The 116,753-nt window shown below is 39.2% G+C and overlaps 3 protein-coding genes across 16 annotated transcripts; 2 read left to right on the forward strand and 1 right to left on the reverse strand.

The window, feature by feature from the left end:
* Positions 1 to 13,144: 13,144 nt before the first annotated feature.
* On the forward strand, positions 13,145 to 16,567 carry fibinb (fin bud initiation factor b). The gene has a single exon (XM_047362263.1). The coding sequence runs from the start codon at positions 13,513 to 13,515 to the stop codon at positions 14,134 to 14,136; it is 624 nt and encodes a 207-aa protein (XP_047218219.1). The 5' UTR covers positions 13,145 to 13,512; the 3' UTR covers positions 14,137 to 16,567.
* A 4,646-nt stretch (positions 16,568 to 21,213) lies between these two features.
* bbox1 (butyrobetaine (gamma), 2-oxoglutarate dioxygenase (gamma-butyrobetaine hydroxylase) 1) lies at positions 21,214 to 52,697 on the forward strand. 2 transcript variants are annotated; one of them, XM_047362654.1, is made up of 8 exons: positions 21,214 to 21,302; positions 23,607 to 24,048; positions 29,814 to 29,928; positions 47,192 to 47,390; positions 49,372 to 49,477; positions 49,622 to 49,818; positions 50,494 to 50,660; positions 52,197 to 52,697. In XM_047362654.1, exons 2-8 carry the CDS (start codon positions 23,644 to 23,646, stop codon positions 52,355 to 52,357), a joined length of 1,350 nt encoding a protein of 449 aa, XP_047218610.1. In that variant the 5' UTR covers positions 21,214 to 21,302; positions 23,607 to 23,643; the 3' UTR covers positions 52,358 to 52,697. The 2 variants fall into 2 exon arrangements, with proteins under 2 accessions (XP_047218610.1, XP_047218609.1); XM_047362653.1 differs by lacking the exon at positions 21,214 to 21,302 and adding an exon at positions 21,356 to 21,487.
* A 2,607-nt stretch (positions 52,698 to 55,304) lies between these two features.
* On the reverse strand, positions 55,305 to 116,041 carry madd (MAP-kinase activating death domain). 13 transcript variants are annotated; one of them, XM_047363045.1, is made up of 36 exons: positions 115,730 to 116,040; positions 107,560 to 107,759; positions 104,107 to 104,745; positions 100,875 to 101,178; positions 98,050 to 98,181; positions 97,787 to 97,900; positions 97,447 to 97,527; positions 94,072 to 94,128; positions 91,901 to 92,073; positions 91,078 to 91,313; positions 90,823 to 90,979; positions 90,610 to 90,713; positions 90,325 to 90,530; positions 89,990 to 90,240; positions 89,722 to 89,861; positions 88,824 to 88,925; positions 81,912 to 82,020; positions 81,588 to 81,774; positions 79,652 to 79,802; positions 79,132 to 79,335; positions 77,789 to 77,839; positions 75,152 to 75,249; positions 74,751 to 74,834; positions 73,353 to 73,511; positions 72,914 to 73,034; positions 69,228 to 69,348; positions 69,032 to 69,137; positions 68,825 to 68,935; positions 68,626 to 68,733; positions 68,379 to 68,543; positions 68,221 to 68,293; positions 67,856 to 67,962; positions 63,953 to 63,961; positions 63,355 to 63,424; positions 59,824 to 59,870; positions 55,305 to 57,964 (listed from the first exon to the last, which is right to left on the reverse strand). In XM_047363045.1, exons 2-36 carry the CDS (start codon positions 107,616 to 107,618, stop codon positions 57,851 to 57,853), a joined length of 4,950 nt encoding a protein of 1,649 aa, XP_047219001.1. In that variant the 5' UTR covers positions 107,619 to 107,759; positions 115,730 to 116,040; the 3' UTR covers positions 55,305 to 57,850. The 13 variants fall into 13 exon arrangements, with proteins under 13 accessions (XP_047219001.1, XP_047219013.1, XP_047219000.1 ...); XM_047363057.1 differs by lacking the exon at positions 94,072 to 94,128 and adding an exon at positions 72,526 to 72,588 and having other exon boundaries at positions 115,722 to 116,040; XM_047363044.1 differs by having other exon boundaries at positions 115,722 to 116,040.
* Between the last annotated feature and the right edge of the window lie 712 nt (positions 116,042 to 116,753).

A 116,753-nucleotide genomic window follows, 5' to 3' on the forward strand; every position in this document is an offset into this window, starting at 1 on the left:
GGTTTTTAATTGTCATGTTTTCCCTGCCACAAATGTTTTTATTTTCCAAATTGTTTTGCTGTATGTCTCCATTTTGTGTATGGTTTTGAGATAGTGTGTAATCTTGCCCTGGCTTCCCACTGATCCTCCTTCACATTTGAGATTCATCCTTTAATCACCCTCTTCAGGATAAAATGTGTCATATTTTGGCTGGATAGTCAGCCGGGCTGTCATGATTATGAAATTGTACATCACAATGTCGTACCATAGAAACAATTGATTATAATTTGAGTAATCTATAATTGTGATTATTTTGACAAACATTTCAGTAGGAAACAGAAAAAAAACTGAAAAATATGGGTTCTCTTTTTTAGTATTTTCCTATTAAATCATGAAGAGACAAATAAAAGAAATGGCAGAAGACACAAATCAGTCTACAAACTCTCAAAAGACAGAAAATCATATGAAATTGTGTTCTTTGTTTCTCCCACATACGGAATGCTGGAGTATTAAAACACTGAGTTACTCTATTTACTAACTCAAACACATTATATAGATTAATTACGCACAGACGATGTTTCTTTAAGCCTTCATTTCTGTTAATTGGGATGATTTTCTGCTCACAGATATTAAAACACAAAATTTAAGATTAGAATATTGCATCAGACCAATAAAAAAATATATTTGAAATACATGAATCTGAGAAGTATGTTTAATAACATGCTTAAAGCTTATTTAAAAAATAACCACCATCTATTTTTCATTGGCAATTTCTCCTTTACAGTCAGGATAATACAAACTATAACAGTTGAGTACAAACATAAACATGAAAAAAGTCGGCATATGGGAGTTACATTCTAGGCAATAAATACATTTTCCTGTTTTTTTTTAACTAATTCAATGTTGCCCTGTGTTCTTTGATGCTGTTCTGTTTTGTATACTATTTTGTCTATTTTGTCAAATTTTCTTTGTGCTGTGCCTCCTGTAGCCTTAGGCGTTGTGTCATCTCTTCCATAATGTGAATTTCCTCTAAAATATGTATCAATTGGTCCAGGGTAGGGGGGTCTTGTTTTCCCCATCTCCTTGTGATAACCTTTTTACCCCTACTAGTAGTATTTTATATAGATATCTGTCCTTTGCTTGTATATTTTCTTCAGATAAGTTACTGAAATACCACACCGTACAGATCATAGGAATTTTATAACCAAGTATTTTCAGTAATGCATCATCGTCTTCCAATATTGTGTTATTTTATCACATTTCCAAAAGATACAACACTGTATCGGCCGTGGACCACTTCAGGTTCTTAGGAACCACCATCTCTGAGGACCTGAGATGGTCTTCGCACATAGACACTGTTCGAAAGAAGGTCCAGCAGAGACTGTACTGCCTGAGGCAACTCAAGAAGTTCAACCTTCCACAGGAGCTGTTGGTCATCTTCTACACTGCCATCATTCAGTCTGTCCTGTCTTCCTCCATCTCAGTGTGGTTTGGCTCATCCACAAAACAGGACAGGTCCAGACTGCAACAAATAATCAGGACTGCAGAGAGAATAATCAGAGCTGACCTTCCCTCCATCCAGGATTTATAGAGGTCTAGGGTCAAGAAAAGAGCTGCTAAAATCTCTGCAGACCCCACACACCCTGCACATAAACTGTTCAGAGCTTTACCTTCAGGCCACCGCTACAGAGCACTGTTTACTAAAACCAGCTGCCACAAAGACAGTTTCTTCCCCCAGGCTGTTTCTCTGTTGAACATTCAATAGAGTATAAAACAACAGCATACAGATGTTGCAAATGCACCTTTTCTATTAGATATGTGTATATTGTACATTGTAAATTGTAAATTTGTATATTATGTAATGCAAAAACAGTACAAAAGAGCAAAGTGTACCGGAGTCAAATTCCTCGTTTGTATGTACGAACTTGGCAATAAAGCTGATTCTGATTCTGATTCTGATTCTGATATGCAGGTGATCTGCCTCTAATACTCCACCGTCTCGCCAACAGGGCACACTTTTGTTTGTTTACTCTTGACCCTGGGTGAGATGAAAAAGTGTACCAGATTTTTATAGGAGAACACCTTCCAGGTCAATTAATTAGCGGATCATCAGTAATTTTTACGCTAAATTATAATTTCCATTTTTCTTTTATGTATTTGGTTGAGTGTCTATTTGTTATACGTTTTTCTTATAGCCTGGATATAATTCTGGCTTTGGTTTCTTTTTATGCTTTGATTATGATTTGGATCACACCATGCTCTATCCTGGAGGGTCTGTTCTGATCTCTTTTAGGAATCTATAGAAATCTCTTTAGTCCAAGTAATAAATTATTCTCATATTTTGTAAACTCTCTAGCTGTCCACTAAAACACACCACACTGGGATTCCTTGTTTGTCCACTGTTTGAATCCTACATTGCACGTAGCTGGTATGAAATTACTGTCGTGTTCTACACCCTTGGATAGATTTTGCGTCTTACTGGATCTTATACGGTATTTTTTAATTATATGAATCTATTGCTTAGGTGTAAATCTTGTGATGGGTTCAATTGGTTTTACAGCATTTTTATACGCTTTCTGATCTATAATATTCTGTATTCTGTAATCTTTAGCATTTTTCAAATTCTTTTTCTATTTCTTTCCACTTTGCAAATAAACTGTATTACCCTAATTTACTATATTCCTTAGTCAGGTTGTGTAAAAGTATTTTCTGAGGTTTGGAAATCCCATTCCTCCTTTGTCTTTGGTAGCTGGAGAGCATTAAATCTTATTCTGGACTTTTTTTCTCTCCACATAAACCTTGTTATTGCTGGGACTGGGACTGGGGAACCTCTACTGGTATAGATTAGAACTGGTACAAAAGTCTTGGTAAAACAATTATTTTGATTATTTCAATTTGTGATCTGAAGTCTGGTGTGAATATGGACCACCAATCAATGTCATTTTGTATCACTTTTGTAACTTGCTTTGTACAGCTTACATAGTCCTTTCATAACTATGACCCCTAGATATTGAATTTCCTTATGTTCCCAATTAAAACCACTTTTGCCAGTAGTTTTGTGGCCCTATGCAATCACTGTTTTACATAAAAATTATTTGTTCAGTTTCATCCAGTAATAGGGCAGTTGGGTTCTCACCGGAGTACCCTGTAAGAACCCACGCATGCATGGGGAGAACATGCAAGCTCTGTGCAGAAAGACCCCTGGCCAGGATTTGAACACAGGACATCTTGCTGCAAGGCAACAGTGCTACCAACTGTGCCACCGTGCAGCCCTATTTATTTATTTCATCATTTGTCCTAAAGTCAATAATTAAAGAAAGAGAGAAAATTGTACTTCTTTCAGCAATACGTTTTCCTCCAATGACAGCCTTCATGGCATCCTGAAAGATTCCATTGTACCCTTGTTATTTTCCTCTACATTTTTCATTGTGCATATTTGCACCTTCTCCTTTGATTGTTGTTCCACATTCCCAGATTGTGTCTTCACACTGTTGGTCTTTTCAAATTTATTGTTAAATTCAGTAGATTATGATCCAACACGTCCGCAACCCAAAGTCTACCTTCACTTACACTAACTTTGTCCTCTGAAGTCATAAAAAAGGAGTTTATCCTTGAATAAACTTTATTTAGTGCTGAAAAATGTGTGAAGTCTTTTTCCATGGAGTGGAAACTTCTCATGTCCCATGTGGCCCTACCGGTGCTTTCATATGTTTTCACACTGTTGCTCCAGTGTATTTGTGTTTTTATCAGATAAAGTCACATTCATTTACAGAGTATTTGGTAGGTTTATTATGCCCAATTCTGCACAGGAGTTAAATAGGCATCTACTCTTTCCGTATCTTGCATTCCTCAAAATGCATTATCAAATTCTTGTTCTGACTTGGATAGCTGTTCACGTGCAGGCACCATGTTACATCAGAGATCTTTTGTATCCATATGTCCCCAGCAGGTCCACGGATTCCTGTGATCAGGGCCTGCTGATAGTGCCCCATGCTAAACTGAAAACAAACGAAACAGAGCCTTTTCTTAAAAGCCAACCGGGCCCTGCAATCAACGGATTCTATGGCTTCTTTTAATGGCCAGTTTTACCTACTTCTTGTCTAATTTCAGTCTTTGTCGATTGTGAAGCATCAGTGATTGTGATCTTTTTATGTTGAAATGTGCTTAATAAATAAAGCTTTACATAACCCTAAAATGAAAAATACATTTAGGAGGGAAAAAATATAAAAAAGTGCATTGACCTGATTGGAAAACTTTGCTCACTCTTAAAGCGATAATTTGTGTAATAATCTTTATTTCAACATTGAGTCCCTCAACATGCCACATATTGGTGTGACGACATCTACCCACCTTACCTTGCCGGTGTTGTTAAAATCAGTTAAATCCACTGTTCAGACAGATGTAGTTCAGAACTCTTGCTAGGTTGTTTCACAGCTTTAATTTTCACTGATGAAGCCATACTTTTGTTGATTTTGATGTATGCTTGGACTTGCTGTCTTGCTGACAATTTTACTCCTTTTTATTTATAAATTTCACAGGTAATTTAATGTTTTAGATAAAACAGACTAGTTTTTGGAATGTTGACAATTGTAGCCACCTTGACCAAAAAAAAAAAAACAACTAGTTTCATCATTACTACTATGTTTCTCTGTGGGCCTGTATTTTTTGATGATGCACAGTGTTGTCAACATAACTTTTGGAATTGTGTCCCAATAGTTGTAGATGGGGTTTCATCGCACCATTGTTCCATGAGGTTTGCAGAAATTTCAGGCAAGTCTGGATGTTTTCTTTGGAAGGAAAACAACCAGGCCTTGCAATCTTTATTTACTACTCCAAACAAAGAAAGAATAGAAGGGATTTCTGTCACATCTGCGTCACAAACAGTACTTCGCAGAAAATTCAGCAGCTGCTTCACTGTTGCTATCAGATCCCTGACCACTTGCTGTCTTATCATTCATTTTAGAGAACCTTCCAGTTTTTGTTTTATTCGCTGTGATGTTTTATTCTTTTATAACCTCTGCAAACTGTGTCTTTAGCTAAAGGATGAAAATAAGCCAATGTTAGGTAAATCCTAACAGGGCAGTCAGACTTCATATCAGCGTAACCCTTACACCCTGAACTTCTTTCCAACACTAAAAAATATTTGGGTTTTTGCTGTCAACCAGGTGCTAGATTAAGTTGAGATTAATTTGAATAAAGCGCATACAGTAGATATAAAGCAAGGTATGATGCCAGTTAAAGATCTCAGGCATAATTTGGAATCATATTACCATAATCAAACACCTTTTCTAGTTTTGCCACAACCTACATGCATGCGGTGGATCAGTTTAAAATGTATCCATAAGTCAGATCAGTATCCAGTATCAGTGTCCAGCTTCCTGTTTAGACATGTTTTAGTCAACCCACCAGGCCAGGTTTATCTTGTACTGGTTCAATTCCAGTCCACAAAGCCCAGAACTTCTAATTTACTCAAGTGCTTTTTTTGTTTCTTGAGTAATAGTCATGAAAAGGTTGTATAATGTTGTTAGAACTAGCCTATCTCTGCATGAGGTAAACTCATTCTGAGTTCACAAACATGATGAAAGACATTGCATACTTTTATTTGCCTGGATACGTAGGTTTTGTGCCCCAACAACTGTAAGTAAAATTCAAAGGATCTGTTAACTTTGCAAACACAAACATTTTTCGAAAAGGATTTTAAGTGAACTTATGTGATAGACCAGTAGTGTATAATAGTGAAGTTGAAAAGAAAGGAGAGATGCCTTTCAATTTTTTTTTATTTTTACAAATTAACACCCCAAAAGTTACTTGCATATCTAGTCAGCCGCCCTCACTCTATACAGTGTATAACTATCTTTCATTGCAATTACAGCTGTAAGACTTTTGAAGTACATCATTACCGGCTGTGCACATCTGGAGGCTTACCTTTTTGGCCCATATTGTGCAGTCATTTCATCTGTCCATCCATTTTCTATACCCTGGTGGTGCCTATCTCCAGCGGTCTATGGGCGGGAGGCTGGGTACACCCTGGGCAGGTCGCCAGTCCATCACAGGGGCAAAGTCATGTCTTGTAGGTTGCAGTTGCACCATAGTGTTTCCACTTTCAGAAGATGGCCTGAACAACCCTCTGTGAGATGTTCAAAGCTAGGGATATTACTTTTTAACCTGACAGGACTTCAAACTTCTCAAAATTCACAAATATGTCTGTGTTACAAGAGCCATTCTGCTCACTTTAAAACTTTTTCAATTCAGTTTTATTTATATAGCGCCAATTCACAACACATGTTGTCTCAAGGCACTTGACAACAGTCAGGTACATACATTCCAATTAGTCCTAACCATTGAACAGTGCAGTCACTTTTGACTTTAGTCATTTCATTTACGGAAAAACATGTTTTCCTCTGCAAGCCCAGCCTACGAATTATCTTCGTTTTTTTAAGGCTGGTCTTTATTTGTTGTTCTGTGCTTTTGTTTGTATTCTGTATTCTGTAATGTTACATTTTCAGAGTCTTTTCATTTATTTAGTTCTGCTGTCTCCTCTTGCATCAAACCTGGTTCTAGTTCTATTTGGCATATCTGCCTTGCTCAGAATGGATCATTTCTCAGATCCCTCTCTTTACGTTTATTATGTGTAATAGGTTTTATTAGAAATGAAACCTTTTCTTTTCATCTTATATTTATGATGCACTTTGGGACTGAAGTTATCTGAACTACCAGTCACACCAACGCAGAGTGTTTACCTTATTTACCTTCTTCCTGAGTCCCAGTCTGCATTTGGGGACTAATACACACCTTATTTCAATTTATAGGGTCTCCACTGACATAATGCAATTCATTGCTGGCCTAGTGACAGCTGGTGCCAAAGTCTGAAAAATAACCCACTGCCAACAATCAACAGAAACACTCTTAGCCAGGCTGCTGAATCACTCTGAGTCAAGTTCAGTTGGAAAAAGATTTTCCATACAAGGATTAAATCTAAGTATGGTCAATTAAACTGGAAGTTAAATGCACTTTATTCCCAAATTAGGAAATTAAAAGCTGTCATGCATACTGCAAAACACACATTTCATTAGATATTCTGACATCAGTAGAGCACTTGGAAAATAAAGTTCTTGCCTTTTGGGCACAAGAGAAGGCTATCCCACGACTCCTTTGTAAGGATTTTTTGTGCCACTGTCCTTTGTGATTAGGAGTGTTTCCTCTCATGAAAATGATTTATATGTAAATATATATAATTTTAGGTGCACAGCCAAATACTTCCAATCAAAATAACATTCCACCCTAAAGCCATGATGTGTCTTCATTTCCCCCATTCCTTTTTTTTAGTCTGACACCATATTAAATTTCTTCTTCAGCATTCAGTCAGAGATGGCAGATTTTTAATAATGTGGAGAATTAATGACCAAGCCATTATTTCTCTTATTTGCACTGGGCTATTTTGTATGTAAAAAATGATGCGATATGAAAATGCTGTTAATGCAATTTCAGGAAAACAAGTTGAACCCAGGAGTGATGGTTCAAGTTACTTTAAATTGCTAAAGTACAGCACACTGAGGCTGCTTCTGCCTGAAGGCAACCTGAAAAGGCAATGCACATATCAGGAGGAGCACTTCCAGAAGCTGTCAGAACGTTCTAACACATCTCAGTACTTCAGATTAAAGCCATAATTAGAAATCTACAGAAACCTCTGAGCTGCAGTGATATCGAGACAAAACCCAAGTGACTGAATCATGTCAGACTTTGTTGTTTTAGTTTTTCATGTTATTGAGGTTGGATACTGACAGAAAGAGGAATGAGAAATATGGAATTTCTGCACATCGTCGATCACACTGTTACACGCTGCAGACAGTGGTTTATGTGAGGCTTATGTAACTTAATCATTGTTGTTCCATTTGCCACTTTTAACCCTGCATTCGTAATATGAGAGGCAATTTAAAAGTAAAGAAAATGTTAGTTATAATTTGTTTTAAATGCTCCATTACTGGAAATAGTACAAAAAGAGTATAATAGAAGTGGAGAACATTAGATATTGAATTTCAGAGAAATCATAGATTATATTACATTTCTCTCAGAATAGCTAAAAGGGGTGTGCTTGTGATTTCATTGTCTCCTCTTTTAACAAATCGAGCAGACTAGCTGCAGTAAAAGGATCATGTTTTATCATTTTCTGTTGATCAATCTCACTCTTGTAAAACTGCAGTTTGTTAAATAAATGGACCATTCCTAGAAAAGGCCATTTTAATTAAACCTGCTACATGAATACTAAACAACGAATAATTGTCTTTTTGTCTGTTGGAAAAGGGTTGCAAAAGCATATATAATGATGTGGGTAAATTTTACAACAACTGTCCAATTCTCTCAATGTTTTTGAAAATGTATACGTTTTTGGCCTGTTAACAGTGCAAAACGATTCGTACATATTTTATATGATAGCCTACTATTTTTTATATAAACCTGTTAAGATCAGAGTGCTCTCTTAAATGTGCAGACTCTGATCTGACAAATAAAAAACAATTCTTAGATGATTCTTAGGAAGTTTTAATGGTTTCAGAGAAACATGTACTTATACCCCCAATTATACTTATTGCAGTTCTGCCTTATGTTTTAATGGATTATAAAGATATGTAGCTTCAAACAAGCTGGCCAAGCTAAATCTAAAAATTTCTGAAACTTGTATAGTTAACCCTGTAGAAAAACAAAATGGCACAGGAATGTTTAACATTTATTTCATTTTAAATAGCAATAAACTGGATGAAATTCACTCTCACAACAAACCAAATGCCGCTTTCTATTCATATGATTCAGAGATGACATAGCAGGTTTAAGTACAAAATGGAGCATAGGTAAGTTAGACACACACACACAAAGTACAGCTATTTGGGTTTCATAAGCAATTTTAATTCACATTTGTTGATTTTACGTGCATTTTGTGTGGCGGCAGAAAACCCATGAACCACATTTTGAGAAGCCCACTAGTTTGTTTGATAATTAAGCAGCAAGAACAAAATGCCTAGAGGCTCATGAAGACACCCATGGCAGACTGTAATCTACAGATTTTATTTTTAGGTACCAACTATATATCCTGTAAACAGCTGCAAACAACCACATCATCTGTTATGACTGCTAAGAACTAATGATGGGTCTGGTCCAAGCAGCAAGCTCCAACATGACTGCAGATGGAACATGGGTCAAGGCATGTTATTATTAACAACATGAAGTGCGAGGTGCGGTTTAACGAAAGCAGCACCCAGTTCAGATCTGCATAAGTTGCAAAATAAAGTCCCCTTCTCTGTTTATGCACTTTGAAGTGTTTTATGTTCATAGCAGTCGATTTGTATTGCATTTGTGATGTTGTTTTACTCAACAGAAGTGAGAGCAGCATGATTCCATGTTTACAAGTGGCAAACAAGTTCAGAAATCAATCACATAAAAATTTTATATAAAAAGATTCATACCGGTTTAGGTTCACCCTTATCATCACTGCTAATTTCAGCCTCTCAGTGGCATTTATTATGGCTCATGGATCATCATGATCATATTCTGACTTAACCATATAAGGCATATAATGGTTGCACCATGCAGTAGGTTGGCTTCCTTTGTCAAAGCTGCATTGTTCCTCAAACAAACATTCATCTGACTGGATGAAATGCTCCGAATCCATAAAGGAATATGTTAAACGTCTATTATCCAGCATAGTGTTTCCTAAAGCCAATGAATCACCCTGACACTGGGGTCTGTTTGTCAGCCATTCTTATTTATAACTGTTTTTTGGTGAATTCCTGTTACAAAATCATAATTTTGGCATCATCGTGTTCTTGTTTTTTTTATAACCCTACAGTTTCTGAAAAGGAAATTCGCCTATAGCCTTATGTAAACTTAAATAAAACTACAGCATTTCCTACATCAGATATTGTATTATTTGTGTTTAGATCTTCATCTAAACCAATCTGCCATGGATTTTCTAGAAAATATTAAATTGCATGAGCATTTTTATTTTACTGTGGTTACTGAACTTTTTTGCTTGTCAACCTAACTGGCTATGAGGTTTCCATGCTTTTTTTTTTCAAAAAGTGATACAAGAATTGATGAAATTGTGATTTAAATCATTTTGAAATCTTGCTTCTCAAGGGGCTGCACGGTGGTGCAGTTGGTAGCACTGTTGCCTTGCAGCAAGAAGGTCCTGGGTTCGATTCCCGACCGGGGGTCTTTCTGCATGGAGTTTGCATGTTCTCCCCATGCATGCGTGGGTTCTCTCTGGCTTCCTCCCACAGTCCAAAGACATGCCTGTTAGGTTAATTGGTCTCTCTAAATTGCCCTTAGGTGTATGAATGAGTGTGTGCGTGGTTGTTTGTGTGTTGCCCTGCGATGGACTGGCGACCTGTCCAGGGTGTACCCTGCCTCTTGCCCATAGACTGCTGGAGATAGGCACCAGCTCCCCCGCGACCCACTATGGAATAAGTGGTAGAAAATGACTGACTGGCTTCTCAAACAGAAATACCATTTATAAGAAAGGGATGGAATTAGGTGTTTCCAAACATTATAACCATATTGTTATTATGTGGAAGTCTTTCTTCTCAAGCCTAATCCCTGCATGTCAAAACTGAATAATCACCCCTGCTGTGGAAAGAATGAGAGCAGGACACCTCAGCAGGCGTAGGTGATATAATGACATCCACTGTTTCCTCAGGAATGATATGCACACACCCCGTGACACTGTGGGCCTAACACATTAGATCACTGTTAGCATGTTGGCTCATGAACTATGTGATCATGTTAAAAACTTAAATAGTTCTTTCCTTTTGGCATCCTTCTGTGACTACAGTAGCTAACTGGAGAAGAACAGCCCTGTCATTAGATTGGTTTATGTTTAAGCCTTGAACTTATGAATTTATGTTGCACCCAAATAAGTAGCTTTTGGCTTAGAGGAGTAAATATTTAAATATATTACAGGTCTAGTCTGTATACATTTGTAGCTCACATTACATAGTCAGATGTGTAATTTTACTTATTTTGAACTAAACTTGACTTGACTGTTTACATTGCCAGCAAACTACACAGACATCATAAAGAACCCTTTACAGTAGTATTTCATAAAATATTACTAAATGAAAAAATAAAAACCTAGTTTCAACACCTGTTCTCAAGATAAAATCACCAAATTGTGCAATCAAGAACTGGGAATTAAATCTTGAAATATCTGGGCAGTACTTCTGAGCCACAGCTGTCACACATCTCCAGAGACAAATGTTTTTCTCTGGGCATACCACATATGTGAGAGAGCTTTTGTTACTAGTGGATTATCTTTGGATGTCCAATTTTAATACCATTCCAGTTATCCATGTTTCCCATTTGAATTCCCGTTTGAATGTTTGTGATAAACAGGAGCATTAACTGTTCCCTTTTAGGACAGGGGAAACTGTTTTGCGTTCAGCTAAATAAATCTTGTGGTAATCTTCTTGGATTTACTAGAAACTGCATCATCACCAAGAAGAAAACAGGTCTGTTCTTTAAGGCTGATGAAACCTTTATTATTTAAAATATGTAATCCGTACAAGGCCTCGGCTGTACATATATGATCTGATGCAACATGATACATTTCTGTACTTTAAAAGACCCAACATATGTTATAATGTTGGTAAAACAGGGTCAGATTTGAACATTTACACCAGTATCTTCCAAATACTGAAGGTAAACAATAATTTAGTATTTTTTCATAATACTTTCATAATGTTGCACTTCTTGTCACACTGACTCATAAATGTAATAAGTATTGTAAGTATTATTTCATGTTTTACTATAAACCTAAATAAAAAATAAAGCTCTCAATCACCAGTTATACCAGCCATTACCAGTCTGTGTATGTTCCAACCCTCTATGATCATGGGATATGAGTTATGACAGAAAGAACAAGATCCCAGATATAAGCATCTGAAAGGAGCTTCCATTTTAAGATGGCTGGACTAAGCCTTAGAGGTAGGGAGAGGAGTTCTGTCATTTGCAGCCTCTAACAGATTTTCTTCCAGGATTGCCTTGAGTTTAGACCCATCCATCTTAGCACCAACTCTAAACATTGAAGCTTCCAGCTTCTGTGTCCCTGCTGGAGGAAACCAAGTCCAATCAAATAGGAGTTCTTGCTACAAAAGCTTACCTTTTAGTAGTTTTCCATAAAGGACAGACTTGACAGGTTTTCTCACCTGAGCCGTTGAATTCTGCAGCTCCTCTAGAAGTTACTATTATCCTCTTGGCCGATTAATCTCCTTCTACTGCTTATTGGTCTGGCTCCATTTTTAAAAGATGGACTGAAGATTTTTCAAACATTGTTAAATTGTTTTATGACCTAACCTTGATTTAAATTGTACACAGCATTATCAATGACCTCTCTGGTGTGTTCCTTGGTCTTCATGATGCTGTCTGTTACTATTGTTTCCCATAGAACTGCTGTGTTTATTAGAAGATTCATTATACACAGGTACACCTCAGCAATTAGGTTATTTTTGAAGGCAACAGGTTGGCAGTGGATTTTATGTAAGGGTAGCAAAAGTGGGATGAATACATTTGCATGCCAAACATTTTAGATTTTTATTTGTACAGTATTTTAAAGTCATGTGTTCTTTTATTTCCAAGTTACAGGTGCACAGTACTTTGTGTTGGTCAGTCATGTAAATTCCCAGTAAAGTGCATTGAAATTTGTGGTCGCACAAAACGTGCAAAAGATCAAAAGTTATGAATATTTTTATTTTATTCATTGTGCTAAAATGTCTTCATAATGTTATCCAACATGCTGTTATATAAATGGATGCTATAATTTATACTGACAATACTGCGGCCTTTTAGATTTATCTATTCTGTTTTAATGTAATTTAAACTTTACCGCATACAGCAAATAAATATTTCAGTCAAACGTCGTTTGCTATTAAATAGTATAACATTATTAAAAATGTGCCCCTGGATTGTAATAACAGGTCTGGCTTACAAAAGGGCATTTCAGGTTTATATGTGGTCGCATGTATAATTCTCAGCAGTGTAATAAAATTGACCCATATATGCCAACTTGCCAGGTGTGTGCGAATCAACACAAACGTGGTCTTGGTTCTGGTTTTAGGGAGGCTTTTAACAGCCCGGCCCTGGTGGCAGCGGGACCAGACTGAATGCAGCCTTTAGAAAATGACGGAGGGGCTGTAATTTGAGAGTAGCACAGAGGTATTATTAGTCAAAACTGAAGCGCGGCGCTTAAGAGGTCCAGATGTTGTGTTTGAGGCACCAGGCAGAGTCGGGAGTGCAGCCACGTCGAGGCAAACTTTTTTATTCACCGCTCTCCGGCTCGCCAACGGTGATGCAAGCCGTCAGGCTGGGTTAAAGGACGAGAAACAATTTCACGCCACTTTTTCTGTTTGTTTGGAGAGGCGGACATTTAAACTACAGGCTTCAATTAACTGCGTAGTTTGGAACCTATTTGCAATGAAATAACCCTAAAAAGTGCGTCTTTTGCAATTATTTAAACCCAGTTTTTACACCCTGGAGCCGGCTTGTATCATGGCTTTTGTTCACTTGCTCTTAAGCGCCTGGATGTTGTCACAACCAGCATGTGGAGCTTTTTACCGGGGACCATTACACCCAGAGATGTCTAATGGCACTTTTCATCACTATTTCGTGCCGGACGGAGAATACGAGGACAATGACGACCCGGAGAAGTGCCAGATGCTTTTTAAGATGACCGACGAGCGTAAGTGCAGCCTGGACGAGGACCAGTACCCCGTCATAAGGGACGACTTCACCCTCATCAAGCGGCAGATCGAGGACTCGGCCCGGGTGCTGGAGGGGATCGGGAAGAGCATCTCCTACGACCTGGACGGAGAGGACAGCTACGGGAAGTATCTGCGTAGGGAGACGGCCCAGATCGGCGAGGCGTTTACAAACTCGGAGAAATCCCTGCTGGAGCTGGAGGTGAAGTTCAAGCAGAGCCAGGAGAGCGAGCTGAAGGAGGAGCACCGGCTCAGTGACGACTTCCTCACCATGATCGTGCACACACGGGACGCCCTGAAGGAGACCCTGGACATTTCCCTGGGCCTGAAGGACAAACACGAGCTGCTGTCTCTGATCATCCGCAGCCACGGAACGAGACTGAGCAGAATGAAGAACGAGTACCTCAAATTCTGATAGGAAAATAGTCCCCATACATTTCCCATTACATCACTTTTAAATATTATTGTTTTTCATGGTCGGCTAGATCGACGTTTGGTGCTATATCCACACATATTTATTTTGTGCATGCAAGTTACAATAGATTGATCATCAAGGTTTTTAAACCTCATTCAAGTAAAAATGTGTTTTTTTTCGAAACAATCCCTGCATTTCTGACACATTTCTCAAGAGCATGGCATCATTTATAGAAATGTTGTCATACTATACAGTCAAACATCAAAATGTTAAAATAGAGTTGAGCCAAGGCATAAACGAACCAAACTGCTGCTTAGGGCCCAAAGACCAGCAGGGGGAGCCCAGGAGCAATACGTTTCTTGCTCCAGTGGTTTACGCATACCAAGTTTCAAATATTAAAAAAAAATTCTTTAAAAATGAAATATATTTGCAATAGCAAGGAACTGACACATTTTGCTGCTTCTAAATACACAGAGGAAAATATTCAGAGTTTGATTGACAGTTATAGTTAATAATTAATTAATTATTGATCATTTTTGTTGCATTTTAGGCACACTAACTGCAAATACATTAGTAAATTACTTTTTTTTCTTTTGCTTGTAAGAGTACCCAGTTAGGTTGACCCTCCTTTCTAACTCTACTTGAGTCTGTTTTAAAGAGCTGCTCCCTGGACTCAATAATCAGAACAAATGAGAAAATGAGAAAAGTAACACAATTTATTTACTTCTTTTCATTTCATAAATAACATAACATTAACAATTTTGGGAGTCAAATAAACACATTTGTGTTCATTTGGTTTAATTGTTTCAGTACAAAAAACTCAGAAATTTAAGCAATCTAGCTTGAGCAGTTAAGGTTTTCTTGTTGCTGTGGTGGCCAGTGGGTGAAACGCGGTGATGTAACATAACTGCAAAACCTCTGTTCATTAATAAAAAAACAATAAATGTTTTGCGGCCCTGGACTATTGCCCTATTAAGCACTTACTAAAGTCCGACCCACGGTGTTACCAATACACAGAAACCCGGGTCAGTTTTCACTTACCTTAACGTTTTACCTCTTTTTTTTTTTATTGCAAATAACAGTTGTATTTAAAGTCCCCAAATAAAAAGAAACATATTTTTAAATTTAAGTAAAATTTGTTTAAAATCAACATAAAATGGGTGCAGTTTAGTCACCTGGATCTCAGGGTTGTGTATTGTAGAGCAGCCACATGTCAGAATTTGTTTTATGGTTGATGAATTAAATTGTATGTTAAAGAAAATTACAAAAAAAAAAAAAAAATTGCACCTACAGTGACTTTTCTTACAATAGTATGCAACTTGTAAACTATCCCAAATTTTAGTTAAAGTTAAAGACAAATCACCTTTTTTAACTGTACACTGGACTGTTTCCATCATCAATCAATCAATCAATAGTCAAATTAATATCATGTTTTTTTGTTTTTCATGGAATATGTAACTGATGTGTTGGTAATACCATTTCTTGGGAAGAAAAACAGCCAAATGGAAAAATATTACCGAATCAAAACCCCAAAATGCTGGCCAGACAGCCTAAAAGCCTACCAAGATTACTAATCTGACAAAGCAAACAAAATAGGTCTACATTTATCATTTTGAATTGTTCATTTTTAATTAGAACAAATTAAACTGGCTGAAGATTTGCACAAGAAAATCAAACACAAAATGTAACATGGGTAGCTGTATTTCCCATCTATATGTAGTATGAATATATGAATAAATGTGTGTATGAATGGATGGATTGATGTTTTACAGATGTATTTGAGAATAGAATTTAAATCTAATAACATTGCCTAGTTTATATGTTATATGTTTATACTCTCTCCTGAATGCCTTATGCTTGTCTTGGTTTTGCATTTAAAGGCTCTATATTTAGCAGTGAAACAGCTAATTATATTCGGGGGAAAAGTCCTACAATAAGGAACAATAGTTGCATCTCTTTGACCATCGTGAATAAAGTTTTTCTGAGAAAATCAAAAAATGTTTACATGTACACCAAACCATAGGTTGTAATTTTCTCTGATTTTGTTTTTATTGGCTTACAAATGTTACACAAGTTTTACTGCTTCAGTGCTAAAGGTTGTGACTATTGCTTAAAATGTAAGCCCCTTGCTGTGCTTTTTTGTTCAAGGAATACAATCTTTTAAAATATACAGGTTATTATTAAAAGCAAATACTGTGAGTACCTTTATAACAGAATACCTTAATCTATATTTGTGTTCATGTACATTTTTTCAACTCAAGGAACACAGATATCTGTGTTTATGTTTTAGGTGTTACCAAGATGTGATACTTTGACAGACAAGACTGCAGGCAGCACTCATGTAATTTTGAGTTTAATGAATAATCTGTTTGACAACATACTTAACCGACTGTATTGTGACTTTTGAAATAAACTAATTAGGTACAAAGGGCGCAGTTGTTATGAAGGACTGTTGGGTTGCAACATGAATCAAAGCATTTGTCCCATCATTCTGGTTTTTATCCAGTAGTTTGTAATGTCACTATGATACGTAAGATTTTCATGAAGCCGCATCAGTCAGGTCCTGTGGTGCATGGAGGACCCCGCGATGCCACAGTTGTACACAAATAATTAATAGTATATAAAATATTGCCACATGGTTAAAAATGACAAAGTTACCGGCATGTTTGCTTAACAAGATTTTGAGGTCTGCTAAGAATTATATTCTCTGGCACTGGCCTCCTAATTACACGTGCTTTGAAGGAAGAAGCTACTTATTAGTGTTTATGGGGAAGATGTAAAGGGGTTTTAGGTGCTGCGGTCGGCCTTGCAAACAGCCCATTTGTTCCCACCCAGTGAACTGCAATCTACTGTTTGTTTTTTTAACCGTGGTTGAGTCTTTGAAGGTCACATATAATGTTGCATAAACACTCTGACACTTTGAGTCAAAGGCATTACAATCTCATAACTACATAATGTAAAATGCCTGGGGCTGTAAATTATATAACAGCGCAGTTTTGCTCACAAAGACTTTGTGCCAACCGATTACACAGATTACACATGTAACATACCGCAGAGGAACCTTTAACCTACTTTTATGTGTCTCTGCAGGAGGGGGAAGACATTAGTTATCTTATTTAAGTTTAGGTAGTGAGTGGGTACCATGTAGTGGAAAAGCCATATATCCGATAGGCATCTTTAAAAGTATATGTAGCACCATGATACAATTAGGTTTTTTCTAAAGTGTACATATGTTGCCTAAATGTGCTTTCAGTATTGATTCTAATGTTACATAATTTTACCATTTATCATGAGAAGTTAGTATTTGTTTTACTTAGATATTTTTGCAGTGTAGATTTCATGCTAATTCAAAGAAATTTTACAGGATGTCACTGAACATCCTTTATGTAAGTGCATTCTCACATGTGGAGGTTTCCTGTTTCCAGTTCATTTCCTAGCTGGACTGCCACCTTTATAACTGCCCAACTACATCTTCAGCCAATACAAATATTTTGCAGCTATCTGAAAGTTAAAGCTTCATTAATTACCTAATTTCTGTAGAAGTTCATGGCAGTGTGTGTTATATGTCAGAGCCTTTAGTGGAAATAACACTCGAAACTAGTGACTGTATACTTTTTATATAACAAACTTACCGGCTGCAAGTCTTGAGTCTTATCTCTGCTGTGTTATGAGTCTGGCAGCTGTGATCTCGGGGTAATTATTGCAAAACAATGCTTTTAAAAATGGAAGCACTAATGAGCTTTGCTTGTCAGAGCAGATCTTCCTTTCTGCACCTCCAGAAGACAAGAAAAGAATGAATGTGAACAGAGGAGGACTGGACACCTAAAAGCCTACATTTAATCTCCATGCATATGATTTGTAAAATTTTTCATTGCATCATTGTGGGAATTTCCTGTATAATCCAAAAATCAAGATGACTATAAAATTGTAATGAACCTTGAAAAGAATTTCCACCAAACTTTGTTTAAACTTTATTGAATCCACTAAACCTAAACAAAAAATGTTGCAACCTCAAGATGAACAACTTACTGACACCACCAACATACAAATGTAAGTTAATTTAAAAGTGGGTTAATTACAAAATGCCTTTTGGTGTGACTGATTTGGCATACATCATATTGGAGCAGCAAAACAGATGTTAGAGTGATGCAGAAATAATTCTTAAGGAAAATAGATCTATAACTAAGCATTACAATGTAGCTCTGGCTGCATGTTAAGCAGCCATAGCTACTGCCTATGCTGGTTTTGTTTCTTCCTGTCTATCTCAAATAAAAGCCAGACTTGTGGAGTGCACAACTAATAGTTGTGTTCTCAACAGATTCTCAACAGATTTAACACCTGAGTTGTGGCAAAAAGGCCCCTTTCTGTTGTTCTTAAAATGAAAACATTGATGCGATTTTCATACATAAAAATATGTTTTTGCAAAAACAGATAACTTAATTTTAAATATATTTTTGCATCTAAAATAATCTTTAAAATATATTTACAACGATATGAAAATGAACTGAAAAACTATCAGCACTGGATTAAACCACATTGTTACATTTAACAGACATTTTGCTCTTTCATTTTAGTAAGAACTTTGTGTTTGTGCTTCACTGAGAATTATTGTCTTCCTTGGTGGCACTGAGACAGCTGCTTTAGTCAAGCTCTTATCCAGGTTCAGTCTGTTTCTTTGCTTTGCTTTGACCACAGCCATTGGAGAGAAGGAGGCCTAACATAAATATCTGAATGCAAATGGAAGAAACGTTTTCACAACTTTCTCTCCCAGGTCAAGGTTTTTTTTTCCACATACAAAAAAACCCACTGTCCTGCAGCAAAAACCAGGATAGGTCAAACCATCTTGGTAGGACAAAAAGGTGTCCCATGGATTGCCTTTAAGAACTAATGGTACCCCCCATTTGAGAGCCAACCAACTAGGCGACTCTGGAAGGGAATTAGTTGCACTTCATTTTTAAAGAGGTCTCAGAGTAAAAGGAGCTAAATAGGAATGCATGCCAACATTTTAAACTTAAATTTTCTTCTGGAGAAAGTTGAAATTTTACAAGACACAGCAACATTTGTTGGTCCAGATTTTACTTTTTTTTTTCAGCTTTTACCTTCATTATGTTGGTTTAATGTTTTATAGTTAATATGCTGTTTCCACAAGTAATATAGTTTGTTACATCTCTTTGTAGCTTTATGCTAAATTGCTTGTTATATTTTTAAGTCTCATCTTTTGTATCTTTTCATATCCTATATGCTTGTTTCTTCTCTAATAATCAAGTTCTAGGCTCCCTCTTATGACTTGTCTAGACATGGCCAGAACACAACATGAAAGTGATTCACCTTCGGCAGACCTACAGCAGCCACATGAAAAAGTTAAACAGTTTAGAAAGATTAATTTGCAAGCCGTTATTTTGTTTAAGGTTTTTACATAAGTAGAAGGAGCTGGGTTTAATTTCAGGATGAGCTTCATGCATTCTCGTCTTTTCATGCATCATCTCCATCCAGGTTTGTCAGTCTTCTGGATCCACCAATCACAGATAGGCACCTGCACATTGAAATTTGCATATTTTGCAAGAAAAAGCACCTTACCACCCCAGCCCAGCTGTAACACTTCCTGAATTAATTGATGTGTAACCTGATTATGCTATTGGTGGAAAGCAAAGCAAGTTCAACACTAAAAGTCAAGTCACTCCATCAAGTTGACAATATATAAAAATGTATATATATATATATATATATATATATACCCTGAAATAAACCCGAGATTCGCCCCAGCAGTTCAATAATCAACGCAATACACCTCAGTTGACACAGCAATCTTCAGCATCACACTTCATTTAATATACGAAGCCACACAACCATTATAAAATGTGATCTCTCACCACACACACACTAGTAGTAAGTCATTACAGAGCTCTGACAGAGACTCCTCTGCTTCTTGTGTAATGGTGGCTGGAAAACAACATTTTGGAGCATTACTGCCACGCAACTGGAATGGAGTGTGGATTGGGATACTAACCTGCTACATATAAACTGCTAAGAAAATATTTAAACAATATTGTCTCTATTAATTTAGCCTTTTTCAAGGTACCTCAGCAAAAAAGAAAAACATTCTTAACTAGACTTTGTCTGAAAGGTCTTGTATGTCATGTTGCAATTTGTAAATTATGTACCAGTTCTCTTTTCTCGTCAGCATACAGTATTTGGTGCAGAACAATAAAACATGTTCAACTGTATCTTAGAAACACAAGTCACATTCCCTTCAGCAATTTAAATAATGTATTGTTTAACCCAGTGTCCCCTCAACATTATCTGGATATGTTCATTTTATCCTTTCTATTTTGTTATGTTTTCCTCATTTTGTCAAATTTTCTCTGAATGTTAGAAAGCCTCCAGCTAATTATTTCTTCTCCCCGCTGTATCTTCCATCTTCCCTTGCCCTTTTATTTAATTACAGTTTTATTTTTTCCTTTACTGAATGGTTTCATTATTTCAATTTGACTGCGTTTTGTAGCGTGTTTTGCATATTAGTTTGCCAGCTTGTTTCCTTTTTATTCCTTCATGTGAAGGTATCCATATAAAAGTAACAATTAACCCCATCGCTTTGATTGTGTACAGTAATTTTTGAATTTCGAATAAAAGGTCTGACCTGCGGTCTGGATGATTTTGTTTCAGTGAATATAATGCTGAACAAGAATCAGGGCAAATTAAACTTCTTAACAGATAGACGATTCCCAATATTTCTCCTTTCTGTACTGAGACTCCCTCACTAATTGTTTGACCTGTTTTAAAGCTGAATTATGGAAAACACTGCACCAGAAATTTAATTGCGCTTTTATTAATTAAGCCCAGTTGATTAAGTATAGAGAAGATGGCAACCATTAGCTCATTAGGATGCTGTATTTGACTCAAATAAATTAGAGTTTAAACCTTTCTTTGGTTCGTTCAAGCCAGTTTGTGTGGTGAAACTGTTATTGTTTATTAAATTATTGCATAGTATCAGCGTGAAGGCAGATCCACGCTGGATGTTATGTAAGAACAGAAAGTAGAGCAAAGTTTACACACATGATTGTATTGTCCCTGGCCAGACCGAGCAACCTTTCACCTACTTTCCCTCCCAAGCTGACAGCTGCTGCGCTGCTGAAGACAAACAACCCGCCTGCGTTTACAAACCACAGGTAACTTACTGGCATTCGCGAAAGGTTTAGTGTCTTTACTGGTTTTTTCAGTGCCACTTTAATTCATAACCCTAAGCGGAAGTCGGTAACAAAGCCAGCTGTGAGAAGAGGTGTACAGTTTGTTCCGCTTGTAGCTTTGAAACTGGATTCCGGATGTAGCTTTAAAAACCGGCGGCAGCTTCATGGTAACAGCTCATTCTTTAAAGCCAGCAGCTAGAGGCTATTCATGGGATTTCCAGGGAAGCTGCTTTCAGCCTAAATCTAGAAAAAACGCCACGATATGAGCTGAGAAAGCTGAGTGTGTGTGTGCTGTTAAACTGCCAGTTACCTGCTGCTGTTTCCTGAAACCTACATAATAGTTACAGATTACAGGTAGTGTTTAGGGGGCTACGATTAAACATTATCTTAATGGGCATTTAAAAATATATATAACCTGACAATCAGAGCAGCAAAATAGGCTACTCTTGACAGCTATATGTTTTTAAACTTTATTTGTGTTATTTACTTATTTGGCTATTCTTCAAATTGATAAATCATGTTTTGAAACGGTTTTTTAATCAAACTGCTTAGAAGCTAGTAAAACTTAATGTAGTATAAATTCTGACCAGGGATTGTTTGTGTTGATTTTTAGTTTTAGTTGTTGAACTAAATTCCCTCTCTGGCTCGGCGAGCCTGATGTGTCATGCTGAGGAGTTAGTTCAGTTTTTTGGGACATGTCTAAAACCAGCAGGACAATAGGCGTGGAGGACTAGATTTGGACACTCTTGTTGAAGATTATCTCAAATCAACTGGTATAGAGCAGAGTTTCTCAACCCTGGTCTAGCACAACTGATTCAAATGATAGTATTATCTCCGCAGCATGCTATCAATAAGCCTGTTTTTCGCCCATTCATTTAAGTGAGGTGTGTGGCTGTAGGAGAAGACCTCAAACATGCAGGAAAGTGGGTCCTGAGGACCACGGTTGAGAAACCTTGATGTAGAGCAGGCGTGTCCAACTCCAGTCCCCAAGGACCGATTCAAACAGCTGAATTACCTCCTCATCATGTCATCTGCAGGAGCCTGGTAATGAACAATTATTTGTTTCAGGTTTTGTAAACCAGGAAAAGACCAAAAAAATGCAGGACACCAGCCATTGAGGACTAATTTTGGAAACCATGATAATTGTTTTGGTACAAATGTTTTAGAATGTCTTTTTTGTTACAACCACAAACGTTAATGTATTTTATTGCGATTTTGTGTGATAGACAAACAACAATTTGCACGAAATTATCATTAACTATACATGGCATTAAAATATTTAATCTGAAAAATCTGAAAAGTGTGGCATGTCTTTGTAATCATACGTCATGACATCATAAGTCAATACTTTTTTAGAATCACCCTTTGCTGTAATTGCTGCAGCAAGTCTTTTAAGGGTAGCTATGTCTAACTGCTTTAAACACAAAGACTGAAATTTCTGTCCATTCTTCTGTTCAAATGGCTAAAGCTCAATCACGTTGGAGGCAGAGTGTCTGTGAAAATCAATTTAAATCTTGCTATAGATTCTTGGTAGGATTTTTAGTGTGTGACTAGGACATTGTAACAAAGGAATATGCTTTATCTAAACTATTCCACTCTTGCTCTGTCTGTATATCTGAGTGAGCCGCCACATCAATGAGGTTTTCTTCGATGATTGCCCTGTATTTAGCTCAAAACATCCCCACAGGATGATGCTGCCACCACCATGTTGTGTTCAGGGTGATGCAGGGTGCAGCGTCCGTTTTACCAGGACATGTAGCATGTCGTATATATGCAAAAAAAAGTTTTGTTTTTTATCTCACCAGAATATGCTATTCCACATATTTCCTTGTTCCCAACATTTTAAATTGGACTTTAAGGGTAAGGGTTTGTTATTGTCACATAAAGGCCAGATTTGTGGAGTCCATGGCTATAGTTATTCAGTCAACAGATTCTGCTACCTGAGTTGTGGATCTCAGCAGCTCCCCTAAGCTACCCTGAGCCTCTTGTCTGCTTCTCTGACTAATACTGTCATTGCCGATCTTGTCAGTTTAGGTAGACCGCCATATCCTGTTAAGTTTGAAGTTGTGGCCTTCTCTTTCCAATTTCAAATAATGGATTAACCAGCGGTGCGCTGGTTAAAATGAGATGTTCAAAGCTTGGGACCGTCCTTGGTCTACATAATGCACTGTACCTATTTTATTACAAGCCCTAAACGCAGAACAATTTCTATCAATTAAGTTTTTTTCCCCTGAGTTTTTTAACATAAAAGTAGATAATTTCCTTCTCTTTCTGCACTGTTTTTAGTGCTGGGCATAAAGCTACGTGGAGAGAACACTCAGAAATGTGGATGAGTACATTTGCACGTTTTGCCCATCCTGTCCTGCAAAGGAGCACCTCTGCGATGGTCTGCAAAGCACTAAGGGCTTGTCATAGGATGGAGCTGCCTGCTGCAGCACCAAGTTTCTGCATGACTCCGGCACATATTCGTGGACATCAAACCCTTGGTTCTGCTCCCCTCCCTGTGGCCGGTCACTCAGTGAGGCATGTCCGTGCCCTGGATAAGGAGAGGCTGATGGCGGTGGAATGGGAAGATGGAGGCCAGAGCTTGTACCCATTCACCTGGTTGAGAGACAACTGCCAGTGTCCACACTGCACCCTGCAGTCAGCAGAGGCCCGCTTGCTGCTGCTGACTGATCTTGATATCCACACAGGAGTGGATATTGTGGAGGTTACCAAAGACTGCAAGGTAGGCTGTTAGCATTGTATGGCATTGTCCCAGAATGAGTATTATATACAGAGTCAATGGGATCTTATGTTGCTTTGCTCTTGGTTTTACTGCTTATTGGTATTTGTTACTACCATAAAACACAGTTTTTTCCAGTTTTTAGCCAGCAAAGTCACAAGCATACCAATGAACAATTAAAAAGATTTAATTCCTGCAGCTATGGACATTAGAAACAGTGTTGATTGGTTGTGTAAATGTTATTTGTTTTATTACCATGACATTACCATATGTTTAATACTTTATACATCTCATCTATGTGTAAATGCTCAATTTTTATTCAGTTTTACATGTGCCTTCAATGGGTTTATTTAAGTCATTTATAGGCTCCTGTCATGCTTTTAGTTTTATATTATGGCAGCTGTCTTTATGAAATGTACCTAAATATCCAAATGAGGTCTGGGAAAGCTGACCACTGGGTTCAGCTGCCTTATGAGCAGGAAGGGAGATGATCTAATTTTGGCATGCTGGCCCAGAACCTTAAGCCCTCCAACAGGATCACCTCCGAGCCTGAGGTGCTTCTCCCTGAGGATTTAGCTCCTAAAGTGGGGCACAGCTATTAACAGATTTGTTTTTGACTGTCCCAGCCATCCAAGAGAGTCCTTCTCAGATGTTGTTGCCTTTTTTATGTAAATTGACTAAAATAAAACATGTGTCACTTTCTGTTTCCTGTACCAAGATTTGCTGGATAGCCTTGTACCGTACACACTCTCTTTGAATTCTATGAGAAGGTTATTCTTGCTTCTAGTTATTTTTTTTATTTTATTATTATTTTTTTTAACAGTGTCCTGTCCAGCAGAATACCGCTCAGAATTGTTGTCTGAGTGCCAAGAAAAAGCCCAACAGATTTACTTGCACAAGTGGAGCAATACAGCTAATGCTTTAAAGCTCTGCTTGATATTTATAAAATAAATTTTATTAGAAACTGCTTTGGGATTATTTTAGTTGTCACGGAGACAGAAATGAAAAGTGAAAAAAAAAGAAGCCCGAAAGAGAGAAAGGGGGGGTAAAAAGTAAAAGGGGAGAGAAGGAGAATAGAATGGAGGAAAGAAAGAAGGATGGAGAGAATACACCTGCAGAAACATTCATATTACCATCTTTTTTACCGAAAAGTGCGCAGTACTTATGAATGCAAGATGTATTTAGTGGTAAATGCTGCTTAATATTGAACATTTGTGTATCTGTTAACACCTGAATCTAAACACCTGTGGGTCTGAGTGTGAGAGCGCTTGTGTATACAAGGTTTCTCCATATAAAATATGCAATAGTGAGTGCGAGGAGCCACAGACCTGCCCCCCTGGACCCGGGACACCAGGAGAACCACCGCCGGGACTAGCCCCCTCCCCCCCCAGAGAAGAGCAGGGGAGAGTCCCAGGGGAACCACCCAGCAGCCACAGTGCAGAAGCCCCAAGAAGCTGCAGCGACGAGCCCACAGGCCCCATTGGCATCCGCCTACGCCCGAGCAGATCCAGCCGTGGACCCAGACCCAAGACCCCGGGACATATCACACCCCAAGCAGAGGCCCGACAGAGCCCAGGGGTCCAGACCCCGGCAAGCAGCCACCAGGAGTGAGCCAGCACACAACAAATCACCCAGCCCCGGATACAGAGAACCACAAGTACACCGGCGGGCAGAGACACCAACCAGTTTGGCGGGGAGGTAATAGGCTCCACATTTGAACGAGGGCACACGACCAACATGCCCAATCACCCCCGAACCGATGGGGCAGAGCCAACAGAGCGCCCAGTCTCCGATGCCTGGCACTGGACTGCAGCCACAACCAGGCAAGCGGGTCAACAAAACACATCCCACACCAACACAGAGGCCGCCAAGAAGAAACGCCCGACCCAAAATAGCAGGCCCACCCAAATGCAAGCTCCGGGCCAGCATAGGCACATGCACAGCCCACAGACAAAAGAACCGAGACCCGATGCACCACTCCGCCCAACACCGTGCCGAAGGGAAAGACGCCAGGTTCAAGAACATGCGCGACCCCCATAGCCCTGCCAGAAGCAGCCCCGCGAGAAAATCCACACGGAAGCCCATAAAAGGCAGAGAGCCCACAGAGCTAAAACCAAAACCCACCAAGAAGCCGAGACCAGTCCACCCCGAGATCAACCCTGGAAGGCCCACCCTCCCAAACCATGCTGACCCCTCCGACCCCCCTCCCCCAGACAGAACCAGGACTAGAGTCAGGAATCGGAACCCTGACAAGGAACCAGAATCCAAACCGGAACCACCCAGGACCAAACGATGCCCATCCCCACCCAAGGCCAACCACCCACCTCCACCCCAAAGAAAACCTACACCCACCCCAACATTCGAAAAACTCCCAGAATATATAAGACATTAGACACCCAGGTTGACTACGCCCCACCCCCTCCCACAGATCCTCCGCCCCGCCAGCAGAGTGCACTCCTTTAAGGAGTGCTTTTTCTCTTGCTCTCGGTGGAAGACGCACGCATTTTCTCTCCCTCCCTCCCCGCTGATCCCTGCTTCTGCTTTTGTCTGTATTTTTCTCAGAGCCTCGCTTTGCATATCCTCCAAACTTGTAAATTATGGATTTGGTCAGCTGGACTCTCAACGTAATTGGTCAAATTTATTTTTTTTTCCCACGGGAAGACAGGGTAAAGGAGACCCTCTTGTCCAGGCGGGACGTTCTTCTCTGGAAACACAATGGATTCCTGGCAGCAATGGAAGATTGTGTGCCTGACTACGATGTCGGTCGCGGACATAGAAAATGTGTACATATTTGGACTTTTGATAACAGGATTTCTGCTTTTTGGAGTTGGTGGTTACCTGGCTTATCGAGTGATTCGCAAAACGTGGATGGCTGTTCAAAGCATTCCAAAGCTTCCTGCGATGTTAGATGGAGTCTGTAGAGCGATAAACACTCAGACTGAAATGTTAAGAGAGCAGAATCGCAAGCTGGACACGATTCTTGAACAGAATCGCAGCCTGGCAGCGGTTGGATTCAGAGGTTAAAGGATAGAATCTTGGAGAAGTTGTACGCTCAAGATCTGCGGAAAATACCAGAAATTTGGCTATTTGGATTCGCAATTGAGACACACCAGTAAAACTCTTAAGGTGCTTGGAAATTCACAACTGCCTGAACCACAACATTTATTGTTTTTCTAAATCCGGCGCCCCAATGTGGCGTTGGCAACTTCTGCTAACTGGGTATCCACAAAATATCTCCTGGATGTTATATAAACACGACGCTCTTCCCCAGTACTCCCCTACCAGCTGTGTGCTGATAGGACTATGCAGCCGATGGATAAAACTTCCACCTCTCTTCTCAAGGACAATGGCGCTTCTATCAGTGTTGACAGTCTAATTCTTGCAAACACACTCAGACTTACATTCGCACCTCAAGATTTCACCGTACCCTTGCTAAATCTTTACTTATGTGTGTGTTGCTTACCCCTGCTGAGGTTTCTTTGTACTGTTTCAGACTCTTTTCTGCTAAGAATAGAGTCTGAAATATGTTTTTTTTCCCTACTATCTTACTTTACCTAAATGTGTTATTTCATTAATTTTCATAGATTTTACCAGCGAAAACCAAACATTATTAGTAACTTGGACTTTAACTGCTCTTACACCAATGACCCAGCTTTCTTAATTAGATTACTTAGTTCAACTTCAGCACCAGTAAAAGCAATATATCATTAGCACCTGAAAATGTGGATTAAAGCTGTTTTGTACCAGTGACTCAGCTTCACTAGTTAGAATTCAGTGGAATGATGAGACTTCTTAGCACAAGATGCTTTCCCCTACATAAAGGACTTAATGATATAATTACCTCTTTAGAAAGATTGGTTTAGAATCAGCTCTTACCAGTAAAACCCAAAGGATTATTAATGTTATCTGTATCATTGTAATATTGACCAGAGATTTTTAGATTTCTCAGAAGGATTCATAGATTTTTAGAATTCTTAGCATTTGATTTGTTTTTCTGTGTTCTTTGTGATTGTATTGTAATTGTATGCACAGCGCCTTGAGTGTCTCGTTACTGAAAAGCGCTATATAAATAAACGTACCTACCTACCTTACCTAAGGAGAGAGTACCTGCATGAGATAGTACCTACTCGCCAGTTTAGGAGGCCCCTACACCCACCGATGCACTGAAGGCCCCCGGGCTGCCAGAGCATGCGCGGCCCAAAACTCTGGTGACATACCCACCCGGACCCAAGCCCCACCGGCCCAGCCAGGGCCCCAGCCCACCCAGAGCCATCAAGCACATCCCAGACCCGTCCAGGAGCAGCCCGACCACCAGGCCAGTAACCTATGTCCGCCGACTCAGCCTCCCCAAAAGCATCGCATGCAGCCACCAGATACCACCCCCGAGAGCCACCAAAGCCCCACCCCGGTTGGGGCCACAGCCACAGCCCCCGACGCCAGACCGCCCAGCGACCCCAGCCCAGGGACACCCCAAATGCCCCAAACTCAGACACCCCTCCGCAACCGCCACAATGCCCCACAGGACAAAGCCAAAGGTGCCCCACTAGGTGATGGAGCCGATTAAAGGAGCCCAGAGTGATTGATCTGATGTGGAGGCAGAGGCTGTCTCAAGACTTATATAATCCAACAGAAGGTTTCCATACTGGTTAATATTAAGAAGATTTTTATTTTTCCTGAGGATAGTTTTCTTAGCGATACATAAGGCAGTGAAAACCATATGAACTGAATTTCTCTATGGTGACATCATCTAAGTTGCCCAACGAGCAAACTGAGGGGGAAGGTAAAATATTACATCTCAGACACTTTGATAAGTCTTCACATATCAGGCGCCAGAACCTCTGAGCAGGTGTACATAACCATAGTGCGTGGATGTAATTGTCAGGTGTATTGCTTGTGCAGTGTAAGCAAGTATTAGACGGTGCAAAACCCATCCTGAACATCCGTATAGTATACTCTGAAGGATTTTATGTTGTATTAATTGTACATATGAGATCAAAATGTTTGGTCAAAGTTAACTGATAAGTCCACCACCCATTTCGTAATAGGAAGGGAAATTGATTCATCTATATTAGACAGTATCCTGTATATCTTAGACATTAATTTGGAGGGGTTGAGCTTTAGAAATTCTAGTACACTTGATGGCATTTGTAACCCGTTTGTAAGCCTAAATTTATTTTTTATTGTATATTTAATTTGTTGATATTCTAAAAATGTATTCTTATCCATCCCATATTGTATAATTAATCTGTTAAATGGGATGAACTGAATTCATTCAAATATATGTTCCAGGTATTCAATTCCTTTACTCCTCCAATCTGGAAAGTTTATCATATTATTTTTTTGTAGGATGTCAGAGTAGTTCCAGATGGGTGTACGTCTGCATGGGATTAGTGGAGACCCTGTCATTTTTAGATATTCCCACTTCCCACAGCTTCTAGTTATTTAAAAATAATACAACTTTGGCTTCATCGGGTGCCTTTAAATGCATTTTAATTGAAAACGGTCAAAGTAAATCCTCATATTGAAAGTCTTATTACTTAACATTTATTTCTGCATTTGTGGTCTAAACATATTTTGTGAATTTGAAGCAGTAGATTAATATTTTGTTTAAATATTTTAAAAAAGGAAACTCTCATCACATTCAATGTAAACTGTTCATTTAATCACAAAACAGCACCTTCTTTGTTAATGTGTTGCCGCAACAAATTGTCAAGAGTTGAAGACGTGGGATAGCTTTGAGGAGAATCTGTTTGCTGTTTTTTCCTCAGGTTTCAATTGTGTGGCCCGACCAGCACATGAGCGTGTTTGATGCAGAGTGGCTGAAGAAACGCAGTTTTTCTGCTGCTGCCAGGCAAGCAATGCAAGAGGAACTGTTCCTCAATGGTAAGTTAACTTCACCTTTTCTATTCAAAAAACACATTTTCCCATATTTTAGAACTTTTCCCCTCTCTATAATCATGTACCTGAGTGTGTCCTGCTGCAGATATTTGGCTGCTGTGGTTTGAAACTGGTGATCACTTTGCAATTATTGTTTATCTAATGGCCAAAGAAATTATTTTTTTAAGAAGGCCATAAATCACAACACAGCTGTCTCGTAATTGAAATAAAGAACAAACACTTTGCTGAATTACTTAGTTTCAGAGCTGTAACTAAGGGCAATTTATCAGCTTGCCAAGCAGCAGGTGTTTTCTGGTTGTTCATAAATAACAAGCCAGCATGTGAAATACAGCTTAGCACTCATAACAATTCATCTTGTGTGACAATATGAGTGTCACTGGATATGCCTTTGCAATATACTGCACAATGATAACCCACAAGATTAACTAAAGCAAACACTTTTTATATTCTCAAGGACATTACAAATTTCCACTTTATTTTATTTTAACGCAATATAGTTCAGCTAATGGGTAAATGAGGCTGAAAGTCACTCAGGTGAATTTATTCTCTTCCAGAGACTGTTGTTAAATGAAAAACATTTTAGTTTGGTCTCATTCTGTACATCTTTTTGCGGTTTTGTTTTTGTAAGTATTACAGATTTGTTTCAGAGTTGCATTTTACCACCAGTAAAGTGTTTTAGGACTGATCCTGTAGCTCATCTGGTTCAGTCCTATGATTAAATGTCCACTTTGAGCTCTGCCCTCCTCTTCTTTCTACATACGTTTAAATTTAGACTTTTTTTAAAGCATACATTTCTGAAAAAGTTTAAAAGAAATAGTTTGATTATCCAATGGAAGCTTTTTAAGGACTGAGAGAACTTCTTCTTTTATTGAAATATGATGGGTAACACTTGGTCTTAATTTGATAAATAGAACATGCGTTTTTATTTAGGCGTTACTTAGCAGCAAGCTTGTATGTGTGTGGCTGTGAAAAAGACTATTAACTTCTGCTCAGAACATGAACATTAATGGCTTCATCAATCTGCTAAAGCGATTGTATTCAGTTATTCAGACGTAGACCACTCTCATGTTAATGTTCCTCACTGTTTCATTCAAACAGTGACAAAGAGCCAATGTGTGCAGTTGATTTTTCCATTTGCATAAGTGAGGTACTTCAGTCTTCATACAGTTGTATTTTTTTTTTTGTTTATTCTTTTTTGAAACTATCTCATTATATCACCATAACAATTCAAATTTATTGGTAGCTTGTGAATATTGTAGGAAAAAGCAGAACTGCTAAATAATGGTAACTCAAAATATCATTTATTTAATATTAAAGGTTTTTCAAGTATAGACGTGGATTAATAAGTTTGTATCTTGTTCTTGTAGGTCAGTAAAACAATTCTTTATTTCTCCTGAAAGGTGAATCGATTCAAAGCCATTGCTCAATGTATACCTGCCTGCCTCGAGTATGTGACAGACTGAATAAATAAAACTGAAAGGAATAATTTTTTCGATTCTAGAAGAGACCACTAGTCCTTGCATTGTAGCGATATTTTATGCTTATTATTTTACTTAGTATCATAGATGCCTTTTAAAGGGCACAGACATACGGCAGGGTAGCTAGGTATTGTGTGTGCCATGCGGAGCAGAGAAAGCAAAGTTTAGAGCTTTCTGACAAGCATAGTTTATTAATATACATGTTTCTCATAATTTATAATGTAAAGGCTATGAGACCATCTCCATCAGCTCCATGCTCCTTTGAACACGTTCTAAGAAGAACTGTAACCCCAGGGTGGTCAGACAGATAGTGAGGGAAAAAGAAGGGAAACCATTTAAAACTAAGCTTTACTCTAAGATAAAAGTGAGTCACTTTCTGATCCATAGAAGAATATCCAGAAAGTCTTCATCATAGACAGAAAACCACAAAACACAAATATTTGCATGTTCACAAAATCCAAGAAAAAGGCAAAGGTTTAACAGAAAAGGACAACACGTACCTACTGTGAAACATGGAGGGAAGTTGGCTGTTGCTTTTGGGCTGCATTGCTGCATCGGATTTAAGGAACCTTGAGTCTGAGCAAGACACAATGAAGTCTAACAAGACATCCTGAAGCAGAACAGACTATCCAGCATCAGGAAGCTAAGCCTCAGTTGCAAGAGGATAATGACCCAAAACATACAGCTAAGCACAATCAAGAAGAGCTGGGAAAGAACACTAGACTGTTCCTAACTGACCCTTCATGGGCCCAGATCTCATCATCTGACTTAAAATCTCAGTGTGGAGACACCACCCTATAAACCTGGAGAACTTGATCAGGAAGAGCAGGTATAACTTGACAAAAGCAGGTGTCTAATTGTAAAAAAAACAGAGGCTACTTTTAAACCCAGAGGCTTAAAATTAAAACTTTCTTCTGTTGATTTAGATGTTATGTTTTGGGTCATTGTCTTACTGAAAGATGCTGCTTCTTTTCATCTTGAGTTTGCTAAAAGAAGGCTGAAGGTTTTGTGCCAATATTGGCTTGTTTTTGGAGCTGATCATAATTCTCTTCATCGTGACTGAGGCCGTAGTTTCAGCTAAACATAAACTCCTTCAAAGCATGATACTGCCACCACCGTACACCACTGTGGTTGTGGTGTGCAGCCTCGTTTTATCTGAACACAACACATTTTTCACACTGCTTTCTGAGAGGTGTCCAGTTTGTTTTTGCTAAATTAATATTTTTTTAGACTTTTTTTTTCCTGGTTTGAAAAATAAATAAATAATCTGTTGTCTTATAGCCCAGGCACAGCAAGAGAACAAGAGGTTGTTAAAGGAGCTGGAATAATTTCTGGAAACCTTAAAGTTCCTGCAGGCCTCTTGGCACCCTTTCTGACCAGTTTTCTTCTTGTTTTTTTTTTTTTTCAGTGGTTTTGGAGGGGTGTCCAGTTCTGGATAATGTCTTTTTTTTTTGCCTTAGTTTCTCCGCCTGATGATGGCAGTCTTCATTGTGTTCCATGGTACATCCAATCCTTTGTGAAAATTTTTTTGTACCCTTTTCTTGACCGAAACCTTTTGACAATGAAAGGACTCTGGTGTGTTTTCTGTCAAATGTGACCAAGGAAATGTCAGATAAAGCCAACAAGAACAGCTCAACGTTAGTTTGGGTTAATCAGAGATACTATAACAGGTCTGTGCTGGCATTAACATGAATGTTGTGGGCCCAGTCACGTCTGCAGTTGTAAGAGGGTGTGCCCACTTATGTACCCGTTATAGACTTCATTAAAGGTGGAACAACATACTGCAAAATTTTACAGTAACTTGCCATTGGGAATTCAAACCGCACACTGACCTGTTCTGTTACTGTTTTAGCAGGCTAAATATTTCACTCAACAAAAAAACAGTTCATTCATTTTTAAATTCTTTTTTTTTTTTAATATCATCTACAATTTTTATTTTCTAAGTGTTCTTGAAGACTCTAAAATAACTCCTTTAATAGTATATTTACAGTGGCTCAATACGCTTTCCAGTCTTCCAGACAGCAGAGGAGGAAGTTCAGCTGTGGAACAAGGTAGCAACACTTCAGTGAAGCGGGGAATGGACTCTAGTCAGTTTGTGTACACACACGTGGTCCTGAAGGACCCACAGGGCTGAGCGGCTCTTGTTCCACTCTGATTAAGAGTTATGTGTGAGTGTGTGTTTAAATTTTAGAAGTCCTCTATTCATGTGGAATTGTAAACAGATCCCCCTTATAGCAATTTACAGATTTTTCTTTTCTTTTAAGCAATTACCTCTGAGCCAAAAAGACTCCGGGAACTAACAGACAATAAAACATGATGTGTGTGCACACACTGTTTCATTATTTCCTCCTGAGCACACGTCTTACATTCCTTACACCACACTAGAAAAGCTTACATTCATTATAAGATGAATGTTGCTTGATTTTACCCAGTTTCTCACTTCTTTCTTCTCTGTTGTCTTAACTTCCTGAAGCAAAATCCACAGTTTGAATTTCTGTTGTCTTTTTCATGCAGCGCAGCTAAATTTTACAGGCCCAAGTCTGCCTGTTTTAGTGTTGTAGCTCTGAAAGTGTGGCACGCAGGGGACGCTGAGGTCAATATGATAACTGGAGCTTTGGGGCTGTTTTTCACCCTGTACTATGTCGTCTGTTTCAAGTTTGAAGTAATGTTTTTTCCTTCAGCCTGTTTGTTTCTATGGTGTTTCACATCTGAAACCGCAGCGTGCAGCTCAACAGAGGGAGATAAAAACGTACTTTTCCATCATACATTTAAATACAGTATGTGAAAACGGGAACTGAACTAAATTACAAGTGTCTCTCGCACTTTCAAAGCAGTTTTTTACGAGTTTTTTATGACTCATCGTGTCAAGTTTAGGATCCACTTGACAAATGTTTTCAGTGATTTTTAGATGTTAAATGTAAGTTTATATTTGCTCCTCAGTTAAATCTGCACTTTTATTTCCATTTTGTCACCATAAGTGTAATGGGTGCATATGTGACTGTCAGTATCTTTAACTAATGTCCTTGTACAGCTACCTGAACTATGTAATGCTTTGAGAAATGGTATGAGTCAGTGAAGCTTTGAAAAGGCTGACGTCTGTATAACCTAGGGACTTTTTCAGACCCCTCCATCTGTCTCTGCCTTATGGAAAACTGATTTAAAGTGAGGGACAAGGAAAAAGAGCTGCATGTTCTTAAAAATACTGTCTCACTCCTGTCAGTATTTCCTTTCATGGGAACGAACAGATCGCAGAGTCTCCATATTCACGTTACTCGAGTTTAAACACAGAACCTCCTGGTTTCCAGAAACTGGGTTGCATTAGCATTTATTCAGCATTTACAGTGGTCGCTATACAGGTTAATACAAAGGTATTTATCCTCCCGCATTTTATTATAACCACAGATATTGATGCATTTTAGTGCGATTTGCTGTGATACACCAAAAAAATTTTGAACATCACATGAAGGGAAGAGGAAATGAACGCATGGTTTTATATTTTTTATACAGGGCACAATACATGTGGCATGCACATATATTCTGCCCTCCATACTCTGATACCCCTAAATAAAGTTGCCTTCAGACATCACATAAATAGTAAACAGGGTCCTACTGACTGTAACTTATAAATCCAGCAGTTCTGTGAAGATTTGTCGGAGAACATTAGTGAAAGACCAAGGAACACAGCAAACAGGTCAGGGATAAAACTATGAAATGTGGTGGGGACTATTTCTCACAACGCACAGTGAAGCTGGTCAGAGTTGATGGAAAGATGAATGGCTCTGAATACAGGGCAAAATGAGGTAGAAAACCTGCTTAGAAGCAGCAGAAAACTTGTTAGACGCGCCCAGTTGAAATCCAGATCTACATTCAGTTCCAAATCTATGGTAAGACTTGAAAAGCAATGTTCACATAGGTTCTCCACCCAGTCAGAATTTGAGCTGTTTTCAGAAGAATTGGCAAAATTGTAAGTCTCTATGTGCAAAGTTGGTAGACACATAGCACTAAAGACTTTCAGCTGTAATACTGATTCTACAGAGTATTGGGTAAGAAGGCATAAATAAACACATTTTACATGGTCACTTTAAAACGTTTTGAAAACCCTTTTTCTTTATCTTTATAGGTCTATCACATAAAATCCCAATAAAAGGCACTGATGTTTGTGGTTGTAACATGAAAATCTCCAGGGGTATGAAGACATTTGCCAGGCACACTTATTATATCTGAAGACAATAGTGAATTCTTGAATTGGTCCTTGTCAAAAGAAATACCCTGTTTATCTAAGGTTTGTTGGCGATAAATGTGATACTCCTTCTTCTGTTTGAGGAGAAAACGTTTTTCCACCAGGACTCCTGAGTGGATTTGCTTTGATTCTGTAATGAAATCTAGTACTTCCTTTATTAGTCACTCATCAGTAGAAAAACTTGAACATCAGTCAAATACTGTTTACCCATTTTCTAACCTTAAAGTCGCACACAGAGTAATTTTTCCCCCCGCTCCGACCATGTGAACTTTAAACGTTTCATGTCACTTACAAGACTGGGGGTTTTAAATTGTTCCAGGGAAAGCTTGCCACTCACAATGCAGCTATCTGCGATGACTCCTGCTTTCACCAATACATCTGTCAGTGATTTTCTCCACGCCTGCCAGATGCTTTCAATATTTAAATCATGTCATCACCCTAAGCCTCCCATTTTTGCTTGTCATGTTTGTTTAGCTGACATCGGAATGATGACAAATTTCATGTCCCTGTGTATGCAGTGAGGTAAGATTATGCCCAGAGATTGACATTTAGTAAATCTATTCTGTCTTCCTGTTAACGATCCCTCACCCTACACAAGGCATAAAGACAAGTGTTTGTTAACAGCTTGAGTCTTTTATTGGTGAGAGTTATTTAATTATGCCTTGATAATACACCAACAACCAGTGCTTTGTGTTCTTCGGCCCACCTCCTCTTCACGTTTAGTGTGGTTTCACACATCAAGTGAACAATGCTTGACTGGTAATTTGATGGTGTAGAGGCAGGAAACAAAAAAGGCTTAATGACTTTCCGCTCCATTTACATTTATCTTTCAATAAGTGCTTCACTTGGTTCTGTTGTTGATATATCCACATTTGCAGTGGAGCTTAATTTTTCTGACCAGATGGTTCCAAGTATTTGTCAAATGATATTTTGTGTTCTTGGTGAAATTTCTCCTATTAGAATTACTTTACTTCATTTTATTCATGTTAAAAATATTCCTGGGTATTAGTTTTCAGCCATCATCACGTTTCCTTCTGTCTCTGACAGAAATCAGACTAAAGTTTTATTACCAGGTCAGTCAGGACAAAATTATTTCCATTTCCTAAATGTTAGAGTAATATGTTTATTACCCTGAGATGGCAGTTTATGCATTTAAATATTCCAAGTGTATTTATTAGTCAATGCAATCAGCTAGGCTTCTTTAGACAGACGTCTTTTTATCTATTTGAATGCATGTATTGAACTTGGGTGTGGCTGGTGCTAAATAAGAAAACTGATTTCCATTGAAATTACCACATGCAGTCCACATGTTCAGGGCACCCAGTGTTGTTTCTACACGCCATTTACACACTGTACTTCTGTGTCATGATGAATGGCAAGCAGCATTTGCAAAAGTTTAAACAGACATTATTCTTTATTTTTTTATTTGTTTTTAAATGGATTCTCTCTGCATATTAGATTTCATTAAGGTTCAGTATGTTTTAATGACCTATTTTCTAGCTTTAAATACGTACAGTTTTCATAAGTCACTAATCCATTTCAGTTTGACATTCATCATAAACTTACTGACTGATCGGCTCCTAACTCTCCTGCGTAAACCTGTTTGAGTTTGGATTTTTCCATCATTAAGGCTGCTGACTGATTCTTTCAAGCACCGGCAGATTTAACAGGTTATCACCATGCTGGTGGATTCTGGTTTCAGTTTATCTTTTTTTGTCACATCTCGTCAGCTGTCAGTCTCCGACGGGCTCCTGGAAACGCGGCTTCATTTCAGTGGGAATTTTCTGCGTTCTCCCAAACATTAACGTCATTTCACACAACATTTAGTTCTTTATAAATACACATTTTCTAACAGTTGCTCTCATATACAAGTAAGTACTGTGTCATCAGCCTTAAAGTGTTTGAGGAATTTGTACTGTAAACCACATCTTGGGTGTTTTTAATTTGTTATAATTACTTTCTTTCACTGTTTAGTGTGCTGTAATGGACATCGGGTGGTTTCAGCAACTAACACTTCTCAAATAATGGACTCGGTCCAACAATTTAGATTGGGCCCCTTTCAACGAGTTTTTTTTTTTTCTCGCAGCATTTATTTTCCTGTAATTGTTCATGGATCAGCTATATTTAGGTCAGTTCCCACCTCTTTGTCATCTTTTTTGAACTTTCAACATCACTGTCAGACTGCGGGGGAAGGCTTAATGATCATAATGATTGGATTTTTCATTTCTCTGGAAAGGCAGGCGTCCTGCTTGGCACTCGAAATAACACTGACAGCATCAGGTAAGGGTTGCCGAAAAATGGACTCCCAGTTGAGGAACTGCTGGAGGGCTCGGCTAAGTTTTACAAACCAAATTTTCAGATGCAGAAAGTGTTAGGTTTGGATTGCAGCTCTCCAGTGAGAAAACAGGAAACACTGCTCAGTTTGTCTCCTTGGAAATCCAAGAGTGGCTACACTGTCATACTGCTGCTTTGTTTTATAAATAGGTGTCTTTCTTGGATTAGTAAAGGATGGAGTGAGTTTTTTATTTTGCAGTTTCATGATATGTAAAATATGAAAATATGACAACATAAAACAAAGCAACCATTCAGTAAGTCAGAACAAAGTAAAACCTACAATAAGGGAATCACATTTAAACTCCAGGTGTAGATTTTTTTCCTCTTCAGGGAAAATGCTTACATGCCAGGACTCCAGATTCTGACCACTTGGCAAAGACATGGATGTTTTTCTGTCTTTACAACATGCAGAAAGAAAGAACTTCTAAGCCTCCACCTGTTTCCTCCATGGCCTCTGCCTGCATTCAGTTACTGAGTTATTATTCAGCATAAGTGCCAAAATATTCATACCCATACTTTTCAGCTAAATCAGCAGGGTCTGTGTTTGCATTTTGTCATAAGCGTCGATAGGTTATATGAACTGAGACCCAGCTCCTGTCAATCCTTCACAATAAGCATGCGCTCTGAACTTGAAATGTCATATTTTCCGTGTTATTGAAATGACTTGCAGCAGTGGCTCTAAAACGTTTTATAACAAGTTACTGCTATGGTTTCATTGTGCCACCACACTGACAGACAATTTGTCATGACTTGGATTGTTTTCCATTTGTTTTATCCTCTTTCTTATCTATTAGGACGGTATTTTTGGCTGAAGGTTGGAGTTTGTTTTTTTCAATTCTTACTCAGAAGCTAGAATTTTCCAGATTGAAGTTGAAGAAACTTTGACATAACGTGGGAAGGTTGGAGGTTTCATGCCAGTCCCGAGCTTAAAATCCAATATGGCTGCATGTTTAAAACTTAGTGATTCTTTCAGACACATGTGGTACTCTACAAGTACTGTTGGTGAATATGCTGTTGTAGTGTCTGAATAGATAAAAAGGAAACCAATACACTGTTATTAACTTACGTAATTGGCGTATTTCACAGGTTATCCGACTCACAACGGGGACTTGGTTAAGTTGGGTTTCATTTTATTCCCAGAACCAGAGTCCACCGGTCCTTAGTTAATTGCTGTGTGTTCCTGCTGTAGTCGTCATCAAGCCGTAAGATTATTGTTCATTTCATCAATAGAAGAAGTGAAATCTCTTGACTTTAATTAATGACTGTAAAAACAACAAACAAAAGTTAAAAATGCAGGATAATAACTATAATATCCACTCTTCATACATTAAGTATTTGATAAACATTTGGATATTTTTAAGAAACCCTGAGAAGGCTGATAATGGTGGAAAAATTTGTTCACAATAATCGGGATATAAAACTTTCATATCATTACTTCCCTTTCTACATTAGGGTCAGTCTAAATGGAAATGACAAAAGTGTGAATTTTAAATATTCAGCATTGTGGCGGTTGCACCATATGGGAAAGATTGTAGCCCATTAGGCCATATGTCAACGCTGTTTTATAGAAAGTGTATAAAACAATAAATTCTCACTTTTTGCAGCACAAATTATTAACCTATCAGTAGTTCAGCTAATATTATGACCAACATTTCCAACAAAATCATTTAACTCACAGAAATCATTTCAAAATGCACTTTTACTTTCTAGTTATTATCATCATTGTTAATTACTGATCACACTACTAATTTTAACTGTCAGGTATTATACCACATCTTTATCGTGTTCGGCTTCCCTCCATTCTTTGCTAAATAATCTCAATAATTATATAAAATACTCTTATGATTTCAAATATTGAAAAGAAAAGATTAATATCGGGTACATGAGAACAACCTCATGTGTGAGCACCTTGGAACTTCTTCTCGGCATGGAGTATGGAAGGATCTCACCTTATTTTCACAAATGAATGCTTAAAATGTAATTTAAACAAATATGTCTAAAACAATTTTTTTATTTGTGAAAATGTGTGTGAGAAAAGTAAATGGAATAAAACTTCAATATCCATTGTAAAGTAAATCTCATAATAATATTAATAATAATAATAATGAAGTATAAAAATGGCTCGATGGTGAAATAAACTAATAAAGAGATGATATGATTTGAATCCTGTAAACTTAAAAATAAAACTCACCAAAATACACCCTGTAATATAATAGGTGCATATTTGTCAACATACACGTTTGCATTTATTTCAATAAAATCAGGTTGGATCAGATTTTCAACACATAGCCCGTTTTTTTGTTTTTTTTTCAAAGGGTTATTTGTACCATCTGGCTTTAAATCCCTTCTCAGTACATTCCAGGCAGACCACTGTAGTGAGCTGCTCCAAGCTCAGAGATAAAACTTATCCAAGTCAAAACAAAAGCTCTGTGGATAACAACAGTGATTGAAGCAGAGCCTTAATGGACTCCCACCAGAGGAGAGCGATGCAGGTCTCCAAGCCTCAGCAGAGCACAGTGAGAGCAGAGCCAAAGAGGCAGGAACTGCGTAACAACCACAGGAGTCCGTGCTTCAGGTTTCCTCATCTGGAAAAGCCACTGTAGCAACTGTGGGAGAAACACGGGAGGGAACTGTGCACATATACTATCTTGTCTGGCTGTCAAAAGCTGCCCCTTAAAGCACATGCCAACACTTTACTTCCTGTGAATGCCACAGTAAATTTACACAAATGACTCCACAGGAAATATCTTGAGGCAGTCGTATAGTCTGTATATTTTTATTGCAAAGAAGGTATTAAAGAAACTCCAGGCAGATTGTGATATTTTACGTCTGTTATCCACATCTGGAGGTTATGCAAGAAAAACTGAGTGTTGCTCAATCAAATGGAGTTGTTCTTTTGAGGCCTGGAGATATTGATGTGCAGTTTTAAAAAAATATAGATTTTAAGAAACAGAAGTTGAAAATGTTTTTTTAGTATTTAGCTATGTACAGTTTTCAACATTTGATCATGTTATAGCCACATACTTCAATGTACAGGGGTTGGACAATGAAACTGAAACACCTGTCATTTTAGTGTGGGAGGTTTCATGGCTAAATTGGACCAGCCTGGTAGCCAGTCTTCATTGATTGCACATTGCACCAGTAAGAGCAGAGTGTGAAGGTTCAATTAGCAGGGTAAGAGCACAGTTTTGCTCAAAATATTGAAATGCACACAACATTATGGGTGACATACCAGAGTTCAAAAGAGGACAAATTGTTGGTGCATGTCTTGCTGGCGCATCTGTGACCAAGACAGCAAGTCTTTGTGATGTATCAAGAGTCACGGTATCCAGGGTAATGTCAGCATACCACCAAGAAGGATGAACCACATCCAACAGGATTAACTGTGGACGCAAGAGGAAGCTGTCTGAAAGGGATGTTCTGGTGCTAACCCGGATTGTATCCAAAAAACATAAAACCACGGCTGCCCAAATCACGGCAGAATTAAATGTGCACCTCAACTCTCCTGTTTCCACAAGAACTGTCCGTCAGGAGCTCCACAGGGTCAATATACACGGCCGGGCTGCTATAGTCAAACCTTTAGTCACTCATGCCAATGCCAAACGTTGGTTTAAATGGTGCAAGGAGCGCAGATCTTGGGCTGTGGACAATGTAAAACATGTATTGTTCTCTGATGAGTCCACCTTTACTGTTTTCCCCACATCTGGGAGAGTTACGGTGTGGAGAAGCCCCAAAGAAGTGTACCACCCAGACTGTTGCATGCCCAGAGTGAAGCATGGGGGTGGATCAGTGATGGTTTGGGCTGCCATATCATGGCATTCCCTTGGCCCAATACTTGTGCTAGATGGGTGCGTCACTGGCAAGGACTACCGAACCATTCTTGAGGACCATGTTCATCCAATGGTTCAATGGTATCCTGAAGGCGGTGCCGTGTATCAGGATGACAATGCACCAATACACACAGTAAGACTGGTGAAAGATTGGTTTGATGAACATGAAAGTGAAGTTGAACATCTCCCATGGCCTGCACAGTCACCAGATCTAAATATTATTGAGCCACTTTGGGGTGTTTTGGAGGAGCGAGTCAGGAAACGTTTTCCTCCACCAGTATCACGTAGTGACCTGGTCACTATCCTGCAAGAAGAATGGCTTAAAATCCCTCTGACCACTGTGCAGGACTTGTATATGTCATTCCCAAGACAAATTGATGCTGTATTGGCCGCAAAAGGAGGCCCTACACCATACTAATAAATTATTGTGGTCTAAAACCAGGTGTTTCAGTTTCATTGTCCAACCCTGTATTTTCATTAGTATGTGTTGTGGTAGACCAACTCAAAGGAGTAGATAAATGTTAAGTGGAAAAAAAAATTTCACTTTTATTTGCATTCAGTCCCATTTACTGTGACACACTTAAAAAAAAAAAAAGAAATCCAGTGCAACCAGATGGCACCTAATTTGTAAATAGTCTCTGTGTTTTATCATTTAATGTTGGTATAAATCAAAATGTTCTGTGTTGGCCTCAGACGTCTGTTAATGAACAAAAGAAATCACAAAGACCAAGTTATAAAAAATGCACGGGGCAACTATCAGGGGACATGGCAAACTTGTAGAACATGCTTGAACACACCATCCCCACTGTTAAATATAATGGTGGCAGCATCATGCTGTGGGAATGCTTCTCTTCAGCAGTTAAAGGAGCTGATGGGATGATTTATGAATGTTGGGATTATGATTATTGATTAATTAATATTCATCAAGAATTATAATTAAAAATCATAATTTGAAAAAATGTATTTCTTAACCAAAAATCCTCATTTATGAATCGAAACCAGAGATGTCTTCTGGTGTTATAATTGTGGCCCAAAGCCTTTGATAATTACAATTATTAAATCCTCAGTAATAGTTGATAACTATTATTAGATGTCACTGTTTAATCAACCGTTTCTGCCAAAATGTGGGGAACTTTAACCTTATTTTGACTGACAAATCACTCTTGCACAAAATAAACACAAACGCCTTCTCTTTATCCACGTGAATATTTATTAAATCAACAGCCTGATCCACCTCGCTCTTCCGATTCAATAATCTTCACCTAACCAAACAAGCAAAGTTCTAGATAACAGCTAAAATATCTAACTAAACAAAATAAAACAGCATTGAGTATGTATGAAATTAAACCAGCAGTTATGGCAAAAATACAAAAGGAATATGGTTGAACAAAGCTCGGGGAGGCCACTCCCACAATGTAGCTTAGTTACTGTAAGTCATAAAACATCCCTCCACGCTGGGGAGTCCGCGCACACAAAGAGTTGTAAAACTTTTGGCGCCAACTAATAAACATGAAGTTGAAGACAAAGAAAATGGTTGATTTTCACCATGAAGTTATTATAGCAGTTCACTTTTACAGCGCACCTGCGCTCAGGGGTTCACGCAGTAAAAACACAACTTGAAAAGCTCGGCGGCTTCAGAGTCCACAGCAATAATCAACATTCAATAACACCTGGCATACGAATACACTTTGAACACATTAGACTATAAGTGGCGATTCTAAATCGCCCTAAAATCCTACTCTATCCTGCCCAAGCTATTTCTAATAAAGAAATAAAATTTAAAAAAGAACGAAATGACTTGGTGGTGTCTCCTCTGGATCAGAAGAGAGGAGAGAGGGGGAGGGAGAGTTTCCACATGTCCGTGGGTAACTCAGGAGATCGGTCTGTCCTCGTCCTTTTCGGGCTCCTTGGCAGAAAGGTGAAGAATATGACAGACCGTCACTAGTCAACTGGAACAAAAAAAACAAGGAGGAAAAATTGCGTCTCCTTTGGCCAACGGGGTGAATGAATGAAAGTCCACGTGGGATTTTCTTCTCCAGAATGATGTGCTTCAGATGCCGGTAACCGCGTCTCGGTTCCACACTGAAAAGCCAGGATTAAAGGGCTCATCTTCCTATATAGTCAACTGTGACGTCAGAATTGGGACACCCCCGTCATATTAGCCGCGGTTCCCGCTGGGATTTGTAGTAGCGGACTATCCTGGGGTACAAAATGGCCGATGACGCCGGAAGGCATCGTGGCGTCCAGCAATGTGCAAATGGTCCAATATTCAGCAAAACATGGTCCAACATGAAGCTACAGTAAATACAGGGCAATCCTGAAAGAAACCCAGTTAGATGTTGCAAAAGACTTGAGACTAAAACAGAGGTTCACCCTCCAGCAGGACAATGACCTTTAACATGCAGACAGAGCGACAATAGGGCGGTTTAAATCATGGAAGGTTTGTCTTAAATGTTTGCTTAAAGTTCTTTGTTGCTTCTCATGCATTGAAGGATGTCAATACATGTATGTTAACACAAACTGCAGGTAGGATCTGGGCCAAAGCATTTTCCCTGATATAAACGACAATAGAGTGAAATAAAGGTCTCTTTCATCAAGAGGTTCCTGATAATGTCAAGCTTGATCCACACTCCCACCCAGTTGATCTTTAGGCTAGCCCACATGAGCTGCTGGTTCAGTTGTTTCTTTTTGTCCAGTGAGATGAATCTTGTAGTGTATCGAGTCCTCTCACTGCAGCAGCCCTCCCTTCTAAGTGGCTTTGCTCTCACACCTCCTTATTTTCACACTCTGTACGACTTCAATGCCATGTTTGTTGACAGTGACGTCCGCCGTGTTGCCTACCATCAAGGGCTTGTGCAGCTGCCTCTGGCGTTGCTTGTGCGGCATGGAAGGACTGCGGCGTAGCAGAACAGAGCCGTACTGTACGTTCAAATGCTAATAACTGCTACTGAAAAGGAAAATCTCTTAGAGTAAAGTCTAAGACTGAAACTGAAATTAAGGCTGGATAACTGTTGGATTTTTTTTTCATGGTTTTTGGTGATTCTGTGGTGTCACATCTACAGTAAATATGGTACAATAAATTATATTATGTGATATCATCTGTGTGTGTCTGGGAAAATTTACTCTGAAACAACAAAGGCTAGATTTGTTGAATACACAGCTAATAGATTATCTGCAGACATATTCTCCCTCCTGGGCTTGATCTTCAGGATGCCGTTTCTTCATTAATGTTCTCCCACAAACCTCTGAGGACTTCGGAGAACACCTGGAGTTATGCTGAGATTACATTATACACAGGTGGACTCTATTAAGTGACTTCTGAAGGCTTTACAGATTTTCATTTGTAGACAAAATTGAAATTAATGTCCTTTTCCTGTTCATAATTATACATTACTTTGAGTTAGTTTTGTAAGGATCTGTAAGTTTGTGTCGATATTTTAAACATTAGATCTTATATTTAAAGATGAGAGCCAACACTTTTAAAGCACATAAATTATTGTACCTTAAGTTTTATCTGTTCACAACTTGACCAGATTCTGAACTTTTAACTGTTTAGCTTAAAAGGCCCCTATTATTATTTTTTTTTCATCCTGCATATCCAAGATTTATGATCAACTCTCCCGGTCAAAAACAAGCTGCCGTGAGTCTCTGATTACATGAATAGACAGCAGATATTCATGCAGGGTTCTCATCTTTTGTCCAGCTCAGCCGGCACACGGTGAACTGTCCTGATAATGGTGAGCGTGACAAGTTTCAGAATGAGATTTCTTCCGACTGCGCACGTATAGGCAGAGTAGAACCTAAGCCAGAACCTTTGTTCTAAGGACCGTCATCCTGAACCAAATAAATGGAACCACTACTATTCCTGTACATGTTTCCTAATTAACTGTAGCATCAAGGTTTGACCTTTGCCCCAGTTTTTCATGCTCTCTTTGTTTGCCCCCACCCTGATGACATGTTTTAACAGGCAGCAGGTCCTGTGAGTTGTGGAGCCAGAAACTGATCATTTGTGACAACAGCCTTGAGGGAGATCTGCGAGTCATGATGATCCTACTGCTCCTGACTCATGCAGCATCGCTCTTTGTGCCCTTTCTTTTTGAAAAAATGAAGCAGTGGAATCACTAGTTGAACTCTTCTTGTTGCGTCTTTAAATCTTCACAGCCTTCAGCGAATGAGCATATTTTCTTTGGTGGTTTTGGACACATCAGATGAGAATAAATTATGCATGGAGTTCAGCAGGAACACTGACTATGGGATCCAAGTTTTATTCATATAGTCTGTTTGTGGGACAACTTTATCAGGCTTTATTTTGAACAAAGCGGCTACTTAAGAGACGCAAGGATGCGCCATAAACATCAGACAGACACTCTCTCTGTTAAATAGCCCCCCCATCTGCAAATGTACTTAGCAGCTGTTTCTGTAGAAGTCACTGGAGAGAGGCTGCATGGAAAAAGGAGTGGAGCCAGCTGGGTGGAGAGCAACAGGAAGATTCTTTTCCATTTCTGTCTGTCTGATGGAGACATGCTGACTTTTTTCTTCTTCTCGGAAAACCATTCATCTTCAAGCATGCAACAAAGTTTATAAAATTATTCAGCTCAAATAAGCAAAGCATGCAGTAATGCACTTAAAGATAAATTACATCCTTTTGGAATAAAACAAACCGTCTTGCTTGATCTTGTCAAATCCAAAAAGGTTTTTAGGACTAGAAAACTGGAGTCAAGAAAGTGTTCAACTAAAAATGTGTTGTAATCCTTGTTGTCTTGATGCATTTACTCAAAGTAAACAATATAACAAAAGGTCAGATGTTTTGTGGTGCTCTAACTCAACATGTGATGCACATCTGGATGGCTGTGCTCCATTTTATCAACACAGCCCTGCATGCATGGAGGATTTCTGAATGGTGTCCATCTGTGTTAGGATTTAGGTTTGTGTTCTGGATTAGATGTTTATTTGTTTGTTTGTTTGTTTTTTATTTAACAAGAACCAAACACTGACTTCTAAAAGACACAAACAATGTAATAAAGGAATATCAAATTGAATATTAATAATATAGGCTTTATTGATTTCACAATGGAGAAATGATCCTCTGCATTAAACCCATCCCTTAGGGAGCAGTAGACTGCCATTGTGCGGCGCCTGGGGAGCATTCAGGCACTAAGGGTCTTGTTCAGGGACCCAGAGTGGAAGACTTAGGATTCAAACCAGGGTACTTGTGGCCTCTTTCGGACGCAAATGCCTTGCTCTCTAACCACAAAGCCACCACTGTCCCTACTAAGCCACCACTCTGCTTCTAACTGTAGTTTCTATAGAGCAGATGGGAAAGAAATAGGTTTTGTGTTTTTCTACGCCTTGTTTTTGCATTTCAGAGCGTTATTATTGGGATGCGACGCTACGTATTCCCAAAGCAGACTTCCAGGAAGTTCTCCACGATGACAGGGCTGCACTCGCCTGGCTCCTGGCCCTACGTCAAATTGGCATCGTCCACCTACAGGGGGCGCCTGCAGAGCAAGGCCAGGTCGCCAGACTCGCTGAGAGGATTGGATATCTCAGGCTGACGTTCTATGGGTAAGACTCTGTGATCCTTACTACATTATAACCATTGTTTTGAAAAGGTGGAGCTTTTTTAAACACTAGAATTGGGTGCACAAGTTTAAATTTAATGGGAATTCAGTAGTAACAAATAGAGGCTCTTAGTATTCATACAGTCCCAATAATATTTGGATAAATGTCCTTTAACCAGCTTCAGTGAAACCACATGCTCTCTGTTGCCATCAACAAGCTGTTGGTATAAATCTGGCTGGGTATTTGACCACTCTTCTTGGCAGATTTGATTTGTTTCCTGGCTTGAGCCCCGGCTTTTAAGCATAGCTCAGACATTTTCAATGGGGTTGAGCTTGGAGCCATTCAAACAGCTTAATGTTAACCTGTCTCATCGGAATCAGCATTTATGTGCGTTTGGGATCATTGCCCTGTTAGAACGCCAACCTGTGTCCAGGTTTGACTCATGTGAACCAAAACGTTGCCCTTAAATGAAAGGAAATTGGTTAGGAGAGGGCGCCACCCATAAAAACCACAGAGACAAGGTGCATGTTGGGAGGAATCAAGGTGAAGCTTTTAAACCTAACACAGTACCAACTTTCAAGCATGGTTGTGGTTGCATCCTGCTGTTTGTCTTGTTGGCAGTAGTACCAGTACATTGCACAAAGTGGATGGAATAATGAGGAAGGAGGGCTTGCCTCCACGTTTAGCAAATTCACCCCAAATTAAGAGTTGAAACATGGACAGAGGGGATGTTTCAGCAGGTCAGTGATGCCAAACACACATAAGCAGACTAACATCAACACTTTCTAGACCTTGGCATGAATTCATGCACACAGCTTATTGATGTGCATTCCACACCAATGAAGGGTTACATTGGAAGGACATTGCTGCCACCCAGTGGCCCACTTTTGCTAATTTGCACACTGAGTACCTAACATGATAGCTACTGTGCTATTAACTGTCTCTACTTAATTTCAAAAACAGATTTTATTTTAAATATATAATTGTAAATGCTTTCAAAAAGTGGGGGTTAGGTTTCTAGACTGGCCCTGACCTCGATCTAATGAACTCTACCAATTCCGATAATGAGCGGTCAATTGTTCAACCATTATTATACCAGCACTTTGTGAGAAAAGACGTGGTTTTTTTGCAACTTGCTGAGGGACATTTAACCAAATATTAGTGGGGCCTACTGTATGTATTTTAGCCTTTTTGTTCTAGCCTGTGTTGATTAGAATAATCTACAATAAATTCTAACTTCTACATTTATTGTTGTTATGAAACTGGTTAAATGCATCTTTTAAAAGCCTCAAATTAATTACATTAGCACACATAATGAGCGCATGCAAACATCTTACTGTATTCATATATAAGTCAAACTATTTAACAAATAAGCATTTAAGCATATGCATCCGTCATACATCTGTAGCTTTGGTTCATATTTGCTCCATACTTGAGCTTAGTGAGTATCTCTTGGCCCTATTTCCATCACAACAGTTCATCACTTTGACTTATTGCAGGGCTGGTTGTTTGAGGACAGAGAAGGGGAAAAACAAACCAAAAATATTCCATCTTTTTTAAGCCAGAGGAATAACCTGGTGCACTCGGCTGCAACAGAGGTTTGAATCATAAAGCTCTTCCACTGGCAGTGGATGAACTCATACTGCAGGAAGTGAAAAGTCTGCACACGAAAACTGAGAGTCTGCCATCAGAGAAACTGTTAATGACTCAAGCTTCATCCAAAACGAGGCATACAAACAGAACATTGAAGATAACTTTACCTCATTAGTGCACGACTCATGCTGCATCTCAATGAAGGATCTACTTAAGAGTCTACAGTCTAAGCATTCCTGTGAAGCTGCCCAGTTTCCCCTCAGAGATCCCTCCGAAGTTCATCTCATCTCATCCTTTTCTCCTCGCTTCTTAATTGTGGTTGCTGATCTTCTGTTGCCAAAGTGGAATAATTAAAGTGGGGTTTATAAATGAATGTTATCTTTGTCCTCAGGCATACATGGCAGGTCCAGGACAAATCTATGGCAAACAATGTGGCGTACACTTCAGGGAAGCTGAGCCTGCATACAGACTACCCTGCTTTACACTTTGCACCTGGGGTGAGTAAAATCATCCTTAAATGCCATTTAAAGGATTAAACAGGAATGGGATCAGTGATGAATCATGTCTTGGCACTTGGCCTTCACGACTTCAAAGCTTTAAAAGGAGTATTTGCTTGGCATGTGTGCTTCGGCCTTCTGTAGGTGCAGTTCCTGCACTGCATTAACCAGGCCGAGGAAGGAGGGGAGAGCGAGGTGGTGGATGGCTTCCACATGGCCGAGCAGCTGCAGAGAGAAGATCCAGAGGCCTTCCAGACGCTCACCTCGCTCCGTGTGGACTTCACCGACTCCGGGACAGACTACTGCGACTTCATGCTGCAGTCGAAGAACTGCATCATCGAGTAAGTATTGATGAAATGTCAGCTGGCTGCTCAACAATACACACATATCTGGTTTCAGACAGAAAAAAAACCCAATTTTACATTCTGTGGCTGTGAGGTAGTGTTTCTAGGTATTTTATTTAGAATGGAGACACTGCCCTCTGCTGTTCAGAAACATTACAACGTCTGATACAGAAACATTTCATACTGCCTTTGAACGTAGTCTACAACGAATCTTAGAAATCTGACTGAAAAACAGATATTTAAATACTAAATAAACAAAACTCAGAGATAATCTAATATTAACCCAAGTTAATGAAGCTCTATGATGTGTTGATCTGGCCCTTCAAATATGCAATTTCACAGTATAATTTCATGTTTAATTATGCCAACAACATTGAAGTGATAGTTTATAAATTATTTGGACAGAAAAAAATCTGAAACATAATCAGTTTTTAAGCCTTCTCTGTAGATAAAATGTTTAAAACTTGTTTGACCTTCTTTGCAAATAAAAATAAATAAGGAAGCACTTTGGCCTCTTTGTGTGTCAAACAAGATGTTTAAAAATATCATGTCCTGCTTTTAATTCAGGATTTATTGTTAAAGTTAAATAACATCCTTCTGAAAAGGGTTTCATCTCTAAACATCATACTTCATCAAAGACTAATAATATGTCCTTCTGTAATGTCTGATCAGTGTTGACTCCGAGGGCAAAGTAACGAAAATAAACTACAACAACGCTACCAGGGACTCTGTGCTGGACCTCCCCTTACACCAGGTTCAACCCTTCTACCGAGCCCTAAAGGCCTATGTGGACATTATGAACAGACCAGAAAACATGGTCACCTACACCATGGAGCCAGGTCAGTGGGTCACAGTTTTTGGAGGCGGTTTATCTGCGCTGTCTGCAGTTAGCTCTGTCTGATGGATGATTTGGTGGAAGTCCAGAGCCTTGCAAAACGGTTCATGCCGCTTTTACTTTGTAACCTTCCTAAAATTAAGTTTTAAGGCTGGCTGATTGTTTTCATTTCCAGCCACTTGATTTCCATAGCAAACATTTACAGTACTAGTTGGACTTGTTGAAACATATTACAAGCCTGTGCAGTCAATAGAACCTAACCCTAACCTGAAAAAGAAACAGCAGGGCTGTGTCATCAGAACATTTCACAAAGTCCAGTCTCATGTTTTTTGGAGCCTCTAACAAGGCTTCTTCCAGGATTACCTTGTATTTATCTCCATCCATCTGCCCATCAGGTTTGACCAGCGTCCCTGTCCCTGCTATAAAGTGTTCCAGCAGCATGGTGCTGCCACTGTTGTCAGGGTGATGGTTAGAAGTACTTTTCTGCAACAAATAGCACCTTGCATGAAGGCCAACAAGTTCAATTTTGGTCCAACCTGAGCAGTGTTTGCGGTGTCCCCTACATGCCTCTCTTCCATAAAGACCTGATTTGTGGAGTGTTCAACCAACAGTTGTCCTATTCTCCCACCTGAGAAACCAACTCTGGAGCTTCCCCAGAGTTAGCTTCTTGGCTATGATTAATGCTCTCCTCACCTGGTCAGTTGAGGTGGACAGAAATGTTCTCCGATGAACATCTGAGATCTTCACGGAACAGTTTTATGTTGAGATTAAATTATACACGGGTGGAGCATATCTGTGTTGCTCTAAGAAATCCCATTAAAATACATCGAAGATTGTGGCTGAAATGTGGCCAGATGGGAAAAGGGGTGTGAATACCTTTGCCATGCACTGCAATGTTAGTAAGCTTTATTTAACCAGATGACAAAGTGTTGCACAGAAGGAAACTAAAACCATTAAACATCAGTACATCCAGTTAATTGAAATAATTGTAAACAGATGAGTATCCGTTGCTTTTAAAGAAGCTTTCAGGTTCCAGAGAGAAGGATGTTGCTCTGCAGGATGCTTCAGCTTACCATAAACATGGTGAACATGTTTGTCATCATTAAGGTCATTGTGACATTAAAACATCACTGCCAACTCGGTCACAGCAGGCCAAATTAAGTTTGCAATGTCTAGTGAAAGCCATGAAATTCATCTCTGCTGCATCTAGCAGCTGAGATTCATGACATTAATGTGTAGCAGGACCGATCTACAGCATTATTTCAAGCCGTAAATGTCCAAGCCATTGGTACACCCATGTCCTATCTGAAGGACTTCCCTCCATGAGCAATTATTCTTCGGCCAGATTCCCATTAAATAGATAAAACTTGATTTGTTTCTGCTGTTTTCTTAACTTTAAATGATGCCTGACCTTAAGCTTCTTGACTGTTAGCTTTTCTGGTTTGGAGCAACAGAACATGTTGTTATAGGTTTTCTGCACAATTATATCTCCGATTAACAGCAGAAGCTCTTATGTCTGATCTTGCATGTTTTATTTCAGGCGACATGGTGACCTTTGACAACTGGCGTCTGCTGCATGGGAGGAAGAGCTACATCAGCAAACCAGACAGGCTGCGACACTTGGAGGGTGCCTACCTGGACTGGGACGAGGTGATGTCTCGTCTCCGGATTCTCCGCAGAAACGTCCACGGGGACGTGTGAGCCTCGCACTAAGGGTCACATTTACATAGAAAACCCTAATGTCTATTCTCAGAATCTGAAACTACTACTAAAGCTACCAGTGGTCTTAAAAAAAAACATATTAGACAGCGGGCTAAAACCCAAGTCTCTATTTAATATTCAGAGTTTAAAACCTGAAACTTGTGCAACACAACAATGCAATCATGGGAAAGCCTTGTTTTTAGACTTAAAATGCTCAAATATATTTTAGATCAAACCTGTTTTTATATACATATATATATATAAATATACACACACACACACACAGCCTGGCCAAAAAAAAGTCACCGCCAAAAAAATGGTCACACTCTAATATTTCTTTGAACCGCCTTTATCTTTGATTACGGCACGCATTCGCTGTGTTTCGATAAGCTTCTGCAATGTCACAATATTTATTTCCAGCCAGTGTTGCATTAATGTTTCACCCAGATCTTGCATTGATGATGGTAGAGTCTGACCGCTGCACAAAGCCTTCTCCAGCACATCCCAAAGACTCAATGGGGTTAAGGTCTGGATTCTGTGGTGGCCAATCCATGTGTGAGAATGATGTCTCATGCTCCCTGAACCACTCTTTCACAATTTGAGCCTGATGAATCTGAAGCATTTTCATCTTGGAATATGCCTGTGCCATCAGGGAAGAAAACATCCAATGATTGAATAACCTGGTCATTCAGTATATTCAGATAGTCAGCTGACCTCATTCTTTCAACACATATTGTTGCTGAACCCAGACCTGACCACCTGCAGCAACCCCAGATCATAGCACTGCCTCCACAAGCTTGTACAGTAGGCACTAGGCATGATGGGTGCATCACTTCACCTGCCTCTCTTCTTACCCTGATGCCCCCATCACTCTGGAACAGGGCAAATCTGGACTCATCTGACCTTATGACCTTCTTCCATTGCTCCAGAGTCCAATCTTTATGCTCTCTAGCAAATTGAAGCCTTTTTTCCCGGTTAGCCTCACTGATGAGTGGTTTTCTTAAGGCTGCACGGTTGTTCAGTCCCAATCCCTTGAGTTCCCTTCGCATTGTGTGTCTGGAAATGCTCTTATTTTCACTATTAAACTGAGCCCAGGGTTCTACCGTTGTTTTTCTTTGATTTGATTTCACCAAATGTTTCAGTAATTGCCGATCACGATCATTCAGGAGTTTTCTCCGGCCACATTTCTTCCTCGAAGACGATGGGTCCCCAATATCCTTCCAGTTTTTAATAATGCGTTGGACAGTTTTTAACCCAATTTTGGTTTTCTCTGACAATGATTTGACCCTTCTGAAACAGACTGACATTTTTTCCGTGACCACAGGATGTGTCTTTCAACATGGTTGTTTAAAAAATGAGAAGCAACTCATTGAACCAGTTGGGTTTAAATAACTTGTTGCCAGCTGAAACATAATCGCTCATGCAGTGATTATGCAATGGGAGGCTTGTACCTGTTTGCTTAGTTAAATCCAGGTGGCGACTTGTTTTTTGGCCAGGCAGTCTATAGACACACTGTCCAGGGTACTTCACATATTCTTATTTATTTTTTCTGAAATGGTATCATTCCATTTATAAAAAAATTTGGCTCAGAGCTTATTTTCCTAAATACTACTGTTGTGTATTATTTTGTCTGTTGATAAAATATTTGTAAGAGTTAAAAACCTTAGAATTTGCCAAAAAAGGGAGATTTAATACATTCGGTGCTGTGCCTTTTTTGTCATACTTGAATGATTTAGACTATTAAACAACTTTTAATACCAGAGAAGTAAGTAAATACAAAAAACAGTTGTGGATTTCATTTATTCAGGGGAAAACTGTCTTAACCAGCCTGGCCCTATGTGAAAATATGATTGTCCTCAACTGTAGAATCAAGGAATCACTTCAATCCGATTTGTCTTGACAACATAAAGTAGGCTAAAAGAATTTAAAACGCAACACATCGTCCCCCTCAAGTCAAGAAGTGAGCAACAAAGTGATTGGATCCATCAGTTTGCAGAGAAGTACAAACCCTTCTAAGGTGTTTGGGACTCTAGACCACAATACAGAAAGCAAGGAGCAGGAGTTCCCAGCTAACCAAACTTGCTTGTGTCATTAACTCATCCAAGTGGTCAAAAAAAAGAACTCAGAACATCTAAAGCACTGCAGGAATCACTTGTGTCAGTGTTTGTGTTTCAATAGTGACGGTAAAACTGGCCTCGATGGGAGAGATCCTAGGCAGAAACCAATGCTCACCAATATCATCTCCATGGTCCAGTGCACTTATGCTATGCAGCAGGAGGACAGTGATCCAAAGCACCCCAGCAAGCCCATTTTTGATTGACTAAGAAATAAATAATAAACAAAGGAGTGGCCTAGTCAAAGCCTGGACTTGAATCAGATTGAGATGCTACATTACTTGAACAGGCCTTTCGTTCTCCAGAAGAGCGAGCCACAGCTCCTCCACAGTGATGGGAAACGCTTCCTGGTGGCAGTTAAACAGGAAGGAAAAACATTTAATTTAATGATTTGGATATTTTTTCTCCCTTTTGACAAATAAATAATTCCAAAACTGCTTTTCTTATTTACTCGGGTTATCTGAAGTGAAAATGAACAGGCACCACCACCGGTCTATTCAGACGCTTTGTGGGTCAGTACCCCGTTACAGACAGAAAAGCTGATTTTTATAGAAATAATTATGTTTCCTTGTATCACAGCAGAAGAGAAGTCTAAGATGTGAAGTCTACGCTGTAACAGAAGTGCATGATATTAATATTGGTAAAGTTTTTTATACGTTTTTACATGAAAACTAGGAGCTGATTTGGTCAACAGGTTTTGCTCCATGTTTGGACAGCCAGGTCTCATCTGTGTTTTAGTAAAACAATGTTTCAAACCATTTCCTGCAATAAATCTTTGAAAAAACATGTCATTTGAAACCTTGGCTTTTGTCAAAAATAAAAAACATAACCGCTTCATTTAAGACAACTTTATTATATTGCCAAAGCTGTACATAATCTATAAATACCTTTTTTTTTTTTTTTCAAACACTGGAATACTTACACCAGGCATCTCCTTACTTCTACTCTCTCCTGACAGCAGCCAGCGAGTACAATAAGAGACGAGTTGTAATATTCCAGATAAAAAAACTAACTTTTTTGCCTAAGCAGAAAACTCAGATCAGTTGTGGAGATGAAACGGCATCTTCTCAACGGCTTTCTGAAAATTCTACTTCGCACAGTTTAGTTACAAAAAATACAAGCATGTCAGGATCAAAATAAAACCTCTTCGTGATATTACTGTAGCAATATATTGCTGATCAGGAGACTGTTCACCACACACCCACTGTGGAATGGGCCAGCGACTGACCCGTTTTTCACCACCATGGAACACAGACTTAAAGACAAATTGTTCTCCTCACAGAGTCGGTCATGATTACTGATGTTGGCTTCAACACGTCTGAAGAGTCAATCACAGGAGAGAAAACTGATTCTGCAAGTTTGTCTTCAAACTTCTGTCATGAGCTGAGAATTATTATTATTTTTTTTTGACTAAACTAAGCATTTTTGTGGTTTCCACACAGAGACGTTCTGGATGCTGGATGGGACTTTTCTAAGTAAAAAAAAAAAAAACCTCTCCAGTGTTCTGTCAGCTGCTCTTCACAGTTTAACATTTACATTCAGTAACTTACTATCGCTATATAAAATAAAGTGGTAAAAGGAAGGTGAAGTAAACTATATGCAGGGTTTCATGTTGAGCAGGAAAGTTTTACTTCTGTACCTGAAAAACAAAGTGAGGGTCTGGCTCAGCTCAAACCCTTCACAGGTTTTTAGCTCCATTTCGTACCTATGCACAGTGGTGGTTCTTTTTACCCCCCTTCACCACCAACCACACTCCAAAACCCTCATGTAATTTATCAGACATTGAAATATTGGATTGATAATTGATCTAAACAGATGCTGATGAAGGAAATGCATTGAACAGCTGTCCAGACTTTGGAATCAGCCAAATTCCCCTTGATCCACAAATTTGTTAAGTGATTTAAAAGTTCGACATCCCACCGTTTTAAATGCATGTTGCTTTGGTCAAGGGAATTCAAAGTAGGTAGTGGACATGTTCTGATGCATAAATAGGGATACATTGGGTTTGGAACTACTACTTCCATCAAGAAAACTTGCAGCATCTTTACTTTATGTGTTACAGTTCTAGTAACAAATAGGATTCACATGGTGTTAAATTGTCAGCTGTCAAAGTAGGAACAATATGTAGGAACTGAAACAAGATCAACCAAAACTACAAAGGTACGAAATGGAAAAAGGGTGAAATGACAAAAACCCACTTGGCTGCTTAATAAACCGATGAAACCGCCACTGCACTTCTCAGTCTACGTGATGCTTCTCATAGGTGAATCTATATGTTTGAATAATTATGACGTTAACGTGGAAATTGTAGAAGAAAGCTGCTGCTGCTCTCAGGTTGACAGCTACACAGTCAGCCCCGTGATTCTAAATTTAATAAAGCACCATGAACTGTTCAGTTTTCTGCCGTGTGAATGTCCCGTGTCTAACCGTGGAGGACACTTTGACCAGTCCTATCACACTGAATATTCAGTAAATACACACTATAGAAAAAGAAACATCTTACATTCTTCAGCCTGTGGGAGCCTGGCTCTGGCAACGGCTAACTACTTAAGTATTGCACATCTAGCAAATCAATATTTTGTCACTTTTTTTTTCCTGGAGAAATGTACAGTCAATAAATGCATATATTAAATAAATACTATATATAGAAATATATATAATATTTATTTTTTTATCCTTATAGTAACATGCAGTTAATACCAGAGGAGCACAGACAGGAAGTTTTACAGCAGAACTAGAACAGTTAGTCAGCGTGGTGGGCCAGAGTCTAGGGCAGGAGAATACATCTGAGAACACCTAATGTATTTTAGGACCACACACCATTAATAGTTTACATGCGGTGCTCTGGTGCAGGATACAGGTGCTTTTTCCACTGCACTAACAGGGTCTCTGGATGCTTCACCAGTTTCCGCTTGGACAGTCTGGAACTTAACAGTAATCACATTTCACAGAATAACACAGAACCGTATGGAGACAGGCAGGAGGAGGTGAGCTTCACTGCTGTTGCACAGAACCTGCATGCAGTCTGCGGCTCAAGGCTAATCCCTCACATCTGGAACAACACCTGGGTCACTGAGGCTTTCACACAGAGCTGACAAACATCTCCAAATCCAAGGAGCAAGCAAATGTGTAACTAGTTGGGTTGAAACATCAGGACAACAACGGTGAATTTTTGGAATTATTTACACGACATCACGGAGGACCAAACATTTCCACACAACTGGATCTAAAAAGGATCACAGGCTTATATTTACACAAGAGGGGAGAGCAGGAATCGTGTGCTTAGATTTAAATCAGGGATTGTCAAAAGTCTGGTTAAGGAGCAGAGATGCCATTTCAAGTACAGAGTCACACCAAGAAGGGGGAGGGGGGTTGTTGACTAGCTGGGAAGAGGTCTCGGTGACAGCAGCTTGGGTTTTCCTTCCGCCTCCTTCCCCTTCACAGCCGCCACGTAGGAGAAAAGGCAGAGGACAGAGTAACAGATCTGATGTGCCTGCAGAGGGGACGCACACACACACACACACACACACACACACACACACACAGAACCAGTGATAGACTGTCGAGTAACCAGTTAAAGTAGTCAGACACTAAAACTGTAAATGCACCATTTAAATTCTTTAAGAGACTCTGTAGATGAAAATAAAACAGAAAGTTTCAGTAATATTGGATCTATGTTTTTATTAAAAGGAAAAAAACTTCACAGGTCAAAGGTAACTTCATGCAAGAACACAACTAAACTGATGAGAAAAACAGAAGTTGCTGCCATTCTAAAGTATTTGAACCTTGCTTCACAACAGGTCCGTGCAAAAGTTAATATGGCAAGCAGTAAAGCTTTTTATGGTCCTGAAGGAAAGGGTGACTGATGTTTTTCGAGTTTAAAACGTTACACATCCATCTACTGTTAAAAGGTACTGGGACAATTTAGAGAATGGTTAGGAAAAATGGTCTTGTTTAAGTGAAACCAGTTGTTTTACAAGAAAGAAAAATAACAGAAGCTGATCCCATGCTTAAAATGTGGAGGCAGCATCATAACTTGGTCCTTATTTTTACTTTGAGCCGATTCTGAACAGAAAGGGTATGAAGAAATGCTTTGCTGCAGTTAGGGTTCGCTTGATAGGGTCAGACCAGACACCTTGTGCTAAGGTTTTATTACACACAGGTACAGCGCCTTGCAAAAATATTCACACCCCTTGAACTTTTCCATGTTTACCAAAAACACACTTAAATGTTTTTGTGATTTCATGTGACAGTAGAGCATAATTGGGAAGTAGAAGCATAGTTATACATAAATGTCACTCCTGGAAGAGACATATTAAGAAGCTGAAACGAAGACTTGAGACTGAGAAGTGGAGCTTTACTTCTTAGCAGCCCAAAATACGCAGCCAGGGCATGTTTATGTGTTAGCATGGCCTAGTCAAAGACTGCACTTAAATCTGATTAATCTGTAGCAAGACCTAAAAACTAATGTTCACAGATGCTCTTCATATAATCTGTTTGGAAAGCAAGAACGGGCAAAAATCACAGTGTCTACAAGTTAAAGCAGGTGGAGACATTCCCTAAAAGTCCAGACTCGAGGGTTGAATATAAATGCACAAAATATGCTTTGATTTTTGTATTTCTGATAACTTATTTTTTAAATTCAGCTTAGTTTAAAGACCATTTTCCTTCCACTTCATCCTTAGGTGTGACTTTGCATTGGTCTGTCACATAAAACCTTAATAAAATCTACTGAATTTTGTTAAATAAGGAAAAAGTTCAAAAGGGTACATATACTTTTGCAGGGTACCATATTTGATGTTGTGATAGGAGAAGTATTTTTCTTTAAAACTATTTTGTTCTGAATTTAATAAATTCCTCGCCTGTTTTGGGGGATTTTTTTTATTGAAAACCTGGGAATGTTTCAGGCCTTTGCTCTTAGAAGAAAAAGAAACCTTTGAACTTTCCAACACCATTGCTGAATTGAACTACTTTGTGCTAAACTCTAACTCCATTTCTTACCTTCATGTATAAAACCATATTATTTTTGAATGACAGACTGTAAATGTTTAAGGAAGGACTTTCACTAAGCAGATGCAACTGTTGTAATGAAGTTTTAACTTTTCCACCAATTCACTTGGAGCATAATGCTGTTTAATCCAAATATATATATAGTGTCTCAGTGGGTTACCCTCTGAGATTAACTGTCTCATTGCAAAAGAATCCCTAATATTTTTAAATAAATTGTAAATAGTCTAATGACCAACTGAGTCATCGCCATATTTAGTCGCATCATATCCTAACATACTTCAGGCTGAAAACAATGGCAAAAGGCTTTCCAGCCCTGATTAAAGACAGAACGAGAGGACTCACCATGGGGGTCTTGTACTTGTGGATCACCACTTCTTTAGTTTCAGGAACTATGTCGGTGCAAGAGACAAAAGAAAGAATTCAAAGGCAGCAGGAACTTTGCTGAGGTCATGATTGAGAGCTTTGGGAGTTAACAGGGTTGGAATTTCAAATGTTTACAATGGGAAGTGGACCAAGAAGTCAAAAAGCTTGTGAATAATTTTACCAAGATGAAAACAAGGATAAGATGGGACTGTAGGGTCAGTTTGGGCAAAATTCATTTATGTTTTTTCATCTTTTAATGAAGCGATTATTTAGTAGCTGGTGTTAATATGAAGAAAATGCTTCTGGTGACACATTCATGGCCCACTAAATGGACAAATAAAACACACAACTGTCTTATAACTGACTGTAGAAGTTATAAGAGTTAAACACGTCAAGTAATTCAAAAAGGAAATAAATAGAAAGACGACCTCCTCTTTCTAACCCCTTCCTCCCTGTGAGCCGACATCACAGAGGAGCAGCTAGAAGAGGCTCAAACTCTGCCCAGAGGACAGACTGACTTTTCATTAGTAACTGTGAACCCATAGCAGAGATGAAGAGGCTGAGATCTGGACAGATGTTATGTCCCTTTAAATCAACCCCCGTTAAGCAGCTGTCCCACCTGAGATCCCAACTGGTTGAGATACAGAGGCGGACATTCAGCAAACAGCGACCACATGAAGAAAAATGTCAGGGTGGATTCAAAACAGAAAAGCAAGTGATGGAGGAAGCGGAGGAATACTTATTCATACACAGAAGGTGAAAGAAGATTAACCAGTGCAGTGATGAATTAAGGAAATAATCTGCATGGATCTAGTTTTGAAGAAGAAAGGTGGCAACACTTTACCTGCTGGAGAATGAAGGTTTTCATAGTGGCAAAGATGAGGGCAACATTACAAAAGCAGCACAGAGGCACGACAGTAACTCAGACATTCAACTTCTACCTCCTGTGATTCTGTGCTGCACCACCGGTACAGAGTCATCCTTTTCAACTTGAGCTTATGTGGATGAACAGTGCTGTACCTACTCCAACTGTTGATCAAGACTGTCTGAACATGGAGACCATCATAGGAGAAACTTCTAAATGTTTCTGGCAACAATCACTAACCAAACTGATCTTTCTGCAAGAATTCCTGTAAAATAACTCGGGCCTTTTAATTTCACACTGTAAAATGAGTTATTTATAGTTTCATGCTTTAATAATGGCAATCAATCCCTTTAAATGAATTATATGAAATATTTAAATGTGCTGGTCACTTTCAACCACTGGTCGCTATGACGACCATTCCTGTGTGTGTGGAGTTCAATTAAATTACAGATGGGGTCACTCAAATCTAAACTGCGGCTCCCTTATGTGCTGCTTATTTTTGTATCGGTTTATCAGCATGAGTTGCCGTGGCAACAACACTGGGTGCAGAAAGTCTTTCCTACACTGAGATGGTGCTGCTAAGAAACAAAGCAATCTCCAGTATGCTGGAGTTATTTGCCTTTGCTCATTTATGGTAATTAAATTGTGGCGGCTTAGCCTGGATCCGAACGTGCTTTCTAACAGCATGCGGTCCAGAAGTCACCAGCGCCTGTAGAGACACATCTCAGGCTACGTGAAAACAGTTGATGGCAACTTCATTAAATCGGTGGCATCCGTCTTTCTGGCAACAACCAGAGCAAAGGCACCTCACGCTTCATCCACTTTCTGAAATCAGGAGCTGTAGCCCTTGTGTTTATTAAAAGATTCATAATCTATTTAAGCTGTTGTCAGACAAAAAGGGTCACTTTCTAAATCAGCAACTAATCGCATCAGTGTTATGTTTTCATGACGTGGTACGTAAATATGAATGCATACAAAAAGGTTCATCTGGCTTCCAATTGGCTGTTTCCATTAAAAAATAAAAACACTAAACTTTCCCTCCTCCTGATTCACCAACAATAATAATTAGCTGCCTGGCCTCTCTTTTCTACAGCCGTTGGTGGCGTCAAACCTGTCTGAAGTGCTTTAAAAGTGTTTGATCTGTTTCTGCCGTCTGTCTGATTATAGTTCACTAAGTTATTGCAGCTTTGAAGAGTCAGTTTTCTTTCACATGCAGTAAGCTCGTTGACTTCATTATGTCAAATTTAATGCTGCTTCTCAGATTCTCAACTCTTTTAAGGTGAGGTAAAGATCACCTTTTTCACCACTTTGTGACACTGTCGTTGCACAGTAATTCAATCCTCTTGGTTACAGAACTGAATGCTCAACACCATTTACCAGTGACACACCAGTCGATCAGCCAATTTTATCATTGATCAGCCCTGATCGTTGATCAAATTCAGGGCTTCTACAGGGTCATAAAAACTCAAAAATTTAAATCACCTAAATTTGAGGTCTTAGAAAGTCTTTTTATGTCACGATTGTTGAATCTAGGTCATAAAACCACATTGATTTGTGTTTTAAAGGTGGAAGGAAGCAAAGGGAAAAAAGCCCCCATTAAAGGCTGGGGAATTACAACGCTCTTTTTCTTCCTCATGGGAAAGTTTATATTTGGTTTTGGCTCAAAACAGATTTCAACAGTAGGGTAAAACCAAGTCCTTTTCCATGGTTCATTTTAGTCTTAAATTTAAGTACCGGTAATATTCTTTGAAACGTGTTAAACATGTTCAGCTACTGAAGCCTGTAGAACCCATGAATTTTTACTTTTTTAAATGCATCAAAACTGAAAATTCTCACTTTTTTATCTGTAAATGCATCAACAAGGTTAGGGACATATGCTTTGCTCCATAAAATGGAATAATCTTGCAATTCCTTCATTGTCGGTTGGTACTACCCCTATCAAGAATCCTACAGCACATTTATTTTCTGTTACATTTAACTGTTCATTTTAAAACAAAGTTCACACAAATCAGTTTTATTTGCTATAGTTTTGCTAAAAATTTAATTAAAATTGTCCGTCTTGATCAGTTATAGTCTGGCCCGTGCAACTTTAGCTTTAACGAGTAAAAAGTGAGACTTTCTGCTACTTCCATTCACTATTGCTGTGTTTCAGAAAACCACCAACTGTATGAATTTTCAAGGTAATATGACACATGGTCATACAACAACACAACAGGTCAAGTCTGGATTTAGGGCATAAATTATTACAGCGGCTGTCTGTGTCTGAGGAATGAAAGAGCGATAGAAGAGTAACTGAATAACTAAATGTTGTTGCTCTAAAAGGCATCTCATGTCTGAAAAGGGAAAGTTTGCTTACTTATTTAAATGCAAACATTTGGTGGAAAATAGCACATATCCCATCTTTACTCGCTATTCCTTCCTATTTACTGCATTAAGTGTTACTTCGACTGCTGCAAAACTGAAACTACATCCTCTAAAAAATTAATTGCCCTCTTCCCCACCTGCAGACATCAAAAGCTCAGCCTTCCTTAAACAGAATGAGTATTCAATTTAGCAAGCCTTTCTAAGCTCTTAGTGAATTTGCCGTGAAGCTGAGTTACTGCCATGCCGAGTACAGGCCTAGAATCAATAGATGGTGTAATTACCAAATTCCTCCAGGACAAAGACTCCCTTCACTGTATTGCACTTTTTAATGTGACTCAGCTCTATGAAAACCTAAAAACAAACAAAAACAAACAAAAACAAGACAGAACATTATTAACTCAACAACACAGGATGAAGAGCAAACACTTCATATTAAGAAATTAAAAGAAATTAACCATGTTAAACTCGTTTCATTCAGTATGTAAGGTAAAAATAAAAACAACTACACATGAAATGCAAGCGCTTTAACAGCTACCAAAAGAAAAGAAACACACTATGAGAAGTTTCCATGGTCAAACGCATAAATGGGCAATGAGAAGAAATGCATTTAGTCTGCTCAACACTAAGTCAGAATAACTCATTTAGTCAATAAAGTGCATCAGACGTAAAAAACTTGAGGATATTCGTATACAAGAAGATTTTTTATGGCCATATGGCCCATATGATGCATACATGGAAGTTCTATACAAAATGAAGACAAGGACACAAAATTAGACTTGCCATACACTACGACAGTAAAAAAGAAAAACAGGTAGAGGAAACAAAAGGAACGCAAGAAGATGTAACTGCTAATAAGCAAACACAGCAGAGGTTGTGTACCTTCCGCTCCTTGCAGGGGGAGAGAGCATGGGAGAGAAATGGTTTGGATTATTATCGGACAGAAGAGCACAAACACTCAACGACACTCCGAGAGGGCGCTATCTATCAGCAAGAGCCTCGTAAAGATTTAAAGAGCCAATGATTAAAAAACCCGCCACAAGAAGATTCAACCACAAGAGCTGACAAATAGGAATAAAAGACAAGGACTAAAGCTTGACTAGAGTGTTGAGAAATTGATTCACCTTTGTTTTCCTGGATTTTAAACCTCTCAGTCCCCCAGAGCCCTCCATGCCTCCTCCTCCAGCAACAAGGGCTGGCACCAACACATCTCATTCACAACAGCAGAGCGGGTACATGAGGGCAGACCGTAAACTCCACTACCGTGTCAGATGTTGCCTTCTATCGTTGCCTTTATCACTTCAGAATAAGTCATCTAAGCTAAGTTTCTCTATGCAGCAAACGTCCATCAGATGATCTTTTTTGAGTTTGGCAGAATAAAAAGGTCTTTACAAAAGGACAAATTTAGGCCGAGAGCCACAAGAAAATCAAAATAAATAAACGCGCAGACAGGAACTTTGTTTGCACAGGTCTTGTGAAAGTATTTTTACCCCTTAAACATTTCACTGATTGTCATCCTAAAACAACAAACGTCATTGTATTTTAGTGGGATTTTACGTGATAGAGTAACATGAATAAGTGAATAGAAGGATACAGATTTAAATTTGTTTTTATTCAAATAAATACCTGTAAAGTGTTTCAATGCAGCCCCTCGATACTATGTAGAACCACCTTTAGGGGAAAGTACTGAAGTACTTTGGCTTATGTCTTTATCAGATCTGGAGACTGAAATATTTGCCCAGTTTTATATGCATATAGCCCACCCTCAGTCCCATTGCATGAAGAACATCTGAACATCACTCTTTAACTCTTGTCACAGATTTTCAGGTGGATTTGAATTTTGACGGACCCATTCTAACAAATGATCGTGGTCGGATCTAAACCATTCCATTGGAGCTCTGGTTGTATTTTTAGGGTTGTTATCCTGCTGGAAGTCTGCAGCCTTCATTTGCCTCTCTTCCAGAACTGCCATGTTTTTAGCTCAATCCATCTTCCTATAAACTACTATTACCTTCCCTGAAGAAAAGCATCCCCACAGCATGATGTTGCCACCACCATGTTTCATCATGGGGATAGTTATTTAGTGGGATTTCCCTCCATGCAGAGTTTTACATGTATCCCTTATGTGGCTTGTGACAAACTTCAAACAGGAATTGTATGACTTTCTTTCAGATTTATAGGGTGCACAGCTGATAGTCGTCCTGGCAACAGTCTTCCACCTGAGCGGGGGATCTTTACAGCTTCTCCAGAGTTGTCATGGGCCTCTTGGCTGTTTCCCAGATTAATTTGGTCAGCCTGTCAGATTAGACGATGTCGTGGTAGGTTAGCAGGTGTGTGTTACTCGTTCTATAATGACATGAAAAACTGAACAGAACAAGGTTTCTGATATTGTTTTAGAACCTAACTGCTTTAAACATCTCCCCTACCTTCTCCCTGATCTTTCTGCTGAGTTCCTTGGTCTTCATGATGCTGGTTGTTCACTAATGTTCTCTTAACAAATCTCTGAGACTTTACAGAACATCTGGATTTATACAAAGATAAAATTCCAAACAGGAAAATTCTGTATCATAATTAGGTAACTTCTGAAGGTAATTGGTTGCAGTGGATTTTATTTAGGAAGAGCAGAATAAAAGGGACTAAATGCTAATGAATCAAACACTTGTCAGATTTTACTCGTACTCGTCGTCTTCCGCCCCCGCGACCCGGGACCGGGTCGCGGGGGCAGCAGACTCAGCAGAGAAGCCCAGACGTCCCTCTCCCTAGACACCTCCTCCAGCTCCTCCGGGGGGAGCCCAAGGCGTTCCAGGCCAGCTGAGAGACATAGTCCCTCCAGCGTGTCCTGGGTCGTCCCCTGGACCTCCTCCCGGTGGGACGTGCCTGGAACACCTCCCGAGGAAGGCGTCCAGGAGACATCTGGTATAGATGCCCGAGCCACCTCAACTGGCTCCTCTCGATGTGGAAGAGCAGCGGCTCTACTCCGAGCCCCTCCTGGATGGTCGAGCTCCTCACCCTATCTCTAAGGGAGTGCCCGGCCACCCTATGGAGGAAGCTCATTTCTGCCGCTTGTATCCGGGATCTCGTTCTTTCGGTTATGACCCAAAGTTCATGGCCATAGGTGAGGGTAGGAACGTAGACTGACGGGTAAATTGAGAGCTTCACTTTTCGGCTCAGCTCTCTCTTTACCACAACGGACCAGCACAGCGCCCCCATTACTGTGGCAGCGGCACCGATCAGTCTGTCGATCTCCCGCTCCATTCTTCCCTCACTCGTGAACAAGACTTCGAGATACTTAAACTCCTGAACTTGAACGTAAAGTTTAATTGGTGGAAAAAAAAAAACATTTTACTTTTAAGCTCACAAACATGCACTGCTAAGTGTTAGTCTATCACATAAAATCCTAATAAAATAAAGTGAAGTTTCTGGTTGTAGCATGTCAAAATGTGAAAAAGTTGAAGAGCGCAGAATGCCTTTTGCAAGGCACTGTACTGTATGTGAAGCGGGATACTGGTTAAAAGGGATGTTTGGTGCCACATAATGTTCTATTAGATAGTTCAACGTTGGAAACGACGACACTACTGGCTCATTCATAAAACCTAACTGCCTTCTACTCAAATGTTTTTACGGCAGACATGAACGACGTCACAATCAAAAAAAAGGTTTAAATCCTGTACTTTGAAGACAAAACATCAAATCAAAAAAAAGCTTTAAAAAAATATAACTATCTCTAGAAAAAATTCAGGAGAAAAAAGTATGCTCCATATCAGCAGATAAAAAAGTATTTCTTCAGTAAATTAGATGAGCTAAATATTAGTCAGATTTTCTAGAAAGGAGTATAAGCATCTTCGTTTCACCCAGTTATGAAGCAGTCAGTAAAACTGGTCCTCCATGATGGCTTCACCACCTGGGACAGTTTGCCATGCTTTGTGACAGTAAAAAGTTTCTTCCATTTCATAATAATCAGATACGGGACAGAAGGGTGATCAGAGCTGCCAAAACAGGAGAAAAATGGGAAGAAATGCAGTTGGATAAAATGTGCATTAAGGAGATAACGTCCTACTTTTTAGTTTGAATATGTAAAAAGGTCTTTGCTGACTGCATCTGGATCCTAATCTTTTTACATCGCTTTCTCAAATGAGGCAGGTTTGCACTGTAATCAGCTAAGACAATACACAAGCCCACACTGTCACTGCCTGCACAGACGTGAAGACAACACAGGACGATGTTCAAGGGTCCAAACTTAAAATGGAAAGTTGCTATTATAACATAGCCAATTATTAATGAAAAGTCTTTGCTTAAGGTCATCTGTCTTATCACTGTTGCACAACACACACACAGATTAACACATCGTTTCCTCCCACACAGTAAATGAACATGAGGTCTGAGCACCACAGATGTCAAAGGAAACTTGCGTGGCGGGAGGTGTTAGCGTTGTTTTTGAGAATGGCGTGCATGTATTAACACAAACGATCAAACAGAAAAAAAGAGCTCATCCAAAAAAGCAAAAGCACAAACAGGAATTCTTCCTCTAGAGTCAAATGCACGTCAGTACCATCCAATCAAATATGTTAAAATTAGTAAAAGTGTCACGTTTTTATCAAGGTTTTAATGACAATAGAGGAAGACGACACAGGATGAAAAGTAATGCTATAGAAGCAAAAGGGAGAGACAAGGAGAGATGGGAACAGAAGGACGTGATGAAGTCTGAGCCATCATGAGTCATTTTTTATTCTCATGCCCTTATGTGAGATGAGAGGCAGCTTCTCTGCTGTGGTAATGGCCTCCTACCTGGCTGTGCATGAACTTCAGGTTTATTCCTTCCAGCGTAACCTGAAGCAGTCCACCTTCACCAGTTTTCATGTCCTGGACAGGAAATTCACCGCCAAGCTCCGGGCCTGAGGAAAAGCATGTAGAGCAGTTTTCTAACATCCAACCTAGCAGAGTTCTCAGTCCTCTTCAGACAGAAAGTGCAAATACAGAATACCAGCATTTATTGCAGATATTAAATATGGAACATGCGATGGATGGATGGATGGATGTTAGACTAACAGAATTGACTTAATTTACATTTATATTCTCTCTAATGTCTTAAAATAAGTGACGGTGACGATGATGCATATACTGAAAGTCATAATCGTCTGAAAGGTATCCACCTGGTTTAATGCTCTGCTGTCTTGCTGCAGCTCTTTCCATGCTGTCTTTAACACAGTAGTAGAGCTCGCGACACTGAAATAAACAGAGGAAAGTTACTTAAATTTATAACCAACTTCCTGTTGACGTTTGCCGAGGCACATGACGCACAACTTCAGACCTTTTTGGTATAGAACTTGTTGAGCTGCGTCTCTTGGCCGTTACGTCTCCACAGACACAACACCTTGGTCTTGGGGCAGTACGTCATGTTGATGAGCTTCTCGTACCACCAGCGCTCGTAAACTGTACCGATGTTGCTGCGCAGGACTATACAGTCATCACAAACCTAAAACATCGGTGAACGTTCACTATCACAATAAGAAAACTAGAAGGCAAAACATGTAGGACAGAGTAAAGCATGTACCTACCTCCATAAAGAAGATGTCTCCTGTTGTATCAGTGCCAGCATGAACAACAAATGTTTGTTTCTTGATGTGACGACTTCCACTGGGCCTGATGGACAGCTCACGGCCATTCTACACAAGGTTGGTAGTAAACAGTTACAGAGAACTAAGAGAGGCGAAATGAAAATAATGCAAAGTGGAAGAAAGAAGAAGGAATATTCACCATATGGGCCAGTTTGTCAAGTATCTCATTGATCTCTTGGCTGTATGCGAGTCCGATGTGAGATTTGCCCATCAAACGCCTCACTTTCTTCCGGACGTCATTTTTGTTCACCTAAGTCGACAAAAACATTTACATGGATTCTGGTTCACTCATCTGGAGGAACAGATAAAAATATAGCTTATTAAACAGAGTAACAGGCTTTTGTACTTTTATCATTAGCATGTAAGCAATCATATTGTGTAGCAAGGTGGCCAAAAGCCTGTCTTCGTCATCCTCCAGACGCTTGCGATCGTGATCTCCAAGTGACAAGTATCTGATTTAACACACAAGAAACAGCAGGCGTCATAAAACTGTTTTACAACTTAGAGTTGGATGAGGAAAAGAAACTAAATAAATCAGAAACCTTTCAATCATTTCTTGAGGTCCCTGGTCCATCCCCATTCCTTCCCGCTCCAACATCACAGCATCCAAGAAGGCGTCCTCCCAGAATTGCACCTGATCCCAGAGGGTGGAGCGCTCCTTACCTGAAAACAGTTTTTACCTCTAGTGAGCAAAGCTTCTTCAGGTGGTAATCTGGCAGCCGAACAACTTCAAATAAATATTTTTTCTATTACAAAACAAAAGTCATTTGAGGAATACAAATTCGTGAGAGTGAACACATATCTGTTCTGTGATACTGAGGTACTTTTTTCTACACAGTACTCTCAAATCCTGAGTTTTCAGTATCTCAGTCATTTCAAGCAAACATTACATCTGAGGCTAATGTTGACCCCCAAGTATTCTTATGAAATATCCAATAATCTTTAAGTTTTAAACCCCCAGTAAAATTATGCGAGTTTTACTGTGATAAATATAAGAGTTTAACACAATCATTAAAAGCTCGTTTTAAGAACAACCATCTTTCAGGGGTTAGCAAGCACCTGTGAATTTCTGGGTCTGGTAGATTGGTCACAATGTAAAATAAAACGTAAATTCTTTAACTAGGACTACAACAGAGTGAATGAAACCCATCAGTGCAGTGCTGTTTTTTGGAATAAAGTGAAAAATGTCAACAGAAAAACAAACATACAAATGAAACACATGCTTAATGTAAATTAAAACCTATTATAGCGAATATAGATGTGTTTGTTACATGCAAGACATCAAGATCTTATATTCAAATACTGAGCCCTCACACTGCTTTCTGAGACACGTTTTAACATTTCATCCTCTAAAATGATTCAACCGAATTTATACAGATCAGTGGGTAAAAAAGTTAAGGTTAGTCAAAATTATTACCATAACAGGCGGTACATTACATCCAGGGCTGCTAAAAGCTGTATTAGTTCTATTTTTTGGTTCAGATACAAAGGGCCAAAAGTCCCACAATCAAACAAATAATTTGTCAAATGAATATTTGCGTGCTATTCTTAATAAAACTATAATATATACAAGAAATATATGAACCTTGTATTAATATTTGTAGAAATGTGTCAAAATTTTCTGAAAGAAATAAAAGATTAAAACTTCATTATACAGGTCCTTCTCAAAATATTAGCATATTGTGATAAAGTTCATTATTTTCCATAATGTCATGATGAAAATTTAACATTCATATATTTTAGATTCATTGCACACTAACTGAAATATTTCAGGTCTTTTATTGTCTTAATACGGATGATTTTGGCATACAGCTCATGAAAACCCAAAATTCCTATCTCACAAAATTAGCATATTTCATCCGACCAATAAAAGAAAAGTGTTTTTAATACAAAAAACGTCAACCTTCAAATAATCATGTACAGTTATGCACTCAATACTTGATCGGGAATCCTTTTGCAGAAATGACTGCTTCAATGCGGCGTGGCATGGAGGCAATCAGCCTGTGGCACTGCTGAGGTCTTATGCTTCGATAGCGGCCAATTGAGCACAGTGATACCATGGTCAGTAAACCATTTACCAGTGGTTTTGGCACTGTGAGCAGGTGCCAGGTCGTGCTGAAAAATGAAATCTTCATCTCCATAAAGCTTTTCAGCAGATGGAAGCATGAAGTGCTCCAAAATCTCCTGATAGCTAGCTGCATTGACCCTGCCCTTGATAAAACACAGTGGACCAACACCAGCAGCTGACACGGCACCCCAGACCATCACTGACTGTGGGTACTTGACACTGGACTTCTGGCATTTTGGCATTTCCTTCTCCCCAGTCTTCCTCCAGACTCTGGCACCTTGATTTCTGAATGACATGCAGAATTTGCTTTCATCCGAAAAAAGTACTTTGGACCACTGAGCAACAGTCCAGTGCTGCTTCTCTGTAGCCCAGGTCAGGCGCTTCTGCCGCTGTTTCTGGTTCAAAAGTGGCTTGACCTGGGGAATGCGGCACCTGTAGCCCATTTCCTGCACACGCCTGTGCAGGGTGGCTCTGGATGTTTCTACTCCAGACTCAGTCCACTGCTTCCGCAGGTCCCCCAAGGTCTGGAATCGGTCCTTCTCCACAATCTTCCTCAGGGTCCGGTCACCTCTTCTCGTTGTGCAGCGTTTTCTGCCACACTTTTTCCTTCCCACAGACTTCCCACTGAGGTGCCTTGATACAGCACTCTGGGAACAGCCTATTCGTTCAGAAATTTCTTTCTGTGTCTTACCCTCTTGCTTGAGGGTGTCAATAGTGGCCTTCTGGACAGCAGTCAGGTCGGCAGTCTTACCCATGATTGGGGTTTTGATTGATGAACCAGGCTGGGAGTTTTAAAGGCCTCAGGAATCTTTTGCAGGTGTTTAGAGTTAACTCGTTGATTCAGATGATTAGGTTCATAGCTCGTTTAGAGACCCTTTTAATGATATGCTAATTTTGTGAGATAGGAATTTTGGGTTTTCATGAGCTGTATGCCAAAATCATCTGTATTAAGACAATAAAAGACCTGAAATATTTCAGTTAGTGTGCAATGAATCTAAAATATATGAATGTTAAATTTTCATTATGACATTATGGAAAATAATGAACTTTATCACAATATGCTAATATTTTGAGAAGGACCTGTATTTTGCAAAGTAAAATCATTTATTATCATTCTTATTCTCATTTATTTCATTATTTTATATGCACCCTAACTTTGATTTGTTGAAGACCTAATTATGGGTAAGGTTGATGGGGAAAATAAATTCACAATTCGGAGCACAACACAGGACTATGAAATAATTAAATAGTTATAGATGCCTTAAAAATTGTTAAACATTTAGCAAATTTCATTAAGAACTTCTACATTTAATGATTTTGTATTGTATTTTGTATAACATTTATTTAATCTTATTGATTTAATCTAAATATTTTTCAATTTTCTTTAAAATGACCACGTATTAAAAAAAAAAATTTAACAAGTTATTTATTGAATTATCGCACTGTTGACCCTTGAGAAGGTGACTATCCATTTATGGTGAAAATTCCCTTTATATTAATCAAAAATAAAACTAAACATAAATAAAAGACTTTAAAGAAAATACATTAAAATACCCTTTTCCTGTTTTTATATTTTAAACAAATATCTACAGTTTTCTTAATGGAAAAATCATACCCTCTTTTACACGGATCTGGAGCTCACTAATAAACCGATAAAATTCGGATTAGATAAGAAAACTGAACAAAGAGCTAGCTGGGCCGAGCACAGAACACACTCCACAAGCACCACACGAACAAAAAAAAAACGGGCAAAGGCAAAAGATCAGCCCTACTTAGAGAAAAGGTTTCCATGGCGGCATCCTCTAGTTGATCCCAAACGGAGCTCTTATCGCGCCCTGGAGAAGTTTCCCATGAGGAGCAGAAGAAAGGGAAGAAAGCAGCGAGAGCAGCACGGGGGTTAGGCAAAGAGCTCTGAGTGGGATTAATGGCAAAAAACGAGAGCAGAGCGAGCGGAGATGCACACCACAGAAACATGATAAGGATTAATACATAGCACGACTTTTAACACACCACTGTAAAGCCTCAGGTTTGCATCAAACATTTTCACAGACAAGTAGAGCCACTGGGACTGAAATATTTCCTTGAACCATCAGCAGCATACATATCAGCAGTGGAGCAAGTTTAAAGAGAAAACAGAGAGATCAAGAGAGCATCGCCTACCCAGCAGGCCTTCAAAGAGATAAATCCTCATACTGATGTCCTCCATCAGCTGTGCAGGAGGACCTTTGACCACTGCAGGTAAAGGTTCTTTTGCACCGGGTTTAAGAGTGTGGGTCTTTCCCTATAGAAGAAGGAATATACAAGGTTTGTGCTCAGACTGCTATGATCACATATGTTTGCTTTGTTGAATTCATCACAAAGAGAACAATGTTTTTATTTAGCAGCTGGCAAATTGTTCAGTTATTACAGATTTTATTTTTAACTAAATAAAAAATAACAATTGTACTGTCCATTAAATCCCTTCACTTACAAGAGAAAATAACTACTACAATTTTACATGACGGTAACGTGATTCAAGGACTCGCAGGAATGATTTTAGCCTGACTCTGTATTCTTTGGTGTATATTAACTCATTTGTTTTTTTGGTTTTTTTACTTACAAACACTGAGCTGGTGGCCGGATTGGTTTCAATCTCGCTGTCAGACAGAGTTCCTCTGGACTGATTCAAATGAGGAGCAGCTCTTCCTCCGAGACCATCTCCTGCTGTACTGCTCAGATCACTGTCGGCTCCGAGGGTCTCTCCAGAGCTATTGCTAATCTAAAATTTTTTAATTCAGCTTATGAATAAAACAAAACATGAAAATGCTTCACATGCAGACTTTTTGACATCTACATTCGTGGCTGATTTCATATAAAAATGTAAACAGAACAAAGCATTTTATTCCAGCTCTTAATTAAACTGTAGCTCAGTTTTTTTCGGGGTTTTCATACTTTCTACAAAATTCAAAAATGTAACCCAAAATACTGTAGAGCACCCTTATTATACCACAGAAACAGCATGTCTCTTCTCTGAGGGTTGCAGAAATTGAAACATTCCTAAATGTATTTTTAAGCTACAATTTTAACAAATTTACTCAATATTCGGCAACACTGAATTTGTACAAAATCTAAAAATAGTAAAAATGGCATCTTGAACTATACAGAAAAGAGGATTTAGTAAATATTACACAGCTAGACCATAGGCATGGGCCACTAATCAGAAAGGTTAGTTTCTGAGCAGTAAGTTTCGCATCACACCATATAGTTTAAAGCGATTTAACTCAACCAGAGGAAGGGCCACAGTGACTGGAGTTTATACTGGGGGGAATGAGGCATAGAGTAAAACAGCGCTACCCCCCCGCCTATTGCTGAGCGCTGTTAGTCAGCTGGCTCAAATTCAGCAAATTACGCTGGTTAAGAATATTTCTGGTCACAAAAGGTGTGGAAAGGAACTCAAACCGGCACTACTACCAAGGTAACAATCAAGAGCGGCATGACTGTAAAGCAGTAGATTGTAGGCTAGCTACTAGATTAGATAACCTGACTAATTAGAATCTATAAGCTTGTATATGTATATCCACAGAGTCAGCTAAGAGGTAGACTGTTCCACAGCCACGATGCCGTGGACCGAAAGGCTCAGTCGTCTTTACTCTGATACGTGGAACTAGAAAACTCTGAGCCTCTGAATGAAGACAGTGAGCAGCACCATTAGATAAGTTTTGTGGGGCCTGGCTGTTTTATTGCTCTTTATGTTAGCGTAAGAAATTTAAAACAAATCCTAAAATCTATTGGTAACGTTGTTACTGCGGTAATAATCAAACTGTTGTATTTAAACAGCAGAAGGATTTATAATGTTTGATTTAAATTAAACCAAGTGAATCATGAGTCATGCATTAATGTATAGTAAAATACAGTAGAACTGGTATTTTTAGACAAGGTTGTCATACTATGACCAGTTGGATAAAAAATAATAAGAAGAATGAATAAAGTGAACTTCATCGGAGTTGGCGTGCCCTACCACTGTACTGGCCTCCGAGTCCTGGCTGGTGCTTCTGGTGAGGATCGGCGGCTCTGAACTGGTTACAGACTCTGTGTCGCTCTTCTATACATCCACAGTGGAATGAAGAGTAAAGAGATTAATGGGTTATTTAACAGGAAGAAAGTTAAAAGGGACAGTTCATATTTATTGGGGTTCTGACTAGACTAGCTGCTAGTTCCAGCTTCTAGAAAAGACTTGGCTTTCTTGCTAAATTTTAACTATCCCTTTAAATGTGCTGCACTCTGGTTATAATTATAAGCTCAATGTGAAACACATGGTCCAATGTACTGTAACAAAAACAAACAAATTACATCAAAGATGTATTTATGGGCCTGCACATTTATTTAATAATACATTTAACCTGATCAATATGTACAAACCTGAGAACCAGATGCGACACTGAGTCCACTATCAGCACTGATCTGTGATTTCTTCTCTGCATCAGTCATCTGCGGGCGCTGCTTTGCTCCTTCAGCCCCTGCAAATTACATCTAATCATCAGCCTGTTTTCACATGTGACTTCATGACGTTCTTACCTTACAGAGATCTGCCTCACTCAAAGCCAGCACAGCCTAGTAGCACTGACACTACATCCATCTGAAGGGTTAAAGACTGCTTAAAATTGTATAAAGTGTGTGCTTTAAAAAGCACACTGGGTAACAGCAGCTTTACAGAGTCTGAGAGAAACATTTTAAATCTGATATTTAAGCTGCTACTAGCTTTAAATGCAAAGAGGCATTTCTACCTGTTCTACAGAGTAAGAAAACTTGTTTCATAAAAAGTTTAGAACTTCCTGTGTAAATTACTCTGGTTCTAAAGAGAGTTAAATAATCCTAAAAGGACAGAGAGAAGAGACAGGGGCAAGCACAGAAAGCGGTAAACTTTGCAATTCGGACATTACAAATGAAAGCGAAACTGCAAGAGCGACACATTATTTTTCAGTCAGTATTGCAAATGTGGCCCAATTTACACCAAAACCCACAAACAGACACAGGCAGTTAGGCATGCAGACAAACTCATGGTCGGTAAAGGAGACATTTTCTGTTTCAAGTGTGACTGTTTTTAATCATCTCTGTAGGTGGAAATGTGGCGACACGTACATCTTTACAGGTCCGTGTAGTTCTCACTTTTTTGCGACATTTAACTTTGGCAAAGCAGTTCATAATGCATCAGCCAACTGAGGAATGTTGGCTGTAATATTACAGCAAGCCACTTGAAACTGGAAAAAAGTACAGTTAAAAAGAGCAGGACAGGGCAGCAGGTATTCATTTCTGCTCATCTTGATGCATGATTGCAAGAGAGGAAAAAGAAGAACATGGTAAAATACACTTTGCTTCAGCTTAAGCCAATAAATATTACAGTACGTTGCTGTATTTTTTATGTCGGGTAGCCTTTCAACAGTCCTAAGGATTTCTACAGTACTTTGCAAATATATTGATATGATTTAAACTTTTTCACATTTTGTCATGTTTCGTTTTTAGGCTTATAAAAAGAAACAAGATCAGTCGTGCATAGCTGTGAAGTAAAAGGACAAGAATCTTTCCCCTACTTGAAGTGTTTAACTCTTTTAGGCTAACATTGTAAATAAGAAATTGTTCTTCATTTTTTGCCTGGTGAAATAAAAGTTTACAAATATGTTTTTTTAACTTCTTCAATAAAAACGTAAAAAGTGTGCCATGCATTTTTATTTAGCCCCCTGAGTAACTACACTCTAGAACCTTTTTAGGTTGGAACGTCTAGAAACTGAAATATTTGCCAATTCTTCTTAGAAAATAGCTTAGATTCTCAATTTGATTTATTTGTGGACTTTGACTAAGCCATTTCAACACATGAATATGATCTAAACCATTCCACTGTAGTTTTGGTTGTATGTTTAGGTTCATTGTCCTGGTGGAAAGTAAACATCTGCCCCAGTCTCATATCTTTTACAGCCTCCAACATATTTTATGTGAGGATTGTTCTGTTTTTACCTCCATCCACCGATCTTTCCATCAACTCTGACCAGCTTAATGTCTCTGCTAAAGAAAAAGAACCTTCAAATCACAATCTGGCTCCTACCATTTTTTAGCTGGGGGGATGGCGTATTCATAGTGATGCATCAGAGAAAATGGAGCACAATTCAAATGCCCACAAACTTTTCAGATTTTTTTTTTTTTTACTATTTGTTGTTTTTTTTAAGATTGCCTGTATTATTGTTTCACTTTACAATTATGCACACCTTTGTGTCCATAATTGTCACACACATCCCAATCTATTTGGCAGCCGCCATGTCCAATTTCTCTCTTTATGATAATTTTGTGTAACATTTTCTTTAGTGGTCAACTACAGCAGCAGGATAGGTTGCAAAAGGTTGTATTTTTCAGCTTCAGTCTGGCTTCACCATTTTTAGCATTTACTGGTGTTATTATTAACCACATTAGCCTCCAAAACCCTTACAACTAAATGAAGAAATATGTCGCTGCCTCACTATTTAGTAGCCAACTGTGCAGTGCAGAACTGCGCACCTGGGACGCGCCCCTTGACGGGGGGTGGGGGGGTCCATCCATTCATCCATCCATCCATCCACACTGAAGACTGAAGTCTTTTTTTTGTTAAATGACAAAATGTAAATAAGTTCAAGGAGTATGAAAGCCTTCACAAAGCACTGTACCACTTCGCTTTTATATTGTTAGAAAAAAGAAAAAAATACAGTGAGAAAAGTCAACTTTTGTAATTTTTCAGTGTTAGATTTGTGAGAAGTTCAAAGACTTCAGTATCATTTAAATGGAAATACACTAAACCTAAACTTTTTAAAATTTGTAAAATATTTGATACATTGATACTATAACCCAAAACCATGACTTGTATCTAATTTGATGGGGTTTGTCCATTCTAATCTTCGATCACTGTTTTCTACTGTTTCATGTATAAAAAGACACGAGTGAGAAGAGGTAAAAAAAGTGCAAAAATAAGGGGGTGGAAAAATTTCACTTTAACACCCCAGTCTTAGTTTTTTTGATGTGTGAAAAGTCTCTTACTCTGTTGTTTTTCCATAGCTTTTTGCTTATCCTGGTGCTTGCTCCACAATTCTACCCAAGATGCATTGCAAGCAAGGAGAGAAAGACAGAGAGAGAGTCAGAGAGCTGGTTGAAAAGGCATGTATGGTGGGTGAGCATTAAAATCAACTCAAAACAAAAGAAGCATTTAAATGTTTTACTTTCTAAAGGAAGGTGTTTTGTAATGTTTGCATGTAGTGTTGATTTATTTAGGTCTAAGTTATATTAAAAAAAACCTTGATTGGATTATATTGGATTCACTCTGCAACAGCTACTTAGGTAACATTACAACACACCCCAAGCTCTCCACACAGAGTCCTGGAGAGCCACATAGTGCTGTCACAGAGAGTTTTGACTCTGAACATCTAAGTTCATCCATTGCATTTGTCTGGTTCTCCAGAGCAAAGGTGAAAACGAGATGGCTGATTGGGAAAAGAGCGTGGGATGACATTGATAGGCTGGCTAGCCAGTGAGTGAAATGGAGCAGTTGCAGAAGCTGAGATGCAAGTCTCACAGCATTCTGTAGAATTGAAGGTGCAACTTCTAACAGGTAGAAAAGGGGTGAGGGTAGGAGAGGTGTGGGGTGGACAAACTGAGAAGAGTCCCCTGTAGACAGACCCAGAATTTTATCTGGAAAATTAAGGACATAATTAAAGATTATGTGCCAGAAAAACACCTTTATTGTACCAATTCTCTATATACTGGGACTGTTTACTGGGGAGTGATGTTTCCACCCTCCATGCTGAGAGCAAAGGGAGCTTTTTTCATCTTCTACAGCACACCTTGAAGAAACCTGCAGTAAAGGCTCAGACGAACACCGATTTGACCATCAATGTGTGTAATTCTATTTTCCCTTGTCCCCTACTGCAGATTTTCACACTGCAAGAACAAAACAACCACATGCATTCAAGGTGCTAATAGGCCAACAACAGAACCTCAAAGGGAGGAAAACAGCTTCACGGATGTTTAAGGAAAAGGGCACAAACACACAGTCCAGGCTGGAAACAGGATGAATATTCCAGACACTTCAAAACTAATTCATATTCATTCCACGTCTTCTCTTTAATTTCAATTTCATTTTATTTCAAAAACTAATTTTCATACATAATTTAAGCAGGTTAGCCATCCTACGTGATCATCAGGAGTTATTTCAGTTGAAGTGTGTGGAATATAATTACACCTGTAAATATCTGTCTGGGACAAGTGAAGGGATCTTTCACTGAGACGGCTGGAAGTAGGGCGGGGGGTATTCGGTTGATGAGCTTGTACGGGGGAAAGGAGGGGGTTACAGAGCACATGCAACCAGACTTGAGTGGTGTACACACCAATCGAGGCAATAAAGTTCTCCTCGTTCAGACTTCGGGTATGAAAATGGCGGGTTCCTTTGCCCGCAGTGTGGTGAGGCAGCTGCAGCTGCGGGACATTCAGTAGGCCCTGAGGTCTGGCTGTCTCCATACGACCAGAAGGACTCTCTTTACTCCCCGGGCTGCCAGCACTGTCTGTGGGGCTTCGCTTGCGCTTTTCTGGGTCTACCAAGTTATCAAAATTAAGGTGCCAAAGGCAAAGTTCATCAAAAACAGAAGAAGGAAGTACGTTAAAGGTTACACTGGGAGAAGAAAAAAGTTAGTTGACAAAAAGCAAAGAACAGCTCTAGTGCTTTAGATTCTGACATGCAGCACACAGCTCAACATAAATGCATAGCAAAGACATTAACAAATGTAAATGGCACAAGCTTCCTGAACTTATCCTGAGCACAAAATCTGTAAGCTTATAAAATGCTTCACTATAAATGTCACGATTAGGCATAAACTTTATAAATGACTGTTTTTTAGTGGTAGGACATACCTTTGGTTTGATAATGTGTGCGTGCTATTTCGAGCAGGCTGAAGACACTAGCCATTCCTCCAAGGCCAGCATTGGTATAAGAGTGCTCCAGACTGGACACTGTACACTTCAGAATATCCAGCATGCCTTTGTAAACCTTTCTGTTCACCTCCTGGAAACAAAACGCAGTGACTGTGAAGGTTTATTTTTTATTTTAGTTATTTATTTGGGCCTGTACATTGGCCCTGTGTATTATACATGACATATAATATAGCACTTATAGCTGCAGCTAATCTACAATGCCCATCCCTAGAAGGGCATTTACAACAAATTATAAAAACTCACAATTGAAACACACCTAACAAAAGGCATATACATATTTCATAATAAATAACTTATGATCACATGACTGATTTCTTTTTAAAAGGCGTTAAGGGTCATATCTGAAATGTCCCCAGTCTGAATCCAGTTTGAGGTCAAGACACAGGAAGCTGTCCAGGTTAGAGCCATGGACAGTCAGAACTGCATCATCTGCATACATGTGGAATCTTGAGGATTTTTGGCAAATCATTTATATACAATGTAAAACGAACTGGACCAAGTATTGATCCCTGTGGAACCTCAGTTTTTAATGTCAAGAAAGATGATTTATCGTTATTAAACCTTACCTACACAGGCATAAATAATACATAAATACATAGAAAAACTGTTCTGATCCAAGTGGTTACTACAGTTCTTCAGCAACTTCTTGCCTAAAGAAAAATAGTATATACATGAACACTTAACAGCAAACAACTGCTTTAAAAACTCTTACTAAAGAGAATTTTTATATTTTTATCAAACATAAAAGACACTCATCCTTGAATTCTGGATTGTTGAACTAGACATTACTGATTAAAACAAGAATTTGGTACGTGTTACTTAGGGATGCATGTACACATACTTTCTCTGGATCTAGACCAAAATGATTCAGTTGTAGAGGCAGAACCTAGTCCTCAAAAATACACTAACCCATGTCCCCCTGAATGAGCCTGATTCTCAGCATGCAATGAAAGCTATGATGCAGGTCCTCTTTTACCTCTAGGAGCTAAAAAAAAAAGCTTGAGAAGTTCTTTAAACTCCAATCAAGCACAGTTCTTTCAGTGTGGACCAAAGCAGACCAGGGTAAGGCCATAAATAACCACAGGACAAATGTCTTGCAGCAGGAATTCCTCTAAGTTGTAAAATTGTATATTTTAATGTTTGTAAGGATTTGCAGCAAATATAATGTCTGGCAAAAGTATTCATACCCCTTGATTTTTTTTTTTTTTCCCCTTCAGATTTTGTAACGTTACGACCACAAAATTCAATGCATGTTATTTGGAGTTTATATGATATAGTATCAGTGAGGCCTAATTGTGAAGTTGAAGCTTGATAAATAGTTTTCTAGAGTTTTTGACGAAAAAACATCAAAAGTGTGGCATGGATTTGTCCCCTTTACTCCGATAACCCTAAATAAAATCCAGTTTCAAACCCTGGGACTTTCGCTGCTTGTCTTACACCTCTTTCTCTGCCCGTTTCCTGTCTGATTATTTAGAATAAAGCCCATTAGTGCAACTAAAACCTTAAACACAAAATTCCAAACTCTCACATCTCAATCACATTTCAATCTCTCGTCTGAAAATGGAAAGAGGATGCTAACCCACCAACACACAACCGACCAGCTCAGCAAGCTGAATAAAAAATGCACACCACACTCTTCAGACTTTTGTTGGCAAATGGTTTCATAAAATTATGAAGTCCTTTTTGTTTCACTTTGTGTTGGTTTATCATATAAAATCCCAACAAAATACTTTAAAGTTAGTTGTTATAATGAAAGCACATGTGAGAAAGTTCAAGGCACATGAATACTTTTTCAGGTCACTGCACTACACATCTTTTTCTCACAAAAAAAAAAAAAAACAAGCAAGCATCGTACCACATCTCGTATGATCTCCTGTCTGGCATCTTCCTCCGACTGGATGGCTCTGTTCAGCTTACTCAGCACAAAGACGCGCAGCTGCTCGTTCTCCAGCAGTCGGCGCACTTTTTTCATGTTAAGCCAGCCAACACCCTGTCCATCCAGAACACTCTGCACCACTTCCTTCAAAAACTGCTGGTTCTCACTGGAACAAATCATGTTTAACAGATTTAAGTTTTTACACAGTTTCAGGCTGAACTACAATCATCACCATTATCCCTAAAGATCAGCATAATGAAAGATATGACTGGTCTCTCATGATATATGACAAGTTTTAGGTACCTCGTGTTGTTGACCCGACCCTGCGGTGAGGGAGATTCTCTCTTCACAGTCGGGCTGTGTTTGATCACTGAAGATTTCTGGTCCACAAGTGCTCTGGGGGCACGTGCCCCTGGAAAAATATCCAATAATTACCTGACAATTACAATATTTAGACCAAACTACAACAACCTCACTGGGAAAATGGAGAACTCAGTAGAGGAAACCTGTTTTATAAAATCACACAAGACTAAGAGCATCACTTTGTAAAAAGGATAGAAACATTCAGGATCAATTGGAGCTTATCTACTGCAGGACAAACACATTACAAGAGCAGAATCTATTATTACAAGAGAAATGAAGGACAAACCAAAATAGGGACAAAATGCTCTCTCACGCTCTCTCTCACACACACACACACATCCGTATTTTACTATCTTTATGAGGACTTTTCGGTTACTTCCATTGACTTCCATTCATTTTCCTTGATTTTTAGTGCCTAACCCTGACCCTAACACTAAACTCACCCTAACCAGTTAATACCTAACCCTAACCCTAACAATAACTCAATTCATACCCTAGTCCTAAACCTAACCCCTGTCCCAAGAATGGAATTTGAAAAAGTGAGGACCAGGAAAATGTCCTCACTTTGTTAAAATGTCCTCACTTTAGCGATAAAAATACGAAAAATGGTTCTCACTCAGCAACAAGTACAAGAACACACACACACACACACACGAATCCATGTGGATCTCTTGGTAGGGGCATTATACATTAGCTGCAAAGAAGTTAAGATCAGGGGAAGGACGAGGCCAATAGCAGCTAGTCAATGGCATGCACAAAAGAAAAACCAGAAACGATGAGGTGAAAATGGTGTTTACATTACTCTATTGTTAAAATGCAGGAAGATGCTGACCATCTGCAAGTAAACAGCTATGATAAATCAAATAAAAGGGCCAAAAGGCCAGCAGGTGATATGCATCGCTCTCTCAATCCAACACCATAACACTAAACTCCAGTTCATATCAGGGAGTCGACATAAAATCATAGTTGGCTTTACGTGAAGCATAACCTTGTATCTAATGAGGTGGATTAATGGACAGAAACTACATCTACTTTCATACATAACCATTAACTTTAAAGAAGGTGGCAGAAGGGATAAGCTAAGCAACAGGCCGAACTGAAAATTCATCTATAAGGAAGTAAAGACAATTAGTGATTTAAAGATGGCGAGGATAGTTTGCTTTTCTTGGATTTTTGGACATGTAGGTTTAACATGCATAAAACATAATGAAAAACAAACGATTTAGTGGTCCTCTACACCTGTATTTATGTCAGGAATGAAGTTCTGCAGGACATCATTTCTGAACACTGCAGAAAGCAGCTTTTTGTGGTCTGTATTATTCATCTCTGGACATCAGACCTGATGTTTTTACCTCCAAAGCCTGATGCAAGATGATGACATTTCATAATTTCTCACAAATACAAGTACTGTCTTCCTTTAAATAGTAAAAGTTTGGTTTCCTAATATTGTCTAGCCCAAACCAAATTATAATAAACTAAATATAAAAACAACTTGCTTATTTATTCCTTTTTCAAGCAATACGATCAGCGCATAACGTTACACACTGGAAGTAAATTTACGGTTAAAGAAATGCACGTCAATATTTTTATTTCTAATAATCAATAATAATAAAAAGTCCCAGTGTGTAAATAATTGCATTACCATATAAAGCATATTTCAAATCATGCTTTGCACCTACAATTCAGTTATTTAACTTCATTAACCAGTGTCTGAGAACAACGATTTACCTTTGCCCTGTTTACATTTAGTGTCTGTATGCCCTGAAAATGTTAAAACCTGAAGACAATTTAAAAGACTTGGATAAAAAAGGTTGAGGAAATACATTGTTTAAAAAAAAAGTATAAAAACTACATGATAGCTAGGGAACAAGTATGCAATGCATGTCTCCATCCATATAACTAATAGCTCTGAGTTTACTCAATTATAACACACGCATTTAGCTATGGCGATAATAATGGTTAACGTGGCAATGATGACATCAGGTGGGAAATATGCCTATTTTCTTCCTTTCTCTCTTTCTCATCTGTACTTCCATCACTCTGTGACTTTTGAGCAGTGTCATCCGGTGTGAGTGTCCGCTACTGTGACACTCAACATGCATTATGAGTGTTGAGCAGTGATACTGTGATAACAATATATTTGCAACATGTGCAGCTCTAGATACAATGTTGCTTTGAAAGTTGTTTGGTATGGACTAAGAAACCAAGTCACAATAGATACAGACCCTGGCATTCAGTTATTTATTATCAGATGTTTGTTTCAGAAACAGCTTGAAGAAACAAAAGGAAGCAGATTAGTTTTTATTTAAATAACATCATAGGTGAAACCAGTACAGAAGTGCGAACTAACTGCTGGGTATACATTTGGTGCTGGTTAATTTAAGAAAGGAAATATTCTCTAACAAATCTAATCTTTCATTCAGAAACAGACCTTTTTTAAGAGAAAATGCCAGTGTGCAACCACTGCAGCAAACTCTGGCCCTAGCCTTGAACTCCAGCGCTAACCTTGCACCAGTTCATTGCAGGACCGGAGGAAAGAATTGTTTTCTTCAGGCACCAGATGCAGGGTCAAGGGTAGCAGCAGCCAATCGAAACATTGTGAACGTTGTGTTAAAAACTCCAGAGCTTAGATCGGTTTGTGAAATTGTAAACAAACAAAAGGCAGTAAAAACACCACCCTTTTGAAATTACCCATCGCGGAGTTGATGGAGGCCAATGCAGTGCATTCTTAATGTGTCAATATCCCCAGGCGGTGTTAATAAATCTCGCTGTACAAATCATGTAACTCTGGTTTTTCAGCGCTACTACTGGTGATGAGAAGCCATCTGGTTAGGACTGTGAACCTTTCACAAGCACCACCTGTTGTCTAAAACAGCGACAATATGCTAAGCTGGTGATATTAGGGCAGGGATACCAGGACAAATAATATTCGTGAGACGTTTATAATGACATGGCTCTTAGGTGGTGGAGACGCACATTAATCCATTAACAACTGGCTTTAAAAAGGGTTTAGACTGAGGCTGCCCTCCTAACACTCAAAGAAGCAAATCAGTGTAAAAGTTTCTCAGACAAATTTGAGAGCAAAAAAAAAAAAGTCTACCAAACTAGCTAATCTAGAATATTCTTATCCTCCTTCATATCCAGAGTGAGTTCTACCAAACCTTATTTAGCAGTTATTACACACCTTCAAAACATGACTCTACCTTCTTTAGCTACAAACCTCTTTGGCATGAAGGTGAAAACTACCGTGATTCAGTTCTCATTCACCCAGTGAAAGATGTGGATAACCCTTTAAGGCCAGTAGCACGGCATCCTCAAGATAAACATCAAGCGTTTCTATTATGGGCCCTGCTCTTTTCCAGCCAGCCGGTAACTTTGCCCTCATTCACTCATTTTAATGAGAAAAAAGAACAAAATGTTTTATGAAAGCATTCATGCAGGCGCCTTCAGATCATTTCTTTAACCAAAACTTCACGCTACTATTATCATGTTTGACTGACGGTATGTTCTTCTTTAGATTTGTTGGATTAGTTTAGCTAGATGTTACAAGACACACACATCCCAAACCCTTTTGTCTGTACAAACAATATTTTCCAAAAATCTTGGAGATCAGCATAATGATTTTGGCAAGTGGGCCTTTTTTTTTTTTTTAAATAAACGGGTTTTCAGCTTCGAGTAGCACCATGGATGCCATCTTGCCTATTTAATTGAGGAAAGTGAGGCCTGTAGTGGTTTAGATGTTGTTCCGTGTTCTTCGTTGACCTCCTGGATCAGCAGTTGATGCACTCTTGGAGTAATTCTGGTTGTCCAGCTACTCCTGGGAAGGTTCAACACCGTTCCAGGTTTTCTCCATTTGTGGATGATGGCTCTCCCAGTGGTTTACTGGTCCCATGACTTTTCTTTAGATGTTGTCAGTCGAGTCCTGTTTGAGTCATTTATTGATTCTAAAACTCCAGCAATAATCATCCAGGGTTTAGATAGTTTCCTTTAATAAATCACATTTTCATTTTTTAACTGCACTTTGCATTTACACGTTATCTTTGTCTGATACACGCCGTTTTTGACGATCTGAAATCGTGCTTGATTTAACACACCCGAATTAAATGAATGGTTCATTATCAGGCTTCTGTTGAACTTGAAGAATGCAATTCAGCCGTTTTAATCAGCTGTATCGCAGTAGGGAAACATCTAAACCTTGAGGGGCACTGCACACGAAGACCAGTGTTTTTTGACCGTATTGTGACACAAAAGCTAAGAGAGAAAAAACTCTTTAAATGGGAAAATGCGTTTTCACAGCACTGTGAGTTTGGTAAGTATGCTATTGACACGATACACTGAACACTCACAGAAGTTTTATTTTTGTGACAAACTATGACTCAGGTTTGAATTATGTCTCTTAGTGTGTCATTAATGAGAAATATGTTTTATTTTACCAGCTTTAATTTATAAACGTCTGTGGGAACGAGGAAAACCATGAACAAATAGGAGCACGGTATGTTAATGCCGGTTCTTTTCAACCGCCAGATTTATCAGCATTCCAGTGTTTATACGCTGGGATTGGTCAGTTTATGCACGATAATTAAATCAGAAATTAGAAATGAAACCAAGTATATGAAGTGAAATAAAAGACTGATAAATAAGAACAGTCATTACAAATGACAACATGGCTCAGCTTCCACGTGACCTTTGATGAAGCACACAGTGACTGACATGAGGGGAGGACACGGTGGAAAGGCTGGAGGAGATGTAATTGACTGGCTTGGAGAAGCATGCAGCTCACTTTATAAAAGGAGCAGAACCCACCTTCTCCGCTCCCCGGGCCGGCCTCTGTAATTATCTCCATTAGAGAATTTAGCCCAAATACTGCACACAAAACTCAGAATTAGTGCAGCAAAAAGGTGGACAGAAAGAGCGAAACCAGCGCAGATACAACCAGTCTGAACATCACCCCACCACACAACAGACATGCACACTTAAAATGATGCAAAAGTGCAACCAAAAAACAAATAAAGTAAAAGAAGGCAAACGAGAAAAGAAACAACGAGCCTGAATGTGACTGATAAGGTGAAACGAGATGAATGGGGATAAATCTTTAGAAGGTATGAACATTGACGATTTCCCATCAGGCTTCTAATGAGCTTAAAACACAAAGGATAGACAGCAGTGGACTTACTAATTAAGTTATTAGTCTTGTTTAAACTTGCAAATGCTTTCAAATTGGGAGCGATAACCAGTATCACCAAACAAGCAAACAAGGTTACATATCAGGGAGGGTTAGATATTATTTCATCCACTATAGACAGATGTTTCTGTGAACATAACTGAATGATTTTAAACCAAAACAAATCCAATGCAGTTTTTTTAATAGCTAAATAATACATATCGATATAAATGCCACATCAAGAAAAGTTAGCAGTCACAGAAGAAATCTTGTGTTGAAAAAGAAAGACTTTTAAACAGTCACACAAACAGGAAGAACAGGGAAATGAAAAGCAAAGATAAACATGTAGGGTTTACTAAGGGTGTCGCTTCTATCACTGTCCTACGCTGAGCACAGGGTGTTAGACAGGAACGTCTCACTGAAAAATGACAGAAGAAACCATCACACCAGACATAACATACCCGGACTGTCAGGGGAGTCTGAACAACAAAGACAAAACAAATTACAATCAAAAGGAACAGAACACTTTTAATGGCAGCTATTCCACATTCGGTGGAGCTATTGAGTAACCTCACCATCCTTCATCTGTTTTTTTCTCTCAGGTGAGGAGAAAATCCAACCTAAAGAGAGCTCTTACTAACCCTCTAAATAGAGCTGGGCAATAAAACAATAATAATACTTTATCCGGAACAGAAAATGACAATAACAATGTTCAAGGTAGGTAGAAAATACATGTGGCTTATCAGGCAGTATGACGGGCCACCATTATTAAAACATTTTTATAAGATGGAGAACGGAGAGCAACCAGTGCTGAAAACTTAATTCATGTTCTCTCATTGTTTTACTGAAACAGATTGCACTCTTTAACAGTACAGCAATATATTGGTAGTTGAGAAGTGTCATTTTTTTTACTTGTTTACATATACTCAATAATAATAATAATACTTAAGAAAATTGTGTTTTTAGTTTGTGGGAATCTTTTAAATACATCTCAGTTATTAATCATATTTATTTTATTTTGTGTTTTGCAGTTCATATTGAAACAGATGCTGTCTCAAAAGCTGGATAATTCATTTGAAACTGTATTATGATAATTATCGAAATTGTTCAATAGAGAAAAAAAAGAAAGAACAGTGTGATGGTTTTGTCCATATCGCCCAGTTCTACCCCTGAACTTCCAGTACATCACCTTAAGAGTTGGTTGAGTAAAAAAAAAAAACGTACAAGAGGAAGAAATGAGTCTCCTTTAGAGTGGATTTTCTTGAGAAAAAGTTTTTGATTTATCCTCAATATACTCCTTTAAATAGTGCCATATGTTTGGCCATCAAGTGGGAGGAAAGAAAAGTTTTACTATTTTACAAACCTGCTTGGCTCCATTTCCTCCTCAACATCAAAATTAAAATATTCTTTTACACCCAAAAAAATGTAAAAAAGATAGAAAAGGACAAACAAATGTATGTGCTAATAAATAAAATACATGGTTTTGTTGCATTTAGTCTATATAGTTCAGGTATATGGCTATAAACAGCTGGGACATAAATATAACAAAAAACTAAAAATGAAATCAGCAGGTAAGATCGACTTATCCTCTAATTATGTCAACGTCTACTTGAAACAAACTGAACCCACCGAACAGCCAGGTGGATGGAGAAACAGTTAAATCTATGTAAGAGTTATTGGTGCTCGCCTACCTTTAAGGCTGGGAAAAGGAGTCGATTTCTCCCGGGCTGCCTTGTTGGGAAGGGCGAGATTGGACAGACTGAAGCTGGTGCCGTGGTTCTTGTAAAGATTACCTGTTGTAGGATTTAGAAGGCAATCACTAAAGCAAAGTATAATAAAACATTAAAATAAACTTGTACTGATTAAATTACATTATAACATTTAGAGAAATGCATTTGTGCATATCAGTTAAAAATCTGACTTTCTAAAAACAGTTTTTAATCAAACTTAAAAATAAAATGTCAGATTGTAAAAAAATGTGTAGTTATGCATTGACACTTAACTCGAATCAAGGTTTGAAAAATCACTAAAATCTTCAGTCATACTGTTTCTACTATTTAGCTCCATTAAATGAGATGCTATAGAGTTGACTCTGGCTTTACCCTCCCCATCTGTTGCTGCACACTGTCAATCAGCTGGCTGAAAGAAGGCTCCTGTTATTTCAATTGAAATAACCTTGGTCATAAGAAAAATGGCTAGTCATGCCGTGGAAACAAAAAGAGCTCCACCCATCACTTTTACTAACAATCTACAGATGGCAGGTTAGGAGAGGCATGTCTATGAAGCAGCCAGCCCGACTAACCAACCAGCTACCATCAGCTTGTTATACTAGTGTTATCCTATAAGGAGCATAATAATATTCTGTGCAGTAATCACTTGAAATCTAATACACTGGGGGACTGTTTGTGCTATAGTTAATTAAGGCTATGTATTGAGAATATAAAACACAAACACTATGAAAGAAAAAAAGAGCACTGCAGGCCATGTTGTCTGCAGGTGTGGAAGGGAGCACTTTTAATACTTGGATGTTTTAATTTTGTTCTGTTGATTAATTCAGTACATCTACAGTTAAGATTGAATTATTCTTACTGGCAAAAGACATGAGTCCACCAAATCCATCATTGCTGCTGTTGGAGATGGTGGAATTTGGCGAGCTGTTGCGAGAGTCTCCCTCTCCATCAGACTCTCCTGGAAGCCTCAGGCTGCTGGGACGTAAAGGCCGCTGAGCCCTGAAACCAAATGAAAGGTCGCATGAGATTTTAAACACACACAAATGAAAGACAAGATCAAGGCAACCACAACAAGAACATAGCTTGGATGATGAGACAGAACATTTAAATGATCATTATTGGCACACTTGTTGCCGTTGAGGTTCTGGTTGAATCGAGGGGTGTACGATTCCACTTGCTCTTCTTCAGCGTCTTCCTCAGTGGGGAAGCCATACTGAGGCTCAAAGTATGGGTTGTCATACTCTTGCTTTTTGTTGACAGAATTGGCCAGACCAGCATCTGGTGCAGGCCTCAGAAAAGGCTGAGTGCCAAGTCCAGGAACAGGGTTCTGCAGAGCGGCGCTTGCAGATGCTTCAATCTCAGGTGCTTCGGCCTGCTCCTGGAAGCAGAGATACAAATGCACAGTGTAAAGGCAGCACGTGTAGGAAGGTTATCGCTGAAGTGGATTAAAATAGTCACACACATGGTTAACTCCCTGGATGATTGTGCTGGGGCTGGAGCTTGCAGTTGTGCTGGAGCTTGAACGGAGAGGCTGTCCGTCTGACTGTTCAACAGCTCCATCCCCACCGGAAGGACCATCCACATTATGGCAGTCCTTTAAATCACGAAAGTCTTGAAACTCAACCTCACTGGCATCTCCCAGTGCAGCATGAGTAGGAGGATCCAAGCCTAAAAGACAAACATACCACTAAACAGCAGCGGAAAACATTCATACAGCATGGGTAAACTTTAATACAAAAGAACATACTTGGTGTGTCCCCCTGGATGTCGCCCTGAATCATCTCACTCACTAAGTCCCCAAGTGAAGAATAGGAAGAGCTGGAGTCATCATATCCATCACTGTCACTACCACTGAGAAAGGATCAAAAACAAAAATTCTGAAAGTCCTCAACTCCAATATCTTAAAAATGAGCAGAATTCAATTAGCAGCCAGAATCAGAGATGAAGCTGGTTTCCCAACCTGTCTGTGGGGTCAGAATCGTTGCCTTCATCTTCCAATGGACCAGCCATAGCCTCCACCAGCAAGGAGCTTCCATCATAGACTCTGTACACCACTGGCTGTAGTTGGTGTGCATACCATTTAGACTTGTCTCCAATTAAAGATGGATCATACACATCTAAAACAGATGTGTGCAGAAACATGGCGGCCATTTTAATTCAACAAAATGAAAACCACATTCTCATCAACCGTATTACCGTCTTACAGGACACTTACTGTTGTGTATCCTCTGAAAGGCAAGGTTAGCGGGATTGAGTGCCCACTCTCCATAGAACTCCACTGCCTGGGTGTGGGACAGTTTATCAGCGAAGCAGGAACGGCGTGGGCGAGAGGCAAGAAAAGATGAAGACTGAAAAGCAACCACCGGTCGCGGAAAGAGCCGCAACGTACGCGTGTGCATTTGGAAGCCCTGGAGAACATTGGGAGAGTTGAAGAATCGCACCATGGCAACCCTGAAAAAAAAAATAAAAAATCCAAGATGTTGTCATTAAAAAAAAATACATATTTTGAAATGTTATGTGATACGAGTTAACAGAATATTATTTTAGATAGCGCAGCCCAATAATCAGTATGTGGGCTACAAATTGTCACCTATTTTAGAAGCTTTTGAATATTTATTCTGTAATGTGAATTATATAGTTTTAAACAAGGAAATAATCTTTAAGGCTTGTTTTTCTGACATAAATTGTATGTAATGTGTTGTTGCTACCACAGGGTGGCAGCAGAGCACCAACTGAAAATGTAGAAGCACTGTACATTTATGCATCAAGTTACCTGTTGTGTTTCTGTTGGGTTTTTCAATATCTGACAACAGTTTATCCATTTTTTTAAACTCTATTTTCATCTTAGTTTGAATAGGTTCCAGTATTTTTTCTTTAGCATGGCCAATCTTAAACAAAATAATAATCAAAACAATAGAAAGTGCTCTTCAATTTGTATTCTTGCTTTAAACAGGTTTCCCTACCTTCTTCAAAGATGGCATCTATCCAAATGGCCAAATATTTTGATACTGACTGCTGCCCTATCAAAGCCTACTTGCCTGGTGGCCACATCCACAGAATCAACGTCATTGCCATAAATCAGAGGATTGAACTCGGTGGAGGATGGCGAAGCTTTGTCTCGTCCTGGCGGGAGCAGGGTCATCTCCTGGCCTTCCTGGAACTTCTCCAGGTTCAGAATGGGCTGTGTGTTCAAACTCATGCTGGCCAATGCCTACAAGGCACCAGTGATACAAATTACAAAAGAAGCAATGGATCTAATAACAATGCTGTGATGAACTACTCCCACTACTGGCATCAACAGTTTCTAGACATTGTGTTTAATGGAGCATTAAGCAGGTATATGTATTCTGTACACAAAGCTAAGTAAGCAAATTTACTATTTCACTTAACTTGTTAACTTTTACGTAACTTATCCCTTTTCTAAATATTTTTTCTATCCACCAACAAGAGATAAAATGTTTAATATACCTTCTGCACTTAAAATTATTCAACCCCTGCTGCAAATTATGCTTTTTGGCAAAATGCCCAAACTAGCAGCTGTTAAATAAATCAAACAAGCACAGTTTTGCATAATTGTATTGAGCTGTGTACTGCAGTCTCAGAATTATTCAGTCCCTTCATGGCAAGCATGTTCACTAATTAGTAGAGCACCCTTTTGCTGTCAAGTGATTCAAACACCAGCTTCCAGTTCACTTATTTCCTTATGTTTGCCCTTTTCAAATCCCAGATTTGTGGTAGAGTTTAGGTAGGCTAACTATGATGGCCACTCCTGCACCTTGGTGGACTCGTGTATGCATAGAATCACTGTCCATTGTCCTATTTAAAAACCCAATGATGTCCAAGCTTCAGCTTTCCCACAGACAGCATCACATTTTCTCCCAGGATTTCCTGATGTTTGATTACAACCATCTTGTCCTCCAGATGAAGGTAAGCTGCCCCAGAGCATCAATGAGCCACCGGCGTGCTTCACTGTATGCATTGTGTTGTTTAAAGTTCACGCTTCTATCTTTTTTTGCTTATTTATATCAGTGTAAGCAGCTGGCTTTTCTTATGCTTTTACGTCAGTAGTGGTTTACGTCTTGGAGCATTCAGCGTGTGCCACATTGTGGAAACTGAAACCACAGGGACTGCTGCCACTGGGTCTTGCAGCAGGTCTTTAGCAGTCCAGTAAGGGCTTCTGACCAACTGGCTCCACAGAAACCTTGGAACGGTCGCTGAATGCTTTTAGGGGCCATAGCCGCTGTTACTTTGGCTTTAAAGTTTTAAACATATCCTCCCAACTGTATCTCTAGGAACATTAAGGACCATGGCTCTCGTTTTGTAGTCATTTCCTTACTTGTGCAAGGCAAATAAATCTTTTTGGATCTTTTTAGTCAATTCACTTAACTTAACCATTTTTCTAACATGCATCGATGAAGTCACCATCAACAGTCTAGTTCCATCTCAAGAACATCTAATGCAACCGATGAAACCCCTGATTGGTTGCACTGGGTATGACTGAGACCACAGGTGGTTTGCAAATGCATGCTGCTATAAAGCCTTTTATTTAGCACTTTTAATAATTCCAAGACAGCAGTGGTCACCAGGAAGGATTTTAGTGCTGGATTTGGATAAATACCTTTAATATTTTTATTTAACAATTTAAACAATTTTTAAGTGATTTGTTTACTGGAAACACCTGAACAATTTAGAAATTAGACAATGATTTGAAGTGAAGGCTGAATAATTTTAGGTGCAACTGTATCAATGAGTCCCAACCCAATGTCTTCCATCTATTGATGCCTGTGGTGGGTGTGCCATTTTAGAGAGGAGAAACAGGAGGAAAGTAAGTCACTATGCATGGTTTGCTTAGAGGGAACTGCTGCAGTCTCAGGAGTCAATGTTTAGCTTAGCATAATGGAAACATTTAGTTGCTGGGTCAGGATGAATTTTAACTTTGTCAAAGGGATAAACAGATAAGCTTTATTGTCTTATTGTGGTTAAGAGAACACTCAATATGCCAAAAACAGATGCACGCACATTCATACATGCTCAAGCCAGAGTTAAGCAGTGTATTAAAACAGTGTTCCGCATCATTCGGAGATGTTCTTTTGCATTTTCTATAGGTCAGGAGAACAGGAGACAATAAGTAATGACAGGCAAACCAATGTGTGAGAGAGGATTTCCGTGCATGGGCATTACACATTCCACAGGAGGAGAAATGAGTAACCTTATTCTCAGAGGAGAAGATCTGCTTTTGGGTGATCACGGTCAATCTAACCAGACACTAGGAAGGGGAATAAGAGAGATGCAAGGAGAATCACATGAAGGCTGGAGATGACAGTTTTGTGAAAGACACTGGAACATCACATGATGGAAGGGTATCAGCCACAGCCTTTCACTCTCTTTTCTTCGCTCCTTTTAGGAGTACGTCCCTCTTTTTCTGCTCGACTCACAGAAAGTAAGTTTATTTGGTGCCACCAAAATGCGAGCACTTTAGAGCTAAGCTCATAGGTCTTGCCCTTTGACATTTTATGATTAAATTCTACAAGAAAATATAATTTTATTGTGAGACAGTCTAGAGTCACAGAGGATGGCCAAACACTTTAAATTTAGAGAGACACCGCGGAGGTAAGACAGAAAAAGAGTGATGGAGACGGGAGAGGATTTTATCCTAATTATGATAGACATTGAGAGACACAGACATATCAATAACTTGATCAAAAACCAGAATTCACCAACAGAATCCAGCCTTTGAGTGACACAGGACAACCATCCATGGTGACCAACTGGGAAAACCCAGCGGGTTACAATGGAAAGGAGATGATGACAGAGACAGTACAAAACAGCAGATCTTTTCAGAAACACATAAAATGCTTGCACACCTCCGCATCTACATAAAATGGAAATGGAAAGAAAACTTAACTTGTATTTTCTTTAAAAATAAAAACAATCAGAGATCTGCAGAACCAAATAAATCCGTCTCTTGCAGGACCGATTTATTTGTGAAATGAAGAGCTGAGTGCAAGTATTTTCAGAGGCCCTCACACAAGCAGCATTATGCTATGGCATCCAAGTCTTTAAAAAAAAAAAAAAAATCAGCAAAACATTCCTATGTGTCATTTTCTACATTCACAGAGAAACAGTTGTGAGCTTATTTCCAAATATATGGCAGCAAAAACTGAGGCTTAGCACACTCCTACAAACCAGCTTCTCAGTCACACGCAGACAAAGAAAGCTGTTGACCACACAGCTTTAAAACTGGCTCTGATTCAAAGTGGATGAAACCAATTAAAGACTAAAAAGATTAGTCGAATTGGGTTTTATCCTGTGAAATTTTGCACTAGTCAAAACAACCTTCGAGCATTTAATACAGTGTTTTGCCAAAAAAAAAAAAGAGTAGTTTAATTAAGATATAAATGGTAATGATTAGTAGCTACTCATTTCTTAAAGCTTGTTGGAAGACCAAAAATGTTCTCCAGATTTACATGAGTCAGTTAATAAAAGAGTTGGCTGGGAAGCTTTGAATCGGGTCATATAAAAGAAAAACAAGTCATCTCAACCAATCTTAACTAACAGGGACTCTGAAGTTTGAAGTGATGCCTAAGCAATTAAAAACTTAAATACTGTGATCTCTGAAGAAAGCTCCTTTAGCTTTGTTTTTACTTTCTCTTCGAGTTTGTCAAAAGCTGCAGCTCAATTTAACACAAATTCAGAAACTACTTTTAACATCTGACGGGTGGTTGCATCAATTAGCAGTCGACCAAACTGCAAGAAAAATAAATGAAAAAAGACAAGATAATATGAAGATCAGTTAAACGTTAGGTCCCAGATGGAATTGTCCATGGCCCTATGTTCATTGCCTATACTGGTTTAATATGTGGGCTTTTTGAACCGATTTCTCTTACTCATCTGAGACCAACACAACACCTACAGAGGCTACCCTCAAAATTCCTCTTTAATATTTTCTTGTTACAACCACAAATTTCAATTTATTGTATCTGAATAATTTGAGAAATGATTTAAAAGCAGAAGTAAAGGTTTACAAGGTTTTCAATTTTCTTTTTACAATGAAAAATCAGAAGCGTGTTGTGTACATACGTGTTCAGCCACACCGAGTTTTACATATCTAGAAAATGACATTGTTGCCAATTCCTCCGTGCAAACTATCTGAAGCTCAGTGAAACTTGGTGAAGGGCATCTGAGCAGCAGTTTAAGTCTTGCCACAGATTCTTAATTGGATTCAGGTCTGGACTTTGAACGGGCCTTTCTAACACATGATTATGCTCTTACTAAACCATCTCATTGTAGCTGTGGTATGTTTAGGCTCGTTGTCCTACTGGAATGCTAATCTCTACCCCAGCCTATAACGGGTTTTGCTCCAGCCATTGTTTTGTCTGATGTGACTGCCTCAAATGTCTGCTGAAGAAAAGCATCCCAACTGAATGATACCTGGACCACTACATTTAACCAAAGGGCTGGTAGATTCAGGATTACGTGCAGTTAGTTTTCCTCCACAGAGAGTTTCGCATGTAGGCCAAAAAATGTAATTTTGGTCTCCTCTGACCCAGGCACATTCCTTCTAAGGTTTGCGGCCTTCCCCACATGACTTGTGGGGATCTTAAAATAAGGCTTCCTGTAGCCCTCCTTAAACAAAGTCTTTCTTTTTGCCATTGTTCCATAAAGACCAAGTTTGAGGAAGACACGCCTGAGTTGAAGATCTCAGCAGCTCCTCCAGAGTTACCATGGGCCCCTTAGTCCATTCTCTGACTTATGCTGTCCTATTCAAGCCTGCCAGTTTAGGCAGATGGCCATTTCATCTTAGGTTTGCAGTTGGGCCATCTCTTCTATTTCAGATGAAGTGAACATTAATTTGTTAGATGTTCGAAGTTTGAGAAATGTGATATACGCTAAGCCTGTTTTAAAACTTTCCTAGGTTTATTTTTATGAAAGGCAGTCGGTGGGACACCATTTAATCTAGGGGCATCAGAGTAAAGAGGCGGGATTACATACATACCAACATGTTCTGATTTTTATTTGTACAGAATTTCAAAAACCAAGGACCGTTTCCTTCAACCTAAATGCTCCTGTAAAATAAAAACAAAAGGCATAGAAGTTTATGAAGTTTGAGTAGTGTGAAGGTACTGTATGTAAAGGTTGACTGTTTTCATGAATCAGAACCAGACTCTGAAATTGTTACATAGGGTAATAGGGGGAAAGTGGTTGCCATTAGTAACACGAAAAGCTTTATCAGGGTCCAAGTATTGGACTTTACCTCCAACAGCTAGAGCATGCAAACAAAATGGGAACAAAAACAAAAGAGAAAAATAATAATAATGCGTTAGTACACTACAAATAAACCCTTTCAAACGTTCTCACACTCATTTACAATACATACAACCCAGCTGATGAAGAAGGCACCTACTCTTCAAACTGCTGAAAGAGAATTTTTACATGTATACAAGTGTGGTCAAGTCACAATAAAAGGGAAAAAATATATATATAAAAACACTTGTGTCACACTGGGATCACTGGTTTCTGGCTGCCACAGGGCAGCCGAGTCAAATGCATTTTAAAGAGAAAAATAAAAACAAGTGCTACTTACCTGTTTTAGATGTTTCTTGAGCTCGCCTGCTTCAGGCTCCGGCAGAGGAGGCAGATTCTCTGCATTGGTAGGTGCTATGACCTGGAAGCCACACAAATGGACATATGATTAAAAAAAACAACAATAATTCTCCAAGTCCACATATGCAGATCCCAAAGGAAACTATTCATCATTAAATGCACCTTAATCCATAAGAAGGATTTTGAGATGTACTTTGTTGGGGATAAATATTAAGCCTTCATGTTCCTGCTTTATTTTAAGTACAGCCTAGGATCAGCGTTTGGTAAAAGCATGCCACTGATATGGCAGGATGTGCAAAACATCATGCTGACAAACACACCTTGCTGCTGTCAAGGTCAACAAGCCAAACATCATCTGGCATTTTGAAATCCAATTTGTAGAGAAAGAAGCTGGCTGGTACACCGATGATGTAGGGAGTGGGAGCCAGAAGGAGCTGTGAGGAGGAGAAAGCACGCCAGTTTGCACATAAAGTTAATATTTCAACAACAGATGGTGTTTACCGTTAGAAATAAGAGGTTTGGGAATTGTTTAAAAAATACCAACAGCCTATTAAAGGTCTTTTTGCTTCATTTCTACACTTACCTGCTCAGCAGAAGTCATACAGGTGGGCAGTAATGGTATGACAGGGAACATGTACTCCAGGGGGTAGATCATAGCCACAAAGGCCATGACGCTCATGGACAAAGCATTGTAATCACGAGACTGAAGAATGACCTTAAAAAGGTAAAGAATGGTAATAAAGTGAAAAATGAAATACAATAAGTGTTACTGAACAAATGTTATTGTGTCCAATCCAAATAGTAAATGTTCTATCCTTTTTATGTTTGAGCTTTCCAAGTAAAAAATGAAGTCATGTCTGTAGTAATTTCACTGTTTTGTCCTTATTCCCTTGTTGTCGAACTCAAATGCAACAATGGCCATTTTGTCTTGAGCTTGTAGCAGCATTTCTAGAAGCTGATTTTCAACAACAAATGAAGCTGGGAGAACAAAAAGCTCAAAAGAGACGTCATGGTGACAGCTTTCAGCTTGACTGATTAAAATACAATCTTTTTCACATCCAAAACACATGAACACAAGGACATTTTATACAGGCTATGATTCTTTTATTATTTTACAGACATCCTTTGTCAGCTTCCAATTTACATAACTGTTTTAGCTTTTTTCTTACATATTTGGCTAACATAGAATTAAATAATTTTAATCTGTCCTTCAGGTGTTGCCTGCAAAGATACATTAGAGGGAGATCCACTGAAAGATTAGCTGAAGAATGGAACCTGCAGATTTTATGCTTGACTAACCCTGTTCGATCGATATTACATAGCACTACCAGGTCACACCAACAACCACACCCTCCGGTGTAGGTCTTGTTACTGCAGGGAGAACATCAATTTGGCTAATTTTAGGATCAGCAAGGTGTTAAAAAAAAACAAGTCAGAGGAAACACTTCAGACCTCTCCATCAGTCAAAACAAACTGGATTTGGAAATGTTGGCCGTATTTTAGAAATCTCACTGTTAATGTTAGGTTCTAATCATAAAGGGTGTGGAGGTTAACCTGATCACTCACCTAAAACAACGTCAAGTCGAATATTAATATCCCTGGTACTGGAGAAAAAATTAGCATAAAGTATAAATCCTGCTGCTTGCGTGCATTTATAAATCATTTATAAATGGTTGAATATATTCAACATATTTCAGTCTTATCAGTTTCAAATAGTCTAAACCTTATGCTTTCTGTTAACCAACTGTAAACCAACGGCCTATGGGGAGAGGGGTTATATCATTCATTCAAAATAAAAATCTATGGTTGTTAAGCCAATATATTCTGACGCATATGATGGGGCACTGCTGCTGCCGTGTGGTTAATGGTCCTTTAAGATATGGCTCTCAGGCTTTATTTTTTAAGATCTGTGTATATCTGTGACTTCGAAGTGATTATAATACAGTTTCACTATAAACGCTGTGAAACAATTACATTTATGAATATAACCTTGGGATTTAATCCCCATCGGAACTGGATTGTTTCTTCCCTTTCCTGAAAGGTGATAAAACAGGAAGCTCCATGAAGACAAAATGCCTTTAAAAGTTTGTTACAGTTACACATTTTCATGAAGTGTGTTGTGAATCTCTGTAGGTTTTGAAGTGTAGTAAGTGTGTCTAAATCACCGTTTATAAGTCTACTGCTGCAAAATACAACTTTTAGATCTGAAACAGGAAGTAAACAGTGACTGAGTGAGACCTCTGTCAACACTGCTGCAGTGGGAGGAGTTGGCGCTGAGTGTCTCCTGACGTAAATGCCCTGCGCTACAGTGTGGGAGGCTAAAAAAACAAAACACAAGGGGTAAATCAAAGTACAAGTAAAAAAAAGTTAAGCTACAGGAATGCTAACCGTAGTAATCGTGCCAGTCACACACAAAAAAAGGAAAGACGCTTTGTCCTTGTAGACATAGATGTTTAGTTGTAAAGAATTTTGTAAAAATTGTATTTATGGATCTTCTGATGTGACGAACATCCGTATTTATAAATGTGAAAGAAAAAGAAAACATTGGTGAGTTATAACCTGTCTTGTAAAGGGATAAAGAGGAATATGTTGTACAGATTTATACTGATACCTCTCATAACCTCGAGGATTTTACTGCCTTTGTACGTTTGTTCTATAAACATTTTTATATACATCTCTAAAAATAAACACGTTCTAAGAGAACTATTCAGATGACCTTGAAATTAGCTAATAAGCACGACAAGGTGGCTTAGCAGAGAAACTTCACAGCATTGTGTAAAAAACTAGAAGATTTAGTCTGTAAATGCTTCAAATGAGCGTATGCATCTGCGCCACAGTAGACCAAAAGTAACATTAAACCAGCAAACTGAACACGGATTCCAATTACATTCAAGTAGAGAGAAAAGAGACGCTTTTCTCTGAGTCCTAAACTGTTCTTCTTCTCTCCTCTCTTGTTCTTGGAGCAAACCAAAAGGTGTGAGAAATCAATAAACAGAAACCGATAATTGTTACACATTTTGACAGGTTTTGTTTAAAGCTAAATTTAAATACCAAAATGTTTTTCAATCAACTCGGTCTAAAATGTGACCAACTGGAAATTGCAGTCGCCAAGCACAGCAGGATCTTAAGGGAGCAGTGCAAAAATGAATGCTTCACACCTCAATAAAGCTGGTTGCTTTAAAAAAAAAAAAAAACTCAGTGGGTTTAACTCCTACACAATGGAGTAATTATATCAAGTTTCTTTTCTACAAATTATTAAATGATAGGGTACACATGACTGTATCCCATACAGGTTGCTTAGGTTTACTATGACTGCAAATACAAATACAGATAAAAAAATTAAAAAAAAGATAGGTTCAACGTACAACTAGTCCACATGTTGACCTCCTGACTTGTTCCCATGTTTACCTTGTGCTCCAGAAGGACACAGCTGAGGACCTGAAGACAAGCGTCAACACCCAGCAGCTCCAAAGGCAAGTGCAGCGGGAAATCAACCAAGGAGAAACGAGAGTTGTCAGGCAAGGCAAAGGTGAGTGGCCGTTTCAGCTCTTGGGGCAGCACCTCCACATCCACACGCCTCTGACCTGCCAGTGGCACCGGGGAGCGCAGCAGCCGGTACACCCAGGACTCTATGTCACGTAGGTCAACCAGCAGCTGGCTACCTTTCTCTTCCACCGAGAGCGCTCCGGTAAACACTCGCCACATGGTGTCCCTGCATAGGTACACAAACACATCATACATTGGAATACGATACGGCTTTTGCTTTTATTTACATATTTGTGAATAATATAAATGTTTTATGTCAATGTGATGTCTCGAAAATGGCTACATTTCCTGAAGCTGAATCAATGTCTGTGCAAAAGTTGCGCTTAATTGCAAAACACTGTCAGGCTTCGCTGCCGCAACAGTCAAGCTCCTGAGTTTCAACAGTTAAAGGTGAAATTTCCTCCTGTTGCTAAAAGCTGACTCTTCTTACTCTTGTTAAAAAATTCACTGATTGCTCTGAAATGTCACAATATGGTTCAATTCCAATAATACAAATACAATTATTCAAGAGCAAGAGTACACTTCATTGACATGTCACATATGGCGAGTCTTGCTAATTAACGACATTGCCAAACTCTGATGGTAAATGTAATGATAAAAAAGATCCTGAAGCTGATTAAATGATGGCTGATTTTCCTGCTGCAGATGGCTACCATGAGGCAGGAGCAAACAAACTGTGAAACCACTGATGTGAAAGATAAATGATACTGAAACACAGAAGAGGCTCCTTAGCAATAACCAACATACTGATTTGAAAATGCTCAACTCAACACACGTGTGACAACGTTACGGGTCCTGAAGTGTATATTTAGTGTGTGGCAGGGAGTGAGGGTAAACCATTAGTCCTTCAGATCCCTCCCACCTCACAGCTGCTACCCAAAGGCAGCTGGAGACCTCAATCTGTCAGAGCTGCCATAGCGAGGAGCGCTCCAAGCCATTATACATCGACTCTCTTCTTTCTCCGTCACAACATAACATTTGAACTAGGCATCCAGGGAAAAAACTACAACTCTGGCCTGTTAAGCCTCGGGCTTTAATGCACTCTTTGAGGTTCTAAGATAAAGCATCATTTCAGGCTAATTACTGAACAGACTGGATCCTTTTACTCAAACAAAAAACAAACGTTGTGCATAAAAACATTAATAATAATTTGTAATGGGGGGGGTATAATATATTTTTACTCATAATTAGGTCAGATCCAATTTGAAAATAAAGCCTAATAAATCATTTCTTTATTCAAAACTAAGCAATCACTCATATCGTGAAATTATCCTAAGAGGCACACAATCTTCCAAACGGATTGTTTTAAACCGTACTGACAGCAATCCACCAAGAAAAGCAAGATGGAACCAGGCAACTGCTGCTCACCAACATCAAGGGGTTCCAAAGTTATACAGTTAGAACATACAATTTCCACAACGCCATTACTGAGGTTATAAGTCTGTATAATGAGATGATAAAGGAAGCCCTGGAGTAAACAAATGTATCACTGGCTGCAAGGATCCACCTGTTACTACTCACTGAAAGCCAGCTGGCTGAAAGAGGGCTCCTATAGTTTTCCCTCTCTCAGAAGGGAAATAATGTTGGCTTGTCAGATGTATATCTGGTCACAAACAAAAAAAACAAGAAAAGTAATGATGTGGAAACTAAAAGAGCACTTGGCTCCAAAATTCCTATGTGTTTATTCTACATTCGTCATTACTTCTAATAACAATAAACAAATGCTATAGATCAATATAACTAAAACACTATAGTGTTTATAATAAAAATAATCATACCCTGAGAATGTCATATGGGCCAGACCCAGAATCGACCTATTTCCAGAAAAGTGTTTTGCCACTTTATGTTAAGTCATCTTTAGCTCCATGCTGTTACCACATTAATATTTAACACAACACACCTGTAAAGAATAAATTCTCAGTCCTATTTTTGTGTTTTACTCAAACATAAGAAAAACCATGAAAACACCTCTCCATGTCTAAGAGGGAGAAAAACTCAGATGCAGGATCAGATACTTAAGTCTGTGATACTTGATGAATACTTGATGTACAATAAATCACTCAAAACAAACAAAACTAATTACACTCTGGCAGTTTTTGATTTCAATTATTCATGATTTAAGGCGCAAAAAAAAAGGAAACGTCCAAACAAAACAAAAGCTGCAGATGGTCAACAAAACTACATGGAGCCTCAGAAAAAAAGGCTAAATCATTAATTATAATAAACATATAGATCACATCTGGACCAAGGACTGGAGATGCACCAGTCAATCTGCCTGAGACTGGACTCAGACAATCTTTCTACAATCTGATTGGTGTTCGGCAGGTAAGATACTGAAAAATCTCTGGGTTATTTTTTTTCCTATTTATTAAATGAACTCCAAACACTTTCTATTTAATAACGCCTTTTTCTAAGTTAGGTCATATGCTTTGATGCAATAAAAGGGGTGATCGTATAATTTCATTTTTTGTTTAATTCCAAATTACTACCTCTGTAGTAACTACAAAGAAGTTGCAATAAATGTGTTGTATGTGTTTTAGGGCTGCAAAATTAAAAAAAAAGCCCAAATAAACAACTTGGAAATAAAGGAAAATCGTGAATCAGTATTGGCCAGGAAACGTCTGATCAGTGCATTTCTAGCAGATGATGAAAGGAACGACAGCTTGTGAGCCATTTAAAAACAGCACAACCAAAGCAGAAATTTCTCAGCAGTCTACAAAGCTTAAACACAGGGTGGCTGCCTTAGTGCTGGTTGTTTTTTAAACCGTTTTGTTCATTTCTCTTGATCGTTTTTTAACAGGTGCTTGTAAACAGATGTGCTGTCAACAGAGTGTTTATTCTGGAGACAGTAAAAGGCCCACCAGTGAATACAAATTAATTGGTGAATTGCCATTAGGCTAAGAATGAAAAACAACAATCCATTTTGTGTCTAAAAAGCCTATTCTGACTGAAATTATATTCTAACTCCATTCAAACAAAACACGTGATTGCTGTGACTCTGGCTAATCAAAGATTTGATAGATAAAACACAGAAAATTTATGTTTTGACATCAAAAGTAAAACTAAAACAAAAGATGTACTTCGGAAGCCTCACCTTTGGGTGGCGCGCGGGAGCCCAGCTCGCTGAGTCAGCCTTTGACTGCAACAGTCTACCAGCCTCTTAAGAATATATAAGCATTCCCTAAAGGTGGAGAAGAACGGGTAGTGGCTGAGGATGCACAGCGACGTCAGCGTGCTGTTTCGGTTTCTGGCAGCCAACTTGGCAGCACTGCGTTTGTGCTGCGGAGACTTGCCAGAGGTTTGCTCGGCACCTGGCTGCCCTCCCTCTTCTCGGGAAGCAAGCGGGGGTTCGTGCTCGGAGTTGTCAGGTGCAGACGACGTAGTGGCCTGGCCTCCACTGCTGCCATCAGACACCTCGCTAGTGGTCTCAGCTGCCTGTGCTGCAGTCTCTGTGTGGCTAGTCTTGTCTCGAGGACGGTGATGTCCACGCTGGAAAGATCGGTAGAAGTTGACGCAAATCCCATAACGAGTGATTCCTGAGTCCTTGTCGGTCAGCGTGAAGACGAAGGAGGAGTCGTCACGTAGGCTAACCCTGCGCTGTCGTATACTCAGGCAGCCCTCTGGTTGGCAGAAGAAGACCACATCAGGAGGGAGCGGGAACTCATGGTGATCCTCCAGAGGGTACCGTCGGAGGAGTTGTGGAGTCTGGGCCACACCGTCACTACTTGGTTGCCTGAAGAGCAAATGGGTAAACATGTCAGTTCTTAGATATTCAAAGATTCTGTGTTTCTCTTACGTTTTATAATTTCTTTATCATCAATTTGCAAATAACTTTCTCCTAAGGACTAATAGTAGTTAATTAAATTGGAAAGGTTTACTATCAAACACTTAATAGTGTGGTGCAAAGTATTTTTGGCATCTAGAATAACGTAAGACAATTTCCTTAGAAAATCTGGTCCAAAACATTGATGTTTATGATCATCATTTCACAAAAAATTAAAAGTAGGATTTTAAGGTTTTGTTAGGTATCTAAACTAATAACAGTTCAAGAAGTGGGGTCCAGTACAAAACACAGAAGTAAAAGGATCCCCAAGCCAAAAAAGTTAAGCAAGTTTATTTGTACAGCACATTTCAGCATCAAGACAATTCAAAAGAAATAATTAAAGCGGCCTAGGCAAAAATGTCCATTAAGACATTCTTAAAGAATCCAGCTTTTAGAGTGCTATATTTGGGAATGCAGTATCATGTGTTTTACTGAGACATGGCTGCAGGATCATATCCCCGACTCCAGCGTCTCTCTGCCGGGCTTTTTAACCATACGAGCAGACAGAGATTTAAAGAGGCGCAACAAATGTAAAGGAGGTGGACTGGCAGTACTTGTGAACAACAGATGGTGTAATCCAGGACATGTTACTGTGAAGTGTCATCTCTGCAGTCCAGATATTGAACTGTTGGCAGTAAGTTTTCATCCATATTATTTACCCAGAGAGTTCACCGGTGTTATTTTGGCAACAGTTTACGTTCCACCTTCCGCTGTTGCCGACAATGCATGTGATGCCATCAGCTCAGTTGTTGCTAAGCTACAGACACAAAACCCCAATGCTTTTGTGGCAATTTCTGGTGATTTTAACCATCCTTCACTCTCTGCTACACTTCCAACGTTTCAACAGTTTGTCAGCTGCTCTACCAGAGAAAACAAACCTTTGGATTTGTTTTATGCAAATGTCAAGGACTTATACATCTCTACAGCAAGACCTCCTCTAGGCAAATCAGATCACAATCTTGTTTTTCTCTGCTCGAAATATAGGCCCCTTGTTCAGAGGTAACCTGTAATAAAGAGGACTGTGAGAAAATGGTCACAGGAAGCTGAAGAAGCTCTGCAAGGTTGCTTTGAGGATACAGACTGGGACGCACTGTGCCAGCCACATGGAGAGGACATAAATGCCATGACTGAGTGTGTAACCAACTATATAAACTTCTGGTGGGGATAACATCATCCCCACCAGAACCGTGAGATGCTTCCCCAATAACAAACCTTGGATCACCAGTGACCTGAAGGACCTGCTTAACAAGAAAAAAAGAGCCTTCAGAGAGGGAGACAGAGAATTATTGAGGAGTATAGAGAAGCAACTTAAAGTCAAGATAAGAGACAGCAAGGAGATGTACAAGAAGCTGGAGAGCAAGCTCCAGCAAAACAATATCAGAGATGTGTGGACAGGGATGAAGAAGATCACAGGCTTCAAGCAGAAGGATGATCAGACCCATGGAGGTCTGGACAGAGCCAATGAACTGAACACATTCTTCAATAGGTTCAGTTCAGAAACAAGCTTCACATCCTCCTCTCCTGCTCACAGCCAAACAGACATCACACCCTCCTTTGACCCTTTGATTTCTCCAGTGCATTTAATACAATCCAACCTGATTTGCTTTGTCAGAAACTCCAGAAGACTCAGGTGGAGGCCTCAACAATCTCCTGGATCAAAGACTACCTGACAAACAGACCACAGTTTGTGAGACTGAAAAGTTATTAGTCTAACCAGGTAGTCAGCAGCACAGGAGCACCACAGGGGACTGTACTCTCACCATTCCTTTTCACTCTGTACACCTCAGACTTCCAGTACAAGACAGACTCCTGTCATCTGTAGAAATACTCGGATGATTCTGCAGTCGTGGGGTGGATCAGAGATGGACAAGAAGCTGAGTACAGGAAGGTGGTGGACCGCTTTGTGGCATGGTGTGGAAACAATCATCTCATTTTGAACGTGACTAAAACAAAGGAGATGATTGTAAATTTTAAAAGAAACAGGAATAAGTCAAAAACTATTTCCATCATGGGAGAAGACGTGGAGGTGGTGGAGGAGTATAAATACCTCGGTGTTCACCTGGACAACAGACTAGAGTGGAGATGCAACTGTGAAGCCATCTACAAGAAGGGACAGAGCAGACTGTACTTCTTGAGGAAGCTTAGGTCCTTTGGTGTTTGCAGCAAGATGCTGCATATCTTCTATAAGTCTGTTGTGGAAAGTGTGATCTCTTCTACCATCATCTGCTGGGGAAGCAGCATCAGAGCCAGGGACTTAAAAAAGCTCAACAAGCTGATAAAAAAGGCTGGCTCTGTTCTGGGAACTCCTCTGGAACCTCTGGAGATCATTGTGGAAAGACGGATTCTTCATAAAATGAAGAACATTATGGAGAACCCTGAGCATCCTCTTCATAAGACTGTCCTACAACAGAGTTTCTTCAGTCAGAGGCTTCTTCAGATCTGCTGTAAGATGGAGCGCTACAGGAGATCCTTCCTGCCCACAGCAATCAGCATCTACAACGGCTCTTTGAAGAAACCTTCATAATGAGCTACAACAACATTTAATTTCCCTTTGGGATTAATAAAGTATTTTCGAATTGAATTGAATTTTCTGACTGAGGGTGCCATACAGACGGTGAGGCGAGCTGTGTTTGTGTGGGACTAACGTGTTGCAGCACCTTCGCCCATGACTCCTATTATGACTCAGTTGACTAACCAATTCAAATTGTCAGGATAGGCGCTTACCTTGCTCCAACAACCACTAAGTAGTCAAGAAGACGTGGACACACTTTCTTTTTCTCCATTTTGGAATATCCAGACCCTTTATGTCAAGACATCCAGGACATATGTTCCCTTCTAAGTCAATGGTGTGTTTCCATCACAGCAGGTTTGTAGTTGAAATACAGTTCCTTTAAAATCATTATGGCCGTTCAATTCAGACAAACCTGTAAAACAAAGAAAAATATGAGCATTATAAACCTGACACATTATTTTTGAATAAAAGGATAATAAAAAGAGATGTGTGGAGAAATCGGCAGGTGATCGGAATTGGCTGATTTTTCGCTCAAACAGACCTAAATGGTGATTGGCCGGTCAAAGACTCAGACATTTAATCTTTTTTTGATCTAAACACAATTAGGTCACACTGGCAACAAAACACTCAAATTTCGCTATTTTCAGCATGCAGCAATTATGAAACCAACACTAGTTAAATTAGGTTTCTGTGACTTTTGGGGTTTTACAAACATCAAGGTTATTTCCCTGCCCTGATAGCTCATAAACGGATGCATGTAATATTAAAACCAAAACATCTTCCCAATATTCAGCACAGGGTTTTGTAAAAGACTATTGTCCCCACATACTCACCACAAAATAGCTAAGATCAGCAAACATATTTGGAACGGTTATTAAAAAAAAAAAGATCATAACAGCAGAAATATGATTTTTTTTAACCCAGAGCTGGGATTATTTTTCAAACAAATTGTTAAAAGGAACAAAAATAGACCCAAAAAAGCAAGCGGTTATTTGCATTGATGTTAAAACTGTACACTGAAAATCTTCACATCCAACAGTTAACTCTGCTTTCACTGTTGTATCAAAAGAAAAAGTTAAAGTCCAATCTCAAGAATGGAAAAGTGATTCAAAGCTATTTTACAAACCTTTAAACCATAAAATAGATTAATTTGGCTGCGGGTTTCCTTCTTATGATCTAACAGTATTATAGCTGTGCCATGAATGGCCCAGCAGCGCTACCTTGCCTCACATTTCCCTTTACAGGAAATTAAAAACACAATGCACAATACTGAATTACATTTATCTTTACTAGAAGGAACATGACAGAGAAACAAGGGAGGATTTTCCTCACAATTCAACAACATCCTTTTAATAATTATTCAACTCGGACATGCACCTTAAATCCCTACTAAATCTTTACAGCTATGTGTTTTAGAGTAATAATTTCCAGCATTGTGCCAGCTGGTTGTTGGAGGATAAAAAGTGCCTCGCTGATGTAGTAAGCAGCTTACGGGCTGCGGTAGAATGAGGACCATTGAGAGCATGCACTATGGCCCTTAAAGTCCTGTGACTTACAGGTAACAGGACCAACTCAACTAACACCACAACATGGACTTACCACCATTCAGCCGCTCCACTTACAGACAGGATCCCAGAGGGTAAAGTAGTCAGGAAGTTATGGGAAACACAACTGCAAAGCTAATTTATGGACATGATGTAATTTCTAAATCAACTAAGCTGCTGTTTTATTTTGGAAAACCATTATAAAGCTGCAAATTGTAATGGATTAAACATGTCAACAGCTATAGATCTCTTGTCAGGAAGAACAGTCTCTTCCTGGACAAATTTCTTGCAGCCTGGCGCTACAAAATAGCCGCTATTCCAAAATTATTGTTACTGACAAATTTCAGGAATGAACAGAAAAAAAAAGTTTTAATCTGGTAGAAAAAAATAAAAAAGTTTTCATTCTTTATTAATTATTATTTATCCATATTTAATTATCATGGATGAAGAAAAAAAGAATAGGAGCCTTCTTTGAGCCAGCTGACCGGCAGTGTACAGCAACATGAGGGATGCGGCAGGTTTGCATTAATCTATGCTTTAAACAGCCAGAGAAAACCCCAGTCTTCTCCTCTCTGGCATCTCAATGAAACATCTTTAAACCCTAGCAAGCGTAAAATAGAAGGAGTTTTAGAGCTTTTTTAAACCTTGGTGTACCAGTAACTGGCGCACGCCTACGATCCTTAATAAAGAGGGGGGAAATAATTTAAGTCTCTCCTGTTATAGAAACAGACACATAAAGTACAGACCAAAAGTTTGGACACACCTTCTCAAAGAGTTTTCTTTATTTTCATGACTATGAATATTGTAGCTTCACACTGAAGGCATCAAAACTATGAATTAACACATGTGGAATTATATACTGAACAAAAAAGTGTGAAACAACTGAAAATATGTCTTATATTCTAGGTTCTTCAAAGTAGCCACCTTTTGCTTTGATTACTGCTCTGCACTCTTGGCATTCTGTTGATGAGCTTCAAGAGGTCGTCACCTGAAATGGTTTTCCAACAGTCTTGAAGGAGTTCCCAGAAATGCTTAGCACTTGTTGGCCCTTTTGCCTTCACTCTGCGGTCCAGTTCACCCCAAACTATCTCGATTGGGTTCAGGTCCGGTGACTGTGGAGGCCAGGTCATCTGGTGCAGCACCCCATCACTCTCCTTCTTGGTCAAATAGCCCTTACACAGCCTGGAGGTGTGTTTGGGGTCATTGTCCTGTTGAAAAATAAATGATGGTCCAACTAAAGGCAAACCGGATGGAATAGCATGCCGCTGCAAGATGCTGTGGTAGCCGTGCTGGTTCAGTATGCCTTCAATTTTGAATAAATCCCCAACAGTGTCACCAGCAAAGCTCCCCCACACCATCACACCTCCTCCTCCATGCTTCACGGTGGGAACCAGGCATGTAGAGTCCATCCGTTCACCTCTTCTGCGCTGCACAAAGACACGGTGGTTGGAACCAAAGATCTCAAACTTGGACTCATCAGACCAAAGCACAGATTTCCACTGGTCTAATGTCCATTCCTTGTGTTCTTTAGCCCAAACAAGTCTCTTCTGCTTGTTGCCTGTCCTCAGCAGTGGTTTCCTAGCAGCTATTTTACCATGAAGGCCTGATTCACACAGTCTCCTCATAACAGTTGTTCTAGAGATGTGTCAGCTACTAGAACTCTGTGTGGCATTGACCTGTTCTCTAAGCTGAGCTGCTGTTAACCTGCGATTTCTGAGGCTGGTGACTTGGATTAACTTATCGTCCGCAGCAGAGGTGACTCTTGGTCTTCCTTTCCTGGGGCGGTCCTCGTGTGAGCCAGTTTCTTTGTAGCACTTGATGGTTTTTGCGACTGCACTTGGGGACACTTTCAAAGTTTTCCCAATTGTTCGGACTAACTGACCTTCAATTCTTAAAGTAATGATGGCCACTCGTTTTTCTTTACTTAGCTGCTTTTTGTCTTGCTATAATACAAATTCTAACAGTCTATTCAGTAGGACTATCAGCTGTGTACTGTATCCACCTCCTGCACAACACAACTGATGGTCCCAACCCCATTTATAAGGCTTGAAATCCCACTTATTAAACCTGACAGGGCACACCTGTGAAGTGAAAACCATTTCAGGTGACGACCTCTTGAAGCTCATCAACAGAATGCCAAGAGTGTGCGGAGCAGTAATCAAATCCAAAGGTGGCTACTTTGCAGAACCTAGAATATAAGACATATTTTCAGTTGTTTCACACTTTTTTGTTCAGTATATAATTCCACATGTGTTAATTCATAGTTTTGATGCCTTCAGTGTGAAGCTACAATATTCATAGTTATGAAAATAAAGAAAACTCTTTGAATGAGAAGGTGTGTCCAAACCTTTGGTCTGTACTGTATGTCTGAAGAATAAACTCAAGTAACAGGATCTTTCAGAGTCGTCATGTCATGGCAACAACAAACACTGCAACGCTATTCTGCAGAAACTTCACCCTGAAATGCAAACACTCAAGTTGAAGAACATGTGTACACGATGTTACCCTACACTGATAAGGTCAAGGAGCTATCCAAAGATCTGCACATTATTATACCATATATATTAACAGAACAAGCTCTGAAATGGCCTTAAATATGCCAGGAAATCTGTCTCAGCAAGTCAATCAAAGTAGTAACTGCAACATTGAGTGAGTTTTCCAAGGTATCAAATGTAGGTACTCTGAATTGTTCTCCAGCTTAGCTATTGTCCCCTAATGAATAAATGGACCCGCAGTTTGATGTTGGCATCACAACAGAGGGCTTGAAGACCAATGTGGGGAATAAAGAAAAGTCGCATGCGTAAAACTTGGATGTTTAGTTTTAAACATGACCATTAAGTTCAAGATTTCTCCTCCGATCAGTGGTTAGTATTTTTAATTCGCCTCTGCTCGCTTGGAGCCTTGGCTGAGGTGGGACTGAAAAGGAATCCGTTATGCAATACCTGGAATGGAAAACTGACATAGACTTAAAAACTGTTTTTTAAAAGGATAAAGTAGCAAGCATCACACACAGCCATATTGAAAATTACTGGGCTATGCTTAAAGAGCAAGTCTGGGCTATGAAACCAACCATTTTAAATGACCTCTACCAATTCTGACAAGAGGGGGTCAAATCAGAATTATGCAAGGACCGTTTCGATGGCTACAACAACTATGTGATTTATCTCTAACTTGCAAAAGCACAGGTAACAAACTAAAAGTCAGGGAGTATAAATATTTGAGCCTGATGTGTAACTTTGACAATGCTAGGATTGGATAAAAACCACTATGAATTCAAATTTGTGCACCCCAATAATTTCATTACTGAGAACTAAATAATAAATACATACTTTTTGTTTGAAGTCTTGGGGTGCTAGCCACACAAAGCTACTCAACATGTCTACTCTATTATACATTAAGATATAAAGAAGCTGATTTCATAAAACACTGGATATAAAAATTCAGAATTGTGACCGAACTGTGAATAAATGCATAAAGCTTTTATGGGTTTGTCTCGCAAAAACAGACACACCACAGCGAGATAAACAGAGCAGCTAAATGAGCAGCATGTAAATCAGGAGCGTGACACTACAGTCACACACCCTGGCCAGGCCTATCATTAACCACAGCAGCCACAAAGGAGTCGGTATTCGACCCAGCTGTATGAAGAGGACATCAGAACCACACGCTGCCTCACATCAGTATGGCTCCAGTTATCACTAATGGTTCTCTATGGCTATGGAGAAGCCATTCGCATTAGAATATAAAACCTGTCTGTTGTTCTGAGTGGCATTAACACAAAAAATGCTCTGAAATACGTTTTATGGAGTCAGCTTAATGTCAGATGTCATCAGGCTTAGCGTAATCGTTCAAATGCGCTGAAGACCAGACAGTTTCTTACTGGCTTATGTATGTTGATGCATGTCAGGACCAGCGCACATTGTCACAAAACATTAGCGTAAAATGATCTATTCAGATGCCGCTGGTTAGAGATGGGGAGCTCTTGGTGAAATATCTTAACTATTCAGGGAATTTACAGCATTTATTGATGTTTTAAATGTATGCATGGCAACAAGATGCACCGTTCCCAAAAAACGTGTTACATTGGAGGAAATAAACCTGCTATTAGGAAATGTTGTGACAGGCAGGGCTAGGCCTGCAGAAACTGTTATCCAGTCATGTTTATCTTGCAAAATCTTCAGGACATTGAATCTACATGCCGGTCTTGCAACATGAAGGCTTCCTGGTGCAATGCCAAAATGGTTGTTTTATGAGGCAGCAAAGCTGTAGGCAGACAGTGCAAAGAACAGAAATACAGATTTATTTTTAGATGAGGGTGGAAGGTCAGTGCCACCTCACTGATGGTTCTTAATAAGTGGGCCTGGTGCTGAACTGTTTGTCTCTCAGTAAAGGCAATGAGAAGACATGCAAGAAACAGTCTTTAAAAAGGCAACAGAATAATGCATTTAATACAACACACAAAATTACTGCAGGCAGCAGTCGTTGGTTATGCAAGCAGAGAGAGGGGAGATGGATGTGATTCACAGACCTCCAATATGGGATGCAGTTCTTTCCAGTCACAGCAAACTGCTGAAGCAAAGTGATGGAGTAGTTTCAGCTCAACAAAGCAGCACAAACACGTGAAGGATAACATGTACTTTCAAAACGTACCGGTTTTCACAACAAAATGTTGCTCACTTGATGAGCACTGGTTTCTTCTAGTGCCAGGAAAATAAAACTTAACGCCAAGCATTTGTCTTGATGTCAGCATGACCAGAGGAAATTGTTACATGTTAGCTATAATTATATGCTTGCAGCTCATGCTTTTCAGCAATATGTGTGAAAATACGTCGGATTTGTAAGTTTCCTTGAGTTGTTTTAGGTTGTTTACAATTATGGTTATGAATACAGAAGAGTAAAAATTGCATGACGAAATTATTTCATACTTGCCAGGTTGATCAGTGGCACACAATGTGCATCAAAGAAAAATCTCCTATGTGTGCATCGTGATTTATCTTTGAACTGACAACCACTGCCTTTGATCCTGAGGATAAAAGGCGCCACTTCATTGCTTTATTTTATCCCGTTGAATATTTCTACGTCTGTATCTCAACTAGCATATGAATTATCCATTATGGGTCAAAATGTGATTCATCAGGTCGCAGCGACCTTCACAGTACCTCGCTAATGTTTAATAAATCTCTTCTTGTATCAGAGAAGATGCTTATCAGATAATTAATACCCTTTAGATGTTTCTGATAGCAAAAGGCATAAAATAAAACTGAAGTAAATTTCCTTCAAGGGGCTCCTGTCATTGGAATCTTGATTATAGCTAAAAAGTATACTGATAGGATAAATGACCTCTCTACAGCAGAAATGAAAGCCCAAATGAACATTTTTGAAAAATCTATAATCATCTTGAAAGGGATCCTGGAAATACTGTGATCCTGTGAGTAACAGACCCCCACCCCCTCAAACACACACACACACGTCCAAAAATACCAGCCACAGCCATACATGCAGCCGGCACATAAACATATCGATTTACATAAAATCTTGTAGGTTCACTCCTAACTTAAGTACAGTATTCCAACATATTATTACATCAAAAACTTTTCCACAATTCGATTTGAGTTCTTTGCCTATTTTGGTCCACTTTTAAGTACAGAAGTTATCTATGAATTTATGGCAGATATTTTTATAGTGATCAGACAACATGGACCCTGCAAAAATCACAAACTGGAAGGTTGCTGGAAGGATATATGGACAACCAACAGAAGCCCAGACGAAAGGTGTAAAATCAACTACTTTGTTTTCCTTTTCCAAACTTATCCAGACCTGGAAAACAGTTGAATCTAATTCCAAGCTGCGTGGGAAGCCAATAAGTAGTGATAGATGGATTTACGTAGGTAACAGCTTGTGCGGGGGTCATGCACACACCAAGCTGTTCTGATGAACAGTGTGAAACAAGCATGTTTCAATATTTTATCAGCGTACACACCTCTTGATTTGTACTAAAATGTCCTCTATTTTACACCAGAGAGGCTAAGAGGCTCCAATGCACAGCGATGCATCTATCCCTCATCATTAATTCCACAATGAAATAAACGGATGCTTTCTTTCCTTTAGTCATTGTGTCTGTGTGTACATTTTGTCCTCAAAGACGATCGTCCGCATTATACTTTTAGCATATTTAATCATACAATAATAATGCAAATGAAAACACACAGAAACGCGACGGTACTGAACAGATATGTTAGAAATCTGGCTATTTTGCCCAACTGTAATAGTCATTCAATCCTTCTAAACAAACCGCCTTATCTTTTGATCTTTCAGGAAGGTTGCCACATTGCAGTTCGTGACAAATACGCTCGAAAAACTACCATCTGTGTCAGTGACGGAGTAAAAAAAAAACCCACGGTGAGCTAGTTATGAGCTGTAGTGGGGATTCTAAACTAACTGAGGGGTTAAGTGTAAGGACATTCGCTGCCATGAAGATAACACTTTTACAAATACGATAAGCCAATGCCAACCCCTCTTGACAGCCCGTCGTATAATTGTTGTGGCGTTTTCATTTTTGTAATTTATGGCGAGCAGTCCGGGTTTAGCTTGCCCTTTATAAGCATCCTCCTGTCAGCGCTGCCTGTGTGCTCTCCTACGCCACGGATGGATTAGCTAGCAGGCTAACTAGCTGTACCAGTGTGCTAACCAAACTTCGCTGCTAAACCTCTAAATATTTAAAGACCAAACGGCACGTCAAGAGCTTACATAAAAAAAATAATTAGCCGTGAAATATGCCACCAACACCCCGTGTGGGCTTAAACACACACGCAGCGCTAGGACATCCTTACCTGCTTACATTAGCCTGTTAGCCGCTAACCTTCGCCGCGAAGCCAACTGCCAAAAACGGACGGCGGCCTGAGTCCTGAGTGGCTCTCTCGGTCACAAAGACGGGAGAGGAAACGGTGGGTTGTATGGACTATGACGAGTTTTCTCAAGGTTATGGTTGGTCATTTAAAAAGCAGGACACGAACAATAAATGTGAGGGCTTGACAATGCGTATGACCGGTTGACAGCATAGTAAATGATGGAAATGCGTGTGTCCGCCTCGCTGAGCGAGTCATTCAGTCAGTACAACCTGCCTTCACAACACAACATCCTCCTCCTCCTAATCATCATCTGCGCATCCTGAAAGCCCAACCCAACGGAAGCGATAAAGTCACAAAAATAATATACTGGTTCGCTCAGTTTTTTTACTTTATTTTGAGACTTTCCAACTAAATGGAGCGAGTTTTTTATACGACACTATACCTGTAAGACCACCATTTGGGTTTAGTGTCAGCTGCATGTAAAATTCAAATAAAATGTACTGTAAAAAGAATTTGTAAATCACTCAAAATCCAAAATTAAATATTATGATCAGTGTTTATTAATATGCAAGATAAAATGCCTAATTTTGATTTGTTACTAACTGGTGATAACAGGTACAGCCCAACATGCATGCAATATTTGCGACTGCTTAGGACTACCCTCCTTCCCCCCGTTGGCCCGGGGCCCCAAATAAATCTTAGATTCACTCAGGTTTACAAATGTACTAAATGCGCAGAAACCCAAGAAAACGTTATGTTTATGTAATCATAATTTAAAGCTCAAGTCTTTGGATGTTGTGGGGCTTTCATGGTTGACACGCCTCTTCAACATTGCGTGGCGGACGGGACAATGCCCTTGGATTGGCAGACTGGGGTGGTGGTCCCCCTACATAAGAAGGGTGACCGGAGGGCGTGTTCCAACTACAGGGGGATCACACTCCTCAGCCTCCCTGGTAAGGCCTACGCCAGGGTATTGGAGAGGAGAGTCCGGCCGATAGTCGAACCTCGACTTCA

This window comes from Girardinichthys multiradiatus, chromosome 4 (genome assembly GCF_021462225.1).
Source record: "Girardinichthys multiradiatus isolate DD_20200921_A chromosome 4, DD_fGirMul_XY1, whole genome shotgun sequence".
In the NCBI taxonomy this organism is placed as follows: Eukaryota; Metazoa; Chordata; class Actinopteri; order Cyprinodontiformes; family Goodeidae; genus Girardinichthys; species Girardinichthys multiradiatus.

Coding starts and splice junctions, on each gene's coding strand:
- bbox1 (XM_047362654.1), top strand. CDS start 23,644: ATGTGGATGAGTACATTTGCACGTTTTGCCCATCCTGTCCTGCAAAGG. Junction 24,049..29,813: donor AGGTTACCAAAGACTGCAAG/GTAGGCTGTTAG, acceptor TTTTTTCCTCAG/GTTTCAATTGTGTGGCCCGA. Junction 49,819..50,493: donor TCGAAGAACTGCATCATCGA/GTAAGTATTGAT, acceptor ATGTCTGATCAG/TGTTGACTCCGAGGGCAAAG.
- fibinb (XM_047362263.1), top strand. CDS start 13,513: ATGGCTTTTGTTCACTTGCTCTTAAGCGCCTGGATGTTGTCACAACCA.
- madd (XM_047363057.1), bottom strand. CDS start 107,618: ATGGAGAAAAAGAAAGTGTGTCCACGTCTTCTTGACTACTTAGTGGTT. Junction 75,250..77,788: donor AGCTATGGAAAAACAACAGA/GTAAGAGACTTT, acceptor TGTAATTTGCAG/GGGCTGAAGGAGCAAAGCAG. Junction 68,544..68,625: donor GAGACATCTTCTTTATGGAG/GTAGGTACATGC, acceptor CCGATGTTTTAG/GTTTGTGATGACTGTATAGT.